The sequence below is a fragment of the Mytilus galloprovincialis genome, chromosome 1 (assembly GCF_965363235.1).
Source record: "Mytilus galloprovincialis chromosome 1, xbMytGall1.hap1.1, whole genome shotgun sequence".
NCBI lineage: Eukaryota > Metazoa > Mollusca > Bivalvia > Mytilida > Mytilidae > Mytilus > Mytilus galloprovincialis.
In genome coordinates, this window is record NC_134838.1 from 53,224,681 (window position 1) to 53,368,859 (window position 144,179).

Consider the following 144,179-nt stretch of genomic DNA (forward strand, 5'->3'; position numbering starts at 1 on the left):
GATGCCAATGCTCTTCAACTTTGTACTTATTGTCAATGCTAATTGACGTCATAATTGTTTCCAATCAGCTTCAACTTCGTTCTTGATTTCAATCCTTTTCAACTTCGTACTTGATTTCAATCCTCTTCAACTTTGTACTTGATTTCAATTCTCTTCAACTTCGTAATTGATTTCAATCCTCTTCAACTTCGTACTTGATTTCAATTATCTTCAACTTCGTAATTGATTTCAATTCTCTTCAACTTCATTACTTGATTTCTATTCTCTTCAACTTCGTAATTGTTTCAAATGCAGCTTCAACTTCGTATCTGTTTCAAATGCAGCTTCAACTTCGTAATTGTTTCAAATGCACCTTCAACTTCGTAATTGTTTGAGATGCACCTTCAACTTCGTACTTGATTTGGTCCTTTTGATATTTGTTATTTGAGTGTCACTAAAGAGTCTTTTGTAGACGAAACGCATAATCCTGGTATTATATGCTGTGTTTATTCAATACTGTGTATTTCCTGGAGTCGGTTTCATAGAAAAAACTTAGGACTAAGATCGGTCGTAAGTATACTGAATTGTTCATGACTTAAGATCAATTTTAGTCGTAAGTTTTTTTTTTAGTTAAACCGACTCCTAGTCCTTCTAGATGTAAAGAAAAAAATACACCTTTAGACTTAATAAAAAAAAACATAATTTTGAAATAACTTATATTTGCCATTTGATTATGGACTTTCCGTTTTGAATTTTCCTCGGAGTTCAGTATTTTTGTGGTTTTACTTTTTATGATAGAAAAAGATTATGTATAATTTTATTCCTGATTTTAAGATTATATTGGTTCTGAATCTTTCATGTCACTGTAAACTTTTTAACACTACATTTTAGGTAGCCCGGTATGTTTGGGATGAACAAGACAGAAATATTGCATCCAATGGTGCTGTAATGAGGACCTCCATCGTTGGTATTCACATGTTCTGGAGTTTAGATGATGTAACAAAAAATGCAAGGGACTTTGCAAAAACAACACATCACGATCCAAGGTTAATTTATTTAGAGAAGTTTAATGTACACTCAACATTAGCAAAAACACATAATCCAGGTTTTAAACTTTTTAGCAAAGTCAACAGAGTCTACCTAAAATAAAATACTTTTTAATATTATAGATATATTTTCAGACGTCATTTAAATGTAATTTCAGTTTTGTGTACTGCATGCCTCTGGACTTCGTTTTGGCTAGGTCAGATTTAATTTTGATGTTTGATGTTGAACACTTCAAAATACAGTAATATGAACGTTACCAATTGTAGTACACTAGTACATATTTCGACATTACAATTATATAGGAAGTGGAATAGAACAAATTTAACACAAAACGCGTCCAAACATCACTGGATATGGATGACACTTAAAACGCCACTCACTATAGAGGAGTAGTGTGTACAACAATGAATTTTTACATATTCGGGTTTTGATTTATTTTGTCTTGTAGATGCCAGGCTTCAACAGTAGCTGTGTCTGTTGCCATAGCGACCATGTTACAAGGAAAGCACATGGACAAACACGGCAAATTCATAGTGAAAGACATAACACAAGACGCCTATGAATATGCATCAACGTGTTTAGAAACGGATACAGAAAAGAAAGACCTTATGTTTTATTTGACATGTGATGATATTGAAGATTTGAAATTAGACGAAGCCAAAAAAATTGGCTACACATACAAATCTATGGGTACAGGATTCTGGGCATTGAAGCAAGATGATTTCCGGAAAACAATCACAAAAATTGTGATGCAGGTACAAATTTGATTATCGTTGGTTTTTTTTTCAAATTTAGTGATCACTTTTGAATTTCTTACTTGTGACGCAAATATTACTCTAATTTTCATTATCACCATTTCAGCATCAAGGATTTAAAGAAAATGTGATATAATGCGGTAAATATAGATAAAAGGGTAAATCTGAACTTTAACATCAAATTTAAAAATGAATCTTGCTTTACATGTAGCTCTACATTTTGTCTATTATCCTGCTCTTGGATTAAAAAGGTTAATTTGATTTTAAGAGGGTAGAGGCAAGTGTCTCGTATTTTTTATTATTTTTTTTCTTTCTATGAGCTCATTCTGTCTTGCCGGTTTCCAAATATCCTATATTTCCAATTGAATGATATGTGTGTATTTTTATTAATTGTTTAACTTATTTTCTACGTAGGGAGGAGATGCCGATACAAATGCCTGTGTTGGAGGTGCTTTACTGGGATGTAAACTTGGAACGTCTACTTTACCGAAATCATGGTTGACTAAACTTTTACACAAGGACTGGTTGGATAATGAAATCAAAAAGTAAGTTTTCTGTATTTTCAAATGAATATTTATCAATTATAGACTTTTGACGAGGTCAATACGTTATAGTATCGAATTCATCACAGTGTGGATATGGACATTGATTGGCGCACTTTAATATCCCATTGACTGGGACAGATTAGGTGAACGTTCGTCTATAACGCCCATTGCTCACGACGTCCTTAATATAAACATTTAAACCGTGGGGTCACCAAAGGTTCTCAACGCCTATATAAAATAATTCGAAATACTAATCAGGAATTTGTGTTTTGATTTATATTGATTAATTAAACGTCCTTTACTTGTGTTTTTGTTATGTTTCGACAATCAATTTTCATAATAAGATATCGCAAAGCCATGTTCTTTCAGAAAAAAGAATGACTTACTGAATGCATGTATTGATTATCTTTTTCGGTTTTAACAATTGCGATTGTCGAGTTATGTAATCTTTTAACTTTTATCTGGTCTAATTTTATTTTAGAACGAATGCATAATCCACTTTCAAAGTTGTGCAAATACGAAACATAAAGACAAAATATACTTCTGCCCTGTCTTTTTCGTACTTAAAAGTTATTGGATAGTAAGAACTATTTGGATTAAACCTTGTGAAATTTGCATGCATTTACGTTATTGTATTGGCAAAATGTATCATTTGATGTATATCGGAAACTTAAACCGTTCTGCTATACTGCTACTATACTTGTGAAAAAAAAACCACTTGGCAACAGAAACGCATTCATCTTATCTATATAAAAAAATCGACCCAATTTACATAGAAATGGACGTCTTCGTGCATTTGTGATCGCAAATAAAATATGTTCCGGACCTTATGAGTATTTGGACCATACGTGTATGGTTGGACCATATTAGTATACCCTTATGGTCATGATATATGCGTATGGTCCAAATAATCATATGGTCCGGAACACATACATGATATTCTGTGCGTTGTCGGTCGTCTATCAAATTTTTTCTTTTGTTGATGGATTTGACGTCTTTCTGTGAGTGATTATTTGTTCATGACTTAAAACTTACTTGCAAATAATTTAAAAACAAGACTTGATTTATAAAAATGTCCAAACAAACCATGATTTTTTTTAAACATACATCACATCCATTGCAAAAGGCTAAAATTCGCCAGGTCTTTAATTTCAACTAAGTGAGTTGACTAAATTAATGTTGCGGACCATTTTCCAATTTCCATGCAGTATCCCTATTTTTTTTCTCGCTCATCTTTTATGTTTGTTTTTTTCATCCCAAGACCTCTTGAGCTTTCATTCTATAAAGTGTGTATTTTGCTAGTAATGGTCGAAGGCCATACGGGGACCTATAGCTTGATAACGCCTGTTGGTCCCTGGACAGAATGTGTCTGATTGTCTATCACACTTCATATTCTTATTTTAACATGCAGTTATATCTATTCTATGATAAGAATGAAAATTGAATTGTCATTGAGACAAAAACCCAACCAAAGAGCAAAAAAAAAAGAAAAAAAAAGCCCAAGGCAACATGTAGATCTTTCGTATCAAGGGAATTGCTATAAATATAGTTATTTCAGGTTAATAGTATTAGGCCATACTCAAGTTATAAAATAGATCTTGTCGTCAACTTTTGCAACCAGCTTCTATGTTTCTATAATGCACTGTTCATCTTTTTTGGGCTTCGACTTTTCCATTGGACAGACAATTTTGTTTTCGACTGTTTTAAAAAGATGCATTTTTTTACAAAATCATACAAGTAAGGAGTTTCTGGCCTTTGGTAGTGTTGTATGTTAATTAATGTTTGTTTATTTATTTGTTTAGGAAATAAGTATGACGTACATTTTCACTGAACTAGGACACTTTTTATAATAGTTTTTCGATATCGCTCGGGCAAAAATAATCACGAATATAATGCCTACCCATGTTAAAACTACAATGAAGTATAGTTTGCATCAATTATTTCTTGAACCTACCATTTTTTTTTTGTCTGTGTTGGATTTGTGTGGCATTGAAAAAAACCGGGTATAAACTATACAGTGCAGCTTCCAACAAGAATACAAGATTTATTGATTTTCAAAATGCGACCAAAATTAAAAATTTGCTCGCAGCGGAAAAAAATCAACAGTTTGATTTTCATTGAAATAAAATAATTGTTCTGATTTACACACCGTTACTTTTTCCAATATAAATATTCGAACTATTTTGTTTGTTGTTTCCTTGATAAATTTACATCATTTTTAAAAAGACCACGCGTCTTCGATATTTAGAAGACTATAAAAGCGATGTTCATTATCTTTCTTCTGCTGTAAGTTTAATTTAGTTATTTTGTGTCATAATTGCCATCTCGTATGTTTTAAATTTGAATAAAGAAGATTCAGGTTGTCTTATACGTCAATGATACACACAAAAAAAACGATAACAAATAAAATAAGGTGCAACATTCATTCTCCATGAAATGAATACATCACATGGATGTAATTTTTGTAAGAAAAATACCAATTTCGTGAGAAGTTGTGTGTTGGACTTGAAGAGCCAAGGCAAACTAACAAATATCTGAATGAACGAATCGATTTATGGTATATATAAAAAAAAAACAAAGCCCACATGGTTAGCATTGAATAAATAGAAGGCCACTCTTAAATGATCACAACGTAGAAGTTTTTGTTCTCTTAATCAATAAGATATTTTCTGAAATAACGCGGGTCCCTATTAACTTAAAAGTTTTTTTTTGTTTTTTTTTTTACCATGAATAAACTTTTTTTTTAATTATTATTATTTATTGATATCAGCTGTGGACATTAATATTCTTAAAAGTGAAACTGTTGTAAGTGATGGTATAACAATTATTTAAAATAAATTCCTTAAATGATTTGTGAAAAGAAAGTTTCATTTTATGTATCAAAATGTGTAACAAATGATTATTTAAATCCCCACTTGAAGGCCTCCGATAGACTGATTGAGCATAAAATCATCGCCCACGACAAACAAGTTAAAGGTAAACTTTTTAGTACAATTACTAATAAACGTTTTACTGTCGACCACACTGTTATGAATTTCGTTCTATATTGACCTGTTCAGGTTATATTGACCGAGGTCGAAGTCAATATTATGCATTTATTTCCCCTGCCTGAGGGAAATATGAAGATTTGTTCACCCAAAAATATTCATATTTCACGAGGGAAATATGATTTTTCGAGGGTGAACAAATCTTCATATCTTCCGAAGCCAAGGGAAATGAATGTTTTTTCCACTGCATAAGCTTTGAATACTATCTGAACTTCAAGTATTAGTTTGCATACCGGCATTTTTTCCGACTTATCCGCTTATTTTTATTACTAAACACGACACACATATTGATAAACAGTATGGATAAACATTAATTATTTAATTAGTCCTTTTGTTTTAACTTCTGTAATTAATTTGTGAACACGATAATGATATTTGCCAAAGCTATTTAGAAAATAAGAGGTTCAACACGTTATGTACATAAACCGCGCGTAATGCGGGGTTCACACATTGCCGATTATTGCTCCCGTTTGAGATCAGACAGCGATACGACACGAAAAGTGAAAAAGTCGGATTAGTATCCTCAATTATCTGGAATGTCCTATTATTGTCTGAACGCAGTAGTTTTAGTTCGTAACAGATTCCTTCTAGTCCGAATAGTTCGGCAAAGCACCCCGACAGTTAGGTGCGTCCCGTTACATTCGTGGAAACTCAACCGATTTTTTCTAGTCGGATTGCAATCGTGCCTATGTCGTGACAGATTCTGCTGTATCGGATCGAATTCCTAACAATGTTCTGTGTATTCGGGACGGTGTCCTGTGGAACGGAAATGATCTGGAGAAGTCCCGACAATAACAGAATACAATACGACTGAGACCAGACAAAGCCGTTTGCAATGCGATAGAGCGGACCGTGATAGGATTACGTCCCGACAGTACCTGATCATCCCGACAGTTTTCGAACGGATAACTTCCGTCAGCGTCGGTTCACTGTCTTGTCACTATCTGATCTCTGTCGAATTACATTCGGTAGAATCGGGACGCAGTCGTGACAGACTCGGTCGAATTGTAACTGGCGAAAGATACAAATCGAATTTCCATCCACGATTCACAGGATCTTGATCAGACTTTACGTCGCACGATTTAGTCCCGACATGTCAGAGGGGAATGTGATACTCAGAGGTGAATATGTATAGATTATAACATGGCCTTTTCCATATTGGCCCTGGTATCATCCAAAGACTCCCATATCGGCCTCGAGGCTTTAGTCAATATGGAAAAGACATGTTATAATCTATTTATCACATATCTAAGTTCTGCAGAATAGAGACACAAAGTTTAATTATTAGAATTTAATAAAACATAACAGGCAAAATTTTAAATTTTGTATCACAAAAGTGTCGTCATTTGGAATCAGGGCACAATATCAATATCGTCCTTTTTGCCCCGGGCAATTTTGAGGTTATTGCATATGCAAAACCCAACGTATTCGTAACAAATATGTGATAAGAAGTTTTGTTCCACGTCACGTGTGAACGTTTCAACCAATCAAATGTTGATTTCGCTATCAAAATCAACATGCAGTGGAATAAAATCTAACAGGTCCATATATAATGTATATATGTAGATCATAGCGTAAGTTTGAAAACGATATTGACTCGATGTTGCTATTTTTTGGAAATGATATTGACGCTATGTTACTATTCTTGGAAATGATATTGACGCTTTATTATACCTCAGTTATCATTTTCTATATAAATTAAGTACAATATTTTGACTATTTTTTTCAAATTGCAAGCATTAAACTATTGGACCGGTCCAACTATTGGACATCGATGAAAGTATTTGACCGCAAGCGTCTTTATATTTCGCGGAATTTCCAATGCAGCTACGGGATTGGAGGATCATAGTTTGAAAATACCGCCAGAGTGACGACGTCGCGTTTTACATACTGTAAGATTGACGTCAGTGGTTTCTGCTTTTCATATTACGATAGATGATTTATCACCGCCAGTTATTGTATGTAGTCTTTTTCGATATAATAAAACACTTACTGACTGGATATTCGTGGAATAGTTAGTTTATTGTCCCCTCGGATACAACTTTTGCCCTTGGCTACGCCTCAGGACAATAGTTACACCTCGGGGGCCAATAAACTTACTATTCCACTCATACCAAGTCAATAAGTATTCAATGTTACTATATTAGTAACATGGCGTCAATATCTTTTCAAAATATAGTGCCGTCGAGTCAATATGGCAAAATAGTGAAAAAATACAAAATGTATATTTGAAAACACGTGACCAAATAAACCAATGAGAAACAAGAAAAATCTAACCATATGTAATATAAGATGTTATGAACAGTTAACTTACAGAAAGTATAACCAAGCTTTAAAATAAAGAACGTCACTCCTGCGCTTCGTCGATCATTCAGTTTCTCTTGATTGCTAAAATGAAGTCATATCGAATGAAATGATGAGCATTGAAAACGAAAACTTCCGAAAATGATTTTAATCATTTATGAACAAATAACTATTATACTTTGATCTGATGTGTTTGTATCTTTCTTAAACTCAGATTAATTCTTTACCTATATTCATCAATGGCACTACCGTTCTCATACCCTATATTGTACAGGTACACACAATATATTCGAGAATCGTATTTTCTTGTAAGAACTGTGTGTACTCATCTTTTAAAAGTCTTATACTCCCGTTATCTACAATGCAGACTAATATTTATTGTACCTTTGATGCATCCTAGTTATTTGTATAAAATTAACTGTAACATTTTCAATTTTTATCAATCCGGTAAATCATGACCGTGCATATTTTAACTTGCCAATTTATGTATATCTTGTACTTCCTATTTTAGCTTGCTACTTTATGTATGTCTAGTAAATCTATACTTAATTACATTTTTATTATGCACTTGACTTCATTTATCATTACTGTAGCTTTGAAATTTAATTATCTATTCATTATTAAGCCTGGTATTTTATGTACTAAGACTGTAGCTTTGTTCTATCTGTACACGTATTTGTACTGTAACTGGCATTCTGTGCACCTATACTAATGCCAGGTACATAATGGCTCTGTTTTAGTCGAATTTACTTTCCCCGTGTATCCTTTTATTATTATTGCTATATAAGTACAAACACTTTACCCGGATACTGTGTGTTCCTGAATTTCTCCTGGTTTTTAATATACATTACATATATTGATGTGGTATTTTATATATCTATACTTAACCAAAATACTTCATTTATTAAATCTTTAATTTGATATTTCACATAGGAGGGGTAGAAAGGGGTCCCTGATTCCCACAACACTACCTCCCATACCTCCCACTTCCCTATCCCTTTACTCAGACGAAAATTTGTCATTTTTTTCTGCATATCCCGAATCTATCGGTGTTCTTGTCCACTGACTCACGCTTCCCATCTCTTTCCCCCTAATTTCCTCACTCATGCGCTCTTTTATTGTTTTTACATCAGTTTCATAAAAATTGATTTATATCTTTCAGATATTTTGAAATGATGAAATGGGAAAGGAGTGATAAATCAAAAGTAAAATGATAAAACTCAACATTATCGAAAAAGATATATGTGTAGATAGGGAAAAGGACAGAGAGGAACGCTTACAAACCATTTATAAGTTGGAAAATATATGATAATTGCGAGATTACTATATATATACTATTTGCTTTGACTTACACAGCTTTCCTCCATTGCTTCTTACACCGTCGCACTATAAATAATAATGACAATGATGACAGTTGGAATGGAAAGAAAATTTAAGATCTCTGGCAATAAACGTGAAGTTGTCGTTCTTTGAATAGATGCAGCTTTACTTTGTAGTTTGAGAAGATTTAAAACGAAATGAATTATTGGAATTAATCTGACAGGAAGAAATGAGATTTACATTTTTTTCTGGCCTTAACCGCATATAGTATATAGATTGTAGATGTTTTTGTTCCAGATAATGCAGAACTTGTTTCAATATTGTAACTCGAGTTACTAATTTGACCATGATATATTATTGTCACCCTTCAGTTTCATTTGAAACTCATTACGCAAGTACATGTATAACTGTTTGATCTTACAAAGGTGTGTTAGAGAGAGACACGTCTATATGTATGCTTGTATGTTTGCATCCATTCTCTTACATGTGGAGCAGGATCTGCTTACCCTTCCGGAGCACCTGAGATCACCCCCATATTTTGGTGGGGTTCGTTTTTCTTAGGCTTTAGTTTTCTATGTTGTGTCTTGTTTACTAATATTTGTCTGCTTGTCTTTCTCTTTTTTAGCCATGGCGTTATCAGTTTATTTTCGATTTATGAGTTTGACTGTCCCTTTATTATGTTTTGCCCCTCTTTTACAGTTATAATGCTGTAAGCTACAAAAAATGTGTATATTATCATGATTCTCCTTTATTTGATTTTTTTCAAAGTTAAGAATTGTTCATTTTTTTTTTTATAAAACTCTGCATATAATAGTACCTTTATTTCTGCGTTTTGTTTCACTATTCACTCTTTATCTTGTAACTACTTTAAAATATCCCAAAAAGTGTTAATTTTAATGCGTTGTTCATCAAAAGATTATACAGATTTTGAATAACATTGGTCAATTATTGAAAGTAAGCATATTTTTACTTAATCTAAGGTGCTAAGGTCCTCGATGAGAAACGGCAGTGTAACCCGAAAAAAGTTTATCAATATGGGTGATATATGTCAGATTTGATTTTTTTTGTACCATTATAAACTGTATTGCAAGGAAGATACATGTGTCAAACAGACATTAATATAAGGAGGTATAAAATTATTATGTTTATGAAACAGCAACTAATCGACACAACCAAACCAAAGATATATGTAAGGTCGAAACAACTTCAATGACTTGATGCTAATATTTACAACTTTAATTGTTAAAAACTTTTTATTCAGCATCAAACTTTCTCCTCATTTATTATTATTGCATTGATATTTATTCTATTATACTAAATTTGAGTTCTGTAAATGTTCAAGTGATGTATTAAACAGTCATAGTATGATATGTATCAGAATTAGTATATAATATTTTTCTTTTTGTTATATGAACTCAAATTTATTTCAATTTTTTGACAAGTATTTGTCAGAAGGATTTCTTGCTTGTTTTGTTATTCAAAAGCAGCTCATATTAAATGTCTGTATTCACCATCCAATCAATACAGAGAAAGATACACAATTCATTATTTAAATCCAAGACGTCTTTTTTTCTGACAGAGTTGAAGGACAGGTGATGAACCACTAGAGCGCATGTTTTTAAGTTTTGAATAGTTGCATAATATTTGTTTTATTGATTCAAATCTTATCGAACATTTAGCTCAAATGTTGAAGTGTTTTTTTTAATATATCAAACCATTGAAGTATTAAATTGACATAATTATTCCATGATCAAACGTATGTTTTCTGCTGTAGTGTTATAGAAGTCTAATAAATATAAACTTATAGTCTATGTTTCAAGTACCTGCATATTTTAGTGATATATTCTATATGATTTTTATTCAATGTTAGATGTTAAACTTTTTTGTTGTTGTTATGATTGATACTGTATTGTTATGAAGGATTCGTTGAAATAAAGTTATTGCCATACTTTAATGCTATTATTTTAGATCTATAAATTAGATTGAAAAATGTAAATGTCAGAGGCGAATTTATGAGGGGGGAGGGGGTTGTCCGGACCCCCTCCCAATCATTTAGTTGACCATTTAGGGATCTCATTGAAGCGTTTCCTCCACCAATAAAAACTAAGTGCCACGAAAGTGGCGTTAAACAACTATTAATCAATCAACACATCTTTGTGTCTGTACATGTACACAAACTATACTTAATAAGATTTGACTTCTCTTGTTGGGATTTTATTTATTTATGGTAAGTCTAATATATATATAGCCTTATACTTTATTTATCTACTACAAAGCCTTGAATGTATTGTACCTTAAATGCATCTAACGTATTTTTGATCAACTTGCTATTTATTTATGTCCTACTAGAACTATGCGTAAGCCTTATTTTAGTATTGGTATTGTCATCTGATAAAGTCATGCCGATTATAAGATGCACAGTTTTCTCTGCTTTCAAACACTTTTTGTTTGAACCCGTCGACCTGGAACTTTTTGGTGATATTAATTATTTGGAAAACAAAAGGGCCTGGAATGGAGTATTTTTTTTTATTAGCAGCATTGTCCCATATTAGTTATAAATAACCGCTGTTTTACGTCATGCCGGCTAACAAATTGAAAACTGTAACTACACGCCTTATTTTAAGTCCAGATTTTTAGTATTCGTATTGACATCTTAGAAAGTCAAACTAAATAAAATACTACAATAGGAAACAATGTGACAATGATTGAATTTAGTAGTGTCAACTCTCTGATTATGACCCGTGTATTATAGCAAAATCCTAAATACACCCGGTTTTGTGGTGCGCCTGTCAGATGCGGAACGTACAGATAAGGTAAAGGTAACAGGTGAATATACTATTGGTATCGGTATCGGACTCGACCCGGAACTTCTTAATTATTGGCAATATTAAAATTACGTGGAAAACAAATGGGCCTGGAGTGGTGTAATTTTTAATCAACACCATTGTACTATATTACTTATATATAAACTTGAATTTTTTGATTCATCCTTTTTACGTGATGACGGCTGACAAATTGGACCTCGTAATTTTAGTATTATAGATCTATATTTTAATTTGCCATTGTATTATGTTATTGTTAATACCACATGTAAATGCATTTATATTTCGGTTTGGTTCTTCAGCTTATATGTGTATGATTACTTTAGCTTGGAAATTCTAATATTTATTCATTACCTGTTAAACCATGTACTCAGACTGTAGCTGTAAGACTTTGTTCTTTATGTACACGTATTCGAACTTTAACTGGCATTTAATTCACACATACTTAAGCCAGGTACTTGATGGTTCTATGTTCATCCTTATGTTTTATTTGACTTTACTTTACCTGTGCATAATTTGTATGAGCATTATTAGCAATAACTTACCCTGTTCCAGTGTGTGCCTTACTTTTCTCTGTTTTAATATACATAACATCTAACACGCGGAATGCGCGTCTGCCATACAAAATGTCAATCCTGGTGTCTATGATGAGTTTATTTACAACAACCGGGTCGATGCGACTGCTGGTGGAGGTTTCCTCCTCGAGGGTATTACGAGGCTCATAGTCAGCATATCTGTGTTGACATAAATTATCATTAGTGTGATCAAAGTTATAAGTTAACTTTGAACTTATCGAAAAACTAAGAAATGTCTATCACATGAATAGATTATCTTACCTGCATTTGGCAGAACTGAATTTTGGGCATTGGCTCTTCAACTTTTCATTTGACCTTTTATGCTGTTTCGATTCGAGCGTCACTGGTGAGTCTTCTTTAGACGAAATGTGCGTCTTGCGTACACAATTTCGATCCTAGTTATCTATGACGAGCTTATTTATTAGCAAAATATTTCATTTATTTAAAAACTCACACGGTACTTCATCTGTTCATATATTGATACATCAGACTGGTTCTTCATGATTTTAAATTTTTGTTATGTATTTTAGATATTTTGAAATGATGAAATGGGAAAGAAATGAAAAATCACAAGAAAAATGAAAAATAATCTACAAGAGAAAAGAAGATAAATTGTGTGGATATGATGCCAATCTAGTATTTTCAAAATAGGACAGAGAGGAGCACTGGCCAACAATTTACAAGTTGGAAAATGTCAGTTAATCTCTAGAAAACTTCACTCATTGCTTTTATCAACTTCTTTTTCAAATGCTAATGTAACTCAGTCTCACCATCTAATAACTATGATGATTATATATTTTAAAATCTATGAACATGAGTATAAAATACAAATATATGATTATACAGTATGAACACGAGTGATATATAAAATAGATTATTGATTCTAATATGAAATAACATCAATGAAATATATGAAACTATATGATTGATTTTATACTGTATGAACACGAGTGAAATAAAAAAAAAATAGATTATGGATTCTGTACTGTAAGAACATCAATGAAATATAAACATATATGTCGTATTGCTTGAATTATACTGTATGAACACGAGTGAAATATAAAAAAAAGATAATTGTTTCTATACTGTAAGAACATCAATTAAATATAAAATATATGATTGATTTTTTACTGTATGAACACGAGTAATGTATAAAAATATATGATTGATTTATACTGTATGAACAGCAATGAAATACAAAAAAATATGATTGATTTTATACTGTATGAACATGAATAAAATACAAAAATATATGATTGATTTTATACTGTATGAACATCAATGAAATACAAAAATATATGATTGATTTTATACTGTATGCACATCAATGAAATACAAAAATATATGATTGATTTTATACTGTATGAACATGAATGAAATACAAAAATATATGATTGATTTTATGCTGTATGAACATGAATGAAATACAAAAATATATGATTGATTTTATACTGTATGAACATGAATGAAATACAAAAATATATGATTGATTTTATACTGTATGCACATCAATGAAATACAAAAATATATGATTAATTTTATACTGTATGCACATCAATGAAATACAAAAATATATGATTGATTTTATACTGTATGCACATCAATGAAATACAAAAATATATGATTGATTTTATACTGTATGAACATGAATGAAATACCAAAATATATGATTGATTTTATACTGTATGAACATGAATGAAATACAAAAATATATGATTGATTTTATACTGTATGAACATGAATGAAATACAAAAATATATGATTGATTTTATACTGTATGCACATCAATGAAATACAACAATATATGATTGATTTTATACTGTATGAACACGAGTAAAATATAAAATATATGATTGATTGTTTACTGTATTAACAATAGTGAAATATGAAAATAGATTATCGATTCTATACCGTGACTGTAAGAAGATATATGAAATATAAACATATAAGATTGATTTTATACTGTATGAACACGAGTAAAATATAGAAATAGATTATTGATTCTATACTGTAAGAACATCAATGAAATATAAAAAAAAATATATGATTGATTTTATACTGTATGAACACGAGTGAAATATAGAAAAAAATTATTGATTTTATACTGTAAGAACATCAATGAAATATAAAAAATATATGATTGATTTTATACTGTATGAAATAAGAGTGAAATATAAAAATAGATTATTGATTCTATACTGTACGAACATCAATGAAATATAAAATATATGATTGATTCTATATTGTATGAACACGAGAGAAATATAAAAATTGATTATTGATTATATACTGTAAGTACATCAATGAAATATAAAAATATATGATTGATTCTATATTGTATGAAAACGAGTGAAAAAGGAAAATAGATTATTGATTTATACTGCATAAACAGGAGTAAACTATACTTATGACGTTTTCGCTTTTTATAGTACTTTCTAGTAAGAGGAGATTATGAATGAATCACGACAACTGAATCTGAATGAAAAAATGTGATTTACAACCTTTGATAATTTAACTAGAGTACAAATTGAACCACAATGTTATTGATGTTACTGGTGCCAATGAAACCCTGCATTCAAGTTCATGTATACATTATGTGTCCTGAGACGATAAGTTTGAGAGAGACAAGTCGTTTAATCTATATGTATGCTAGCATTACTCCTCTTAAAAGTATGCATATAATGTACTTATTTTTTCTGCATTTTGCTTCTCTTTTTGTCTTGAATATACTTATAAAATATCATAAATTGGCTTCTATTCTCGAACTTAAGTTTTCCTCAACCAAATGTTATGAATCTGATAAAAAATGCTTTTTATCATACAACTCAGATCGAGATTGAATTTGAGAGGCGTCTATTTGACCTTTCAAGAGTTATGCCCTATTTCAAATGCTAAAATATTTGAATTTTTGTTTCCGTTCTTTTACATAATTTTGCCTCAATCAAATGCTACAAATCTTCTACACAATTCTTATTACCACAAGACACAGATCAAGTTTGAATATGGACGTCGTCACTTATAATTTTCGAGAGTTATGCCCTTTGCAAATGGATTTTTTTCCCGTTTTCGTTCTCTTACTAAAGTTTTCATCAACCAAATGCAATGATACTTATGCACAATTTACATTACCACAAAACTCAGATGAAGTAATATCAGTAGAGTACCGTTATCCGCTCTTTAGTTATGTCCATATAAATAACTTTATATGCAAGCGGGGGAATCATCTGTGTCACATGTACACATGCTCCATTTATTTATTTATATAACTGTTGTACGGGATATGTCCGGCAAAAGATATTGCTTCACCCCATTCATCTTAGTTATAGGGAAAACAGTACAATTTATTCTGCCATAGGCGACAATACTAACATTTTCTAAAATTTACCACTTTTTATAATAAAAACCTGGATAAAACAGTTAGTACTTTATTATTCTGTTTTAAAAATTGAAGCCAAATAGTATCATGACCAACTTCCAACGGAGCTTATTTATGTTATCCATGCCCATCGTCATTTTACACAAAATTTATGAAATTTGGAAAGTCTTTTCGAATAATTCTCCAGAAAATATTTCCATAGGATTCAAAATGTATATTGTAAATATACACACTGTAGTTATTCATAGATAAATAAAAAAAATTATATTGCACCCTTACATCTAATCACAGCGCTCCTAAGTTGACTTCCTTCACCTGCCTTGTGTACCTTATGCTGGGAAAATGTAATAGTACCGTTTTCCCTATAACAAACAGAGGATTTTACAACAGCTACAAAAAAAAATTCTAATGCTAAACTAGATCCAAAATTAGTATTGAAAAACGATTGGTATGATTACATAAAAATAGTACCAAAGAAAAGGTTTGTGGTATTATCCGATGCCGCAGTATTCTGACCCGATATTGCCATGCAACACATTATTTTGTTGCCGTAGTAAAACGACATTGTATTCGTCATACATCTAAGCAGTCTGAGTGATTGATAAATTTACTAACCGTCCAGTGTATATTGCAAGAAATCCGGATGTGAACAAATTAAAACATCAAACAAGTTAGTTCTGCGAGCGGTGTCGACCGGGATGAAGGGCTAGAGAATTTAATTGCCACTGAAAAATATCATTGTATATAAGGTAGGGGCAGAATGTTGCATAGCAAAGCTTACCCCCGGTCGTAATTCAAAGTTTTATGTGTCCGACATATGGCAAAAAAGGTCATGCGTAACAACCCATCACTGATCATGATAAGCTGCTGACCTATAAGTGAAATCCAAATAATCAGTAGTACCTGAAAATTGTAACGAAAGTACAAGTAAGAGACTTAAAGAAGGACGAACGAGCGAACGGACAGATGAATGCAATATGCCCTCCCCACCCACCAAACACACACATACACACACTTGTAGTGAGAATATAATAAATAAATTGGTGCATCGCCTGTATTTATGAAAAAAAATTAAAATCACAAAAATACTTAACTCTGAGGAAAATTCAAAACGGAAAGTCCCTAATCCAATGGCAAAATCAAAAGTTCAAACACATCAAACGAATGGATAACAACTGTCATATTCTTAACTTGGTACAAGCATTTTCTGATGTAGATAATGGTGGATTGAACCTGGTTTTAAAGCTAGCTAAACCTCTCGCTTGTATGACAGTCGCATCAAATTCCATTATATTGACAACGATGTATGAACAAAACTAAAACAATAGGTAAAAATGTCACAAATAGGGGAACAACAGAAATAGAACCCCACCAAAAACTGGGGGTGATCTCAGGTGCTCCCGAAGGGTAAGCAGATCTTGCTCCACATTTGGCACCCGTCGTGTTGCTCATGTTATTACAAAGCCGGTAAATAATCTAATTCGGTAGGTCACATTCGTGAAAGGGGAACGGGATTGTAGTTACGACATAAGGAATATATATCCGATATCATATGTAAAACGGATATTCCATAACGGTCAACCAACTCGTGATGGCGTCCGTAAAATTTACGAAGTGATGATTTCAACTTCACCATTTGGAACTCTTGGTTTAAAAATCTAAAGGTCGTTACATTCAAAAACAAAGTAACATTAGATTTTTTATAGACATAATCAAAGTTATCATTGCATATTTTTCATAACAGAAAAAACAAAATGAACAAGTTTTTGAATATATGAGTTTAATCTTTGGAGACGATTTCAAGAAATACAGATCCTTTGGTCTGTTATCTATATGGTTGTTGCATTGGGTCGAAAATCAACAGCTGACTGGACTAATAAGAACAGAAAATCCGTTGGTCTAATTGGCATAAGCATAAGGAAGCTAATAAACAATGTCATAATATCTGTCGGAACAAATATCCTATATCTGCCATTTGTTTCGTTAGGAAAAAAGTGAGAAATGTTATTCAATATTTCAACTCCATTTATTTTCCCTGTGTTTGATCGTATACATACACACTTGCAATAGTCCCTGCTTCTTGTCCCTCTACTCTTTCGTGATATTGAGTTGATAGATATAAAATTAAAGTCTTTAAAACAAGGGAAAAAATGTTTGAATTGTTTTTAGACAATTTAACAAAAATCTAAAACACCCAACAACAAGAATGAAAGGAAAAAAGGGGTTCCATGTCAAAGGCGCCTGTGACCAGCAGTTGTATTGACTCGGTGCTAGAAATGAAATATATACATGTATAACACTTTATAATTGTTGTTCGAACCACTTTTCTTGATTTATTTTCATAAATATATGAATGCTAGAAAAAAGGAAGCAATTTAAAGAATTTTTCATGTAATGAAACATCAATAATTGAGCGTATTGAACATTTAAGTTTAAAAAGAATAAGAAAATGAGCAATCACGAAGTATTTTTGGATTATTTGTAAACTATCTTCTAATTTCTGTGTCGTTATGTTTCCATAAATAAATTATTGAACACCAAGAGTTATTGAAATTCAAGGTGTATTTTCTATAAATAAATCAATGAACACCAAGAGTTATTGAAATTCAAGGTGTATTTTTCCATATAAATTATTGAGCACCAAGAGTTATTGAAATTCAAGGTGTATTTTCCATAAATAAATTATTGAACACCAAGAGTTATTGAAATTCAAGGTGTATTTTCCATAAATAACTTATTGAGCACCAAGAGTTATTGAAACTCAAGGTGTATGTTTCCATAAATAAATTATTGAACACCAAGAGTTATTGAAATTCAAGGTGTATTTTCTATAAATAAATCAATGAACACCAAGAGTTATTGAAACTCAAGGTGTAGTTTTCCATTTAAAATAATTGAACACTAGGAGTTATTGAAACTCAAGGTGTATTTTTTCCTTATAATATTTTAATAAAATAAGGGTAACTGAAATTAAGTATTAATTCAGTCTGGTATATTAAGATATGAATTTAAGACACAGACAACTACCACCTCCTATGTTTATAAATAATGGAGGGGGAGGGTCCCCAAGAGCTCCCTTATGTACCGGTAGTGTTAATTCCAATTTTTCGGGTTTAACAAGAGAAAATGAGACACAAATTGTTTCGAATAGTGCACCAGGGGCTAGTGGTATTATTTCTGATACTTACCCTTCAATTACAAGTGTTAATAATTTTAATAGTTCAATGGCTGGTCCCAGCATTTCAAACTTTAATACTATAAGTTCACCTAGTACTAGGTTAAACAGTCAGTCATATCCTGCTTGGGGGTTACATACAAATATTAGTACTAATAGTATCAATGTAAGTTCTTATTCAAATCCAATGAATAGTACTACTAATTTGACCCAACCAATGACAGCAAATCAGACAAATACCATGACAAACCTATCAAGGCCCAGAACATCTTCTTTGAGTGACAGCAATCTGAACAGATCAACATATGTGAATCATCAACCAGATGAGGTGATGGAACTTAGACAAAGGATACAAGAACTTGAAAGAGAGAAAGAATTTAATACAAGGCAAACAATGACTACTGAGTCCCAACCTTCAGCACATAGTATGCAGTCACAATATAGAAATTATGGTAACCATGGTAACGGTGAACAACAACCATATAGATGGAATCAACAAAATTCCACATACTACCCTGACACAAGATTTAGTGAGACGGCCTATCCAATGCGAAATCGAACAGAATCATTTGCAAGTCAAGATTCCTATAAGTCAAGACTTCCATTTTTTAATGGTAAAGGAGACTGGAAAACTTTTATGGTACAGTTCCAGATAATTGCAGAACGTAATAACTGGAGTCCACGACAGCAAACAGAAGAAATCCTTCTAGTCCTTAAAGATGAGGCCCTTACTTTTGCCACAGAGTTAGCTCCAGAAGTTCGCACTTCCTTTATGCTGTTTAACTCAGAAATGGAAAGACGTTTTGGAAACAACAATTTTCCAGAGACCTACAGACGTGAATTACAGACCATCAAGAAACAATATAAAGAAAGCATCCATGAATATGCTGCTAGGATAGAAGGCATGGTTAGAAAAGCTTACCCTGGAATGGACAAACAGCTGTTCAATAATATCAGTATTGAATATATGTTGTCTGGATTACCTGATCAGAGTCTGGCATATGATGTGCTGACCAAGCGACCAAAAACCATGGAAGAAACGATAAACCTGGTGACTTGGCATCTAACATGTAAGAATGGTATGAAAGGCAAAACTCAGATCCGTCAAGTGGAGACAATGGAAGAAGAAGAAGAATATGACTATGAAGACCTCAACTGCAGAAAAGCAGGTCCCCAGAGATTCATAACTGAGGAGAGACTGAATCAGTTTGGTAGGGACATGAGAGAGTCTATGACCAGAGATATAATAAAGGCAGTTGGAGAAATAGTGGAGGAAAAGCTGATGAATCTAACCACAGAGAAGAGAGCAGTTAGTGAAAAACAACAGAAACCCAACTCCAAATGCTATTCATGCAATCAAGCAGGGCATTACAGCAGGGACTGCCCAAATAAGAAAAATGATAAACAACAGTATAAGAATAGCACTGAAGAGAATTCTTTAAACAAGTAGAGGCTGGGACTGTCGGTCAAGTGTCAGCCTTAGAGATGAAAAATGAAGATGCTGAGTCAGCAGTTTCCTTAGAGATGGGAAATGAAGATGCTGAGTCAGCAGATTTTGATATTGATATACTTTTCAAAGAATCCAAGATGCAGAAGGGAAATAAAGAACAAGAAAAGGATTTAAGTCCTTTGTCACCTGTGAGAGAAACAAAGATTGTAGAGGTAATGTCTGAGTTGACGTCAGAACAAAGTACCTCGACAGCTGTAATGACTCCTATGATGAAAACGGAGAAGATGGACAGTAGACGGCAATCTAGTTGTGTTATCCGGATAGACAGAGTGAGGTCAGCAACAATTAAAGTTCCCATAAGTATTAATGGGCAGGTGACCAAAGCTGTTTTGGATACAGGAGCGGAAGTGACGGTTCTTAATAGCAGTCTGTATTTTGGGATTCCGGAGGAAAAGAGACCAATATTAAAGAAAGCAACCAGAAATTTAGTAGTAGCTGAGGTAGGGGAAAGTATGGAGACCCATGGAATAGCTATGATGAATGTTAAACTTGGGAACCATGAATTTTCTTGGGATATGTATATTGCCCCTATTGGTGATAGTATTCTTCTTGGATGTGATATTGTAGATGAACTTGACATTACAATAAACTCTAAGAAGGGAATACATGTGGACGGCAAGTGGATAGAGTGTTACACTGAGAGGAAGGTGGATGACAAGATAGCAAGAGTGGTTTTAACTGAAAATGTAACCGTTCCAGCCAATTCTGAGAAGATATTATTTGGTGGGAGTTATAATACTGATGTTATAGATACCAGATATACCATGCTAAAATCAGTAGTTGAAGATAATCGGAAAATTATGGTTACACAAATCCTTGTTGGCCCTTTTGAGAAAGTCATTCCCTTTAGACGGGTGAATATGGAGGACCACCCTGTACAGTTAAATTTGAAGATGAATATAAACCTTACAGATGAACCAGTACGTATTCCTGATGAATGGAATAGTACCATTCGGAACTGTAAAGCAGAAAATTCCTGGGAGATGAATGATAAATGCAGAAATGAGGCCGAAATTCCTGCATTACCAGATCATCTAAAGGATTTATTGAAACTAGACAGGGTACAACAGAGGTATAGTGTCACAAGACGAGAATTAATTGCAGTTGTCACATTTATACAGCAATTTCGACACTATTTGCTTGGAAGCAAGTTTTTGCTGAGAACAGACCATGAATCATTACGATGGATATTTGCATTTAAAGACCCTCAGGGACAGTTATCACGATGGATTGAAAGTCTTAGTCAATACAATTTTGACATTCAACATCGTCCAGGAACAAAACATTCTAATGCTGATGCAATGTCTAGAAATTCTAATGAAAATGATCTTTGTATACATTTGAAAGAGGGAAATCTTGATTCCAGTTGCGCTGAATGCATTGAATGGAAACAAGAATGGTCAGAATTTAGAAAAAAGGTTGATAATGTAAAGAATTTAACTGATAAACCTATGATAAGGAATGTAACACACTCACAGTCAAGTGATGGTAATTGTTCCAGTTGGTTAACTAAATACACAGAAAAAGAGATGAGTACATTCCAGAAAGAAGACCCAGATTATAGCTTTTTACATAAATGGATGAATGCAGGAGAAACACCAGATAGAGATAAATGTGCCAGTTTCAGCCCAGCAGTAAGACATTATTGGCTGAATTGGAGTAATCTTGTCCGTATTGGTGGAGTAATATACCAAAAATGGAAAGAAGTTAAAAGTGAACTAGATCATTTACAACTTCTGGTATCAGCTGTTATAAAGAAAGTGTTTTGGGTGCGAACGGACCTGATACCAATATATTAATCAGCTGTCGCGATACTGCATATTCTGGTCATTTTGGTATTAAGAAGATCAGAAGTTCCGTTTGTGTTGTGAATTCAAGAAAATAGAAAAGAACTTTGTATTCATATTGAACTTTAATTTTATGAGATTTATATATAATACTTATTGTTTTACTGTTTATATACATTGTATGTATGCTTCTTATGTTGAAATTTGAATATTCATTCATTTTATATCAATTCTAGGGACAGAATTCTTTTTCTTTAAGAGGAGCAGTGTTGTGCCACGATTATTTGCAGTTTATTTTAATAATAACGTTCATTCATTCGTATTTCCCGGCGTATATTTTCCGCGAAACTAGGTCATACATGTTTTCACTTTTTGTACACTTGCTTGTTATGCGGAATGATTTTCTATAGTTACACTTGTGGAGAGTTGTCTCATGGGCAATCATACCACGTCTTCTTTTTTATACCCATCAAGTCTCCATTTTTCATTACGAATATGAATAGAAAATACATTCAGGGCCGTAACTACATTGAGGCAAATGAGGCAAATGCCTCATGTTAGAAATAAAAAAAAAATGAAACAAAAGATTGACTTCATATCAAATTGTTTTCACGGAAAGTGTCTTGCAAGAGGCAAGTTCTCTTCACTCTCTGGTGTCGCCCCTGCATGTTTTGCGTGATTATGTTTCTATTCTACTTTTAGTTTTCAGAGTTGATGGTCTATTGTTTGTACTTTTGTGTCCCGGTTTGTCTTTTGTTCATTTATTATCCAACTTTATGACTATAGTCTGAGTGTTGATTTTCATTTGTAAACGTGTGGTTTTGCAATGTTGCTCGAGAAAATTTTAAGAATATACGATGCTACTGGACACAGAAAAAAAGGAGTTTCTGCATGGAGAATTGAACTTGATATTAAGGAATCCAAAACTGGCTTTTTTGGGTAGATAAAACTAAATAGCTGAAATGATTCACATTAAAGTAAGCTAGGTATCCAATTTCCTGGTATCACGACGTGTTCAGACTCTTAAACAGAAAATAAAGGAATATGGAGTAAACGTGCACTGGACCTAATTGCACACAAAGCCAATACATAGAAAAAATACAAATGATCAATGGTCAAAGTATTTCTTCCTGTTCTTCATCTTGATAGTTGCTCGAGGGTCTTCAACAGTAAAAAAAAATCATAAATACCGTAAAACAAGGTCAAGATGGTCCCTAGTGTCGACTTAAACAGTGCTAGTACTTAAAGTATAATACTGCACTGTCACTATATTTAAATCTAGTAAAAAAAAATCACCAAAAAAAGTCGAGGCACAATACAAGACAAGAACAGTCCGGTATTAATGATTATGAGTGAGAATTACGATTTTTGCCTTATCCTACATATCGGTCTTTTAATGTTTTCTCTAAAACCTAAAAGTCTAAAATTACAATGAATCTATGTGTTTGCTTAAAGACAGAATATTGTCCAAAAAAAATTGCTAAAAATTAATTGCGTTTCAATGTAAATAAACTCATCATGCCATAGATACAAGGACTAAATTTTGTATAGACGCGCGTTTTCGTCTACAAAAAGATTCATCAGTGAAGCTCGAATCCAAAAAAGTAAAAAAGGCCAAATAAAGTACAAATTAGAAGAGAAAGTCCGGGAAACGTCCAGAACGAACGATTTTGTGTTATTTTTCTCAGAGCTTCTTGGGGCTTTGAGCGGCCCCAAGACCCCTCCCCAAAAATTTTTCGCCTCGCTACGCTCGGCGAAAATAGATTTTGCCTCACTTTTAAAAGAGGCTAGTTACGGCCCTGACATTTGAATTATTAATGCGTTAGATTCTGTTTATAGGTATGGCTTATTTCCTATATAAATGAAGCATTTAAACACGACATTTTTCATCGAAATTCATTCTACGACAATCACTGGTGGTAAGCGGATGGTCGTAACTATAAGTTACAACCATCTGAATATGGGAGACAACTCTAGGGATAAGTTTTTCTTTTCCGATTTTCGTGCAGTAAAAGGTTCATTTGAGTCAAACCGCTTGTCTCATATACACATATCGTGAGTGCATTCTTATTGAAACCAAATTTGACACAAAAAATCATTCCAATTTTCGTAAAATAGTCATTCAAAAATTCGAGCATGATGGTCGTAACTTTAACTTGTGATGGTCGTAATGTCAACTATAGTATTTTGGAAGATGGTCGTAATCGACACAAGATGGTCGTAACTTTGAAAGATGACCGTAACTCAAGTTTTTAGACGAATTTTTATCAAGCTATTTTAAAAGTACTGTGCACATGCATAACCATGCATGTTAATAAACTCAGTTGTTATATAAAGTTTACTACAAAAAATATTATTTCATTTGTTACTCTGATAATGGTACGCAGAAATAAAGTTAAAGAATTATCAATCATACATTTTTGATATGTTCCAAACGACCATCATTTAGGAGAAACAGTGAAAACTAATCAACTCGCATTAAGCCAAATAGTATGTTAGGGTTGAGTATTAATATATTTTTACTGTACGTTAAGGCATGAAATTGTTGAATATTTGCTTTCAGATTTTTTTTATTTACGACTTTTTATTTCCTGCAATCATGTCGGCAGATGAAATTATTGAAAGTACAATTTTGAACAATCTTCTTTAATTTTTAATCAGCTATTGCAGTTTTTATAAACCATTGGCTTTCAAATATTCGGCTTTTGGTGAATCATGATTAATGAAAATCCACAAATGCCTGGTGTTTTTATTGTGTTGTCTTTATTTTTTATCGATTGCATGACGATCTTGCGGTATATCATTGATAATTGTTCTAAGTCTTGGTTCAGAATAAAAACTTCATCCATGGTGTCGAAATGAACATTGTGTTAACCTAGAAAGTATGAATAAGGTTGAGATAGTTTACAGTGCTACACGCGTTGAATTTAAGAGTAAGATCAAATATCAATAGTTTGTAGACAGGCTTGTAGCCAGGATAATATTACAAGGTAGAACTTAATGTACTGCGGCAAATATTACATACATATATGCAAACAAATTTGAACTCGAATTGTCTCCCTGTATTACTCCAACTTTAGTTCTAAAGAGATCTCTTATCATACTCTCTAACTATATTTAATAGCTTAAGTTTTATCCCTGGGAGAATGACAGTATCAAAAGCCTTCTGGAAATCAACAAAGCAGGCAAACATTCTACCTTCTTTTGTATTACAATACTTATTTATAATAGTTTTTAGAATGAACATATGGTCAGATGGTCGTGTTTTTTTTTTTTTTTTTTTTTTGTTGTTTTTTTGGTAAACCCAATTTGGCTCTCATCAATGATATGATATTTATCTAAGGATTTACAAAGACGTGTATCAAGTATCTTATTAAAAAGGCTTCCCCAATGAATCAGTAATTGTAATTCCTCGATAGTTATTAAGATCGGATGCATCATTCCCTTTATAAATTGGAATAAAAAACGTGTGGTCCAGGGTTCATGGTATTTTCCATAAGAAAGACAAAGATGTATAACGGATAACATGGTACTAATAGGCGTATTCAGAATTTTGTAAAACCACGGGTAATAATTATACATGAACTTCGAATTTGCACCTTATAATCAGCTTGACTATATACCAAATGACAATACGACTTCTCAAAATCCAGACAAAGAATAAGATGTATGTTGTTTAATTCGATTACGGACCTGCGAATTCGCGGATATGGTCTTGTCTCGATAACGATCCCCATAACATTATTTTGACTCCTTACTTATGCTCTTTCGACTTAAAGTATCAATTTTAAATTGTAGATTTTTCTTTTAAATTCCACCTAGTAGGTACATACTAGTTTTTAAAAAGTTTATCTTTTCAATACATGCAAAATATAAAGAAAATAAATCAGGATACTGTTATTTCATGTGATGTCAAATTTGTTAAAATCGCCTTTTCTTAATTCGTAACTAAGAATGATCATAACCAGAGCTGTGTGTTAAAATGAATTCTCCACTTTTGAGAATTTATATTGTTATTAAACTTAACAGCTTATAACTAGTTTCCTCTTGGTTGATTTTATACATATGTTAAGTAACAGTGACTGGTCATTTCATTTTGTATAGGTTTTTTTTTTTTTCGATTCGTTCCAATTTTCTTTCCTTTCACACTTTACAGGTATCCCTCTCTTCACCTCTTTTAGTTTTTATCATTTAGTGAAATCAACTTCACAAATATATCATATAATATATTCATATAACAAAAGACACGTTTAAAACTATTGACTTGTATTATTAGGTCCTATTTAATAAAGAGTTACGACCATCACAATTTTAAGTTACGACCATCCTGAACAATTTTGTTTTTTTAGTTACGACCATCATGCTCGAATTATTGAATGATCATTTTACGAAAATTGGAATGTTTTTATGTATCAAATTTTGTTTCAATATCAATGCACTGACGATTAGTATGTATGAGACAAGCGGTTTTACTGAAACATTTTTTTACTGCACGAAAATCGGAAAAGAAAAATGTATCCCTAGAGTTGTCTCCCATCTTCGGATGGTCGTAACTTAAGTTACGACCATCCGCTTACCACCAGTGGACAATGGCGAGCAGCGGAGATGGCGAAACGACTTCTGTAAGTACTACTAATAAACATCACGGTAAAATGTGTTTTTAAATACACATATTGATAAATAAATGTCTGAGCACGATAACTCCCTGAAATCAAATGTATTTTATCATTACAATTCAGCTTTCTTGTGAATTCAATTGTAGACGGATACATTAATTCACATGATCACTTCCTTAATCTTGTGAATATATGAGGGTGTGGATGGGAGTTCACAGAATATAGAAAAATATAAAGAATAGAAGGAAAAAACCCTAATAAATAATAGTGAGGATATAATAAGGTTCTTAAATATAGAGAATACAGAGTAAATGGCAAAAAGTATACAGAATAGAGAAAAATTGCCTTAAATTTAAAGAATACAGTCCCTTAATAAATCTACCATCTTTTAAATGGTGGTATATTTAAAGGGTATTCATTGAAATTTAAACAGAATGTGTAGTGATTCGGAAATGTATAGGGTAGATGATTGTCTGAATAAATGGTCCAAATTTTATTTTCGATTTTAACCAGGAAGTTAAAAAAAATGTCTATATTAATACATAATTACTCTCTTAAATGCCGGTCATGACGTTTAATAAATTCTCCAAGAGACCAGGAGGGGGCTACTAGTATGAGGTAGTAATTGAAATTTTGCAGTAAAATATAGAGAATAAAAATTCGGCCCCTTGGTTTTTTATAAAATTGCATAGAAGTAATTGGGGAAAGAATTCGGTCCCCGTTCTGTATACTTAAATAATCTTTTAATCACATGGTCGTAATGTAAGTACATCAGGGAAACAATCAGTATATCACAAAATCATTGAAATAGTTCGAAGTTTTGTTTAAAGACGTATAAATTTTACTCAACGAATACCAGTTATTACCTCGCAACCTAAATAGTCATGTGTTTCAATTTAAGAAGAATTTTGTAAATACAATTTTTATACGACCGCAAAAATTGAAAATTTTTTGGTCGTATAGTGTTATTACGTTGGCGTCGTCGTCGTCGTCGTCGTCGTCTTCGTCCGAAGTCATTTGGTTTTCGCACTAAAACTTTAGTATAAGTGAATAGAAATCTATGAAATTTTAACACAAGGTTTATGACCATAAAAGGAAGGTTGGGATTGATTTTGGGAGTTTTGGTCCCAACAGTTTAGGAATTAGGGGCCAAAAAAGGTCCCAAATAAGCATTTTTCTTGTTTTTTGCACAATAACTTAAGTATAAGTAAATAGAAATCTGTGAAATTTCAAGACAAGGTTTATGACCACAAAAGGAAGGTTGGTATTGATTTTGGGAGTTTTGGTCCCAACAGTTTAGGAATTAGGGGCCAAAAGGGTTTGATTTTATCAAAAAATGAATTATTAGGGTTTTTTGATATGCTGAATCTAACCGTATTTTTAGATTCTTAATTTTTGGTCCTGTTTTCAAATTGGTCTATATTAAGGTCCAAAGGGTCCAAAATTAAACTTAGTTTGATTTTAACAAAAAATTAATTCTTGGGGTTCTTTGATATGCTGAATCTAAACATGTACTTAGATTTTTGATTATGGGCCCAGTTTTCAAGTTGGTCCAAATCGGGGTCCAAAATTAAACTTTGTTTGATTTGAACAAAAATTGAATATATGGGGTTCTTCAATATGCTGAATCCATGTATTGAGATTTTTGATATTTGGGCCCGATTATCAAATTGGTCCACATTGAGGTCTAAAGGGTCTAAAATTTAACATTATTTGATTTCATCAAAAATTTAATTCTTGGGGTTCTATGATATGCTGAATCTAACCATTTATTTAGATTTTGGATATTGGAACATAATAGGTAAATGTCCAATTTAAAAAAAAATTAAGTTTTTAAACCACATTCATTCTGTGTCAGTGTTTTGTCAACTATTTAATCACAATCAAAATTCAGAGCTGTATCAAGCTTAAATGTTGTGTCCATACTTGCCCAAACTGTTCAGGGTTCGACCTCTGCGGTCGTATAAAGCTGCGCCCTGCGGAGCATCTGGTTTTCTTTTTGTCTCCAAGTTTTTACAGTCGTCAGTTAATATAAGTAAAGATATAAATTTTGTTTACCTTCTGATTTCAACAATAAGTATAATGAATAGCCTTTAAATCATCCTTTGCGTTTTAACCTGTGGCTATACTCTGGAGATAAAGCTGCCGTGATGCATTTAGCGTGTCCTGAGATGTTGATTACTTAGCCCGCATTTCTTTCTAACCAAAATTTTGCAAACGTTGTGTCGCGTTTGTTGCTGTTTTCTAAATGCTACATAAGAAGAAACAAATACATCGTTTAATAAGTCTTTGATGACCCTGTTTGAACTTTCAATAAAGCATGCACATGCTGTTGGTAAACAGACTTTTTTACAAACGTAGAAGCAAATACTTCGTTTAATCAGGTTGAAGCTAGAAACAAATGCAGCGTTTGTACTAACAAGCGACAAACGACAAACTGCAGACGCATGTTTTGCGTTTGCATAGTTTGTCAAATTTTATGTAAACTTTACAAACGTATGTTTGAAAGAAATGATCGAAACATGTGCGCGCTTCGCCGTTTCCATCGTTTGTATTAGAAAGAAATGCACCCTTAGTTTCAAAATTATGAAACATATTGTTAAAATATTTCAAAAGGCATTGTGTGCTTGATGCCTGCTTTATGTCCAGGCAAATGTTATATTCATATCCAGGATGTGGACGTGATTATTATGTTTAATATATTCTAATTCGCTACCTCAAACGAGCATACATAAATTATTTATAAATTGAAACACTTGTTTCAAAAGAATATAAAACCAGCATGTGTTATTATGGCGCGGAATCAGGGTCAAAAATACTTATTTACGTATGTACATAATTCGTTTTACGTATATACAAAAATAATTACGTATATTCGTAAATCGAATTACGTATATACAGAATTAATTCCGTATACACAAAAATCGAATAACGTATATACAGAAATAATTCCGTGTACACAGAAATCGAATTACGTATATACAGAAATAATTACGTATATAAAGAAATAATTACGTATATACAGAAATATGGTATAACAATGAATTTCATTGCCAGGTTGTATTAATGTCTAGTATACAAAACTATTAACGTATATACTCAAAGAATTCCATTCTGTTTATACGTAAATATAATTTCGTATATACGTAAATAGAATTTTGTATATACGTAAATCGAATTCCGTATATACATAATTATTTCTGTATATACTTACGTATATACATAATTATTTCTGTAGATACGGAATTCGATTTACGTATATACGTAATTATTTCTGTATATACAGAATTCGATTTACGTATATACAGAAATACAGAATTCGATTTACGTATATACAGAAATACAGAATTCGATTTACGTATATACAGAAATACAGAATTCGATTAACGTATATACGAAATTCGATTTACGTATTTACAGAATTCGATTTACGTATATACGGAATTTGATTTACGTATATACGGAATTCGATTTACGTATATACGTGAATCGAATTCCGTATATACAGAATAATTATGTATATACGTAAATAAGTATTTTTTTACCCTGATTCCGCGCCATAATATGTATATACATGTATATATATATATATATATATATATATACAACTCGTCTAAACATCAACCCAACAATGTTAGATCTGTAAATTTGCTTTCGCAAATTTTTGGTTCTTCCCTCGCCGGGATTCGAACCCATGCTACTGTGATATCGTGACACCAAATCGCCTGCACTACAGCCGTCCCGCTAGACCACACGACCACCTGGGCTCTCAAAAAAAGAGCTTTCGGTGGGCATGTGTTACCTTTCCACGTCAGTTTTAATCTAGCGGCGTACTACAGTACATGATATATAAGGCATGAAGATGTTATTGTTACAGATCAGCTAAATTATCTATAGTAAAGGATCCTACAAATTAATGTAAGATACAGTCACAGAAAATAATTATATTCATAAGTACGTCTGAGTCAGTGACAACCCTACAACAGATGTATCCATCGGATCGCCATCAATGATATATATATATATATATACAACTCGTCTAAACATACGTACTTATATATATATATATATATATATATGAGTCTGAAAGATTGTGTAACAATACCGATAAATAGATGGAAAATAAAACACTAAAAAGTGTTGAATATCATTGCACAAAGATGGAAAAACTGAACAGATGATATAAATTATACAATAATTGCAAATATTTCGGCTCAACAAATGGCCTTCTTCGGTGACAAAAGTTTTAACAATAATGAGATATAATGTATAAGGTGTAAACATAGATCACTAATAATACAGGTAAGTTTTTTGTTGATTGATTTTAATCCAAAATCCTGAATATAATAATATTAACACTAGACTGTAAATTTAATTATTTCTTTCTATTGATTCCATCTGGATGGAGGACACCCAGTGTTTTTATCCAAAACCTCTCCCGATTTTCTCTTTGCCTATTTTGCCATGTACAATCCTGTTCGATCACAAGGATCTTCATGTGATCAAAATCTTTCAGGTTGTGATCTGGTAACCTGAAATGTTGGCTGACAGGAATGTACGGTTTTTTTGTGAGGTCACTCCTGTGGCCATTGAGGCGTTTGTGAAATGGCTGCATAGATTCACCAACATATTGGAGACCACATCTAGGACACTCAAGAACGTAAATCACGTTTGAGCTTTTGCAGTTGACATTGCAAAATATCTTGTATGTCTTTTCTGTGGTCTTACTGTGAAATGTTGATGAATGCTGCAATTGGTTGCAACATTTGCAGCGCTTGTCCCCACAAGGCTGACAATTACCTACAGTATGGTTAGGTTTGGAAAGGTCAGCACGGACAAGTATATTTCTCAGGCTGTTAGGTTGTTTGAAGGCAATCATGGGAGGCTCAGGAAAGATTTTGGATAACTTCGAATGTTTCTCGATTGCTGTCCAATGATCACGAATGGTCTTGAAACTATTTCTCAGGCATGGATGGTAGGTGAGCACACATGGGATTCTTTTACTTTTCTGTTTATTTTTGTAAGTTAGCAGACTGCTTCTGGGGATGGATTCCGCTTTTCGAAAACTATTTTTGATGTTTTTGTGTTTATATCCCCTTCTTTTTAAATGTCCTTTAAGCTGCCCCAGACGTTGTTTTGCAGTGTCTTCAGAGGAGCAGATTCGCCTTATTCTGAGAGCTTGGCTGTATGGAATGCTCTTCGTGCAGTGTGGAGGATGGCAACTTTCAGGCGACAAGTATTGATGAGTATCTGTAGGTTTAGAGTATATATCTGTGTTTATTATACCTACAGAGAGGGTGCTAGATGTATCAAGGAAGTTTATGGTGGAATTAGATGTTTCATGGGTGAATTTGATGGTAGGGTGTTGATTGTTAGCATTTGTTATAAAAGTTTCTAATTTTTGGTCTCCCTTGTCCCATTTCATGTCAACGTCATCAATAAATCGATACCAGGAAAGCGGTTTTTCGATGGAGCACTCCAGCAGTTGCTTTTCAAATTTACCCATGAATATATTGGCATAAGATGGAGCCATTTTTGTACCCATAGCAGTGCCATTTGTCTGTAAATAGTGTTCTCCTTGGAATGTGAAGTTGTTCTTTTTCAAGACCATAGTAAGCATTTCAACTAAGCAATCAGTAGGTGGAATTTTAGGAGATCGAGAGTCCCAAACTTCTCTACATGCTTCAATACCATCCGCATGTGGGGACAAGCGCTGCAAATGTTGCAACCAATTGCAGCATTCATCAACATTTCACAGTAAGACCACAGAAAAGACATACAAGATATTTTGCAATGTCAACTGCAAAAGCTCAAACGTGATTTACGTTCTTGAGTGTCCTAGATGTGGTCTCCAATATGTTGGTGAATCTATGCAGCCATTTCACAAACGCCTCAATGGCCACAGGAGTGACCTCACAAAAAAAACGTACATTCCTGTCAGCCAACATTTCAGGTTACCAGATCACAACCTGAAAGATTTTGATCACATGAAGATCCTTGTGATCGAACAGGATTGTACATGGCAAAATAGGTAAAGAGAAAATCGGGAGAGGTTTTGGATAAAAACACTGGGTGTCCTCCATCCAGATGGAATCAATAGAAAGAAATAATTAAATTTACAGTCTAGTGTTAATATTATTATATTCAGGATTTTGGATTAAAATCAATCGACAAAAAACTTACCTGTATTATTAGTGATCTATGTTTACACCTTATACATTATATCTCATTATTGTTAAAACTTTTGTCACCGAAGAAGGCCATTTGTTGAGCCGAAATATTTGCAATTATTGTATAATTTATATCATCTGTTCAGTTTTTCCATCTTTGTGCAATGATATTCAACACTTTTTAGTGTTTTATTTTCCATCTATTTATCGGTATTGTTACACAATCTTTCAGACTCATATAATTTTTCCTGTTTGTGTAGTATTGTCAATTTTGATGATCCAATACCTATTAAGTTTACTGGTTGGTAGATTCTTATAGACTCTATATATATATATATATATATATATATATATATATATATATATATATATATATATATTGTTGGGTTGATGTTTAGACGAGTTGTATATATATATATATATATATATATATATATATATATATATATATAAAAGCTTATAAAGATACAAACATTCATTGGAAAGGAAGGAGAGTGTGGGAACCCTTCATCATGATTTAGCTGTACAGGATTCAAATAACAATATTCATTAAGTTACTTTAAACAAGAAAATTAAACGCGCATTAAAAATCCTGTGCTATTTATATTTATCAATATATTTACGCTTTTCGACAAATATTGGCAAATCCGAAATATTAATTATTCAAACACAAACCTGTTTATTTAATACAAACACTAATAGATGACCACTATAAAATCACACACTCAAGTGTGTTTGTGTACATAAATAGAAACTTGTGTATATTCAACTTAATCATGTTAATGAAAAACATATGAATATACTCCATGTACTCTGCCGTATACTAAAATGACATATGCTCAGTAGGGTTTTGACGTGGTACATCACAAGATAACAGTCCGCGGAAGACATACCAATCTAGTCAGACAGAGTCGACAAATCTACGCTCATATTTCAAAATTTTTAATCAGTGGAAAGTAGCCACCACCTTTTTATAAAAGTCTTTCTTTTTGCCATATGGAAAGCCAACGGGGTCAAAATTCTTAATTCGTTACTTGTCAATTCGTAACTTGTAACTGTGTTATTTCTAAATTGTCAATTCGTAAATTGTTAATTTGTAACTTGTTACTGTGAAATTCATAAAGCTTAATTCGTAAATTGTCAATTTGTAACTTGCACCTTTGTAGTTTCAACATTCTAAATCGGTAAATTGTCAGTTTGTTACTTGTAACTGTGCAATTTCATAATGCTTCATTCGTAAATTGTCGATTTGTAACTTGTATCTTTGTATCAAAATTCAACATTCTTCATTTGTTAATTGTCAATTTGTAACTTGTAGATTTCAAAATTCTTTATTGGTAAATTGTCTTTTTGTATATTGATGTTTTGTAACTTGTAACATGTGACTTGTCGATTCGTGAATTGTCGATGTGTGAAATGTCGAAGTGTTAAATGTCATCGTTGTATTATGCTAACGATCATTATGACGACAGATGGCGCTCGGGTTCTTCTTCGGTGTATAATCCTCCTGTAAGTCGGAGTACCTCCATGTGGAATATATACCTGAGTAATTCTAATCCATTAATTACAGAAAATGCGTCTAAAAAAAGCAAAACAAAAATTGCATGTTTACAGGATCCCAGTTTTATTTTGTTTACTGACGTGGACGGACTTTCGTTTGAGAACGGAAACTATATATAAAAAAAATATACCGAGTAGTTCAGTCCCTCAACGTAATTGAGGCTCTCCTAATTACGGGGTTAATGAAATAGTCGTTGGTCATCGGAATATTACGACTGGATTATTCAGGAATATACTGCAATGAGGAGATGTGGTAATAAACCGTATGATTGCCAATGAGACAACTATCCACTAACGCGTAGTACAAATAAAATCGATGTAAGCAACTATAGGCAACCCGGCTACGGCCTTTATCAATGACAAAACCTAATACCATATAGTCGGCTTTTAAAAGGCTACATCATTACTGAAAACCTCAGGTACTAGTAATAAACGATTTCTATTAGTCATAAGATGCTATTATCGGACCATTTTATTCTGACAGGAAAGGGCTGACATATATCACGGCCGACACTCGGCTAACCGAGAGATTGGTCGGTTAATCTATATTGAGTATTCGGCTATATGGGCGATTGGTCTGTTAATCGGGTTTTTATACGTCTGTTAAGAGTAAAACGCTTAATTTAATGTTAAACTCTATTAAATATACAGATTTTTGGCATGTTATAAGAACCAAATCAAAAAAAAAAAAAGTGTCTGACAAAATGATAGCTATCATAGAACATTTTGCACTTGTAAAAACATTTCTTAGTCTGCGCAGTTTTCAGTAAAACTAAAAGGCGTCGCGCAAGTATGTAGTATTTATGCTTATACGCATAGCAATTTTTTTAATACAAGGCGAAAAAAACAAATTTAGATATCATTTAAAGGACCAAAAATGGTACTGTGGTTCTAAAAAATAAATTGACATTAGTAAATATTTCATAATTGTAAAATAACGTGAATAATACAACGTTTTATTGAAAAGTATGGGAATAAAGTCTGTTAATGGGTTGTACAATTGAAATTGTGTCAGTTAAGAGTTATTTAGCCACTACAATAATTTTGCTACCTTTATATTTTCCCCTTAAAAAATTGAAGAATGAGATGTTCCTGAGTAAACAAGCATGACAATACGGTGCCACAGTATCCTAGAAAGAGCATTTTTATTTTGACTTTCTTTGTATTTTATTGAAGGGTGTGTCACTTCAACATAGCGTGATATGGATTGGCCTCTGGAATATGCATGAATTTTTTATTGACGATTTCAATCAGCCTTAATTTTTGTGTCTGTTCGAAGTAGCACGTTCTCAATTCCGACTGAAAGTGTCTTTCTAATACAACACAGGGTACATATAACGTGTTCTCGTTGACATATGAACATGATTTTTGTCACTGGGCGTTAAACCCTAATTCGTCAGCATCATCCAATTGGTTCTTTTCTTCTATTACTTAATCATATGTTGTTTACAAATCACTCTAAAAAGGTAAACGGAAAGAAGCGAATGCAGCTACATTTGGTTATTTTAAGTTTCAATTAATTTTATTCAGTTTAGTTCCTTTTTACATAAGTGCAGAGGAGGAGAACTACTTGTCTGCATGTAAACTTCTAGAATTTGTTTTTTAGCAATGTATCACTCTCTACTGTCCTTATATATTATTCTATATTCTGCGTTTCCATCCAGATTCTCGTGTAAACCATGAGGGTCCGGATTGGGGGTATTGTTTATTTCTGTATTCCTTAAATGGTTATGTAATTTTTTCAAGTCTACATTTTATTTATCTTACTCATTATTCTTTCTTTATTTTTCATATTTTGTCATCCCAATATATTTTACTTACTGATGTTTAGTTACATTACGACGTTTATTTCTGATTTCTATACTGGTTACCAATGTAGATGACAAATGTGTGTCATTCGTGACAATTAAACAGAATCAACATGATATATGCGATCATTCTTGGAAGAAATTAATATTACTTTAATATTACACTTTTTGAAACCATTTTTATCAATTTTCAATTTCATGTGTTGTTTCCGTATATGTTATGTTTCATTGCTCATGTGTTGTTTTCGTATATTTTAGCCGCTCGTCTTGAGCCTACTCATTTGATCCGATAACACCCCATATAGCAATAAAATTATACTTTTATTGCCATTCATAACTCTTAACAGACCAATTAACAGACCGGGTTTTATACATCCGACCCATTAACAGACCAGGTTTTAAATAAAGATTGGTTTATGTCACCAAAATACAGATTTTCGTGTAGATTTTTCACACAATGATATCAATATGGTTAACAAACATAATGCCTTTCTTTTTTCGATGTTCAAAATATTGAATGCAAGTAAATTTAACCAATGTGTCATTTTGTGTACATTTTATGTGTGTAAAATGTGTATAAATTTATTAATGAGTAATCCGCCTTTTCATTTTATAGATCGTACATTGAAGCTAGAAAAATAATAATTACACCACTGAATTCAGTACATTGAATTGTTTTGTTAGTCATGAATACTTTTTATGATGAAAATATATTTAGAAAGTTATACAATGAAACATGCTGAACTTTCAATGATTTTCTCGATAACACCTGATTAACAGACTTTAGCCAACCCGATTAACAGACCAACCGCCGATATAGCCGCATACTCAATATAGATTAACCGACCAATCTATCGGTTAGCCGAGTGTCGGCCGTGTATATATTCTATTCTGCTGTTGTCGGTTATATGGTCGGGTTATTGTCTCTTTGACACATTCCCCATTTCCATTCTCAATTTTATGTATTAATATATATGCCTACTGAATTTTTCGGGTCAAGAAGCTTAAAAATTGCCGCTACCAGATTTCCTACAATAAAAATGTACAAACAAAAAGACCAAAATATTCACGAGTCCCTCGATCTCAAAAGCTGCTTAATGCCCCGTACTCCCGATATGAACCCCACCTGGTGCCACACCTCCTTATAGCCCGGCAACCTTACTAAATCTAACATGTTGTCAATCGTTAATTAACTGAAATGATTCACGATGTTAATCAAGATACCTATTTTTTTTTAAAGGAGTAGGTCCGGTAAGGCCTGGTTTCGGCCTCAATTTTCAAGTTCATCTAACGAAAGATTTTAGACACTTTTTAAACACTTAAGTGTCTATTTCAATTGATTCAATTAGTTTATGGGAAAGATTTTAACTGATTACGTCATTAAAAACGCTCCGATTCAGGCTTAAATATGAAAAATCTATCAAATATGCCAAAAATCGTCACTTTTCAGATGGTTTTTGTCAAAAATGAAAGTGGCCGCATCCGTGTTCATCCTCGACCTTTATATATATATCATGTATTATCATCAAATACAACTTACATTTCAATATTATGGATGAACACGAATGCGGCCACTTTCATTTAAGACGGAAACCGTCTAAAATTTAACTAAAATGATCAAATTGTGAAGATTTCAGTAACTTAGCACGACTTAATGATGCTAGTACTCGATATATGTGCATTGTATTGTCAAAAACAACCCATATTTATGTAGCAGAAGCATTCTACTTTGTAATGAATATCTTAACGATTACATATTCACAATTTTCTAAAACTGTTATATTTTGGGGCCAAAAAGGGGTCTTACTGAACCAACTCCTTTGCATGTCAAACATAAAATAAAAAATCATTTGCAATGAATTCGTAACAATATAATCCTAATATCCTATTGACAAACCAGGTTGTATTCCGCCTGCATCTTCTATCGAGCAGTCAGCCAGGATCCCAGGCTATCATTTTACTCTAAAAATGACCAAATACATACTCCTTTGGCCAAACCCCAAATAATGTGCAAATATTTTCGTGGAGAAATAAAATTAAAGAACCTTAGTGAGCGCGCTCACATGACCCACGTCCCCACATTGTCACTGGAGAAATAAAATAACTAAGAAAAAAAAGTTGGATAAGAAAAAAAAAATGAATCATAATTTCCTGTCGATATGTACATTTACATAGTATGTCCTTATTATCTACAAGGTTTCATGAAATTCTGTGGTGTGGTTTCAGAGGAGTTGCGACGATAAACTGTTGCAGAGGTTTATCGAAGCACATAAGTTCAAAGTGGCGTAACTTCTAGAAAAAAAAATTGAATTGTAATTTCTTGTCGATATGCAAATCTACTTAGTATGTCCTTATTATCATGAAATTCTGTTGTGTGGTTTGCGAGGAGTTGCGATGACAAGAAACAGGACCGATGGACTGACGTACGGACGGATACGCAGACAGACAGACGGACGGGTCAAAACATTACACCCCCCGCAACTTCGTTGCGTGGGGTATAATTAGTGTAAGCATATAAGAGATAATTGCCTCTTTCATGCAAATGGCGATATGGCAAGATCTTTTCTCTGACAAGTCAGAGGGAGAGGGCGTCAATTTGTTTAAAAGTGGGAGTATTAGGAAGGGGGGTTGGAGATTTCGAAAAAACACTGGCCTTTGTTAGTCTTGTATGATTTTTAATTTTTGTTTCTTGTGTATAATTCGGAGTTCAGTATGACGTCCGGTATCACTGAACTTGTATACATATTTGTTTAGGGGCCAGCTGAAGGACTCCTCCGGGTGCGGGAGTTTCTCGTTGCATTGAAGACCAATTGGTGGCCTTCGGTTGTTGTCTGCTCTATGGTCGGGTTGTTGTCTCTTTGATACATTCCCCATCTCCATTCTCAAATTTATGTAGGTGACGCGTGTAGTAAAAAATAAACAGTTTCATAGTTTAACGATTATGGTCATTAAAAAATATATAGAGGGGACACCTCCTAGTATATTTCGATCTTGTACCATGATCATTTTAGATCTGTATCTGGAGGAGAACGTTGTGGATACAAATACCGGCTTTAATACAACGGTAGAGAGCGCGCCGTCGATGTATTGACGATGCACGAGAGTAGTTTCTGAACGGCTGTCAACGCTCGGTGTACGCACTACGCTTCTTCTATGTGGTTCTATTCGAATACTGTTTTTACGAAAAATAAGTTAGAATATTGTTGTACTTTACTCGTTGAGATCTCAAAACACCTCGTGTAGTTTTTTATCTACATGTTTGTTCACAACATTTCTTGACTGATCATTGTTAAATTGTTCTTTTTGGACGAGTTTTTTTTTTAATTGTCTGGTTCTATAGCACTGCGACCACCTCGTACAGAAATATGAGCATCTGACTTGAGCGTCTTGTCTGTGCGTCTTGTTGTTTCAGTTTGGTGAGCGTGTTTGAGACGCAACCAACTTCTCTTGATTTGTACTCTCCTGTTATAAATCTCACAGGTAATCGCTGTATTCTTTCAAGGTTATTGATGATTGTAGATGTGAACTGGTCCCATACTATTGACGATATGATATCCCATTATTGACCTGACCATTAGAATACATGCGGTTTTCTCGCATTCTGGTTGACAATATCTCAAATTTTAGGACCTCGATTAGTTTTCTGGTTCCTTTAGATTTTATTACAAAATAGTGCATATTCAACACAGTTTTGATATATACGTAGTATACATTAACTAAGTGACTCATTTAAAATAATTTTTCATTCAGTTTGTTTTGCAAAGTACTTATATATGATATCATTAAACATTTTTTATAGATATAGGAAGATGTGGTATGAGCGCCAATGAGACAACTCTCCATCCAAATAACAATTTATAAAAGGAACCTATTATAGGTCAAGATACGGCCTTCAACACGGAGCCTTAAATTCCGGATTTATATTCATTACTCAGGAGCCAAATAAATAAAGACTGTTCGTCCATTTGTTTCTTGTATTAAAACATATCATTAGATAATTACATTCTTTTCTGAAATTTTAATATTGAGATTATAATATTAATGAATGATGGTTGTCAAACCATTTCTGCCATTATACATTGAGTCCAAAATTTGCGGGCCCAGGACAATATTAGTATTTTTCCAGCACCGTCTTATATTTCACGTTTTTAGTCTTGTATTGACCCGGTTAAATATCAAGTAGAAATTTCTTGCCGGTGACAGTTATATATTTGCGAAGTTGATAAGGGAGCCCGTTCCAGCGAGACATCTATATACCTTAATAAAGGAAGTGACACACCTCATTGCAGGTTTGGTGACCAGTACAGTAAACAAACATATTTATACGAGGTTACCTCAATATAAAACGTAGTATGCGCTGTACATATTTGGTATATATTCCATATGGCGGTGCACCTACTTACAGGAGGCTTATACACAGAAGAAGAAGCCGAGCGCCATCTGTCGTCATAATGATCGTTAGCATAATACAACGATGACATTTAACACTTCGACATTTCACGCATCGACAATTCACAAATCGACAAGTCACATGTTACAAGTTACAAAACATCAATATACAAAAAGACAATTTACCAATAAAGAATTTGAAATCTACAAGTTACAAATTGACAATAATTTTTTAACAAATGAAAAATGTTGAATTTTGATACAAAGATACACAGTTACAAATTGACAATTTACGAATGAAGCATTATGAAATTGCACAGTTACAAGTAACAAACTAACAATTTACCGATTAAGAATGTTGAAACTACAAAGGTACAAGTAACAAATTGACAATTTACGAATTAAGCATTATGAATTTCACAGTAACAAGTTACAAATTAACAATTTACGAATTAACAATTTAGAAATTACACAGTTACAAGTTACGAATTGACAAGTTACGAATTTAGAATTTTGACCCCGTTGGCTTTCCATATTGCCAAGCTAAGAATCGATACCAATACCTCCTCTACTCTAGGTTTGACTAAGAAAGAAGGTTCATATCTGGTACACAAAAATAAAAGTCGTTTTAAAAAGATGAAACTAAACACAAATGTGTCAAATACATAAACCAAACTGAACGTTACACGTAACGAAATTTTTTCAATTGCCATATACCTGATTTGATAATAAATGCACTGAACCGATCGCAAATACACGTTTTTATCCAATATCTTTTTCTTCAAAAACTCTTCGAGAGAACCGGCCAAATATAAAAGTGTTAGAGAGAATTCAGAGTTGGGCAATGCCAAAGATACACTTAAACTGGACAGTCAAAAATTACTAACAACGCAATGAATAAAACCAAAGACCAAGGAATATTAAACAAATTCACAAACACTACATAGACAATAAAACAGCAGAAAGTATCTCACAGAAAAAAGTGGATTTTATAAGGCTTTCAAGTCGTGAAGGAAATGTCCCCCAGTATTGAAATCGATCCAGTTGTTGTAAAAAGTAATCAGAGATAAAAAGAAAACCTATATCTCTATTTTTTTGTAAATTTGAAGGTTAATTCAAGTGAGGAATAATAGTCAGAAAACTGTACTAAAACAGTGAATTTTATGAGGCTTCCAAGTCCTGCATATAAAGAACCATCAATCACACATGCATACATATACTCAAAAATATATGATTATGTACTAAAATGTTGTTGGTGGTTTTTTTTTAGCATAACCAACCATCCCCCGAAACCATGGATAGAATCCAAGCTACTATATATGGACAATGTATTGGGGATGCAATCGGACTACTCACTGAATTCTTATCAAAGGATGAAGCAAAGATGGTGAATATTGTTTTAGCCTTCTAATTATTTTAAAGATACTAAAATCCATAGACGTTTAAAAGTTAATCAAAAGTTATCAATAGCCTGATTAACTAGAAGTCAGCAATACATATGCGATGTTTTATTTGACATATTATTTGAGAAGTCTGAAAAGATGAAAATCTGAATGAAAGGAGATGATAGAGGAAAACGTTAATTACACCACAACAATTCAGCACAAAGAAAACTCTTCAACAAAATTGATCTGGCAAGGATGCATAATTATTTCTGTACCTTTTTAGAATATAGCTCTTCGTCTTATTAATAAGCTTTGAGTTTTAAAATATTTTGGCCTCGAGCCTGACTGAACAGTCGAAACGTGCATCTGGTGCCTAAAATTGATACTGTTAAAGTTATTGCAAAGAATATAAATCATTGGAAGTGGTACATTAGTTGTGTACTTACTTCCCATTTAATTTATTCATTTTAAATTTCTCTTCAGCATTATGGAAAAAAAGCCAAAAAAATAGAATATCGACATAAAAAGATCGTTGATGATTTTCACAGATCAAGATGGCAAGAAGGCGATTGGACAGATGACAGTGACCAAATGATTCTAATTATGAGATCGTTAGTCGACTGTGGTGGTAAGGTATGTCTCAGAATGTCCAGTCGACATCAAGCGCTCTCGACAACTTTAAAACATTCACTTCATAAAAATGCGGGTAGAAGAACTGATTGTCTATCCAGTAAATTTAGAAATGACTAAAACAAAGTAAATCGAAACGAAAGGAATATTTCTTCAAATATCATTATGGTAGTTTCTTCCCCGAGGGTTTCACCAGCCCAGTAGTCAGCACTTCGGTGTTGACATGAATATCAATTATGTGATAATTTTTATAAATTTCCTGATACAAAACTTTTAATTTTTCGAAAAACTAAGGATTTCCTTGTCCTTGGAATAGACTACCTTAGCCGTATTTGGTACAACTTTTTGGAATTTTGGATCCTCTATGCTCTTCAACTTTGTATTGTTTGGCTTTATAACTATTTTGATATGAGCGTCACTGATGAGTCTTAAACGCGCGTCTGGCGTACTAAATTATAATCCTAGCACTTTTGGTAACTATTAAGTTATTCTTTAATGTTATTTTCATTTGATAGTCCGATTTATGTGCTGGATAGAAAATAAAAACGTATATGTGGGATTTCCATTATTACTTTATTGTTAGATATCAAAATATTTTATGTACATTTTGTTAATCTGTTTTCAAAAACCGTATAGCGGATTATTTTTGCGGGTGTAAAATTTCGCGATTTTCATTGAATAAGGTATACAACATATTTTGGCGGTTATAATTTTGGCCGATTCAAAACTTTTATCAATACTTTTGCATGTACGCTTTCAAATTAGCGGCATTTATCCTGGCGATTGTGTTTTATCCGCGAAAATAAGCGAAAATTTACGACCCGCGAAAATAGCACACTGTACGGTATTAGTTCTTGGTCATCAATAACGAGATCGAAGAGACGTTCATTAATTGTCCAAAATCGCATGTAGTGCAGTAAAATTGGTATCGATCATATAACCGTATTTGGCAGTGTTTAACTGCAGATTTTTCCTATGCACATCAAAATGAAATTTTACCATTCAAAAAAGGGTCTAGAGGCATACACAAAACACATTAAAATGACGTCTGAAAATATTACTATAATATTAAAAAAATATTTTATTTTAGGTAGACCCAGTAGACTTTGCTAAAAAGTTTAAAACCTGGATTAAGAGTGGTTTTAGTGAGTTGGGTGATTTGGGTGGATTGGGTATAGGTCTTACAACAATGAATGTAACGTCACGCCCGGACTTCATGGTAGACCCACATGAGGTAAGACTCGCTCCACGTGATACTTACCCTAAACTGGGTACACTGAACAAACAAAAGTACGAGCAAATATAAAGTCTTGTATTTCCAAAACTTTTCATTATAAAAGAGACAACTCATATTATATTTTAGCATCTTAAATATAATTAGCAAATACTATATTACCAATAAGACCAAGTATAATCTGCCAATTTTAGGAGTTATCAGTTTAATGGTAAGTGGTCAAGAAACTCCAACTTTGTACTTATTTTCAATGCTAGTTAACGTCGTAATTGTTTCTAATTCTCTTCAACTTCGCACATGATTTCAATTCTCTTTCAATTCGTTCTTGATTTTTATCTTTTTCAACTTCGCACTTGATTTCAAATCTTTTCCAATTCGTTATTGATTTCAATTCTATTCAACTTCGTACTTTATTTCAATGCTCCTCAACTTCGTTCTTCATTTCAATCCTCTTCAAATTCGTACTTGATTTCAATTCTCTTCAACTTCGTACTTTATTTCAATCCTCTTCAAACTCGTACTTGATTCAATTCTCTTCAAATTCGTACCCGATTCATATTCTCTTCAAATCAGTGCTTGATTTCAATCCTCTTAAATTCGTACTCGATTTCAATTCTTTTCAACTTAGTACTTGATTTCAATCCTCTTCAAATTCGTACTTGATTTCAATTCTCTTCAACTTCGTACTTGATTTCAATCCTCTTCAAATTCGTACTTGATTTCAAATCTCTTCAACTTCTTCTTGATTTCAATTCTCTTCAACTTCGTACTTCATTTCAATTCTCTACAACTTCGTACTTCACTTCAACTTCGTACTTCATTTTAATTCTCTTCAACTTCGTTATTGATTTCAATTCTCTTAAACTTCGTACTTCATTTCAATTCTCTTCATCTTCGTAATTGTTTCAATTCTCTTCAACTTCGTACTTGATTTTAATTCTCTTCATCTTCGTAATTGTTTCAATTCTCTTCAACTTCGTACTTGATTTCAACTCTCTTTATCTTCGTAATTGTTTCAAATGCAGCTTCAACTTAATTTTTGATTAGGCCCTTTTGATATTTGTTATTTGAGTGTCACTAATTTAGAGTCTTTTGTAGACAAAACGTACGTCTAACATGCAAACTTTTAATCATGGTATATATGCTGTGTAAATTTAGTACTGTGTATTTCCTGGAGCCGACTTCAATGAAGAACTTAAGACTAAGATCGGTCGTAAGTATACAGAATTGTTCATTACTTAGATCAATCTTAGTCGTTAGTGTTTTTGTGAAACCGACTCATGGCCCTTCTAGATGTAAAGAAAAAAATACACCTTTAGACTAAATAAAAACAAATATAATTTTAGAATAACTTATTTTAGCCATTTGACTAGGGACTTTCCGTTTTGAATATTCCTCGGAGTCTATTTTTTTGTGGTTTTACTTTTTATGATAGAAAAAGATTATGCATAGTTTTATTTTTGGTTTTAAGATCAAAATGGTGCTGAATCTTTCATATCACAACCATTACACTTAAAACGTTTTAACACAACATTTTAGGTAGCTCGATTTGTTTGGGAGGAACATGATAGAACTATTGCTCCCAATGGTGCTGTAATGAGGACCTCTATTGTTGGTATTCACATGTACTGGAGTTTAGATGATGTGACAAAAAATGCAAGGGATTTTGCAAAAACAACACATCACGATCCAAGGTTAATTTATTTAGTATAGTTAAATGCACACTCAACATCAATAAAAACACATACGATATTTTTTAAATTATAAGTAATCTCCCCCTAAAAAAAAACAAAAAACAAAACATCTTATAGATCCAGATAAATCTCGATCTTTTAAATTGTAGAACTTTATATTTTGTGCAAAGGTGAGGCCGACAGGCTCGGGCTTTGAAGAATGTGTTCAAGGCTCCATCTTATCAAAACTATTGGCCTCCACTTGCTGGTAAACAAATCATCTGATGTTTATTGTCTAAGAAATTGATTGATTGCATGTGTTTAACACCATTTTCCCTAGTCGCAAAATCTTTTTAAACCGAAGTGACCAATCGACGTGCAGCAGAAAAAGTTACAATTGTAGTCAATTCAATTAAGATATGCCGAACACATGTACCATGTGTGGTGTTAAATATCACAACCGTTAGTGTTGACAGGCTTGTGTTGTAGTTGTTTTACTACTTTGTCTACGGCCACCGAGACCTTTTTTAATGATTGGAAGATATCAGAAATGGGATACCTTGCCCTTGAATCAGATACAACAGAATTGTTCGCTTCTCTTCATTGACAATCGTTTCCTTATAATTCTCTTATTTTCCGCTAATGTCTTTTATATCGTGTGTATCAGCGAGTAAGTTAATTATATACTATTTTTTTTTTACCTTTAAACCGATTGTGGAATCATATCAATCAAAACATCCGTTATTCAAAACCATCATCATGGCATGTAAAATAGAGGTAACAGAAATATGTAAACGAAAGTCTGGGTGAAATAATCGAAACGAGATTGTTCCTTTAATGAAACTGAGAAATCTCAAATGATTTCAGAAATGTTACATAAAGATGTTTTGAAATATCCAATCCAAAGCAATTGAATACTTAACAAAATTTCAAACAGAAATGAAAAGGAAGTGGAATAGAAAACATTTAACATGAAATGCGATTCCTCCGTGACTGGATAAGGATGACACTTAAAATGCAATTGACTATTGCGAACAAAACTGACCTTGAAACTGACTTTTACTCATTCTGTGTGTTTATCTACTAGGTGCCAGGCTTCAACAGTAGCTGTGTCTGTTGCCATAGCGACCATGTTACAAGGAAAGCACATGGACAAAAAAGGCAATTTCATAGTCAAAGATATAATACAAGACGCCTACAAATATGCATCAACGTGTTTAGAAACAGACACAGAAAAGAAAGACCTTATGTTTTATTTGACATGTGAAAATATCGAAGATTTGAAATTAGATGAAGCCAAAAAAATTGGCTACACATATAAATCTATGGGTACCGGATTTTGGGCATTAAAGCAAGATGATTTCCGGAAGACAATCACAAATATTGTGATGCAGGTACAAATTTAATTACAGTTGTTTTTGCAAATCCAGTGATCACTTTTGAAATTCTTACTTGTGACGCAAATATTACCCTCATTTTCAATATCAACATTTCAGCATCAAGGGTTTAAAGAAAATGTGATGAATTGCGGTGAATATAGACAAAAGGGCAAATAAGAACTTTAACATCAAATTTAAAAAAAAATGAATTAATACTCTTATTTATGAAAGCATTTTTTTTAAAAGATACCAAAGGAATAATCAAACTTATTAGTCGAAAACAAACTGACAATTACAAGGGAAAAAAAAGAAATGTAAAACGAGCAAATACAAATACTAGTGCACAAAGCACAGCAAAGAAAACTCAAGACTGCACAAGACGAACCCCACTTACTATCACACTTTGGATTGCATAGTGTGGTTCAGCACTTAAAAACCCGGGGTTGTTCTTTATGCGTGCTTTACATGAAGCGCTACATTTGGTTTACCTCCTCTTAGATTTTAAGAGGTTTATTGGATTTTAAGAGGGTAACGGCAAGTGTCTCGTGTTTTTTTTTATATGTTTTTTAAATTTTGTATTAGCTCATTCTGTTTTGTAGGTTTCCTATGTATCCTATGTGTATATTTTTATTAATTATCTAACTTATTTTCTACTAGGGAGGAGATGCCGATACAAATGCATGTGTCGGAGGTGCTTTACTGGGATGTAAACTAGGTATGTCTGCTTTACCAAAGTCGTGGGTGACGAAACTTTTACATAAGGATTGGTTGGATAATGAAATCAAAAAGTAAGTTAACTGTATATCGAATGGATATAACATGTTATGAACAGTTGACGTACAGAAAATTACCAAGCCTTGAAATTAAGAACGTCATTCGTGCGTTTTGTCGACTATTCAGTTCTGCTTTATTGCTATAATGAAGTCAAAATGAACGAAATGATGAGCATTTAAAACGAAAACTTCCAAAAAGTTGTATCATATCTGTTTACGGCCAAGTACGTCTTGGGAAAGAAAGACGTTAGTATTTTTGAATGCTTTTGTTTTCAAACCTACTCGAAAATACCATGATCTGTAAAAACTGAAAGCTTTACATCCGTTTTTTGACGAGTTTTCGAGCTTCGGTGCTCGCTTGCAAGTTTTTGTTTTCATATTTGTCGTCTATACTTTCAAATTTTACTTTTTTTAATAAATATCATTATAAACCTGGCTAATTGTGAAGCTAATATAAAGCTTGGTACTTCACTTGCAGTCAAACACGTATACTTTTATCTGATGTTCTTTTATCTTTTTTTTTTTTAAGTCGGATTCATTCTGTACCTATATCCATTAACTGTCCTCATACTTTATAGCGTATAGGTTCACAAAATACACTGAATAATCGTATTCACTTGTAGGAAAGTTATGTAGTTATAGGAAGATATGATGTGAGTGCCAATGACACAACTCTTCACCCAAATAACAATTTATAAAAGTAAACCATTAAAAGTCAATGAACGGCCTTCAACACCGGAGCCTTGGAGCACAACGAACAAGAAGCTAAAAAGGGTCCCAAAATTACTAGTGTAAAACCATTTATAGTCTTGTACTTTTTTCATTTACAAATACAACCTTGAAATGTCGTATCTTTGATGCATCCTAGTTATTCATGTTCACATTATCTATTATATTTCAACTTTTTATTTATATATATCATACATGTATATCCAACCCGGTACTTCATGTCCATGCATCATATTTTAACTTGCCACTTTATCATGTATATCTTGTACTTCTTATTTTAGTCTGCTCGTTTATGTATGGGTAGTATACCTATACTTAATCATATTTTGGTTTGATACTTTGTAACTGGTATTTTATGCACCCACGCAAAAACTAGGTATATCATGGTTCTATGTTTTATATGAATTTACTTTATCCGTGTACTTTTTTTTATTATCTATTGTTATATAAGTACGAACACTTTACCCGGATACTGTGTGTCTAAATTTCCCCCAGTTTTTAATATACACTACATATATTGATGTGGTATTTCATGTATCTATACTTTTTCCATTCTAAATTTTATTAAGCAAAATACTTCATTTATTAAATCTTTCACTTCGTATTTTATATAGAAGGTGTAAAAGGAGGCCCTGATTCCCACTACCCCCCAACCACCCGGCCATTCCCATAACTCATACTTCCGTATCTCTTTACTCAGATGAAAATTTGACATTTTTTTTCACCATATCCTTCTATTTACTCCCCCTCTTCCCTCTGTTCCTGTCCACTGACTCACGTTTCCCGATCCCATACCTATGTGCACCTCTAATATATGGTTATACATCAGTCTCATTAAAATTGATTTGATGTATTGCAGATATTTTGAAATGATGAAATGGGAAAGGATGGATAAATCAAAAGTAAAAAGAAAAACCTAAACATGATCGAAGAGGATAAATGTGTAGATATTGAAAAGGACAGAGAGGAACGCTAATTAATTAGTTGGAGAATATCAGATAATCGCGAAATTACTTTACTATTTGCTTTGACTTAACCAGCTTCCCCCATTGCTTCTAACACTGTCTCCGTATCTAATGACAGTGATGATAGTTGGCATGGAAAGAACATTTGAGATCTCTGACATTAAACGTGAAGTTGTCGTTCTTTTGATAGAGGCAGCTTTACTTGGTAGTTCGAGAAGAATTAAAATGAAAAGAGTTATAGCAAGTTAATCTGAGAAGAAAAAATATATTTAAGAACTTTTTTCTGGCATTAACCTTGTCAATTTAGATGGGTTTTTTTTCAGATTATGCAAAGTTTGTTTCAATATTGTAACTCGAGTAACTTATTGGACCATGATACATTATTGTCACCCTTTATTTTGATTTTAAACTCATTAAACAAATGCATGTATAAACTGTTTGATCTTGCGAAGGTGTGTTTGATGGAGACGCGTCTATATGTATGCTCAGTTGTATGTTTGCATCCTTCCTCTTACAGTTAAAATGCTGCAAGTTATTATCAGGGTTGAGTTCAATATCGTAGCTGCTACGTAGCTGCTATCAATATCTATGTAGCAACTAGTCTATAGCTACACGTTCAATAGTCAAAATCTACGTAGCACTACGTAGTTGCTACAATATTGAACTCAACCCAGGATTCTCCTCTACTGGAATTTTCCCAAGTTTACGTTTGTTAAATTTCTATAGACGTGAACTTGTCGTGTTTTTTGTTATCGATGCTGCTATACTTTTTAGTTCGAGAAGATTCAAAATGAAAAGAGTTATGGCAAGTAAATCTGACAGGGAAAAAATGTGATTTACCAAATTTTTCTGTCATTAACCTTTAGTGTATAAATTGTAAATAATAATTCTGCATATCATAGACAGTACATTTATTTCTGTGTTTCATGCCTCGCTCTTTATCTCTTTAAAATATTCCAAATGTGTTAATCAACGTTAATAACTATCCATATTTACATTGCTCTATTCTTGAAAATAATAAGCGTATCTGGCACATCAATGTCCTGTTTTAGATTTGAAGGAAAGTAAATTCGTGTTCTTGTTTTTTGTTGGTTTGTGATACGAATGCGTTTTATGCAAACAAGCTTCAAGATCATTCAAATATTTTTTTTTTACTTTATCAAATATTGCCGAGCGCAGTCATTTCTATTGTATATCAATATGACGAACTCCGAAGCAATGGTGACAAAATGCTACGGTTCTCGAAGAGATATGGAAGTATATGATCCTAAGAAAGTTTGTCAATATGGATGATATATGATTTGAAAATAATTTGTTTTGTACCATTATGAACTGAATTACAAGGAAAATACATTTGTCAAACGAATATTAATACAAGGAGGTGTTAGGTATATATGATGTTCATGATACAGCAACTAAACGATACATACATGAACAAACCATTTGACATTTGAGGTAGACACAACTTCAATGATTTGATGCTAATAACACAGTTTAAAGGTTGTAAACGCTCTATATGAGAATAAACTACTTTGTTTTAGCTTTTTTTTTTATTGTAGAACATGGAATATATGTATTGGTAAAGATATATTTGTGCAATATCTGAAAACATATAATGGTGGTGAATTAGAATAATTATATACATGCAATATTTTAATATGCATACTTTAATTGTTTAAAACTTTCATTAAGCATCTAACTTTCTTTCCATCTATTCGTATTGTATTGATATTTGCTGTATTATACACAAATTTAGTGCCATAAATGTCCATAGGGGTAAATTGAACGTTAACATTATGGTATGTATGGTATGTTAATATTTCTCTTATTGTTTTATGAATTCGATGTTTTGTCATTTTTTTTTTTTGACAATTTTTTTCAGAAGGGTTTCTTGGTTGTTTTGTTTTTCAAAATCAGCCCATAATGTCTCCATAATAAACATTTATTTCACCATCCAATCTATACGGAGAGGTTACACAATTCATATTCAAATCCAATACGTCTTTTTTCTGACAGAGGTGGACATGTGATGTTCCACTAGAGCGTATGTCTTGAACTTTTTTAATAGTTGCATAATATTTGTTTCATTGATTCATATATTAACGAACATTTAGCTTAAACGTTAAAGTTTTTTTGATATATCAAACCATAAAAGTAATATATTGACGAAATACTTCAATGATCAAACGTTTGTTTTATGCTGTATTGTTATAGAAGTCTAATAAATATAAACTTATAGTCTATGTTTCCAGTACCTGCATAATTTTATTAATATATAATATATGATGTTTATTCAATGTTAGATGTTAAAGTTTTAAAAGTTTTGTTATGATTGATACTGTATTGTTATGAAGATTTCATTTAAATAAAGTTATTGCAATATTTTAATGCTAATATTTTAGATCTAAAAATTAGATTGAAAAATGTAAATGTCAGAGGCGAATTTATGAGGGGGAGGGGAAGGGTGTCTGGACCCCCGGACCCCCATTTTGGGGGGAAAAATGGTTTATTATTTAGGGAATTATCGAAGCATGATTAGAGGGGGTATTCTCTTACATATGCTGTGACTACTTCAAGTTCTAGTATTGAACTACAGTCGAAATCGTCGAAAACGAGTCGTATAGAATAAAAAAAAGCAAAAAATACTGCCTAACATAATTAATTTTTAGACAAACACATGTGGCACCAGTTTATTGCATGCAGAAAAGTAAAAAAAACGTTGTTTTTTGCAAACTTTAACATATTGGATATATTTGATCCAAACGCCCACTGACCATATAATCCATAATGTTTATAACTGCTAAAATTGCTGTTGCTCAAAGTCCTCAAAGTCAGAGAATGGCCTTCAGACCTGGTACCGGATTGAGCTGAATCCTTTGCTTTGTATTGAGTTTCTCTACATCAGTGCATTGAAGAAAACCGGGCTGTGTGGTAATATCATCAAATTATAAATTATTTCTGGAAAAGATTCTTACAACTTCTGTCATAAAATGCAGAAGCGATGCAAACATTAAAAAAAAACCACGGATATCACAAGATTGTGTTTTTTTTTTTCGTAGTATATTTAGGTATGAATGTAATATCACTAATATGTGAACTATAGTCTCTTCGGGGGCTCCAGTTTATGCTATGTTCTATTGTATGTATATCCGTCAATAACACATTTTGGACACCCGTGCATGGAAAAATTACATCAGCCATCATTATCAATTTTGATATTGCGATGGTTCAAAGGTTAAAGTCGTCAAGATTGGAATAAATTAGTATAAGTACCGTACAACAGAACTGTCAGGCCAGCAGAACATCGGATCTCCAGACCAATGGACCTTCGGACAAGCGGACGTATGTAAATTCGGACAATCGCACGATCTTATCAAATAAGATCACGCTGTAAAACATTTTTGTTAATAAATGTTTAAAGAGTGTAATTTTTGTTTACATTGAAAAAGTATTTCATACTCTACAAGTTTGATTTCCGCTTGTATTTACCATTGACAAACCATGAATGACTTAAGACCTTTATTTTATATTGTTATCAATATTGCATCCGATATTATACCATGCATATTATATTCTTATCTAAGTTTAATAATACCTTTTGACATTTGATCAAATCTAAATGTTTAAATCTTTAAATGCCTTCAATACACATTCCTCTGTTCAATTTCATTTAAATGGCAACAGTTACCATACAAATATTTATTCGTCGGCTGAGTATGTCTTCCGATTGAAACTCTATAATTACCTTTTATCAAATCTATAGTCACGTTGATCTAAATTATGACTTGTAATAATATTATTAATTAAGTTAATTCACTACTTTATCATAGTTTATTGTAAAAATATAGACTTTTCAGTCAATTTATATGTATGGTAGATTTAATATTCGGACACCATTTAACCACTGAAGTTCCAATGAAAATAAAAAGATCTATTAAAACTGTTTTTTTTGTTTTGGTTTTTTTGAACGATTTCAACCAGTCGTGAAATTGGATATCGGTACTAATTAGGAAGGACATTGGATATGAAATAACTCAAAATAACAAACTTTAAAACTTCATTTTTTATCATTAAAATTCTAGTCATTTAAACAATAAACATATCTTTTACTTTATTGATCTGTTTTAATAATTAATGTGTTTAAATCTAAAAATAAACCGATCATCCAATTTAAATCACGGCGATACCATCGAAAACCCCTCTCGGCACCTCGTTAATGAGGCTTTAAAACTTTACCAGCGTAAGAAAATTGTAAACTTTAATATATACATATGTACACATACGAACCCTACATATTAAAACACCTCACTATTTTATTAATATCTTCGGCTAAAGTGGGAAATACTCATAGATTAAAGAATTTTAAAAATGGAAAGTGAATTTTATAGATGGACGTTTTATTGACAGTTGGATTTAGAAAACTATGCCTGCTTATATGGGAGATGATGGCATCTCACCTGAACAGGTAAGGAAAGAAATTACCTTTTTAATACATGTTATATTTTAACGTTAAAATATTGATTTGAATTCTAGGTGAAGGAATTACACAACTCATTTAATTTGTTGAATACTCTTAAAGTATGGTCCGGTTTTAACATGCGAGTCTATTGAACATAAGTGGTTGATTTATTGTAATGTATAACTGTAAAAACTATGTGGATACTGGTATATATATATATATATATGTAAAAACACATACTGGTTACCACAGAGTAGTCCAGTACAAACTTTAGGATTTACATTTTGGGATTAGGGGGTTGGTTGGATGAGGTGGAAGTTCGTCCCCTTGCTTCCTCCTATGTTCAATCCTGTTGACGGAATATCATCATCCAAAATTGTATCCACCATGTAACGGGAAAAGGAGTACCATAAGGCCCGACATAAGGCTTTGATTTTTTCCTTAAAGGAGTGATCTTCTATAGTGTGTATCCTCTAAATATTGTTAATTTACCAGATATTGTTCAAGTGCTTCAGCCAGAATTGAATATCAAATCCCAATTTTAAATAGCAACTAAGTAACCAAACTACGAGTAAATAAGAGACGAGCAAAGTAATCAAGTGATACAGGGGAAAGTAACATTTTTTCCATTGTTTTTGTATTGCTTAGTAGCTGTCAATTTGAAGTATACTCCACATCCTTTATTTATTTAAAAACACATGTATAGGGGTATACGTTTCCTTGGGCGACGTTTAGAACGAACTTTGCTTTTGTTTTTGGCACATTTTGTTCAAAATGAAAACAAATATTAAAAACAATCTCGTGCTGTATAGTGACCACAAAATAGATATAAAATTAAATATAATTATTTGACACTTAAACACGTTGATGATTGTAACACATTATCAAATTGAACGCGACACAAACATGAATCTTTGTATAAATATAGAGAAATGTAAACAAAAACATGAAAAATTAAGCTACCCAGTCTATTTTTTAGTTTTGACCATTGCTTCAAATTTGAAATGTTTGATTGATATATGAATGACTTTTAATACATTGGGCTTAGGAAGCTGTGAAATAGCTATAAGTAAAAGTTAATGAATTATGTTATGGTCAACGTGAATAGGACATAATACAAAAGGTGTATAAAGTGTAATGGAGAAAAGGTAGTTAACTTATTTATGAACCCTTTGATAAAGCAGAATCATTCAGGAATATTGAATGATGACATTTCAAATTATTATGAGGTCATGTTTCAGAGAAGTTGCATTATCTAGATGTACCTAATCATAAGTATAAAAATCACTACGAAAGTGTTTGCCCAGACAATTGCTACTTAAGTCAAGGTTCTGTATAACAACGATCAATATCCACTTTATCTCTAAGGAACGTCCCTTTTGTTATGTACTTTAAGTAATTAAAACACAGCCTTAATTGCATGAAGTGTAATGTGATAATGAAAATATCAATATTTAAATTGTTATATAGTAAGAATTAGTTCGTGTTGATTTTCCATTGCATGCAAAATCTATGTAGAATGTACATTTGTAAGATATCGGTGAGAGAGAAGGTCAAAGTTTAATATTATCTGTTACCCCTTTACCCCCCTGTCATGATGGCGTACCAAACGAGTTCAATATTTTTCTTCATTTATCATTGCCGAATTTGGGTATATTAAAAAGTTAGAGCAAAGACGTAGGATGTGTTTGGACAAAGCGATACGCTTTCCGTCAGAAGTCGTCACTTGTAAGCTAGTGTGGTGAATCTCTTACCCTTGTGTTGGTCTAGTACCCAGCAGGGTAGAAAACGTCACTTGTAAGCTAGTGTGGTGAATCTCTTACCCTTGTGTTGGTCTAGTTCCCAGCAGGGTATATAAAAGTAACTAAGTAGAATGTAATTATTACGAAAATGTGGTATGATTGCAAATGAGACAACTCTTTCATGGGCGGTCCAGCCATTTAAAAAAGGACAAAGGGGGGTTCCAACTATATGTCCCCATTCAAATGAATTGATCGGCCAAAAAAAGGGGGGTTCCAACCCCCCGTAACCCCCCCCCCCCCCTGGATCCGCCACTGTCTTTACCCGGCAGAGACCACACGACGTAGAAGATATCAACATTAGGTCACCGTAGGACTTCAACAATGAGCAAAACCATGACGTAAAACATTACTAATGCCTCGAAATGACAAATGTAAATCAATTCAAATGAGAAAAACGGCTATATTCATAGGTAGTTCACATGTTGAAAAAACCGTCTCGTCATGAAGATGGATCTAATACTTGGCGCTGGCCGTTTATCATTCATCCATCAATTGATTTCAGACAATATGACGCCTAAATGGCTTATAAATGTATCAATTAATTTTACACGATTCATTAAATCAAGGATATTCTGTAATAAAAAGTCAACAGAAGATTATAGCAAAAACCAAAACAAAAAACACATTTTATTTGATAAGAGAACAAACTTAATGATGGTGAAAGAATGATTCAATCTAAACACAGAACATCCCTATACTTCATGAGTATGTATAAGGACCTAGACATATAACTTACACAAAATCAAACTTTAGTCAACATGATGCTTACATTGATGCTGATCTTATAATTATACACTTGTGCACTGACGTCCGTTCCTCGTGGTGTTTGTGAGTTGCGCTGAAGTCGGTTTCTCATGCTGAATGTGAGTTTTAAAACACGTATGTCCAAAGTTGGGAACGTCGTCAGTTGTTGTAATCCAATGTTTTTTCGTTATGTGTTGATGGCAGGTTATTAATTGAATGTTTCTGATAAATTTGTTTTAACTTTAATATACTTTGGACGATTTTCAAAAAGTCTGATATATTGTTTTGACACCGGTCTATTTTTGACGACTGCTGTGTCTTGATCAATTTTTGCGCATTGATCTTCTGTCCCATTGCCATATACCCTTAAGTTTCCTTAAAGTCAGTCATTAGAGCAGTGAAGAATACCGTGGCATTTCGGTTTTTTAGAATCTTTGCGAAATATGACGAATTCCATTGTTTGTAATTAAAATAGCGAAAACATTATACCTTTGGCTAAATATTCATTGTAGAGAACGTGTTGAATCGACAACTAAGCTTATGTTTTATGATTTTAAAAATATAACCAAACAACTTAAGTCATTAAAACAGCAAATTATGGTATACAAATTATCTTAATTACTGTGAAAAAGAGTTGTTATAAAAAAATAAGAAGATGTGATATGATTGCCAATCAGACAACTCTTTAAGTTTGAATCTAAGAGAAAATATGTAGATAGTATATAGATAGTATAATTTTTTTCCCAAAAGAAAAAAAGCAGCAGAAAGATGATGCTTCCCATGTTTACGATATTGACAGTTTCCTATTTTTTATAAACAAAATGCAATATATTCTTATTGCTTGATTTTCAATTCTGATCATTACATTACAGAGAAAAATCAATGATGCTTGTCTGGAAGGAAGTTTGAAAGATATTAAAGAATGTCTTGGACAGGACGGAGTTTCCCAATATGTAAAGGTATGTCACCGGTTTGTTAAAACAATAAAACTTTTAATGAGGTGTTAGTAGTAGTATACATGATGAGTGTAACGATAAACATGAAATTAAGATTCCTGATTTGCAATCGTTGCAATCATTGATTCACATACAACTGTAAGAAAGATTTACAGCACTTTAAATAGGATAATATGGTGCTCATATCTTTGAAATTTAAAAATAATATTTTCAGTCAAACTGGTGTTGCTGATCTTTTTTTCATATAATTATAGTATATAGTGTACACATTGTTTTTGTCTCGACTGAGACGAACATTGTTGAATGCTAAATGTGGGAGTTTTAATCAGGCAACGGCGGCAATTCTTTTTCCAGAGAACTTTTTATTTTTTTTTAAATTGAGATAAAAGATAAAGTACATTGTATTTGTGTTAACGAAATTTTGGATGTTTGTCTGTGCATCTTAACGGGCTCAGCAGTTGTGGATTGAAGAGAGTCCTCTTCTCCCCTTCATCAAGAATGAGTGCAAAGACATTTTATCAAAAATTATTTTTAATTTGAACCTAGTTAAAAAAAATCACACTTTTAGAATCTCTCCAGTTGTCGTTGTTTTTCAGGGGCATCAGCAATATGATATTTGTTAAATGTTGCATTTATGTACTTGGCCTTCCTTAAAAAAAACTGTTACGAAATCGTTAGCTTTATTCGTGAATGAAGTTAATTACAGTTTTCTTTTCAATTCATATTAATCTGTTTTGAATCTGATTTTGTTTCAGGACGGCATGATGCCGATGCATATTGTAGCATGCAGCGGACGGGAGGATGTTGAAGAAATTATAAGCTTCTTGTTACAAAGCGGAAGTGACGTTGATGGACAAACTAAATCAGACGAAGACACAATTCTCCACCTGATTCCAAGACATAATATTATTCGGATAGCTTTCCCGACAATTCTTAAAATACTGGAATATAAACCAGATGTGTTCATTAGAAATAGGGTAAGGAAAAATTATATTATCCTTTTAAGTTTTAAAAATTATATCATATATGATGTAATTTTTATATCATTTAGCTTTTTCTTATACCTTATTATTTCTGTCTTTCCGATATATATACCAGTAATTTTATAACTAGATTCGCAATTACGTACATTTAAAGACGGATTTTTCACAGGCACTTGTCTAAAAAAATAATACCTTAAGGTATATAGGATTTTTTTCTGAGACAAGTGCCTGTGGAACTATTTCATGAAATAAAAATGATATCACCATAAAGCTTTGTTATGTCTCCATTGATTCGCGCGTTTTCATAAGATTATACTTCATGCTTTAATGTACCATTTCCTCAGACCAATTACACTTATAGTTAAATTTTCATGCTTCAATGTACCATTTCCTCAGACCAATTACACTTATAGTTAAATTTTATATTTCAGCATTTACGTTCACCCTATGACGAGGCAATAGCTCTAGGATACTTTGAGCTGGCCAATGTTTTAGATGGTAGTAGAAGTGCGCAAGATGCAAGAAAATATTACGAGCAAGGCATTGGCGCTATGTATGGTGTAAGTGAACTTACTATATCTATAGGTTAAATTCATCATTTAGTCATTTTATTTTAACAATCAAACAATACGATAGGATAACAACTATGAGTAACAATCACAAAGCCTGGTATATTTAAAGAGTTTTTATTTCGTCATGGAACAGGTTTATATGCACAGGAACGTATATGTTGACATACTGTCCCCATGTATGCATAAAGTTTGTTGTAGATATACCACTATATAAATAACACATAGCTGAGAGGGTGATATAGCAGATTGGTACCCCGACAAAACATTGTCAACCGCGGCGAAGCCAAGGTTGACAATGCTTTTTCGAGGGGTATCAATCTGCTCTATCACCCTCTCTGCTATATATATGTGTTATATAATTTATTATACTGAATGTCCTAGTATTGTCTTTTACAGATTACTTTTATTGTAAAAATACTTCTAAAAGTATTTTCTATGACGTCGCGTACTACATACATAACAACGTTACGGGTATTAGAAAAAAAAAGTTAGGCAAGGTTTTTATTATTTTTATTTTGACAGTCAAATGATAAAATCTGAGCCAAAGCGTAGAACTCAAGCATTTTATTTAATTACTTGATGTGATTTCAATTCATTGTACTTTTAATTATCTATTTTTGATTGGTCTGCACGAGAGGGTAACATTAAAAAAAATTGTCACCCGCTCAGCCATGTGATAGAGTAAATTAACATATCAAAATCTGGCATTTTAACGTGAAGTATAATAAATGGCAAATGGCAAACTATAATTTAATTATTGTATATCCAATAATTCAATCAGAAATTATTTTTTTCTTTTCAAAACCGAACTCCATGGTAATGAGGGGCGAGTCCATAGAACGTAAGACTTTTGTCACAAAAAGTCTAATGTATAGAAAATAACTGTCACATTCCTGACTTAGTACAGGCATTTTTCGTAGAAAATGATTGGTTAATATAAATAAAAGATGTGGTATGAGTGCCAGGGAGACAACTAAACATCTAAATCACACTGCATAAAAAGTTAACAATTATAGGTCAAAGTACGGCCTCTATAACACGGAGCCTTTGCTTCCACCGAACAAACCTTGCTTTGTAGATAGCAAAGCAATGATATTAGATAACTTGTAGATGTTGTATACGTTTGCTTTGTTTAATATTAGGCAAAACTAGTGGAGGCTGTTATGAATAGCAAAGAAGATGTTGCAAAAGACTGCATAAAGAATGGTGCTAATGTTAATTATGTAAATGAGGTTAGTAGTTATGGTACAAAATAAGTCAAGTTATTCATAAAATTTCTTGTGAAGTCCATAATTAAGGCTTTATCAAAAACTTTATACATTGGGAAATGTTGAACACTTGAAAGGTTAAAGGCAGTATCGTTTTATTTGTAAGATGCAGCGAAAATATATTTTACAATGTTGATTTATCCTTCATTTCAACTGTTTGATTTTATCCTTCATTTCAACACTACATATCTTTATCTGAGCATAAACAAGAATTATTATACACAGATTTTAATGATTTACTTGACATTTTTTCTGCAACAAAAATTGTTGAAAAGTTTGATATTACGTGCATATATATTTATAGTTTCTTGTTTTTTCAGCATGGGGCTGGTGCAATACACTACCTGTTTACGCATTATAATCTTCCGCCAGAAAATATTCTTCCATTATTGTTAACCTCAAAAGCTGATCCGAATCTCAGAGATTATGTAAGTTTAGATAATGTATGAATTTGAATAGTTCCAAACGCCTCATAGGCTCATACCCTTCTTAACTAATCAATATATGGTATGAATGTAATCTGCCTCGAAAAGTAACAAATAAGATATTAACAGCTTTTAGATGTAATGGGCATTTCATCTTTATTTGCAAAAAGGAAAATAACAATAATACCAAATTCCGAGGAAAATTCCAAACGGAAAGCCCCTAAACAAAATCAGAAGCTCAGACACACTAAACGAATGAATAACAACTGTAATTTTTCTGACTTGGTACAGGCATTTTCTTATGTAGAAATGTATGCAACTGATTTGGTATTCCGTTTATATATGCAAGGGTCAATAACAAGTTTCTTTAAATATGTGTGACTTTAAATGCGATTTCAAATACTTGCCCTTTGGTTTCACCTTAAATTTTAAGTGACCATTTGGTCACCAAGGCCTTGTACTTTTTGTTCATGTTTCTACGATAAAGGGTGTACTTGTATATGACTTGAAGTATTTTGAAATAGAAGTATCTTCATTATATTAGTTCCAAGTTGAAGAAATATTAAAATTCTAGACTACTGGAACAAATGTTGCAGTATAGGTTCCTAGTGGAATAAAATAATGGGTATATAATGTATAGCATATCCAACAAGAAAAGATATTATAGGATTATAAAAAATAAAGTTTTTGGGGAACTTCTGTTTTGCAAAACAAACACACATCCTTGTTGATAGAAGCACATTGAAATCATATCGTCCATATCGTTTGTTCAAAGAGACACCTATCATTCGGAAAAGAAATAACTCCATAAAGGTATATGGCTTGTAATGGACGTCTTTAGTTTTCTATGTTTTGTTTTGTGTACTATTGTTTGTCTGTTTGTTTTTATCTTTTTTTAGACATTGCGTTGTCAACTTTTTATCGGATTATGAGTTTGAATGTCTCGCTGGTATCTTTCGCCTCGCTTTTAGTTGATATAATTGCAAACACGGAAATGTCATTAGAAATTATTTCATGATAGAATTTATATAAAGATACAAAATACTCAACAGCAGTGAAGATAAAATATTTTTTGTAATTTACAGGAAGGTGATAACTGCTTAAACTTAGCAATCAAAAGTCAACGTCTTAGAGAAAGTGGAAACATGTACAAAATTGTAAACCAATTATTAGAGAAAGGTGCACTTTCCACCGTCAAGGATTTGGTACGTACACTCTTGAAAGGAGTTTAATAATAAAAAAAAAACAACTAGAAATAAAGATCTTAAATTTGAAGAAAAAATCCGACATAATACCAATTTCTTAAAATGTTTAATAATTACATAATGAATAACGAAAATAATAGATGAATTCCATTTTAAACTGAAAGTTTAAAAGGCAACTTAGTAACCAACAGAGTATATTTGCTAAAATCCCTATTTGAAATCTAGTGACAAATGTATAATTTGTCGGCCAAACTCTTGTATTAAAACGGATATTTTAAAAGGAGATGAATGTTAAAGAGAAAAAAAAAACAGATACCAAAAGTAACATTTTATAATTTTATTTGTCCGAAGCTCTATTTTGTAGTATAAATCTTCACAAGAACACTCACACCGAAAAAGTTGATACATGCATGTATAAATACTTCAATACGTCAGAAGCCTTATGACCAAAACGAAACTAAAGAGATTTTCACAATCCACCACACGTCATACCTACCTGCATTAGGCAGGAGTAACCCTAGTTTCTTAATGGTATCTAATTATGAACGGAGAATTTAAGAAAATTATGAAAAAATATACACATAATCTACTTTAGTCTATTGCAAACATTGCACATTTACAAAACATTGGTGTCAATAAATTTCCGTTTCGTACAGCCATTTGCAAGAATATGTCTTATATACGTCTTTGAGAATACGTTCCAAAATACTATGAAACCAAAAAGACATCCATTTTCACATCTTGTTATTTTTTCTTTTTTTAATAGGATGGACATGATGCTTTTGCTATAGCTACATTAAGAGATTACAAAGACATAGTTAAACTGATTCGAAAGTTCAGAGCTGGCCATTTATCGGTAAGTTCAAAGAAGATTCGAATCAAACATTTTTTTTTTGAAAGAACAGTTTGAGTTTAAGACAGTTATTCTTATTTTGATCTACAGCTAGTGTTTGAAGCCAGTTTCTAGTTCAAATTTGTATCATAAAGTAAACCATTACACCATATGTTATATATTTGACTAACCTCTTGTTCTGTAAGCTCTTCGTTCCTCATTTTAGCTCAGCTGTCCCAAAGGAAGGTCCAAGTGAGCTTTTCTCATTACTTGGCGTCCGTCGTCCGTCCTCGTCCGTCGTCTGTCGTCGTTAACGTTTACAAAAATCTGTTCCTCTGACACTATTGAGACAAATTTAACCAAACGTATCCAAAATCATCATTGGGCATCAAGTTTTAAAATTGTGTCCTTTGACCCCACCATTGAACCAAGATGGCCGACATGGCTAAAAGTAGAACACAGGAGTCAAATGTAGATTTTGGCTAATATCTCTGAAATGAAAGCATTTAGAGCAAGTCTGTCAGTATAAAATTGTTCATTAGGTCAATGTCTATCTGCCCTGTAATTTTCCGACCATTAAGGCAACCCGATGTTCCGTTGCTGCCCCTAAAGAGGTATTTTTAAGAAAATTTTGCAGCTTTTGGTTATCATCTTGAATATTATGATATATAGAGATAAACTGTAAACAGAAATAAGTACAGCAAAGTCAGACCTAAAAATAAGTCAACATGAACAAAATGGTCAATTGACCCCATAAGGAGGTATTGCCCTTTTTAGTCAATTTTAAACAATTTTCACAAATTTTGTAATTTTTTACAAAAAAGTTTCAACTGTAACTACAGGCCAAGTTCATTATAAATAGAGATAATTGTGAGCAGCAAAAAATTCATTTAAGGAAGATCTACAAACACATCACCATCAACATAACACAATTTTGTCATGAATCCATCTGTGTCCTTTGTTAATATACATAGACCAAGGTGAGCAACATAGGCTCTTTAGAGCCTCTAGTTTTTTTCGTTACCTATCGGTTTATTTGTTGATGCAGTATGAGCTATTTTTTCTGCCTTGTACAACATGTTTTCTTCCTTAAAATCTTAATTTTGGGGGAAAATCCACCCTTAAAAGAGTATCCTATATCTATCCTTTAACTTTATTTTGCAAACGAATCTAATGTATGTAGAATTAGATGAAACTGTTATATTCGAAAGAAAAACATCGAAAGCCCGAATTACTATAAAGATGAACTGACACCCAATTGTCTTTTTTTTCGTTATGAAAAATACTGGTAGCTAGGAATATAATATATTTTATGGTGTAAGTATTCCAATTTGTGTATTTTTAATTTTTAAATAGGACGAAACGGTAAGATTATTTGCTCTATTTCAAAGCCTTTATCTGTAGACTTTGATGTAAAAAGTCATCTTGTGTGTTATTGATCTTACTATATTTTCAGACGTATATTTTCAGTCTGCTATTTTTGTTTTCTTTGCCAGTTTCTTATTTTCTTACTAAGTAAATAGTTAAGTCCTTATTTCCACAAACTTGACTGTATGAATTTTCAATAAAATTCTGACCTGAATTTCAGCTCATAATCCCAGCTAATATGGAGATAAGAATTGATATTGTATCATAAACAAGTTTCATAATGCAAAATATGACGTTCGAAAAGAAAAAAAAGAATCACATATGATATGCAAGTTACTTTATTAAACATGTACAACTTTCCATTTATACATTTGCAAGTATGTTTAGTGAAAAAATCCTGATAAATTAGAATATTTATAGGACGACGAAGAACCCTTTAATATTTCACCAAAGGTAAGACGTCGCACATGCATGATATAGAAACCCACGTACAATTTTCCTTTACGAAATATATTTTATATATTTTTGATTCAGCATGTACTGGTTTATTTGGGTTATGTTATGAAAGACGTTGCATGGATGTATAACATTGTTTTCAATCTTCTGGAACCATCTAAGCTTCATTTTCACACTTTCCCGCATGTAATTATATATATATTGCCTCCTGCAAGCACTGTCTTCTTTTGCTGATTATATACTCAGATCATGCAAAATCTATGCACAAATTTTCTATATACAGTGCTTATTTTACTTTTAAAACGACAATAATTTTTTTAATTTCTTGTCAAATATTTGGTTGATACCTTTATTTACAGCATAAATTGTTGCATGTTTTAATGGTTGATTTTTTACTCATATCTTTTTAATGCCTTTATTTCAGCAATGTCATGAAATTCGACTTCATCGGTTTAGTTTTGTTCTGTTTTTGTCCCTTTGTTTGTAATGTTTAAGACGTTATACATACTTGTATTTGGCTTCCTATTCATAGTCTTCTAGTACTGAACAGACTTTAATATAGATATTTATAGTGCGGACCGAAATTGTTGACATATTGTTGTAAAATTGAACGATCATTGATTGATATTTGGTATTCTGCGTATATCTCCTTTTGTCATATGGCTCCCCATGCTCTCAAATTCTAACACATCCTCGGTTTTCAAATTGATTTGGTTGAGTGTTCCTGACCAACATTTATACATAAAAGCGCTACCAAGGAATCAAAGTCATTAAGCAGTATTTTTATATGATGACATATTTTTCAAGACTTAGTCAATAGTTATCAACGGTACCAGGGTTATAATTTAATTAATAAAGCCAAATAATTAAAAGTTGAAAAGCATTGAGGACCCAAAATTCCAAAATGTTGTACCAAATACGGCTAAGATAATCTATGCCTGGGATAACAAAATCCTTAGCCTTTCTAAAAATTCAAAGTTTTGTAAAGAGGAAATTTATCAATAAGTGCTGACTACTAGCCTGGTGAAACCCTGGGCAACGAAACTTCCACCAGCAGTGGCGTCGACTCGGTGCTGTTAAATAAAATAGTTATCAAAGGTACAAGGGCTATAATTTGATACGCCAGACGCACGTTTCGTGTATATAAGACTCGTCAGTGACGCTCAGATCGACCCAGTGGTAAAACCCTTGATGGTAGACTGTTATACTCCGGGGAATTATCATCCGGGCAAATTTATAAGTTATTGTTTTAGTTTAAATAATATGGCACCAATTCAGACATTCATAATTATCTACAAATGCATTGAAAAAATATATATTTGTAGGTTAACTAACGCCTGAACATTTTGATGTTGTTTATTCTTTTTTTGATATTATCAAAACTTTCAGTTAAGATTTGACTCAGAACCCATGTCCTCATATCGTAAGGTAGCATTGCTAAAATTTACCATCTCTTCAATTTGCTGAAGTACGTATTCACGGTACCAGAATACTAGAAAATGACATCAGGACAAAGTATAATGCATTATTATTATAAATTTAAAATAGTTGTTACAGCTGATTAGCCTGTATATACTTCCTTCAACCGGTGTAACAAATAGCAGAACATGATTTCAAAGTATACGTGTTATCGTCATATGATTATGTAATTGTAATCAACAGTTGAATCGTTGACAGCTGTTTTAACCAGAAACAGCCCGATTAAATAGATCAAGATATTGTTTCACTTTGTTTATATATAACTTACAATATTGTAGACGAATAAGAAATCGCACACTACACCGGTAAGAATGGATGTTCACTAAAATTCACTATGTTTATTTGTTTGTTTTACAAGTTCACTTTAACATTAGAGATGAAAGAAGGGGCTCTTCATATTTTCATTAGATTATTTTTTTACTGTATCAGACAACAGAATTGCATGATATATATGTTCAAAACTTCCAAAAAGACAATATGACTGACATATATGTATTGACCTAATGCCATTAGCATGTTTAGTACATTTCAACTCTTGTTAACAAGCATAGAAGTAGACAATTACTCTGCCGACTTCTCAGTCTGGCTCCTTTTGGATTTCATGTGATTCCTTCAGTTTATGTTTATCGCCGTGATTTTTGTCCTAAACATGTATGACCAATCCCGCACTCTATGCTCACAGGTTATATAATATGAGATTTTTTCCACAGTTCGATCCTGATTTAAATCCAAATTGAGGTCATATACTCGGTAGTTACTGCGAAAATTATATATGTTGAAAATCTACTATATATATAAGGTAAAAGTATTATATAATTTTGTAGGAGAAAAAGGAACATATCGTGCCAACGGTAAGGCAAATGTAGTTTTTTTTGTCCACTAACATGCATGAAAATTATTTACTAAAAAGAAAGAAGTATTTGTACATATGATATTATGTTTATCTTAATCTATCAATACCAAGCAATTACATTAAAACTGAAGCCTTATGTAAGTAAACGTAATGCATTGAATATACTGCTTTAACGTCTTAGGTTTGTGATATTATAGATTGCTTTTTAACTTATTGGCTTTTTTACTTAAGTATCATATACCGCTTAACTATAATATAATGCAAAGATGATTTTTAAGCTTTGTTAACTAAAATTTATTTTATATACAAATTAACGTATTTTCTAAAATTTACTGAACATATTTGTGTTGTTGGAAATGAAATAAAATGATGTTGTAGAAAGTAAAGAATCACGATACACCACGGAAAGCTTCAGTGGTAAGACATATACCTACTTGCACCTATCACATTACGAATTCAATCACAGTGTTTAGTTAAAATTCAAATGTTTGTTTTATACTCCAATTGTTCCTTTAAAAATGTTAAAGGCAATTAATTTTATGAATTCAATCACAGTGTTTAATTTGAGCTAAGACGTTTGTTTTAGTTGTTCCTTTAAATGTTAAATGCACTTTATGTTTAATTGTTAGTGCCAATCAAAACCAATATTAGAGAATGATGTTTTTATAAAAAAATTACCCACGAGGCGAGTTTCAATTAGTTTATAAGACCTATTTATTTTGAATAAGATACGAATACACACGGAAAACAAGCAAACAAAATGTATCAAAAACCAACACTTTTAGTTCAACAACACTGATTGGGAAATACCCTAGCACAATGAAATACAACTTTTTGGGGTTTGTAACAGCAGTGCTTTGAATTATGATTCATGACTGCTGTATCGTTGGCCATACACTAAATCACTGAAGATCACTAAAGATAACATCTGTTAGTATTGTTTGAGATTGAACATTTCATTGCTATATATCGATATGATCTAGAGTGTAACTTAAGATCACCTAAAATCTGTTAATATAGTGTTTCATTGAAGTTTGCAATACATAATCTTTGATTTCAGGATTTTTACATTTTTTTTATCTACAGGTGTCATGACTTGCATCGTTTGAAATTGTATTATTTCATGTAATTATATTTTTGCACTTAAATATCCAGAACATGTTTACAGTATTTTGTAAAATTTAATTGAGGTGCTCTTTTGCAAACATATTAAACTATATGTTCAGTAGAAAATCAAACATTTAGCCCAGTTTTTGAAGAAAATGTGATAAACACGCATTAATGATTGTCATACAAGTAAGAGGTTTACCTAGCTATATACCAGGTGTAATCCACCATTTTCTGTCAGGAATATGACAATTGGTATCCATTCGTTTAATGTGTATGAGCTTTTTATTTTGCCATTAATTTTGATATAGGACTTTCAGTTATGAATTTTTCTAGGTGTTCGATATTTTTGTTATTTTATTTTAAACCCCAGTTTCGTTATTTTATCTTAAACCCCAGTTACACAAAATTATAAAACATGCATCTGCTAAATAAAAATACATTTATATAAACTTTTAGAACAAACCAGAGGTTAATATCTCACCCAGGACATTGGTAAGAAATGTGACAGTTAACATTCACTCCTCGGTTTCAGAAATCACTATAATCCATGTTTGATAGCATTTTTATCACATTTGAACCTTTTGTAAATCTTGAGATATACCTTTCATATATTTTCGTATTCCATCGTTGTAAATATTGGTTAAAACATCTCTTTAATCTACGAGGACATTGTTTTCTGAAATCAGTGTAAATTGATCCACAAGCATGCAACTAAACACTAGTATTAAAAAGTTAATGATATCGATATGAATTCTAGTGTCATGATGTTGCCTTTTTTGCGGACTATACGGTATTGGGTTTTCTCATTGACGAAGGCCGTACGGATGCATGTAATTTATGACATTAACTTCCTTTGAACTTTGATGAATAGTCGTCCCATTTACAATCATTTCAAATCGCATTATTGTCATAACTTAGAATAAATAATTCCTCTTAATCTCATGATTTCTTGTATTTAATCGTATATGTTTTATGAGTTTTACTGTCCCTCTGGTATCTTTCGTCCCTCTTTTACTCATTTGCAACGTTTATTTTGTTCTTGTTTGTTTATTTTCCAGTCGAAAATGTGTTATTCCCTTCATCAAAACTTGAATTCAGATTTCGTCCCAAGGAAATCAGTTACCAACTTTAAATTTCAAATCTGCAGTCAAATTCAAATAATTTTTTATCATTATGGTCCGGATCTGCCATCATTATATTACCTTTTCATTAATCGCACCAATATTTGACATCCTGATATTATTTTTGTAGTATAATTTAATATAATTACAAGTCTGATTTTGATAATTAATACTGCTTAATTCATAGAATCATTTATGTCTCAGTTTTATTTATTCCAATATGAGTTTTTGCCAACAAATGATACTGTCAAGATAATAATTAGGCGTTAAGCTCTTGTGTTAAGAATTGGAATATCAAATAAATAATATATATGATAATAGTTTGAAATTACTGAAAATATTTAACCTTGTTTTGAAAAGAATATGTTCAATTCAATTTTGTATATTTTTTATTGAACGGATTATAAGCTATTTTAATTTGCATCAATTGTCTTCTTCATACGTTTGAGTGGTAAAATAAGTCAGTGTTGATATTTCCAGTTGTTTTGATCATTTAAGTATATTTAGTTTTTAATACTATATTTTTAGGAGGCACTTAAGCGTGCTGTCCGTGTAAGTTGGGTTTGGTTTGCATGTCTCGTATTGGTTGTTGATTTTTGCTGTATTTATGTATTAATGGTAACTGCATCAGCATTCTCTAACCTTAATATTTTGTAAAAATGTTTGCAAAAACAATTTAAAGAATCTTTGGTTCGGTTTTTTTTTAAAGGACAACAAGAAGAGCATTACTGTAAGAAATGTTTCAACAAGAGAGAAAAAAAAAAATATGAAATCAAATAAAAAAAAAATCAATAAAAAAAATCAAATGAATCTGAAATCTACCAATCTAGTAAATCATATGAGCCGTTACCGGAATAAATCAAAATGATAGCTAAGAAGAAATATATGATCTTTTTTATACTCATTCATTTATATGAAGAATGTATTCTTGTGATCATTACTTGTATTTGATTCCTCATTCCTGATTTATCTATGTTTTTAAATCTATTAAATTTTGCCTTTAATTTATTCTATTATCATCGTAAAAGTAAGGATTGAAGTTTATTTGGTTTTTTTTTAACGATTTGTTGCTTTTTTTTTTATCAAAAATATCAATATTGTCATTGTGTACTAATGTGTGTATATATTACTTATAAGAATGGTCTAATGCTTTACTTGTATGTATCAACACTATTTAAAGTGAGTTATGATAAATTCACAACAACAAAATATCCGAACAATCTACAACATTTCATTTTTATTCAGGACGAACCTCCTGCTCCAGTTGTAGAACCTGTTAAAGAGGTAAAATGAAACACAGCCTTCTTGTAACGGTCTTCTATTATCTAACATGTCTTGCTTTTAGCACATTTATATCCAATTTTTTTCTTCTCAATATTATATAAACAACAATTTTGTCTCAGTTCTGCACATGGGGTTTCTAGGTAGCAATTATGTTAACTCACAGCGGTGTTTGGAAAGTTTTCTATGCACAATATTCTCTAATTTGACCAAACTTAAAATTAGCACATTCGCAATAAATATGAAATATAACGACATCAAAACATTACGATTGCAAACAAAATTTAATTTCAGGAATTCGTGTCTTGCGCATACACATCGTCTACGTTTTTACTACTATTGAGTTGGTAGTAATGTTGGTGGACTGTTTGTTATACGACTTCTATCTTTTTAATACTTCGATATTGAAATTATTCAAAGGATCTATTATTTCTATATATTTCAAGCTCATTAATTGTTTAAACTGTTCTTGATTTAATATTGCAATTTTCTGAAGTCAATTTTAAGTCAATTTAAGTCATGTTTTGCTCTTAAATGTTTGATATTTTGTTCTTTCCAGTGTTTCGAACTAAAGCATACCTGTTGAAAGTTATTTCAGAAACACATATTTTTCTTACTGAAATAATGACATTCTTGTTTAAAAGGACTGTAAATTTATAAAACAGCTTTTATCTATAGGTCTCTAAAGTATCTTTAAAAATTCATTAATGCCCGTGTCACACTGTCCCGATTTTTATATACGATGGACACCCGAATGCGAAAATTGTAAGTTCGTACGAAGTTGGTCCCGATCTCGTTAAAATACCCAAAAGTGACCGAAGCAAGTACGATGAATAACGAAGTCTATACGAGGGTGCCGAAAGTATATACGATAGCAAAAGATGGACATACGAAGGTTAACCGAAGACGGTATCTAAGCTTCATATCTCAGCCGATGCCTACAAGATGGATCACGAAGGCTACACGATGGTTTACGATGATGGCGCGATGTCCATACGATGTCTAAAAGACGTCGTGTACAGCTTACGATGCATTTAAATTATATGCCGAAGGCATCACGCGTTTTAAATTGTTTGATCAATATTGAATATACATTATATTGTACATTTAATTTTTGGTTTAATCATAAGACGGAAGACCGTGGGTATTTCCAGTTACTGACTAAGGAGTAGGTCCGGTAAGGACGGATTTTGGCCTCAAATTTCAGGTTCATCTGACGAAAGATTTTGACCACTTTTTAAACACTTAAGTGTCTATTTTATTTGAATTAATTAGTTTATGTGAAAGATTTTAACAGATTTAGTCATTAAAAACGATCCGATTCAAGCTTAAATATGAAAAATCTACCTAATATGCCGAAAAATGTCACTTTTCATATGGTTTTTGGTAAAAATGAAAGTGGCCGCATCCGTGTTCATTCTCAACCTTTATATATGTTATGTTATATCATAAAATACAACTTACATTTCAATATTAAGGATGAACACGAATGCTGCCACTTTAGTTTTACACGAAAACCGTCTGAAATTTAACTAAAATGCTAGAATTATGAGGATTTCAGTAATTTAGTATGACTTAATGGTGCTAGTACCGGATATATGTGCATTGTATTGTCAAAAACAGCCCATATTTGTGTAGCAGAAGCATTCTACTGTCCAATGAATAACTAAAGGTTTACATTTTAACAATTTTGTAAAACTGCTATATTTTGGGGCCAAAAAGGGGTCTTACTGAACCTACTCCTTTGGTTGATTTCTAAAAAAATAGTTTATGTATCAAATATGCGTATTCACCATTTTCTGCATGTGTCATATACAAATACAGTGTCCATATTTGTCCACGAGGGGATGCCACGTTCGGCATTGCCTTGTTTGAACTGTTAAATGTTTGCACTAGTCTGAATAATCACCCATAATTATGCCCATGTTTACTGATCTATCTTAAAGGTACGGTAATGGGTTCGTTGATCCCTTTTATTCAAAAAGAGCTCTTTCCAGGAGAATATCATAATAATATAGACTAAAGGAAGGATGTGGGGAAAGCAACAAATACGGCAAAATATGACATATAGAAAACAAAATGTTTATGGAGTAAACATTCGTGTGACAACAACTCAGACGATACATAAAAATCAGAATAATGAAGAAAAAGTTGGTTTCCCTATATACGTGTACCTGCAGTGTTGATGATTTTCATTATGTTATTTGATATGAAAAATTGACAAAAAATAATATTTTATTTGTAAAAGTAAATCCTGAGCCTGTAATACCTGCTCTTCTTGTTCCATTTGAATTAATAGAAACAACGCTGTCGCCTTTCTTGTTCTCATAGAATCATATGATATGAGCTCCATGTTTTGTGAACGTCTTTCTTAACTGTCGTATTAGACTGACCAGTGCATATCGCGCATAGCACTTTAAATGTATTTAAGCGCGAAAATTAACTTGCATTAAGCTGGATTAATTGCTGTCGTAGTTCCATCTTGTCACCTTCGTACTTTTATTCGATGGCATCACGACGGGATTACGAGGTCTTCACGAAGTCGTGTTGCCATCGTAAGACCTTCGGGTAGCTTCGTGATTCATTCGTGTAGACATCGTAATGTCAAAACTGCCCGATGGAAACGATGGAAACACGAATGCAATACGATGTTCAAAGATGCATTCCCGGTGACATTACGATGGTGAGGATGGTGATACGAACTCAATACGAACCCTCAACATCGGACGCACCTTCGGGGATTTTTTAACATGTTAAAAAATTTAGAACCCTTCCCGAAGTTGTCCCCGAAGGCTAGAAAAAGTGGCCGATGGTTCTACGATGGTTAAAGATGGCACTACGAATAGTCCGATCTAAATACGATCAGTCCCGATTTTGAAAATTTCCATAATCGTGTTGCCATCGGTGTAAAAATCGGGACAGTGTGACGCGGGCATAATGGTTTGATATTACGATTTGTCTGAATTTTTTTTTTATTTTAATACTGAAAATGTAGGTCATATCATTGAAGCATTGTTGACCATAGATTACCCAATCGGTTAATCGTATATTTGCATGATACTGTTTAGCGCTTTTGTCTATACTCTTTTACATATTATGCATATTTGCAAATTTACAATATTATATACTAAAACTTATTTTTTCCTCTTGTTTATCACAGAAAACTCAACTGATGCACCAGGTGAGGCCTTGTCGGTGTATTTTTGTGTGGCTCAATGTTGTTCACAATTTACTAATTGTTATATCAAATTGATATAACCATTATACAGATACGTGGTCCTAATTTGTATTTGTTTATTTTTTCGAGTTGACTAACTCAATGTTTTTCACAATTTACTTATTCTTACATCAAATTGATATATAACCATTATACAGATATGTGGTCCTAATTTGTATTTGTTCATTTTTTTAGTTAACTTTGTCAAAAAGATGAAACCTTTGCAATAAGAAAGTGTTGACATATTTTCTTTGCCTCATAAAAAGCAACCTTGTCAAACTGTATATTTGACATAACTCTTATACTTGGGTTTGCAGTAGTAGTTACAAAGACTAATCTAAACTAACATATGCTCTTTCATGTCGTCATATACCACCTTACTGTCAAGATAAAAAAAATAAAAAAAATAATTAATTATTCGCCACTTTGCTTGTGAGGTAAAATAGAGTTGTAGGAAATGAAATAGTCATAAGTTTCGTAACATTTGACCGTTTTTAGTCAAACTAATTTTCAGAGATTAGTTTGTTCATTGAAATTAAGGAAAAATGTTATGACGTAAATTACAGTTATTGTTGTTTATTAATATTGAATATTATCAACAACACTATAGATTTCCATTTCAATAAACAACTTTCTAGTACTAGTACATGTAATATTTATTTCAGCTTAACCAAGATTTACGGAGAATTAAAACAGTGATAGTGATGCGTATTGAATATGAAATGGAAACACCTTTACACAAGCATTATCATACAAATTTTATTCTAATGCCTTATATTACATGTATTATATATTGGTATTGTATTAATTCACTATCGGTCATACCTTTTTTGTGTGGGTTCAACTGTTTATTTGCTAAAATTTGTATAAAGTTTTATATATGAAAAAAGATGGCTAATTGTTGTTATCTTATGAATAGAAGGTATGATGATCGAAATCTGCGCATAGCATTTTGGTTAGCTAGGACTTGGATCAATTTTAATCCACATCAACATGTATTATGAGGCACTGTTTATTCTACGTAACTAATCACAGTCTCAACCATGTTGGTTTTGCACAATCTTAGTATTCACTGATCTGTTTTGTTGTGCATTGGGTTTTTACTGCTTGTGGTTGACTGTTGTCATGTAAAATCATTTATTATATTATAATACTTTTTGTGGTGTTCCCGGTTTTTAGGTAAGGTTTATTTTTTGGTTTTTTTTTTTTTTTTTTTTTTTTGTTCATTGTTGTTTGTCCTTAAACCTTTTATCTTAATCTTTTTTAGTGTTTTGCTATTGCGTTACATTTGTTTGTTTATTTTTGACATGATTTTGAATGTCCCTTTAGTAACTTTCCCCTTTATTTTAAATATTTGGCAGAAAAATATATATAAGAAACCAAATAGATTTGTTCTCTTGACAGAAAGGACTGTGTATAAAAGAACAATGTAAAATTATTTACTAAGTATTTGACCAGGAAAAATGGATTTTCCAATGGAACGATTTAATGAGTTAAATGTGGCCACGGTATGACTGGTTGACATGAACCTTGTTTTAAAAATCATGTCTCGTTTAATCAGCGTAAAAAAAGAGTTTCAAAAAGTTTGATTTTATTGGAGATCATTTCGTTTTAAATTCGTTGTTTAGACTAAATATGAAAACAAATGTTTTAAACATTGCACGAATAATAAAAACTATCAGAAATGGCATGATTGCAAATGAAACAGCAGACAAGAGAATAAGACAGAGCGGGTAAACATCTGCTTTATCGATTGATCGAAAAGTTGACTTTACTTTTGTTTTTCTTTCTAAAATTATAGCCAATTAAAAAACAGCCTACGGTTACTACTTTGAAAGAAGATGAAGACGACGAAGATGATGAAGAGGATGATATATTGGATGATCCTGATTTGGATGTAAATAAGCCAAACGAGGTAAATATATATTTTGTTCAAAACCATTCTATTGCAATTAAGGTTAAGCAGCTACATAGTTTCTCGAATAGAAGACATATTTGTTATATTGTCATTGTGTTATATATAATTAGAAACGCTGGGTCGATGCTGGTGCTATTGAACTGTTAGCATCAAGGAGTATCATTACTCAAGTAGTCAATGGATGCCCGCTGGTATGGATAAAAATCTAACTGCACAAGTGTTCAGTTGATAAGAAAACTACCATTCCAATTCTCGTAGGGAAAGTTGACCCAAGATTGTTTGGGCTATTTGTTGGATCTCTTGGCTCTCATTTTTTTTTATTAAGTCCGTCCCTGACGAAGATCGATCTTAAAAAAGATATCGGTGCAAGAAAAGTATAAAAATTATTCACCAATGCATGTTTGAGCCCTACATGTATGTTAAATGCATGCATTCTGTATTTTTCTTCATAAAGTGTTTTTGTTATAACAGTGATATATATGTGTTTTTTTTCTTTCCTTTCTGGTTTAGCTTGGACTTTACCCATTACACCAGGCCATACTACGCACAGATCCAACAACAAGAAATAGACTCGTTTCTAACATTTTGAACCGCGGAGCTGATGTCAGCGCAAGAGCTTTGGAAGTAAGCATGCAACTCATTATCTTTAGGAAATTAAGTGTAGAAAGAGAGTATGCCTTTTTCGAAGAACAAATATTTGCGTTCTTTCAGTGATTTTTTGGAATCATAATTTTTCAACTTGCGAGCATATAGAGCTTGACATAGTATATATACATTTTTTTTAAGTTAAGTATATAAACCTCCAGTCGGGTTTGTTTTTTGGTTTATGTGACATATCTTCATGTTCCTTCATCCATACAGATTAATCAGCAGTTATACTAGAAATGTAGTACATTATGTCTTAACATTATCATATCAATTTTAAGTAGGCAGATTTAAATACTATACACGAAAAACGAAAAAGATATCTAAAGGAGATGTGTTTTGGATTTATATCACTTGTTGAAAAATTCAAATGTTTAGATTTGACCCATTAGGTTCGTATTCGGATATAAAAAAGTGTTAATTAATATCCATTTCATATTACCATCTCCGTATTGAATAGTTGAATGTATTTTAAAGATATTAAGGCCGAAGTTATTCCTTATTTTGTAAGAATCCATCAGATTGTAAATTTTGTTGTATTGTATATTTGACTTAATAATTGTTGAAACAGCTTAAATTCTAACAGATACTTATATTTTCCTTACTTGTATTTATAATTACATTCATTATATAGAGTGAGGAACATGATGAGGTGAGAATACATATATGACGTTGGTTTTGGTCTTATATTTATTGCATTTAATGTCTAGCTTAGATTGTGTAAATCAAACTGCTGTTTCTATGCTCATGCTTGTGGTATATTCTATAAATATCTATCTTAAAGAATTTTCTTTACAATTTGGACGAAGTTGCTTTTCCGGTTCAATGCTGGGTTTTCAGTTTTAAATTGTACTATTGATGACCATTGATCGAGCAGTAAATATATATAAATACACAGTCTTATGTCATTTCAGTATTTTACGGACTGTGGGTACTTTTCTTGTTCGTATCTAAAATGAAAATAACGTCACATCATTGGTTGAATATCTGTTGTAAAGGACATTCTTATCAAATCTCAATGTTTTGTTAACCACTTTAAAAAAATAATAAACAACAAAGCTTTATATTATTAAAAGGACGTTAACTTAAAGATGCATGCGTAATTAATGGCAGCGAAGTAAAAGTAAATGACTGTTGTTAAGCACCCTGTATTTGTTGGTACCTGAGATCACTCCAAGTGGGATTCGTGTCGCTCAGTCTTTAGTTTTCTATTTAGTGTTTTTCTGTACTATTGTTTGTCTAATAATAAAATTGAGAACGGACATAGAGAAAATGCCAAAAGAGACAATACCTGGACCAAAGAGTAGATACAGTCGAAGGCAATCAATGGGTCTTCAACGCAGAGGAAAAGAAAATCCGGTTTTTTTTTTAATTTTAGCCTTTTAGTTTTCTTTTTATTTTTGACAAATTTAACGCATCTGCAAAATGATGACGTGATTTTGGCTTAGTAGTATAGTCACATATAAAATATTTACTCTTTTTATTTTAATGCCTTTTGATTTGTTCATTGTTTTGTATTTTATCACTTAGATTTTAGGGGTGAATGTTGATAGATGTAGTTAGTTTAAAGAGGACAACTTAAACATGAAATATAACATGTCAAAAACATAATTGCTGAATTTCAATTTCATTTATTGATTATAAACAGACTGAACATATTGTGATGTATTTTACAATATGTTATTCATTTAAAGTCATATTACATCTATTAGCTGTTGTTGTTTCGCTAAGTTAAAAGTTAAAAAAAAAAAAACATTTGTTTATAAAAGGAGAACTCCTTTTTGTTTTGTTTGATTTTGATTTGAAATAAATTGAAACTTCTTTTGTTCACTGTGCTGTCGTAAATTATGGTCTTTAAAGATCACATAATATGTAAACATTTTTTTCCCGTTTTACAAGAAATAAAAATATTAAAGAAAAATAATAATTTGTACCTTTGATTGTATTTCAGGGTGGCAATACAGCACTTCACATGGCAGTAGCTAGAGACCAGATAGGAACCGTAAAAATAATTTTAGGCTACAAACCATTATATGCAGTTCCTAATAATGTGAGTATAGTGACAGACGGTTTAATTGAACTGCTTGGAGGTACCCAATTAATTACTTTCTTTTAAATAGTAGATAAACTCATCATAGATACCAGGACTAAGTTTAGTATACGCCAGACGCCCGTTTCGTCTACAAAAGACTCATTAGTGACGCTCGAATCCAAAAAAGTTAAAAAGGCCAAATAAAGTACGAAGTTGAAGAGCATTGAGGACCAAAATTCCTAAAAGTATTGCCAAATACAGCTAAGGTAAACTATGCCTGAGGTAGAAAAGCCTTAGTTTTTAAAAAAATTCAAAAATTTGTAAACAGTAAATTTATAAATATAACAATATCAATGACAATTCATGTCAGCACAAAAAGTGCTGACTACTTGGCTTGTGATACCCTCGGGGAAATAAATCTCCACCAGCAGTGGCATCGACCCAGTGGTTGTAAATAAACTCATCATAGAAACCAGGACTAAATTTAGTATACGCCAGACGCGCGTTTCGTCTACAATAGACTCATCAGTAACGCTCGAATCCAAAAAAGTTAAAAAGGCCAAATAAAGTACGAAGTTGAAGAGCATTGAGGACCAAAATTCCTAAAAGTATTGCCAAATACAGCTAAGGTAAACTATGCCTGAGGTAGAAAAGCCTTAGTATTAAAAAAAAAATCAAAAATTTGTAAACAGTTAATTTATAAATATAACCATATCAATGACAATTTTTTTGTGCTGACTCCTGGGCTTGTGATACCTTGTGTTTAACTTTTAACAATAGATACTACAAGGTTCAGAAGTATCATAGCGAATGTTCTATATCTTCTGTCTTCAATTTATTGATAATTGCAACATGTGTTTTTAAATACGTTTGAATATTCAGGGAGATAAGATAAACCAAAACTCGATTGAACACCAAACAATTTACCCTCTCTGCTAATTTCAATGGGTCTCTGTGTCAGTAATTAATTGACTAGTATTCTAAATGCCAAGTTAAATGGTGCTCAATATAACATAGCAGGGAGATTATTCCTTACCATGTTCAATGGGTAACCATGTTCAATGGGTAGTTCATAATCGAAATCCAGACAACAATACACAAAGTCACAAGACAGAAGTACTGTCCAATAGTCCAATAAAAACAGACTCATACGAACATCGAACAATATATTTTGGCAATGCTAGATTCTAAAAATACCGGTATTTTCCTGTCAATAAGTCAGAGACAAAAGAAACTCTGATCATGGGAAATAAAAGTTAAAAATGCACCAACACGCTGTAAATACTCATTAATAAACTCTACTTCACATTTCAAACAGTGCTGTAGAGATTCAGGTGATTTGGGCTATAAACAAACAACATTCAACAATATTGAATCCAACATGTATAGGTCTAAATAAATTAGTTATATTCTAGATCTAAAATTTGTTTTTACCAACTGTGCAACTTAACGATATATTGGAATTCATTCTATGGACAGGAAGATCAAACCATTTTACAAATCGCAGAAACTAACGAAAACGAAGAAATGATTGAAGTCTTAAAGGATTACGAAAAGACAATTCCACCGCCGGAGAAAACAAAAACTGATTTAAAAGGAAAAGGAAAGGGAAAAGACAAAAATTGTCTCATCTCATAGTAAATTTTTTCAATGTCTTTTTTTTTTTTTACATCAAGCATGTTTTTAATTGAATGATAGATCTAATGATAAATCATTTAAAAAATACATTTTTAACTTAGTTAGCATTTGCATGTTAAAATGATACGCTGCATGACCTTTAACGTGTATCTTTAGTTTACACCGTAACTGTCCATGATACTCCAATTTTGTTACCTGGCATTCCTTAGTTTAATTTTAACGTTACTTTTGTAGAAAAAAGTATATATGTGAATGACTAACTATCGATACGGGTATTGTTAAATATCAAGAGTGTTTTAGTGCGATTCTTTCACTACAACCAAACTTTGAGGAACCCGGTCATCCAGTCACTTACCAAGATCGACTTGATCGTTAAAAATCACCTTCCTTTCTATAAGTTATTCCATATTAATGAATAACAGTCGAATGGCTGTTTAATTTGGGAACATTTCAACTTTAGGTTAACAAATATACACATAGAACATAAGTGACAATATATTCCTGGGTTAATTTTTTTCCCTAAAAATTGATTTTGACAACATGTCTATTTAATGCCTTCTAAAAATCTTGTCCTCGTTTCAGAGGTTTTTGTTTTGTATGTAAAGGAAATCGTGGTTTTTGAATTGATCAAAAATTAACGTTGACTCCTAGTTTGTTTGTTTGTAAAAAAAAATCTAAACGACCAACCTTTTGTTATGATACTTAAGGTGGTACCCAACACTTGCACTAAAATTAGTTTGGCTCGTTTAATTTTCATAAAATGTTGTCAAAGTACTTACTTTGACCCTTTAACAAAAATATGAAAATTTCAAAAATTTTGAACCAACCGTTTTGTCAGAAAAAATACACTGGTTATATAGCAGTTTGACAAACACCAATTTTGATCATTGAGAAGCTTAATATTCCTTTTACAACACAATGTAATTAAAACGTTTAGCTGACTTTACTGAGTTATCTCCCTGTAGTGTTAGGTACCACCTGAAGAAGTGAAACTTTAGTAGATAAATGTATAACAAGTATATTTACTTTCATTTCCCTGTTATATTATATATATTAGTTCATATATTCTATTGTATGATACTGTTTTTATGCTGTCAATATGAAAATATCTTTATGAATAGGAAGGTCAAACTGAATTGCAAATTGCAGAAAAGCGTGAAAACAGTGAAATGATTGAAGTTCTTAGAGACTACTCGAAGACGTTGCCGCCAGACAAAACTAAAACTTCTCTCAAACCTAAAGAAAAAACAGAAGATAAATCTTGTGCCATACAATAGTAAATCGCTTGAAACGAATGATTTAAACTAATAAATTGCAGTTGAAATTTTTATTTTCTTAAATATTGTTTTTGGAATGCTTTATGTGTTAAGTGTTTTTTCAAATGTAAATTTATTTTCATGCGAAATGTTGTTTTAACTGTAAATGTGAAATGTTGATATTCTGTGAACTGGCATATGGTAGTGTGTACTGCAAATATTAATCCTTACCCAAATAAAAGTAATATTTATGTTCTTTTTGTAAACTCTCGAAAACGTTGCAGGGCACAAGATAAATTGAGTACATAAACAAACATACATTTAGAATAAATATTATGATGCCATTCACACGAGTTAGGTTTTTTTTTCAACACATCTATTCATAAGATTTTCTTTTGCTCTTAAAAGTAAAGCCTGAATTATAATAACATCTAAAGTAGATACAAAAAACAGTTGACCCCTTTATACGACACGTAATATAAGAAAGGTAACAATATGCTTTTGTTTCAACTCTTATTATGAAAGATACAAGTATTTTCTATAAATACCCATAAATTAATGATTTTCTTAAACCTAATATATTGGTCATAGGTGTAAAAGCTGTGACTAAGCTGTAGACGAAAAACTTTCTGCTCTTTGATCGGAAGTTGTCTCTTTAACATATTCCCAATTTTCATTCTCAAGTGTTTTCACTTCAATTGTCAAATATTACAAATATCTCGAGGAAACGATAAAATTTTTATCCTTCGACAAATTTGTTTAACTACTTGTAACTACTCTTTTGAAAACTGGTATTATATAAATAGCACATAGCTAGAATGTGATAGAGCAGATTGTTATTCCGTTAAACATTATGAACTGTGGCGTCACAATTGGGTTCAATCTAAAATGAATGTTCTGTTACTACTGTCTAATAATTTTCAAATTCAAAGAAATTAACTATGACTATTACTATATACAACAAGCCGTATATGCTAAGGTACAGAATCTATTCAAACAACCAAGCGTCTCCACGAAGTTTAATAAAGTATTTGACATGTGATAGAGTAAATCATCCCCCTCGTTTTAACCAATTAAAAGCTTGCATTTTGACATGAAGTATGTTACTTCTGATTAGATGTTTCCTTTGAGACATGTTGCGTTCATGTGATATATTTACGTGAAAGTAGTTTGTCGCAGGGTTTAAGATGACCATTCGATACGCACAAAGAGTCTAATTTCAGAGAAAAAACTGAATAAACTCAAAAATTAATATTTCAATACAGTTTTGATTAAGCTTTTGGAACAATTTAAAAAAAATTTGAATTGGTAAACATTGGCCGCATGATTTGCATTTTAGAATTTTTGTAATAATATTCATCTTACATTAAAAATACTAGCCCAGTCATACATAAGAGTAATGAATCTTTAATCCAAAAGGTCATTGGTCATTCGAAATATCTTATTTTTTATTTTGGCCATTGTAATGTAAACTTTCTCAGATTGATTATATTTTGTCCCTTATTATATTAATCCTTTATTATGTATGTCGTGCAGTGTCATATTTTACAGTCACTAACCATATATTTTAACAGTTTTGTTTGTATTTAATTTGTCTTTATTTTAAAATACATATGTGTAGGTGTTGCTTTCTGTGGAAAAAAATGCATGTTTATGACTTTTTTGAAATATTTGAATATGTTCTGCATACAGTGTTCTTTTTATCTAAGTTTAAAACAATTTCATTGCTGCCTATTATGATTGGATATCTTTTTACTTGTCAGTTGGACATAACTTATAATGTTTTTCACTCCAACTACATGTTTCTGATCTCAACATCTACAGTGAAGACAAAAACTTTGAGAATATTTATTTCATTTGTTTTGTTTTTTTTAATTTTCTTTTTTCCTTTTAGTTGTTTTCCCTTCAAACATTCTTTATCTGTTTAAACGATTTAATTTAGTAGCTTGGTGTGTTCAAAATATTTTTTTGTTTTTTTGTAGGAAGGAAAAATGCCAAATGATATTGCTGAAGATAATGATAATTTGGATATGATGAAACTTTTAGAAGACTATAGAAGAAGTCAACTAAATCATGACAAGAAAAAATCTGGATCTTGTAGTATTTTATGAGACATTGTATGACATCTTCTAGTCTAATATTCTGTCACATGCTGTAATATGAGCTATTTATATGGTATTTTAACAAGAACTCGTAATCATGGAAAAAATCACAAACCTGCTAAAATATTTACCCTTATTTAAATTCTCATCGTTTCAAACAAGCATTTTTATCTGACTGCATGTAGCTCATAATCATAAAAGTAATTATTTCATTTAATTATTACTCAAACGAATTTTCTGATTTGGAATATGATTCTGATATATGATAAAGAAAATATTTTGATTACCAAAAACCTGTATTGAAATACAAAATGTTTTTTTTATATATATTTATACATTTGTTGATAACGTACAAAAATAGGTACACTGAACTGTTTATCATGTGATTTGCATTTGTAAACATGCACTGCAAACATAAAATATCACAATTACTTACTTTTAGACAAAACAACATGCTGTTTCTGTAAGACAACAAAGATATATTTGATGTAATAAATCTATTTTTTTTGGTCCTTATTTCATGGTTATTACGTTTAATTAGTATTTTTGTCAGTGCTAAGATGCAACTGTCTTACAATTGAGCGGTTTAGCAAGCTAAAAAACCAGGTTTAATCTACAATTTTCTACATGACCAAGTCAGGATTATGACAGTTGTTATCCATTTGTTTGATGTGTTTGAGTCTTTGGTTTTGCCATTTGTTGACAGATTTTTCGTTTTGAATTTTCCGTGGAGTTCAATATTCTATGTGTTCTACTTTTTCATTACGCTTAAAAATGTAAATCGAATTCAAGCATAACTTTATACAACCTGTACTGAAAATTTAAAAGTCGACATGTGTTAACCCAAAGATGGATGGTTCATAGGTTTTGATTTTGATTTTTGGTGTTTAAACGCCATTTTTTGAGCACTGCATTTAGACTATTTCGTGGCGGCCAGTTTTTATTGGTGGAGGAAACCGGAGTGCCGGAAGAAAACCACCGACCTCCGATAGGAAAACTGACAATCCTAGTCAATTAACATTGGAGTCTATTGCACCCACAAGAGCATGGTTCGAACTCACAACCTCAATGTTGACTGGCTAGTGATTACAGTAGTAACTACTAAGACCACTCGGCCATCGAGGCACCTTGGATCATAGGAAGCAGTATTGTAAATAAAAGTATACTTAATAGAGGCATTTAACATATGTTGTCTTTATAATATGACCAAAAGCAACAGTTTCATGTTTTATTTTGTTGATTAACATACAATTACAGGCATGGTATTATCATGAATTATACTATGAATATAGCATTGAAAAAATCAAAGACATTGCATAATGCAATCAAACCACAAATAGGTGTTTGTTAAACTGAAAAATTAATGAAGCTGCATGTATCTTATATAGAAATTTTATTAAAACCTTTAAATATTAATTATAAAAATAAGCTCCAGGAGAAACATGAAACTCAATAGCATTTGGTTTAACTCTCTATATATATTTGAACCTGAAGACCCATAGGTTGCCTTGGAATGTATTTTTTATTAGGAATGGTAATAATTGCTTTAACATTTTCCAGTTTACAGAAAATGTACCTGATGTGACCCCCGAATGATTTTTGCTACTTTGTTGGTTTATGTAATGTACATGATGTATGTTTGTTGCACTTCACCATATACCTTCTTATTACTGAATTTGATAATTACATGTACATGTAGGTACATGTAACTCTGTAATAAGGGAGGTAAATCATGTATAATGAAAGACTGAATAAACAAAAGGAGATATTCCAGCATGACTTTTTAGATGTCTTTACTGCAATGTCTGACTGTTATTTCAAGTTTTGTTATAATATTACAGCTTTACATTAATGCTAGCAAGACAAATCTTTCTTTGACTTGCTTGCTTTGTTTGTATCAGTGTTTGCTCAAGCATGGCAATTAAGACAGGCGGGGCTTCAGCTTGTATACATCATACTTACATTTTATTGGACGTTATGTTTCAGGTTAAGGACACTAAATTTTAAAACATCACATGACACATATTCTCACATGTTTATTTACCTGTAAATATACAATACAGACAGGATTCTACTTCGTCGAAATTATCTCTCCATTACGCCAGTTCATTTTCACAATGATCGCAGAAATGGAAGACATTTTTTTTTCAAAGATCCTACTTAAAGACTGTCGTCAAGCACTTTCAGTAAAATAGCTATTCGAACACACCTACTCTGATTTTGTGATCCATTGGATAGGTATTTTACTTGACCCCTATATTTCATCTTTTAGTTATTTGATTTTTTTATGTTATAAAGTCAACCTGTAGCTTTGCTTTATAAAATGATAGAATGGTGTATTAAATACTCTTGCTTTGTACGTTTTCAAGACAAAATATTCATCTCAAACACACCCTAACATAAAAAAGGTTCGATACAATTGTTTCCTTTTTTTGGAATATTTTCTTGAGTTACATAATGAAAGGGCAGACATGGAAATAACTAACTGAACAAATTGATTGATATGTTATAAAAACAATATTAGGTCAATGTTGAAGCCAAGGCCAGTTTCTCAGCCTCATACAAGAAAAAAGTTTATATTTTTCTTTCATTGACAAATTATTGTATTTTTACAGGTGAGGAAACATGTGAGAATACTTGTCATGTGATAATTTAAGTATACAAGCTGAAGCCCCGCCTATCTTAATTGCCATGCTTGAGCAAACATTGATACAAACAAAGCAAGCAAGCCAAACAAAGATTTGTCTTGCTAGCATTAATGTAAAAGCTGTAATGAAAATTATTTCAAAGTAATCGTTTGAAAAAAAAACTTGTGTCCTATGGATATTATCTGTGAAAAAGTGATGTCCCAACAAAAGCGATTCCGGAAAAAAAGTATCAGTCCTACTGCACTTTGCACTGGTCCTATGTGTAGATAAATTTTGACCGGTCCCTAAAACAAAATATTGTAAAAACCATCAAAGATCACCTTTAAATATTTTTTACAGAGTATCCAATCGAGGTGTGAATATAAATCGTTATCAAAAAGTAAAATCACAAAAATACTGAACTTAAAGGAAAATCAATTCGGAAAGTCTATAATCACATGGCAAAATCATATAACAAAACACATCAAAAACGAATCGACAAGAAAAGTCATATTCCTGACTTGGTACAGGCATTTTCGAATGTAGAAAATGGTGGATTAAACCTGGTTTTATAGCGCTAACCCTCTAACTTTGATGACAGTCTCATCAAATTCTGTTATATTTACAATGATGCGTGACCTAAACAGACACAATTAATAAAATAGTCAAAATATGGGCACAGCAGTCATCATCGTGTAACAATTTTAAAAGGAACAATTAAACAGAACACAAAAACATCTATCTACAAACACATTCAATGATTTGCGTGTCTAACGTCAGAAAATTTTATACGTCACATATATTTGTCGTTCAATGTACATACAAATAATTTAAAAATTTTACATGGGCAATGTTAGCATACAGGGTTAAAAAATCATGCAAAGTATGCAAGAATGAATTTCAGAAATAGACCGAGATTTAAAATAATCCATAAGTTATATAGAATTTATAAGAATCCACAAATACAAATATAGTTAATTCCACTACGCGATTGAATGATTTTGACGTTTGTGGTTCAACGTATTTTGTAATTCATAATAGAAATATACCATAATGACATAAATAAAGGCAACAGTAGTATACCGCTGTTCAAAACTCGTAAATATATGGACAAAAACAAAATCGGGGTAACAAACTAAAACTGAGGGAAATGCATTAAATATTAGAGGAGAACAACGACACAACATTAAAATGTAACACACACAGCAACGGACTAAGCATTAGACAAAATCCGATGAGAATAACCAATATAACATCAAAACCAAATACATGAATTCGGGATAGAAAAGTACCGTGACATGTCTTATAGTAATGTGAATTCACACTCAAATATAGGAGAAAACAAACGACACAACGGAAACACAACGTAAAAATATTACACACACAGAAACGAACTATGATATAACAATGGCTATTTTCCTGACTTGGTACAGGACATTTTTAAAGAAAAAAATGGTGGGTTGAATCTGGTTTTGTAGCATGCCAAACCTTGCACTTTGATGGCATTGTTAAATATAACATTAAAATGATAACATAATAATACAGGACTACAATACAAATAAATAGGAGAACGTATTAGGCAAAGAAACACATGAATAATAGATAACAAAAGGCATCAGGTTTAAAATTCATTACGTCAAAAACGCGCCTCGTCCAAACAAGACTTAACAGTGACGCCCAGATATAAAAGTTCGAAAGTCAAAAAAAGGGGTACACAGTTGTACAGCTCTGAGGATCAAAAGTTGAAAAAGGTTGTGCCAAATACGGCTATGGTTTTCTGCTTGTGATAAGAACATCCTTATAATATAGAACAATTTATGCTATTGCAAACAGTAAATTTTATCAAATGAATATAAAAGATTTACATGATAAAACTGACGTCTTAACTAATTACAGAAAACAAAACCCGAATACATAATACATTGAAGGCCAACACAGAAAATAGACACACCTGACTCAGTCCAGGCCTGAACGCAAAAAGTCATAACAATGACGTCACATACGAAGTGGTGAAAAGGCACAATAATATAGAACAATATCATACTGACGGGATCTTTTAACGTGCAGAGTCACGTTATAAGAACCAAAGTTTATACTCATATGCGGTAAAGCTTAGCGAAAGGTATTGCGACGTAATCAGTCAAACAAACTTTATTAGATTAACTCTTTACGGAACGATCGTTTTCATTGGTCAATTCAAACCTTCGACCTCAAACCTGCGAAAATAGAACACACGTGTTATAACGTTGAATGGACTGGTCAATATTCACGTAGCTGGTCAAGGTCGTTTAAAGCTTCCATCGTCGTATTTGCGTACATGATTGTGTTCTTGATTAAGCAATGACAATTCTAGCTTTTATAAATGTGCATGTGAAATTCATTGGTTTTATAATTTTCTGCAATTGATAGTAAAATTTTAAACTTTAAAATTTTAACAGTTTTCACATCGAAATATTTAATTCAAATCTGTCCTCTGGATCAAGGGACGACATCAAAAATTCAATGAAAAACTAAAAAAAACTCAATCCACATATTTTTTTCATTGACTCCCCCATCCCCCTACCCCCCACCCCCCCCCCCCCCCACAAGTTGCTCATCCTGCCTTTTCTTTCACTCAATGGACACGATGAATTAGCGTTGTACTTGAAAAATGAAACCGTACTTTTCTACAAACACTTTTCATATTCTTTGACAAGTTTTAGGTATTCGACACAGGATAGTGATTTTTTTTTTCTGATTCCGTTTACTTGAGAAAAAAAATTCCAAAATTCTAAGTAAATTCATAATATGTAACCAACCATGCTTTGTTAAAAAAAAACGCAGATGGCAAACTATGGCACAGGGGAATTAAATGTAGTTTATAAACTCCAACGATATACTTCATGCATGAGGTTTTGCTATTCTCGGTTGAAAAACGAACGTAAATTGTATATAATAATTGTAAATATTTACATGTAAATAGAAACAATCAGTTTTTTAAAAAAAGTGTTTATTCATAAAATGTTTTGATAAAAAGGTGAGTTTCTTCTTGTACATGCATTTAGTCATCCTTAATTTCTTGATATTTTGTTTATCAGTTTATCATACATGTTTCGTTTTGTATTTCATTTTAAATACGAATACATACTACATGTACTTTAGCGAATAGTTCAACAATGTTATGCAGCTCTATTCTGACAGCATAAAATTAAAAAATAAATGTTCATCCATTTAAAATCGAAAACAGTACATTTATATTTAAAAAAGAAGATGTGGTATGATTGCCCTTCTGACCCCTTCTGTCCGGTGGGCGTCCGTTTTTTACAGATGTGTTCTTAAAAAGTGGACAAATCTTAACTGCGGGATAATACCTTGTATACTATAAATACATATATAAAAGAAGATGTGGTATGATTGCCAATGAGACAACTCTCCACAAGAGAACAAAATAACACAGAAATTAACAACTATAATAGATCACCGTACGGCTTTCAATAATGAGCAAAGTCCATACCGCAAAGTCAGCCATAAAAGGCCCCGAAATGACAATGTAAAATAATTCAAACGAGAATTGTTCCTTGTAAACTACGACATTTCTCACAAGTATTAATTTATTATTTTGTTCAACACATGCAAAAGAACTGAATAATCTTCGCCGATGTAACTTTTCAATTTATTACAACAACATGCCTTCACTGAATTCATTCAGGTGCACAAATGATACGCTTAAAGTTATTTTGTTTCTATTTTGGGGGACAAGTTCCTCCGTTTATGGTACGCTTAGCTACTGTGTGTATGTTTTATAGCATGAAAATAATAAAAGAGGAATGTCAGTGAACCCATCATTAATTATTGTAATGGATCAGTATTATGAGATACTTATTATAAGTGACTACGACATTGTTAGGATTATAACCTATCGTCAGTATGAAAGAAATTAAAAGTGGTTCATATATTCATTTGTATAAAAGCGGCACATGCATTTTATTTTATCAATATATTTCTCATTATGCGGTACACGATAATTGAGTTGCTGCATGCATAAAGAACTTAGAATATTACTGAATACAAATTATCAGTATAATATTTCGACCCCACTATTTGAAGTTAACAAAAGATTTATTTAATTCTTTTGACCAAAGGTTTGTAAATTAAACAAATCCTTGTTTTTACGTTCGTAGTAACATAGTACATTCCATTGTCGGTCACCTGTGTCAATTCACGTGCACACTGACTACATTGTTTTTGTATTTGAATCTTTCGGCCAATGAAATGAGACGTTATAAGTTGTTTGTTTATGATACGCCAGAATGTTATCAATGAACTATCAAATGCTAAACTTCACTGCATTTCACTGTAAATTAAGTTGATATGTGTATCTGGGTCAATTATAACGTTGCCTCGATAACATGTAAACTAATTATGTTTGAAGATTTAACCACAGGATACTGACTGTGTATTTCATTATAGACTTACATGGAGAACATTCTGGTTAAACTATTAATATCAGATCGGAAAACAGAAAGATAGTATTCTTATCAAACGTATTTAATTCAATCGGAATGAAAGAAATATATACCAAATATATACTGTATTTATGTTTCTGAAGAAACTAACAATGATTGAAATCAGAATATTTTCAGAGCTGCAATTAAGGAATAAGTATTTTATATATATGACAATTAGATACTCTGCTTTGGTATTTTTTAATATTCATTTGTAAAGGAAACATAAAAATTAAAATAAAAATGAAATCTAAATAAATTCTTGCATCCTACAAAAAAAAAGGTTTACAAACAATAATTATTATATTTCTACGTTTTAGTATTTAGGTTTGATTAGTAATAATTTTTATTTTTTTGTATTGTAATATATTCATAAAACGGAAAGTAAGATGAAGTTATCAAATATATAGATTTTAAACTTGTGTGTTCTCAATTCATAAAGCATTAGAATGAAATTCAAAACAGTGTGGCTGTGGCCATTGATTGACACATTTAATCCATCCATTGACTGGGACGATTTAGGTGAACGTTTGTATGTAACGACCACTGCTCACTATGTACTTTTTAAAGACACTTGAACTATGGGGTCACCAAAGGTTCTCAACACCTTAATAAAGTAATTCGAAAAATTAATCAGAAATAACACGCTGTTTTGATTTATATCAATAATATAAATCAAAACATAAAGGTTATTCCTGATTAATTTTTCGAATTATTTTATAATTAAAAGCGTTAAGAAACCTTTGGTGACCCCACAGTTTAAATGTCTATCGTAGGTACGTCGTGAACAGTGGTCGTTACAGACAAACCTTCACGTAAATTGTCCCAGTCAATGAATGAATTTAATGTGTCAATCAATGGCCACAGCCACACTGTTTTGAATTTCATTCTATTTCAAATCCTTGCAGCTCACAACAACCGTAAAAATAATTTACAATATTCACAACAAAATTTAATTACAACCATAATGTTGATTATTTTATACTGTTTTAGTATGGATTTAGAAGTCTTTGCTTATAGTTTGTATAATATATTCACATAGTGGAATGTAATAATTTAGAAATAGATTCATTCGATAAATACAATGTCCATCCGTAAATACTTGACGTTCGTGTTTATTGATATTATATATATATTCAAAAGAATTTGAAAAAGAAATACTAACAGGAACATTAGTTTATTATAAAATTTTGATTCAATTTTTGTTTGTTTGTTTAAATAGTTTAACCTTATAGCATCTACATATTTTTTACTATGGTACGGTTTTGAAAATTGTATTCAATGTGTTGACCAACTATCCTACACGTCTTGTTTCATTCACATTATCATGAGATCACATTTCAAAAGCACACTATCGTTTTGCGTTCTCAAAAATTCCGGATAAATTTTTAATGTCAATTCGAATTTAACTATTATATTAAGATATGTAATGATGCAAATGCGTATTCTTTACCTGAGTATCAGCGAGATGCTTTCTATTTACTATTTTGTGCGCTAAAATACTACTTGCATGCAAAACTATTAAATTCACTGGTGAAAGCTTATTTTCGTTTTTGTTATCTAAATTCAGGATACGGCAGAAAGAGATTTACATGTGACTTTCAAGCATGGTCATCATTACTAACGGTATTCTGACCTCGAGTTGTTTCTCTTTTGTTACTTTTTTGAGTCACTGTCCTATTATAAACTTTGACATTTTCGAAAAGCTATAAGGATTGTCTACCCAAGGAATTATAGATACCTTAACTTTGTTATGTATTTAGCCTTTTAACTTTTTTCATTCGAGCGTCATAGATACTTTTTTTGTAGACTTATTAACTCGTGTCTTGCGTACATCATTTTAATTCTGGTATCTTTTTATATCTACATACCTTTTTTATATAAATTGGTTATTTTGAAAGTGTATACAGGTATTCATAAACTTCTGAATTAAAAAATTCTTCGGCAAAACTAAGTTTCCCTGTATAATGTTTGAATTGATTTAAGTAAAATCAGGAAATCCTTAAAATTTGAGATGTTTTATGAAACCAAAATAAGTCTCTTCATAAGAGATCCGAATCAATTGCATGCCACAGGTTTCACCCGATAAAACATCTACCATGAGTAAAGACAGCTTCAAATACGAGTTGGGTATGTAGGAAACAAAATATAAAGATATGATAGATAAAATAAATGCATCCAGAATTCCAGATTATAAAGCAAACTGAGTGCATAAATTTATATTGCGATAGGTTTGTGTAATTTGCATAAGACATCCGGTTAGAAGAAATGAGAATTTGCCAAACGGTTATAATTGGAAAAATTATGTACATTCCCAAGTAAGGCAGCAACCATTTGATTTTCTGGGGGGGGCTATGGTTTTTTTTTCTGTGCAAACTTTTTTTTTCGCCTGCGGCGAAAAACAATCTATTTTTTTTGCGACAAGTCGAAAACAATTTTTTTCTTTCAATTTTATCATTACATATAGTGGCAGCTGAGGGTGAAACAAACAATTTTTTTTTCTCAGGATCAAAAACAAATTATTTTTTTCTCAAAAAACTGGAAACAAACTTTTTTTTCCAAAAAAAACCATAGCCCCCCCCAGAAAATCAAATGGTTGCTGCCTAATAAATAGAATAGTCGAGCTTTAAAATGACTATATATTTAAATCGGCCCATTCAAATAGAAGCTGTAAATATATACTTTCATCTGGCTTCTTCTATTCACAGTCAATTATTTCAATACAAAAGCAAACACAAATTCAACAACAATCTTTTGGTGTCCCGGAAGTCAGCGGTTTTAGGTTCATGTATTGTTTTTCTTTTTTTAAAGAAAGCAACTTGTTCAAATTTCGTTTTAATGTGTTGTATGTACTCTTCTCATTTCACGAATAAAATGCTAGTTTTTTTCGTCATTCTCTGTCTAACCATTATTAGTCAAATGTAACATAACTCATTGGTGTACGAGTTGTAATAAACCGTAAGAGAATTGGCCTATACTTACCACGAACAAACATCAAGTACTGTCTTAATAAAGTCATCAGTAGTAAAAGAGGGACGAAAGATACCAGAGGGACAGTCAAACTCATAAATCAAAAACAAACTGACAACGCCATGGCTAAAAATGAAAAAGACAAACAGACAAACAATAGTATGTTATGATATTGTAATTATTGAATTTATTTATGTTGGCCTGATTTGTGTTGTGTGGCCTGTTGTTTACAGAATAATTTTAGAACTGTGCAGTTTAGAAATCAGTGGAACAATCACAGAATGATTGGAACTTTCCATTTGACTTACATAATGATTCCAGAATGATACTAATACAAGATGCGTTATATAAACTTCTACATTTTACTAGAAACTTCCGTTGTAACTTTCTAGGACGTTCCATATGCAACTATTCCAGTCATAATTAGGTTCGATAACTCTGTATGTGACTGGTTTAATTAGAATTATGTAAAATGTACTGGTTACCCGTGTAATGATTTAAAAAATATATATATATATAGATATTTCATCTTTGTTACCATCCATCCGTGGTTTCCTTTTGTTAATATAAAATATTATCATTGAAATGATTTCATAAACAATCGTATAATACTAATATATATATTAGGTCTTGTCAAAACTTACATCGTGATTAGGCCACGTTGCCATGTTTGTTTTCTTTGATCACGTTGATGACTTAATTAATATCTCCACAATCTAAATTATCATACGAGTTACAATAAACGTGTCATATTTAATTGCAATACAAACAGTTAAATCTAATTGAAATATTTGCATGTGCAAAATAAGTGTCGAACATCGTCTACGTTTGAAAATTATTTGGTCGCCATTTTGTTTTATGTAACTTTGAAATTAATTTTTATCAAAACAAATAGCATGTATCCACTTTAACAGAGGGAAACAATGTTTAATTCTATGCTGCATTAAGGTAAGACAATAATTGAAAAGACATGCATCTAACAATTTTTCGATTTTCATCGTTTAAATCTTCAAAAATATATATTCCCATGTCGCCCCACGCTATCAATGTACATGTAAACTGCATGGTTGGTGCATGCACATCTTTTTTTAGTGTGAGATACTGTTTCTAATAAATATATTGAAGAACATGTGAAAAAAGAAATTTCTTAAGTACAAAAAGACACACTTTGATAAATATTTGAAATATTACTTTTTGATTTATAACTAAATGAATACCGGCATGTCGTGTCGTTGTGAACCTCCAACAGTGGCCGCCATTTTGAAAATATTGCTGAAGACTGCAAAAATAAGAACTTTTCAACCAAATTTCGAAGCAAAAATTTTAATACCTGAACTGATATGGTTTGCGATTTCATTTAAATGAATATGTTTTCGATCTTTTTAGGGGTTGGGAGGATATAAGTAACATAAATAAGTTGAGAAAATTGATTTTACAAAAAGGTCCCATTACAATTTTATCGAGAATTAACGAAGATGTCAACGGAGGCTGTGTGGCTATGTCACCTCAATTTTCAAACTTACTTCGAAGCACGAAATCATATTTCTGAACTGAAACTTAAAACATATTTAATTGTAAAAAATTATTAACTGTAAAAGGCGGGGTTGGGAGGGAAAATATACATTATAACAAAAAAGTTATGACCGTTTTATCTATGTACCCCGTTCACGTTCATTGACAATCAATAGGCCATTAATGATATACAACTTAAGTGTAAAAGTCACGTGATGACCGATATAGTTGGATATGCATTCTAGAGTGTTCTAGAATTTTCCGTGACAACTATATATATACAGACATTAAAGTTAAACTCTCACACTTAGACTTAGACATCGATAGACATTAATATTCATAGCATTTGGATTGACACTTATATTCTACAAACAACATCATACTGGAATTTGACCGTAGTAGTGAACGTAATATTCAGATTGGATTCCGAAAGATATCCGGATACAGATAAAGATAAAAGATTGGACTCATATTTTGACAGTTAAATTGACAGTAATATTTGTGTAATACTTCTTGTAAACTTTTGTATAATAAATATTGTTAAATTTTTTTGTTGATTTGTGTCTTTTGTTGGCTATAATTTAAAGGTAATTTCTGGCCGTAACAAGTACACATGACACAACATAGAAAACTAAAGAATAAACAACACGAACCCGACCAAAAACTAGGGGTGATCTCAGGTACTCCGGAAAGGTAAGCAGATCGTGCTCCACATGTGGCACCCGTCGTGTTGCTTATCTGATTATAAATCCGGTAAATAGTCTTATTCGGTAGGTCACATTCATGAAAGGGAAGGGGATTGTAGTTACGACGTACGGAACATATCCGATAGCATTTGTGAAACGGTTATTCCATAACGGTCAACAAACTCGTGATGGCGTCCGTAAAATTTACGAAGAGATGATTTCAACTTCACCATTTGGAACTCTTGGTTTAATGTTGAAAAGCCATAACTCTATTGATAACACTTATAATAGGGATACACAAAAAACAAATAATAAAATAGTCGACATAACATGCAAACTGCAGAACAACAATCAAATATTCCATCAAAAACAAACACCTGCAGAGGATACTAAAGTCAGTGATTCTCTTATGTAACTAACATGCATTCTTGATCTGTATACAATTATTTTACAATATTCGTCCAAGCAATTGGCATGACAATAATTGTATGGAAAGGCAATAATATAATTTTTGAAGTACAAACGATAAGACGTAAACGATTATCCAACCGAAACCATATCAGAAACATAAAAAATAAATCCATGAATGTCGGATGAATGAAACACTGACACACGCTGCACATCAAAGCAAGTTAACATTCAGTATAACAGTTATATTCAGGAATATTTAATAATTATATGTGCATCAAACGATACGACATAACACATTATTCAAGCGAAACAATAACGAAAACATTAACAGTTAATACATGAATATTCGATGGAAACAATAACGAGATACATCGTACAGCAATGTAAATTCAATCTCGGTATAACCGTCAAATTCGGGAATAGGTCACGCTCGGCAATTATAAGACAGACGTCATAGATGTTAAACCACAATCTAAGACGTGGTAAAATGTCATTAGCTAGTTTAGACACAGACACATCGAATAGATCAACCAATTCGTGATGATGTCCATAAACTATACCAATATTATCTGTATCAGCCTATTTGTAAATTGTTAAAATGCTTCAAAGGCAATATCATTATCATTGTTAGTTTTAACCCACCATTGCAAAAATCACAACCTTAGCGAGATTAAGAATACAAATACAAATGTACAGAGAAATATAACGGTACATATGAATTAAAAAAAAAAATGTGTGTATCTCTCTTTTGCTAATTGTTGCACAATTTTTGTATTAAATCCCGATGCGATTGACGAAATATATTCCTCTAGGACTTCCATAAACTGGTCTAGTATATCAAATTTAGCGAGCTTTTCAATTTTTTACTTGAATGTACAAAGTATATATCCGAAAATTGACCTTATACAAGCCGAATACTATGAAATTGATATTTTAGTTTTTACTTAAACATTGTTAAACGTCAATCACGAAGACGAGGCAATCAAGCTTCTTAATTAACATGACCCAAATCTTCGCGACAGAGGTCCAAATAAGACAGGGGAAGTAATAGTCTATGTTAGAAATAATATACATGTCAAAAGCCGAACTGACCTCGAAATTGACAGTTTGGAAGTAGTCTGACTAATACTTTTAGACATTTGGATGATATATTGACTCTCGGATAACGTAAAAGAAATCATAAACGAAATAACCAAAATCATCATAGAAGCTGCTGAAAAATGCAATCAAAATAAGACTATAACAATTAGAAAAAAATGAACCACAATTGCCTGTTTATAATAACGTTATTTCCATCGTTATCCTTTAAAATATATACATTTAAGCAGCTAACATAAACTTTTATTATATTTTGTTATGAAACAACATATATTTACCCTGCTCGTAGCTTTTAAACTCATCAAATATGAAATGCAATGCACAGACTCCTCCAGGAGGAAACGGGAACAGCCAAACATTTTTACGGTAATTTCGTACGCTTCGACCTATAAAAGTACTGTATTTGTCCTATTAGAATCGAAATAATTCCTTCATGTCATGCTCTATGCTCATTTTAAGATGGGTAGGCATTATATTTGACCACATTTTACACCTCGCTAACGCTCAGTGTAAAATATCAACAAATATAATGCCTACCCATGTTAAAATGAGCGTAGAGCATGACATGAAGGAATTATTTCTTAAATGATTACAAGTGATTCAATATGATTAAGACACAATGTTACAAAAAAAGATATATTTATTAAGACAAGTAGAAGAATACATAATAATAATAATAGTAAATTTGTTTATTAAAGTGTCACATATTGATTGTCATAAAACATATACAACAATTATAATATTGACACATAAAACAATCAATATCCAGCCATAAATACTGACTTATGAGATACTTACAGTATAAAACTTTATACAATTAATGATCAATAGTTAAAACAACTAAACATTATTCATTAAAATTGTTTCTTATACTTATAAAATTTTCCTGTGTCGTAGTTCTTATACTTGTAAAATTTTCTTATATCAAAGTTTTTAAAAACAAATTTAAAATCTGAATATATAATAATTTCTTGACTATGATTAAAATTGACGTATACAATGTAATATAAAGCTTAAAAATTATACAACAAGCACAGTGTTTAATAATATAATTAGGTTAAGAAAAGGGGGTCACTGGGCATTACTACAATTATATATTATTTAAGGAAACTTTCCTATATGAGGATAAATTTTCCAATAATTCTCCGAGTTTCTGGAGTATGAAAATATCTTCAGAAGACATTAGCCAAATAAATTCTGATTTAATATCTAAACCACTAAAATTTTTAAACCGTTGTTTTATTTCATTTAAAAAGTTGAAACGAATAATTGAAAGTTTGTGGCACTGAAGAAGAAAATGAATTTTATCCTCAACCTCAGTACCACACAATTTACAGATACGTTCTAACACAGATATAGTATATATAATCTTTGCTTATCTGTGAAAAAAAAGAAGAAAAAATAACAGACAATTTCCTATAATTTCTTCCTATGTGATGTATACATTTCCTGACGTCAGACACGCGAAGCAATGCATGTGTTTTTAATTTGATAGATGCTTTTGTGCTTTTTTGTAATTTTTTTTAGATTGTAACACAGTAATGACTGCAGTGCCCATATTTTGACTATTTTATTTACTATGCATGTTTCGTTCACGCATCGTTGTTAATATAACGGAATTTGATGAGACTGTCGTACAAATGAGAGGTTTAGTGCTATAAAACCAGGTTCAATCCACCATTTTCTACATTTGAAAATGTCTGTACCAAGTCAGGAATATGACAGTTGTTGTCCATTCGTTTGATGTGTTTTGCCATTTGATTTTGCCATATGATAAGGGACTTTCCGATTGAATTTTCCTCGGAGTTCAGTATTTTTGTTCTTAGTAAATGTACAGCGGCAAATACATAACACATATAAAGAGGTTGAGATAGAGTAAAATGAGATGGTGAATGAAATCATTATAGATATCAGGATTGAAAGTTTGTATTTGCGCCAGGCATCAACCTTTCAATATAGCATGGGAAATAGTATTGTAAAGAATAAAAAAATCAAAGGTCTTAATTTTGCTGCAAATTGCAGAGATTGTGATCTGCGATTTAGCAGTAGATCTTTATATTTTTTTTAGAATCAACATCTGATTGACACCACTGATTATATCTCATCACAGTTTTTTTGAAGCCATCTTTTAATGTAGAAAGAATAGTAGTCAACACTTAAGAAAACTGTTTAGTCGAATATCTAGATGATCCAATGATTTATCGTTTAATATACGGAGTTTTGTGAAGTTTTGGTATCCTGTTTAATAATGGAAGATTTGCTTCGTTTTATTTGATGTTAATACCAAAATAAAATAAGAACAGATTTGTGATTTTGTGAAAATTCATCCTTTGTGCATGGTGTTAAAGAATATGTAGAATACCAGTTGTGCTGGTTTTTTTTTAAGCATCTTTAAAGCTCTTTTGTGAGCTAAAATCGTTTTTACATACAAAAATATTATTGGAGGCTTTATCTACTGGAACAACGACAGACTTGTAATGCAAAGATGATAAAGCATCCACATTTTTCGGGTTCTTGAATGGGTTAGAAAACCTCTTGTTCATAGGACATTGTAGTTTATGAATGCATGATAGGATAACGCTTATCCATTCAAACTAGGTGTCCAGATCTGGTTCATCTTTGATGTTAAAATCCTCTATCCTGTAAACACCAACGTTGTGAGTTCGAACTCCCTCGGTGCAAGCTGTATTAGGTTCCGATCTTAATTTACCATATTTACCATGGTTGACGGGTATATTTGTTAAAAATCTATGCAGTTCTCTAGGCACTTCGAGTTCCTTTCCTCTTGCAACTTGTCGCCATGAAATAACCAAGACTGTTGGAGTTGGTTTTCACAATCAAAAACATATCTACTATTGAAATATTAGTGGGTCAGGAATATTCTATTCAAGACATAAATCTTTTCATGTTCCAATTACAAAAAACAAACTAGTCAAGAAACTTTAATAATATCATTTCACTTCTCTGTGTTGGATAATCGAGAACATTAATATAAAGTTGGATTCTTAGTATATGTTCTCATATTCATATAACGCAGGCGCATTCTTGTTTGATCAGTATATTAGATTATTGTCGCCACCTTCAGGTATAGTGCATGTCGAATTTTACGCGACTGTCATTCAAGTGAGAGGTTTAGCTGGCTAGGTTTAATCCACCAACTTCTATATACGAAAATGTCGATACAGTTATTATCCTTTCGTTTGTTGTGTTCGATCTTTCTATTTTGACATTTGATTAGCGACATTTTTTTTTATTTTCTTTTGAGTTCGTTTTGTTTGTGTGTGATTTTACTTTTTGAGACTGTGTATGTTTTATGGCATTCTTATTTAGTATACCTAAAGCCTTTATCGGTCTCGTATGTTCGTCTTTTTTTTTTCAAAATAAATGGATGAACTAAAAAACGTTAAGAAAGAAAAATATACTTGCGTTCAAAACTGTTAATATCAAAAAGGTAAAAAAAAAATGGTCGTCCAGTATCTATTCTTACTTCTTACTAATCCTATTTTTTTTACAGCACATTTTTAACAGTATAAGATTTTATTTTCCCTTAATATGAAAAGCAGAAAAATAATTGTTCATTTGATTACAATATTAGTAACTGATATTTGAATTTTATTGAATGAACATGTCTATTAAGTCTGTTGTCATGTGCCCTTAGTATACATTGTTTTTATGGAGACCGAGTTAATCTTAAAATCTTTTTTTATTAACTTTTACGGAATTTTATATTAACCTTATTGTATGCCAGACATTTATTATTAAGCATGGATTTTCAAACAAATTTTTAAACATATTAAAGCATGGAGTTTAATCCATTCATTTGACCTATAAATTTAAAACCTAAACAGATGATCTATATTTAGTAAGTATATATGATATTCTGTACAAGGTCAATATTTTCCTTGGATTGTTTCCCTTAGGCATATATTCGCAATAATATGTGTAATATAGTGTATATTGATTTGTGAGAAAAACAGTAAATTTGTAATTAACAGTTTATTCTATAGATTAGAATGAGATGGTTATGAATGGCTTCCTGTGACGACAAGCCTGTAACTGCACATGTAAGTACTGTGTATTTTCAAGGGAATGGCGCCATGTTTAAAATATTTAATACTACATATAAAAACATGCCACAATAAGAAACTGCAGCAAAGTAAGATAACAAATGGTACTTGCATTTCGATAAAAAAAAAAAAAAAATAAAAAACTCAATGTGTGTGTTTGCGCACCGAGGGTGATCCATGCATAGAAGGATACGATCACCCTGTCAATTCTTTTAAGTTTCGCTCCCTCTGCAGGTTACGTCATTTCCTCAGGTGATGAGGTGGTAGTTTGTTTTGTTTATTCTTAATGTATTTGAGCATCGATGATCTACTTTTTAATATATTTGCATCTGATATGAATAGCTATTTTCAAATTTCAAAACGTCGAGAATGACTAAAACCAATTAAATCAACTACAACAGAATTTTGTTTTGTATTATTGATGTATTAATGTATTACATAACATTTTGTATAATACATTATTTTATAACTCTTGTTCTAGAAAAATAAAAATATTTCAAGTTTAAATTTGTGAACTGGCAAAATTGTTAAGTACACAAACGTACATTGCTTCAGAGAATTTTTTAAAAAGCTTTTTGTCTCAAAGTCTTAAATCTTTGCTTTCCCAAACACAATTTGTTATGATACCTAAATAGAAATCATAAAAGCTCTTCTTTGATATTCACTCATGTTTCAGACAATGAACTAATCTTGTTTTGCAAAACAACGATATTTAACCCTGGATCAAATTCATTTCAAGATCGCAATCCACTAAATGCCTGTACCAAGTCAGTAAAACTTGTTATTTATTTGTTTGATGTTTGAGTTTTTTATTTTGCCATTTGATTACGGACATTCCTTTCTTTTCTTTTTTTTTTTTGCATTTTGAATTTGACCCCGAGTTTGGTATCTATGTTATTTTACTTTTTATGAAAATTAGTTTTAAAATTTATGTATTTCATCTGGTTTTATATTTAGCATGAACATCCATCTACAGACACAATAAACAGAATATTGGCAACTATATATGGACAGTGTATTGGAGATGCAATAGGACTTCTCTCAGAATTCTTATCAAAGCAAGAGACAAAAGAGGTATTGGTTAAAATATAATTCGAACGGTTACCTTACTCACTGGTATTAAAGAGATAATAGTAACTGCAATTACGATTATCCCAATATGGCGACGGTAGATATAGGTAAAATCTTTACACTCGTTTTTCTTAAGTGTAGCATGTTTTTGTCAATAGTTACTCAGCTGCAAGGTTTATCTATACCATTACATCATATTTGAATCGTAACGGTGCACTGGAATTGTCTAAGAGCTGTGAAAATAGCCGTTGAAAAATTCGGGATGATAATCGTAACTCTATGGTATTTTTCTTCTTTGATAATCGTAAATTTCTTTATATGATAATAGTAACTGAAACATAATAAATGTGTCTTTCAGCATTTCAATGGTATTTTGTGTGTTAAAAATGTAAATGCCCAGTTAAACGATGACATTAACGTATATAAAAATAAATGAAGAAACTTACAGGTTAATATCTAGGATAAATTTACCTATATATCTCTAATTGATGAGAAAAGGGATGGATTAGCTATATCCCATATTCCAAAAGTGCAATCCTTTCAATTCATTGCTCAAAATGAAAGTCACGTATACCACATTTTCATATGTCAAAAAAGATATATGCCTGTTTCATTGATTTCAGGAAGGCATTTGATACTATTAATAGAGATGCCCTCTTTTACAAATTGTCTTATTACAACATAGATGGTCCCTTTTTTTAGTATAATGAAAGATATGTATAAAGAGGTTTTGTACTTGGTAAAGATCTCGGAAGGTATCACTGATTTTTTTAATTCCTCAGTTGGGGTAAAACAAGGGTGTATTTTAAGCCCTACATTATTTTCTTTATATATTAATGATTTACCATCTATTTTTGACTCAACATGTGAACCACCCAAGTTAAATGATAATGATATATCATATCTGTTATACGCTGATGATTTAGTTCTTATCAATAAATTCAGCCGTCCATATTTTTCCTTTGGATTCACTTTTTTCTATTTTATACTGATATATGATTTTAAAAATTAAATTCCAATGTTTTGATCAAATTCCCATGTATTTTAGGACGTTTCTTTAAACAGTGTGGATGGTAAAGGTCCTAGAATAGTTACCAGTTTATTGTTACTATTGTTTATTGTCACTTTTGTTTTTTGTTACTTTTGTTTATTGTTACTTTTGTTTATTGTTACTTTTATTTTTTGTTTTTATTAGCCTTACCTATAGTCTTACGAAGCATTTGACAGACGAAAAAAAACACAAATATGTATATTGATAAATTACATCAAAGGGCCAAACATGTAGATTATAACAAACGGAACTGGTTTAATTACAAAGATTTTTATAGATTTTAAAACAAATATTTTGTGCTACAGAAAAATGCATGAAAATTAGGAAAGGCTAATTTATGTTTTCATTTAATAGAAAAGTACTAATTATATGGCAAGTATGCAAATACAAAAATGTTCCTTGTTTAGTACCTTCAATATTTTTCTCTACAATATCTCCCATGCATATGTATGCAGCATACTTTTCATAAACCGAGTATTTATGAATTTTTAATAAGTTTGTTTCTAATTTTGCGGAATATGCGTTATTTTATTCTCATCTTTGCAGTCATTCTTTGAATAAGTATTTCTTGTAAGAAAATTTAAAGCTACATCAATTTTATTTTTTGATTTTCGGGCTTTTGGCCAAACTATAAAAGAACACAAATCCATGTTTGTCAATGAACTCCACGTTACTTAATTTCATAATACACAAAGAATCCCATTTAGGGCCAAACATTCTCTAGTCTTATATAGCATTAAATGTTTTAAGGATGTCATATTATCATAATTCAAAATTGAATTTGTGTTGTTTATAGTTTATATCTGAGATACTGAAATTTCAGTGACAGTCATGAAGTAGCTAATATGAATAAGAAGATGTGGTATGTTTGCCAATGAGACAACTTTCCACAAGAGACCAACATGACTCAGAAATTAACAAATATAGGTCACCGTACGGTCTTCAACAATGAACAAAGCCCATACCGCATAGTCAGCTATAAAAGAAATGATACTGTAAAACACTTTTCAAAGTTATCTCTTGTTCATCATAACTTTTAAGTTGTGATATCATCCATGAAAAATGATCGAAGTGACATGAAAACTGTAGCCACTAATTTCTCGTCAAACGGTTTTTGACGAATACTAAATGTCTTTCCTACTTCGTTATGGCATAATAGGGTATGTTCTAGAATTAAATCAGCAGTGGCTTCCCGGGGGGCAGAAATAGCACATATAACCACCTACAATAAAATAATTTAAACAATATTAACTATATTTACTATTTACTTCAGGATAAATTATTTTTTGTTTACTGTCTTAATCAGAAATCTGATGTAAGGTGACACATGCGTGTCGCCTGACAATTATTGTCATGTATCATAATTTCCATCGCTCATTCACATATTTTGTGGCATACCTAGTTCAATAAATTTCTGTATATTAACAAAGTTCGTGTTTTCCCATTTCCAAATTTCTTGAAGCTTGTTCACCCTTCCAATTTTATAATATACTAGTATGTAGCTGTTTTCATAAGAACAATTAATTATATATGCATAAAAAGAAATGTCATAAGATGTTGGGACGTTTCGTAAATAATTCATCGCCATAATTTCATAATATGCTATCAGATATACGTTTTTAGTGTCAATATCAATAAAACAGTTTCCAGTTACGATTATCTTTTTTATTTTTAAATACCATAATTACGATTATCTTTTTTCCGAGTTACGATTATCATCCCGAATTTTCCAACGGCTATTTTCAAAGCGCTTAGACAATTCCAGTGCACCGTTACGATTCAAATATGATGAAATGGTATAGATAAACCTTGCAGCTGAGTAACTATTGACAAAAACATGCTACATTTAAGAAAAATGAGTGTAAAGATTTTACCTATATCTACCGTCGCCATATTGGGATAATCGTAATTGCAGTTACGATTATCTCTTTAATACCAGTGCTTACTGATAATACTTGAATAGATTACGGAATATGTAAACATATAAACAATATCATTAAACGAAAATAGCAATTTGTACATTTCGATTGATTAGTCTTATGTAGACGAAACGTGCGTCTGGTGTATTAAATTATATAGCTTTGACAACTATTTACATTACTGGGTACATGCCTCTGCTGGTTGACGTTTCGTTCACGAGGGTATCACCTATGGCACGCCGTTTTTATATTTATTCAAATTTGAAGATATCTTATTTATTTAACAAGATATCTTATTAAGTATTAAGATATCTTTAATTTTTATAACATTATATAATTTGAAAGTAAATAAGATATCTCTATTAATTAATATATAAGATATCTTACTTCTTTATAAAGATATCTTTTAAATACATACTTTATAAGATATCTTATTAATTAATAGAGATATCTTATAAACTAATAGAGATATCTTATTAACTTATGGAGATATCTTATATATTGAATAAGATATCTTTATAACCAATTAAATAAGATATCTCTATAAGTTAATAAGATATCTCTAAAAGTTTATAAGATATCTCTATTAGTTTATAAGATATACACACACCAAAATGTTTAAAAGTCAGAGATTAATAAAAATCGATCAGAAAGGACCTAAATTAACAGGCAATTTTTTATAAGACACATAAATTTGCGCAACGGATTTGGAACCCTTGTGACTAGTTATTTCTTGATTTATCAACGGAGACGTATCTAACATAATTGTTTCAAATCAATTTGACGATAAAAGATAAGGTCTACTAAACAACTATTATCTACTGAAAAAAATAAAAACATCACACAGTTTTACGGTAGTCACTACGCCACTTTGACACTTCGACACACATATACGCACACACAAAAAATAGAATTATACAAATATTTGTACTAAAAAATGGTTGCATCGAACGTAACTGTAAGCCTTGTGTATAGAAATGCATTCTGTTCGGGTTTGGACATTTATTGTATTAAAAAGAATGAAAAGAGAGACATACAATACCAAAGGGTACTCAAACTCATCAGTTGAAAATAAACTGACAACGCCATGTCTAAAAAAGAAAGACAAACAAAATTAAAAAAAAAACACACACCACATTGAAAACTAATAACTTTACGCAACACAAACCCCAAATAAAAAAATATTGGTGATATCAGGTGCTCTGAAAGAGTACGTCGATCTTTCCTCATATGTGACATCCGTCTTGTTGCTAAAGAGAAAGAGGATACTAAGAGGGCAATACAAGAAAGATAGAATAAACTCATCATAGATACCAGGATCAAAAATTTATAGTGACGGCAGACGCGCGTTTCGTCTAAAAGAAGACTCATCAGTGACGCTTGAATAAAAAAATGTTTAAAAGGCCAAATAGAGTATAAAGTTGAAGAGCATTGAGGACCAAAAATTTCTAATATTTTGCCAAATACAGCTAAGGTAATCTATTCATGAGGTAGAAAAGCCTTAGTTTTTTTAAAATTTCAAAGTTTTGAAAACGCCCTGTCAAGAACAAACAAACATCAGTCACAAAACTCTTTGCAAAAATAAAAATGGAGCCAACCAACCAATTGGATGAACCCGGATACTCCATACGAATTTGCAGTGCATGTTCCACTATAGTGACAGCAGTTTTCGTTTATTTGTCAAAATGTATGATAATGTGGCTAAAAAAAAGATTTTACAATTATTATTTATTACAATCATTTCCAGCAATATGGACCTGTTGCTAAAGTTCTTGAATACAAACATAAAGACCTCTGCAAAGATGCACATAGATTGAGTTGGAAAGAAGGCGACTGGACGGACGACAGTGACCAGATGATACTAATCATGAGATCTTTAGTTGACTGTGAAGGGAAGGTAAGATTATACATAAATGACAAGGGTTTGATAGACATTGGCAAAAAGTTATTAAAATATTTTTTGCCATGTTTGGTTTACTTCTTAATTTGATTTTGATGATATTTTAAATATGACATAAAACAATCTTTCGGTTAAAAAAGAAGATAACATATATTGATTTCCTAATCTCAATGAATCCTTTACCTACATGTATCAATTTTACTTGGTTCGTAATATTTTATTTGGCTTTACAACAGTTTTTGAAATCGAACACCACTAAAGAGTGCTATGTTGATGTCTGGCCTACCAAAAGTGCAAGTCTGGTATCTATGCCACTGCTGGTGGACGTTTCGTCCCCGATGGTATCACCAGCCCAGTAGTCAGCACTTCGGTGTTGACATAAATATCAATTATGTGGTCATTTTTATAAATTTCCTGTTAACAAAACTTTTTCGAAAAACTAAGGATTTGCTTATCCCAGGAATAGATTACCTTAGCCGTATTTGGCACTTTTTTTTGGAATTTTTGGTCCTCAATACGGGGCGCCGAATGGGACTCTTGTGGTTTTGTACAAAATTCAATTCTGTCACAACAAAATCATTTTTGTCTTACAAACTATGTGATACAGACTTGTTTTATGAGAACTTCAATTCTGTGATGACAAAATTCATTTTTGTAATGACAAAAGTCAATTTTGTCAAAAAGGTATGCAAATATAAACTTATTTGCATACAAAATTGACTTTTGTTACCTGATATGGAAATTAAAACACATAAGTCAATTGTGTAAGACCAGATTCAATTTTGTGAGACATAATTGACTTTAGTGAGACAAAATTGACTTTTGTGAGACCAAATTCAATTTTGTCAATTTGTCTCACAAAAGTCAATTTTGTGACGACAAAATTCAATTTTGTGAACACAACTTTGGTGAACACAAAATTGACTTTTATGAGACAAAATTGACTTTTATTAGTGGGACAAAATTGACTTTTGTGAGACAAAATTCAATTTTGTGACGACAAAATTAAATTTTGTCAATTTTGTGACGACAAAATTCAATTTTGTAAACAAAAAATTGGTAAAAATTTACTCTTGTGACACAAAATTGACTTTTGTGAGACAAAATTCAATTTTGTCAATTTTGTCTCACAAAAGTCAATTTTTGTGAAACAAAATTCATTTTGTCAATTTTGTCTCACAAAAGTCGATTTTGTATGCAAATTAGTGCACAGAATCCAAACTTAACTAATTTGCATACAAAACTGACTTTTGTCGCCCAATTTTCAAATTAGGTAACAAAAGTAAAGTCTGTGTTACAAAAATGAATTTTGTCAAGACAAAAGTAACTTTTGTCCACTGGAAGATAATTTTGTATGACAAAATTTTAAAGGACAAGGTTCACTAATGGCACAAAATGGCCTAAAATATCAACTTTATCATAAAACACCAAAAAGGTCTCAATTTGGTTCGTAAATGGGTCTATTTCAAAAGTATAAATGCTAAATATATCAGTTCTTTTCATAAGACTACAAGATATTCGCCAAAGTAAGGTCATTTTGGACATTTTGTCAAAATATGATGATTTTGTGCATTTTTCAGACCTAAAAGCTTTTGAAACACATTGGCCGCCACCTACGATACAGAATGTGTTGTAACCAAAAGATTCCAATCTTGATATAGATTTCATCAATATAAACACTTTTTGGATCGTAGATGGAGGCCAAGGTTAATTATGCCAAAAACAATTAAAATTATGGACGAAAAGTACCAAAATTGACCTTTTAATACAAATTGTACTCATTGAAGGGGCCATTGCTCCATAAATAGTAAAGAAAAGTGCCAGAAAAAAATATTTTTGTCTTAGTAGTATTATCACCAGTATGTCTATGTGACATTTGTAATTTTTTGCCCCAATTTAAAAAACATAAAAAAATCAGGGCCAATTTTAACCCTTCGTGAACCTTCTCCTTTGTAGTATGCTACAAATTTTGTTAAACTGAACTCATTTTTGTTGAACAAAACTCACTTTTGTCCGTACAAAATTGAATTTCGAGTACAAAATCATTAGAGTCCCATTCGGCGCCCCGTATTCAATGCTCTTCAATTTTGTACTTGTTTGGCTTTATTACGTTTTTGATAAGACACTGATGAGTCTTATGTAGACGAAACGCGCGTTTGGCGTACTAAATTATAATCCTGGTACATTTGATAACTATCTATGAGAACAATGCTAACTGAAATGCCTGAAAACTGATTCGATTTAGTCATGTGACCGTGACGTCATCAACGTTTTTTCAAGGTTTTCTACGGTTTAAAATGGAATTTAGAATTACATTATAAGGAATGACTGTAATATTTTTTCTGTCTATGAAGAAATAACATAAAAAATGTGGTGCACACTGAATAACGCGCGTAGCGAGTTATTTAACAGTGTGCACCACATTTTTTATGTTATTTCGAATAGACAGAAAAAATATTACAGTCATTTCTTATAATGTAATTCTAAATTCCATTTTAAACCGTAGAAAACCTTGAAAAAACGTTGATGACGTCACGGTCACATGACTAAATTATGTCTATGGTCTGATAACAAAATAACGTCATCCAATCAGAAGACGCGTTACATCCAAAATTAAATTATAATAATATATAAAATAGAGTTATCTTGTTATACAGTGGAAATATATCGATTTCAGGTGACTCCTATCGACTTTGCTACAAAACTTTCTGAATGGATAAAGCATGGGTACAAGGAATTAGGAGACCATGCTGGATTAGGCTTAGGTACTACTACAGCAAAAGTGACGTCAAATTATGAATACCTTAAAGATCCACATGAGGTAACATACAACTTATTCTGAAGGGTACAATTAGTTGAAAGGTTCCTGGTTCGATTCCCGTTCCGGGATGAAAATTTCAGGGACGGAATTTTCGGTTCTCCCTTGACACCATTTGCGAGTATGATCTTGAGGAAACGATGATAGTCCGTTGGAAGGGAACGATAAATGGCTGACACGTGTTAAGAGAGAGCCATATCTCTTGCACGTAAAAGACATCCTTGTAGATTTCGAAAAAGAACAGACAAATGCCGCTACAAGGCAGCACTCGCACCCGCAAAGTTTTTTTTAGAATTGACAAAGACAAAAAATAAAATCACAAAAATACTGAACTCCGAGGAAAATTTAAAACGGAAAATCCCTAATCAAATGGCAACATCAAATGATAAAACACATCAAAAGAATGGACAACAACTGTCATATTCCTGACTTGGTACAGGTATTTTCAAATGTAGAAAATGGTGGATTGAACCTGGTTTAAAAGCACTAAACCTCTCATTTATACTGACGAGGCCATTCACTTCTCAGTAAAATGAATTGACTTTTAATTGTTGTCATTCAATATGATAAGTTTATTCGGGCTGTAAAATGTTCATTTTACAAGTTTTTGTACACGTACTTCTTAATATATTTGTAATTGTATTTCTAACAACGTCTTAATGGTTTGCATACACTTTTAAAGGCATTTGGCTGTAAGTAACAATCGTCTGCAAGTCGGATTTTAATGTCATTTTAAAAAACAAATTTCTGAAGCAATGCAATGGCCATAACAAGTAACACATTTAAGAAGGAAACACTATATACTTTAACGGTTGGAGCCAACCTGCAAAACATGTTTATACAAATATTTCAAGATTTAATGAATATGCAATGCAAATTATGCACATTTTACAATTTAGTTTGGGAGCACAATGTGAACAGGTAGTGAAAAAAACGATTATGTACATTTTAGAGGGCTCGTTTAGTTTGGGAGCGCAATGGGAAAAAAGTTGCTCCTAATGGTGCTGTAATGAGAACTTCAATAATTGGTGTTCACATGTACTGGAGTTTAGATGACGTTGCCAAGAACGCAAGAGAGATTGCCAAAACAACACATTATGATCCAAGGTAAAATATACGTATTTTAGCTTGAAACAAAAAAACAGACATTGATATAGGCAACAGTAGTATTCTGGTGTTTATAAGTCATAAATCGATTAAGAGAATACAAATCTGGGTTACAAACCAAAACCGAGGGAAACACATCAATTTTGAGAGGGAAAAGGTACAACAGGAACACCGAAGTGCAACAAAAACAAACGCCAATACGCATACAAACGAACTATTTGATAACAACTGCTATATTCCTGACTTGCATACATACGAACAAGCAAAAGCATTCATTCAAATAACACATACTATATAAAAAAAAGAAGATCACTGATACTGAATGATACTATAGTGTATAACACAATCATAAATAAATTAGGTAATTTTCAGGTGTCAGGCATCGACAGTTGCTGTATCTGTTGCCATAGCATCAATGATGCAAGGGAAGCATAAAGACCGGAGTGGCCATTTTAAAGTGAACGACATAATACGTGAAGCTTATGATTATGCATCAGCATGTTTAGAAACAGATGAAGAAAAGAAAGAACTCGTGTTTTATTTGAAATGTAAAAAGATTAAAACTTTAAAATTAGATGAACCTTTGAAAATTGGCTACACATACAAATCCATGGGCACTGGATTTTGGGCTTTGAAACAAGACAATTTCAGGAAAGCTATTACTAAAGTCATGCTGCAGGTAAACATGTTTTGTTTATTAAATTCATAGTTTTTATTTGAGGTACAGACCTTGTAAGACATTGCCTTGAACTAAAAAATTAAAAGGTACCTAATAACAGATTCAAGATTTATATTTGGATTCCATACGCTTATATACCGTTCAATATATGAAATAGGTGGTGGAAAACAGCACAAATAACAGGGCAGGATTTCAATAAACAAAATGGTAAACGATTCAGAAAGATAACTCAAATTTACTTCTGGAAAAACTCACCCAATCTATAGATCAATATTTGTAAACTCAAACAAGACAAATGAATGAATGACAGAACACTTATACTGTATAAAATCAAGGTTAAATTTCATTTTAGGAGTAATTGTACAATCTGTAACTTCGTATTGTGTAAAAAAAAACGATTTAGTTATAAACTCACTGATAATACAGTTCTATGGTAGCTACGTGTTATAACGTTTTTACTTATTATATCATTACACTATAGGGTTGGGATGCAGATACAGATGCGTTCATTGTGTACAACAACATGTTACAACGTTTTTACTTGCTATATCATTACACTATAGGGTGGTGATGCAGATGCTAGTATTAATGCCTGTGTCGGAGGTGCTTTAATTAGTTATAAACTCAATGATACAGTTCTATGTCATTGTGTAAAACTACATGTTACCACGTTTTTATTAATTATATATCATTTCACTATAGGGAGGAGATGCCGATTCGAATGCCTGTGTTGGAGGTGCTTTACTGGGATGTAAACTAGGTATGTCTGCTTTACCAGACTCGTGGCTGACGAAACTTTTACATAAAGACTGGTTGGATAATGAAATAAAAAAGTATGTTTAAATTTTCCATGTCTTGCACTGCCTCAACAAATATGACTGCACATTCCAGAGTTATTGGGCTTGTTTTGGGATTTTTGTGTGGTACATTTGTTATTATGCTTTTACCTGCAGTTCTAATATAGAGTTTAGTCTTGTTTTAGAATTAATTTAATTTAAACATTGTAATATCCAAAATTGTATTTCTTGACTTAAAAAAGATTATAAGTATAAGTTACAAATAAATCATAGTTTTGATAAGCGATGTTAAAAACTTGTAAACGGTGTATGATGTCACAACGCTTTGCAAATGCATTGCATGTAAACTGTAGTATTCATTATGTACATACAAAAATCTTTCTCAAATAATTATGTTTTTATTTCAGCTATTATTTTTTAATTTTTTTTTATTCTCTTTCAATTTTAGATATTTTGAAATGATGAAATGGGAATGGAATTTCCAACCTAAAGACAAATGAATATAAAACTCGTGACAAGAATTGACAGAACAAGAAAAAAAAATGAACTTTAAAATAGTATCATTAGATCATAGTCATAATTTGACTATAATAAGCCAGTAATGCGCCACAAATAGTCAGCATATAGAGGGAAGTGTCATGTGTAAAATGACAAATAGTACCCATGAATTATATGGAGATAGACAAAGGGAGACCGTGTTAACTATGTGTTTGTCAACATATTATCTAAATCTGATTGAAGATGAATTGCAATTCATTATTTAGGAAATAATATACATGAAAAACAAAGATTTGTTGTTATTTTCTTACCCTATCGTGCACACTACTTGGATGTACGATGATGTGGTATGAGTGCCAATGAGACAAATCTCCATCCAAGTCATAATCACTATTAAAGAGTAATCCAGTATAGGTAAAAGTATGGACTTCAACACGGAACCTTTACTCACACAGAACAGCAAGATATAAAGGGCCCAAAAAGTTACTAGTGTAAAACCATTCAAACAGGAAAACCAACAGTTTAATCTATAAAAAAACGAGAAACGAGAAACACTTATTCACCACACCTACAAACGACAACCAATGAACATCAGGTTCCTGATAAAGGACAGGTGCAAACAAATGCAGGGGGTTCAAAAGTTTTAGCAGGCACAAACCATAACCCCAACCTGAAATACTGGTGTTTCATTACAATATAGAAATACAAACTATATATTACTGTGCAAGCCAGTCATGTTTCTATTTAAGATCTATTATTTGGAGTAATAATTGGATGATATAAAAACAAACAACATGAACAAATTAATAACAAGAAAATAATCAGAAAATATACACAACAACTTCCATAATTGGAACAAATGCAAAAACAGCTGCAGATATGTCTGCATTAGGTATCAAAACACCATCAGAAATGCAACTGTTCTCAACTGATAAATGACAAAAATGCAGTTTAAAAACGATAATCCGGATGTTCAAAATAGTTATACACCATATTATTGCCATACCATACCGTCGCATAAATACTTTCTGAAGGCCAATTCTAAACAAGACCAACCAATCCTAAAACATACAGACAACGTCAATGCAATAAAGACAGTTTCAATTTTTCATTATTTGACAAACAATCAAAGATTAGAATAAACTACCTTGAAGTTATCAAATATTTACTGACAGCATGAAGGATGCTTCCTCTCGCAATGATTTAAAAAAGAAATACTAGTAGATGTTCTTCACCGTCCCTTACAACATTTCCCGTTGGCTCGTCCTGATGTCATTCCTGCAGCCTGACTTTCACGTGCTGGGCAGGAATATCTATATTAAAAAAATGTGTCCATTTGTAAGAAAGGAACAAGGCTGCATTTCATCAAGCACCAGAAAAGCAATCTTGCAAATGAAAACTGATTTTTAACGTAAGAACAAATTTTATGTGGAATTAAATTGATAATTTCTCAACTAGTTTTTCGCCGATCGTTGTTAATAATTTTACATTAACATATTTTCAGTTTTATCTGTTTAGATAATAAAAAATCCAATAATATATATTTGTTTGACATATTGTGCCGCTTTTGCTTGTCGGGCATCCTTAAGGGCATACGATACAGTTACAGGGAAGGTAATGACGTTGCTAACGTAAAATGTTATTTTTGCGACGTCAAACTATGACATATCGGGAAAAGATGCATTTTTCGACTGATTTTTATCATTCAAACTGATTTAATTTGAAAACGAGTGCATGGACCCCTATTTTTTAAAATAGCAATTTGTTTCATTTTGCAAGGAGATTATGTGACCCAAATTTTATAAAACTGTAAATAGCGCAATTTTTTTAATTTTAATAAACATTCAGCAAAAAATGACGTTTTTTCCTCTATTCATGAACATTTGATAAATATAGAGTTATTTCGGAATAAAAATTGCATAATTTTTAATGATAGTTATAAAATACAGAAATTACCGATTATTTAACAAAAAACAATTTGTGTTTATCTTTTAAAGCAAAAAAGTTACGTCGTTCTTTCGAAAAAGAAAATATGGACACAAATCTGAATTTTGAGCAAATATACAAAATTTCGACCTCATTTTACTCAAAAAGTAGCACATGAAGGTATATTTTTTATGACATATTTGATTTAATCAGGTAAAAAATAGCCTATATGCAAATTTTCATCAACTTGTAAATACAGGTTCAAAACTGTATCGTATGCCCTTAAAGCATCATCTTAATCAAATGTGTCAAATATTTTTATCTAATAAAACATGTTGAAATCTCAAATGTTGACTTAAACTGAAATGTTTGTTAATAATTAAATACAATATTTGTAATCGTTGAATCGTTCACTTCAAAGCAAACTCACAAAAGCATTCAAAGTAATCGTCAAAAGCATGATTTCTGTATCTTAAAAAGGATAAAAAAAAAAGGGGGCTTTATTCCCAATGAAGGTCTCATATCAATTTTCTATATCTTAAATTAAAAATGATAAGAAAGGATGGTTTTATTATACCAAAGGTGCGGTGTAACAGACACAATCGCGGGAACAATATTAAAAATAACACTTTATAAAAGGGCAGGAAATACCTTCATGAGAAACGCTCAAACCCAAACATTTTAAACCGAAGAGGTATAATTACAAGGAACAGCTATATAGACAATAATAGTGCATTGACAGGACATATCAACGATATAAGGATGAGGCTTAGAAACGTGGAAATGCGAGGCTCTGCCGAAATAGAAATAGAAAATCAAACTCCGAGTCATTATAGATAAAAAGGCTTATAATTGTGTTTGCCGTACGCGCCTTATGTCTACGATTGGATAAAAAGGAACCTTAAATGAATGTCTAAATTTATGACCGGGTAATAATTACTAACTAATAAGTGCGTCCTTAATCAGAATAACAAAATCATTTATCTTTACTAATTGTCAGTGGTTTTTTTTTTTTATAGTTAAAAGGTATTACTGGGATATGTAAAATTAAGATGTGGTATCATTGCATGTTTATTATATTGTAGTTTAATATTTCAAATTAACTATTTGACAAATTGTTGCTTTCATCTTCATGCAATCTTCCTTCAATAAGTTTTTGTGTTTTACGTAATTGCGTACACTTATATATAAAAAAAATGTTTTAGATATCTTCTCAGAAGATCGTCTTAGATAACTCCCAAACGAGCATGTTTCATTTATTTAATGCTTCTTTTTCTTCATTTGAAAAGTATAATCCCAGTAGACAGCAATCTTTTAATATTTATTTGTCTCTTTTATAATCATAAATGTTTAGGACAAAACCAATGGTACCATTTTTTTCCCTGATTCAGTTGCGTATTTCTTCTGTGAAGCTTCAGGTCAAAGTATTTGAAAATCCAAAAATTAATAAAAAAAAAAAAATAACAGCTTATAAACCAAATAGCACAAAAGTATATCAAATGCCGGCTAAGAATCAGTGTTTTGCATGAGGGATATAAATTGAAGTATATTACCATAAGAGAAATCATGGACAAAACTAAGTCCCTACTGGATATGTATGAGTTTCATGAATGACGTTACATGCAATAAAATTAATCATATGATAAAAAGTTGATGACGATAATGAAGAAATGTTAATCAACTGCAATCTGTATAAATCTATAATATATGCTCACAAGTGTAAATCAGATTCAAATTGATGCCGTCAAACGTATTGATCTGTTAGTCAGCACACTTAAAGCCAATAGTGTATTTATAGATATTGTTCATCGTTCTTCATATATTCCGCACATTAATTCAGAATGGCTACCGACGATAATAAACATGTAAGTTTACGTTATAAACAATGGTGTATCTCTCGAAGTCAGTGTATGAGTACAATGCCAATTTGTACAATATATACAGACCTATACACTATTATCTGATTTCTCGAACTCGGGTTCACAATCTACATATGTTTCTCGTTTCATCCCATAAGCGGACTTTCATCGAGTACAGTGTTTATGCTTCACTCTTGAAAAAGTGAGGTTTCACTCAATTATCGTTGATATCTGAATTCCAAATTAAAAATAAGTTACAACCCCAACATCGATCTTTCCCAGTTAATACATTAATGTTAATATCATAGTACAAGTAAGAAAGTATAGTTCATTTTCCGCAGATATCTTTCCTGATAAACTCGCTTCAATAACAATCACTAGATGAATTCAATTCTGCAGTGGCGGATCCAGCCATTTAAAAAAAGGGGGGGTTCCCAACCCAGGATAAAAGGGGGGGGGGGGGGGTTCCAGCTATATGTCCCCATTCAAATGCATTGATCGGCCACAAAAAGGGGTGTTCCAACACCCGGACCCCCCCCCTTTGGATCCGCCAATGTTCTGTTAAATCTTGCAAGAGAAATCCTACACACAATAGAAAAAAATAAACGTAGTATTTTGTTATCATAGTTTATTTATGATTCAATTAATTCAATTTTTTTGAACCCTTGTTTCTAGCATGAACAGCCTTCACCCGAAGTTATGGATAGAATATTGGGTACTTTATATGGCGGGTGTATTGGAGATGCTATAGGTATACTATCCGAATTTTTAACAAAGGAGGAAGCAAAAGAGGTATGTAACAGTTAGGTGCGAAGTTGACTAATTGCAATATTCATGAAGGTATATAATTATTATTGACATGTACTACCTGTCCATGCATGAACCGTGGAATCTTCGCTAGCAAAGGGTAACGATCCACTCCCGCTCTCTGGAGTGGATCGTAACCCTTGTCTTCTTTGAAGAGAGCGGGAGTGGATCGTAACCCTTGGCTAGCGAAGATGGAACCGTGGCTGTACTGGTGATGGTAAAAACGTCACTTCCACTTTACCAATAGAGGAATAACACAGTTGTTTTCCATTCGTTTAATAGATGTGTTGGATTTTGCCCTTTGATAAAGGACTTTTCGTTCTGAATTTTCCTTGGAGTTCGGTATTTTTGGTATCATGTTTTAAGCCATTGGCCCACATGGGCGTAAAGTGCTTTCAATAAAGTTTAAGTTATTTAAATTTTTTTTAGCGTTGTACGGATGCCATCAGGATTTGTTTGAACGTTATGGAATATCTGTGTTCCACGGCTATTTCCCACTTGTAGTATCCATTATCTCCAATCTAATTAAAAACCGATCTCTCATCGCTCCTGTTTCTGATATGTCGCGTGGGAGATCTAACGAAACCCGCTTTGAGGTCACATGTGAGTGACCTCGTAGGTGTGTCTTTTTCGACCAATGAAATTGAGTCTTCCACGATCTTGGAAGTTTAACGTAAGGCAAAGGGATGTAACTCATTTTATTTACGACGAAATCGTCAGTCAAAATAATTCATAAACTTTTTTGATTGGCTTATTAATAGGTCGTCAACTCATTTGCATATCTTTATAAATTCATAACTTTTAGTTCACTCACATGTGACCTCAAAGCCGGTTTCGTTAGATCTCCCACGCGACATATCAGAAACAGGAGCGATGAGAGATCGGTTTTTAATTAGATTGCATTATCTCGCAATAAATGCGGCTTTACGTCCAATTTAAAACCTTTAATGAGAAAAAAAAACCGGTTGCAACTAATTGAGCAGAAACTGTACAATTATGCTTTACATGCTGCTGGGTGCTGGCAAGTTTTCTATAAATGCAGACACGAGAAAAAGAAAACAGATCCATAGAATAGTTGTAGCAGTTGCATTACAGCAGAATGCATTGAGTATGTAGATAAAGATAGTATCTTTAGTTAGCTTGCTTTCTGGCTGAACCGTGAATTCATTATTAGTTAAGATAATCTACCCTCCTTTATAAGTAGACTAGTCGAACAGATAACCAATCAATCTGTCTGTAGGACTAGACTACTAGTATTCCGAAAGGAGGGAAGTATACCTAACCTTAATAACTTAAAGGTTAAGCTAACAAGCAAGCTAACTAAAGATTCCACCTTTACCTACACACTATAATTAATTCTGCTGTAACGTAAAGAAAGCATTCTTGCTACCTCATATAGACATCTTCCACTGGTGTTAAAATCTCTGCTGTGCTTTGAAAATATTTCCATTTATAGAAATGTTTCGATTCCGTAAAAGTTCCATACATGGTTTGACATGCGTATCTTTGCGTATTTCTGGTTCATTTTCCGGCAGTTGCTTCTCTCTTTGGTCCTTTTAGTAACATCTGCGCTAACACTAATTATTTGTATTTTTTTTTTCAAAACTGTTGGCATCGCACATCACTGATCTGGTTCTGTATACTGGGGATCGCTTAAGGGAGCTGGCTTCTCAGTTTCAAAGTAATTAACTTTTCAAAACACTAGCATATATTAATAGGGGATTAATAAAGGAATTAAAAGAGCAAAAAAAATATATAGGTCACCGTGCTTGTTTTCGAGATATTAGCCATTGAATTTTTGGCGGGAAAATGTTCTCTCTTGACTTTTCATAGCTTTATCATTGACTAGTTTAAGTCCTCAAAAACTATTAAAAAGTAATTAAAATTTTATAAGACTTTAACAGACAGCTTATCATAATACATTTAAAAGAATTATAAAAAGAAAAATGGGGGTCACCGGGCAAATTTTGTTAAAAATCTGACCAAAATTCCAAAACATGACAAGCGAGCTTCCTTAATGTTATTGTCTCTGCACGTCTGTCCGCGCCTACGCATAACATTTTCAAATTTTAATTCTTTATATAGAAAATATTAAACTATTTTCTATTCTTTAAATCAAGCATTATGGACCAGTAGCTAAAAAACTTGAATACAGTCATAAGAGCCTGGTTGACGATGACCACAGGATTAGATGGGAAGAAGGAGATTGGACAGATGACAGTGACCAAATGGTACTGATCATGAGATCATTGGTGGACTGTGATGGAAAGGTAAGTAAGCTATGTTGTGATGATACATTATAGTTTCAGATAAGGGAGAAGGTTTGGTACCATTAAAACGTTTAATCCCTTTGCAATTGTTTGCACCTGTCCTAAGTCAGGAATCTGATGTTCAGTAGTTGTCGTTTGTTGATGTGGTTCACAAGTGTTATCCGTTTCTCATTTTTATATAGATTAGACCGTTAGTATATCCGTTTGAATGGTTTTACACTAGTAATTGTTTGGGGGCCTTTATTACTTGTTGTTCTATGTGAGCCAAGGCCCCGTATTGAAGACCGTATCTTGACCTATAACGGTTTACTTATATAAATGGCACTGGCTACGGTTACATGGAAATGTAACAATAATAAAAATATTATTGTTACATTGGAGACTAAATGGCGGAACGCAAAGTCGGGTAAGGAACCGATTAATTACGAATGTAACAATAATTACTGAGGCTACGGTTACATTGCGTTATTGTTACATGAAAAACAGCAATATACGATGGGTCTATTAAAATGTACAAGATAATAAAAAAGACATTTATTTTATATTTACAATACATACAATTATTAAATATAAATTCTTTAATTATTTATTTGCAATGACATTTTCTACATATCCAGTAAGTGGTTTTTGGAGCATTTCTAAGTCCGACACATTTTTGGTGAAACCACTCCAAGCAGCCATCACACACCAGTGATGCCGCACTGTGAACGTCCGTATCACACACTGTACAGTTCCATTCTGCGATATCCCGTTTTGATGATAAGGCAACCTTTAATGTTTGCCTTGCTTCCGGTGAGAAATACTTTTTCACTCTAGCAATGTTTATATTCTCATCTAATATTTTGGTTGGAAGCATGTGATGTAGTTTTATGTCATCTTTCAGTATGGTCACATTGCCGTCCATTACGGATGTAAGGTTTACCTCGGATTTCAGTATCCAACTTAGCATAGCTGAAAAAAACAATAAATTATAAAAATGCAAGTCAAAAGTCAAAAGTTCATCAAATACTAATAAATAGTGAATTATTTTCCATTATTCAAACTGACATCGCCATGGCTAAAAAGTAAAAAGGCAAACATACAAATAAAAGTACAAAAAACACAACATGGAAAACTACAGACTAAGAAACACGAACCCTATCAAAAACTGGGGGTACATCAACTGTCCATTTTTTTTTTAAAGTTATTTACCTTCTTCTTTTTCCTTTGGTCGTCTTTTAAGAAACGGCATGACTCTCTTCGTACTTTTTGGGCAATCCAACGACGCAATCTCGCATGAATATAATGACCCATTGATATTCGTTTATAGGTTAAACTTAACTTACCTTTGGTTTGGACGAGCTCCATCTGATTTTGAAACGACATTACGTCCTCCGTGGATACATGTATACAGAAGTTCACAGTATTTTACTTCACAGTTAGCAAACTTTGCTATAGATGAATCATTTTTTTTAGAACTGCGTTTGTATAGCTGAATGAAATTTGTGTCTTGATATTGTTTCAGTTTTGTTTCAAACGAATCCCAAGTTTTAAATTGTTCACCCAAAACAAAATTGGTCACAGGAATCTCTTCATCCATTGTGTAAAGTAAAATGACAGTTATACGAGTAGGTGTGCAGTTAAATACTTAAACTAAAGTGAACACTTTTCTCAGCCCGAGTTCTCAACAACAAACCATTGGACTATATTTTCGCCTTTGGCACTACTTATCTAAAGTAGTATCTTTAAAACACCAAACGTGACCATTTATACGTTAAAAAAACCAATTTAAACACCATTTGTTAATCGATAATATTTATTACTTATCATTATTACAAGTATTATTTCGTACATATGCAAGATTAAGGCAACCGTTAAACTATAGAAGATTTAAGTTTAATAAATCGAGCGTACATTGCTGTTTTTCATGTAACAATAACGCAATGTAACCGTAGCCTCAATAATTATTGTTACATTCGTAATTAATCGGTTCCTTATCCGACTTTGCATTCCGGCATTTAGTCTCCAATGTAACAATAATATTTTTATTATTGTTACATTTCCATGTAACCGTAGCCAGTGCCTTTATAAATTGCGAATAGGATGGAGAGTTGTCTCATTGGCACTCGTACCACATCTTCCTAGAACCTTCCTATATATATATATATATATATATATATATATATATATATATATATATATATATATAAGATGAATACTGTACCTCGGTACTGTATTGAAATAAAGGCAATGTTCAGTAGTAAACCGGCTTTCAAAAGTCATATATCGATTGTGAAAAAAAACAAATCCGAGTTACAAACCAAAACAGGGAAACACATCAACTTTTAGAGGAAAACAAAGGAGCAACACTGCAAAATACTGTAACAGGAAAAATTTAAATAACAAAAATTACCGAGCTCCAAGAAAAATTCAAAACGAAAAGTCCCTTATCAAATGGCAAAAATAAAAGCTCAATATATATATACTAAGAAGATTAGGTATGAGTGCCAAGGAGACAACCCTCCGCCCAAGTCGCAGTTAGCTCTCCACGTTAAGAATTGTAAAATTGAGAATGGAAATGGGGAATGTTTTAAAGACACAACTACCCGACCATAAAGCAAATAACAGCCGAATACCATGCACCAATGTAGCTTATGAAGCCTGGCGGCCATGTATAAATAAATTAATAAGAAAGCATAATAAAAATAATATACTGATTAAATATTCATGAATGAAAAGTATATACATACGCCAATATTTGTTTCTAGGTGGACCTAAGTGACTTTACAGTCAAATTAACAAATTGGGTAAAGCATGGATATAAAGAACTGAAGGATTGGTGTGGATTGGGTATAGGTACTTTAACAGCAAAAGTAACAGCATATCCTGATTATCTAAAAGATCCAGAAGAGGTAACGTGCACAAATTAAGTCAGTTCTCTTGAATGTATAGGAAAATGTCACGTTTTAGGTATTTGAAAATAAATAAATAAATCCCATTTTGAGAAGCGAATGTCCATTTAACTTGTTAACTTCATTTCTATCGGTATTTCGCACTTATTTCCTTTCCCTTTTATTCCACTCATTTTCTTCCAGTGTACAAGTTCTTTCTTTCAATGTCTCATTGTATCTCTTTCCAAGCTCTTATTCCCATGTACTGATTATGCAGTTTGGTTAATAAAACAAGACTTATCAACTTTCAAATCTTTTTTTAAACTTCATGAGAGCGGACAATAAAATCAAAAACAAAATGAACAACTATGATCATGCTTAAAAGTCTAGGAAATAGAAACTATGAAGAGGTCACCGAAGTAGTATATGTCGATGAAATAACTTTATTTCGTCATATGATTTCTGATGGACAATTGTCTCATTGGCAATCATACCACACCTTCTTCCTTTTATACATTTTAGGCTGCTCGTGCAATTTGGGAACACCAAGGTAAACAGGTTGCATCTAATGGTGCTGTGATGAGGACCTCAATTGTTGGTGTACATAACTACTGGAATACGGATGAGGTTGTCAAGAATGCAATAGAAATTACAAAAACTACGCATTATGATCCAAGGTGAAGTTGCTTTTATTAAGATAGAAACGAAAACAATAAGACTTTTGCTTTTATTTGCATATAGTGTTTATAAAAGGATAGAAGAACATTACCGGTATGAATTACACAGATATTGAAAAATTAAAGACCACGAATTGAAGAACAACGCTAAACATTACGTGTGCAGAAAGTGAGGAAATTTTGTTGTTAGTATGAATTCTGTACGTACATACAGTCAATGATTTAGTAACTCAAGTCATTGTTAGATTAGGAAAATATCTAATAAAGTTTTCAAAGTTTTGCGAATCAGTACTGATATGAGTGTGGTGTGGCATTATCTTTTAGCTGGAACAATTATTTCTGTAAGTTATTTAATTTGCATTTAAGTTTTCTTTGTACTGATCCATACATTGCTTAAGATTATTCATAGTAAAGAAAAAATATCTGATGTAAAGAACATCATTCCCTTTATTATGTTTTCTTTCTAGATGTCAAGCATCATCAGTGGCAGTATCTGTTGCCATAGCTACAATGTTGCAAGGAAATCACAAAGACAAAAAAGGTCATTTCAAAGTCAAAGACGTAATAAACGAAGCTTATGAGCATGCATCCAAATGCTTAGAAACTGACGAAGAAAAGAAAGACTTATTGTTTTATTTGGAATGTGAAAAGATTAAGGAATTAAATCTAGATGAATCCAAGAAAATTGGTTACACGTACAAAACTATGGGAGCAGGATTTTGGGCATTAAAGCAGAGCGATTTTCGGAAGGCAATCACAAAAGTCATGCTTCAGGTAAAACGTGAATTTCCATCAATTAAAGAGGATATATTTACAATATATGTCGAAAGTGGGGTAAACTATTCAATTATACAGTATAAAATTGAGAATGGAAATAATGAATGTGTCAAAGAGACAACAACCCGACCGAAGAGCATAAAAAATAGCCGAAGGCCACCAATGCATGGTTTTTCAATATTTGGCTTACATTATAAAACTGCATTGCTAGATTTTTAATCGAACATGAAACACGTGTAAATTATAGATTTGATAACAACTTTATATTTGTAGTAAACAGTAAAGAACATGAATATATTCACTTTTTGTGTATCTTTTATACTAATACCTTAAATTGTTTCTAGGGTGGCGATGCAGATACCAATGCCTGTGTTGGAGGCGGGCTACTGGGATGTAAACTTGGAATGTCAGCCTTACCAGAATCATGGGTAACAAAACTTTTACATAAGGAGTGGTTAGACAATGAATTTAAAAGGTATGTTTGGAAAGTCATGATACCTCAATTAATTTCAAAGTATTACTTTTGAGTTGCTTTGAATGTCTACTGAACAGTGCGTAATTATGTATATACTTAAATCACTGACCATTTAGAAAAGGTTTGATCCTAAGATTTCTTCATGTGTGAGAAGCAATAGTATTGGCATAATAATGATGATAATAGTTTGTTCTATCTGATTGTGTATTCGTTAGAACAAATAATACATTAACATTCATTTGAGATTCTCTTAATTTAACTTCCTCGTAATTAGTTAGTGTTACTACTAAGTAGAAAAAAAAAAAGTTGATATTGCAAGTATTTTCATCCGACAGAACTTGAAAAATTTGGAGCAAAATGTAAACCGACAAATAAAATATAAAGACACAACAAAAATCAGACATTGGTTAAATTGTACAATAATAAAAAAAAAAAATGCAATTTAAGACAACTTCCCTTGGTTATATGTAAAAAAAAGTAATTGGATCATGTCTTGTTCTTTTCAGATATTTTGATTTAATGAAATGGGAATGGAATGATAAACCAAAAGGAAAATGAAGGATTATCCAAGGAACAGCATTTATTGATCTCAATATCAAAAGAAGAATGACTCAGTGACGTTGAGATGATGGACAGCAATACAAGCGCTGTTCCTTAACTTTCGTTGATTTTTTTTTATAATACCAATATTCTTTAAATTTCTATTAGACATAGAAATGACATGTGCTATTTTTATACGACCGCAAAAAAAATTTGGGATCGTTTACGTTATTATGGTATGATGTCGTCGTCGTCGTTTGAGGATGATGGTCCCAACCGTTTACGAATAATGGGCCCAAAAAGGGGCCCAAGACAAGCATTTTTCTAGTTTCAGGATATAAACTTGTGTATAAGTATTTCGATGGCTCTGAAATTGTACTACAAAATTTAGGGTCACAAGTAGAAGGTTGGGCCTTATTTTAGGGGTTGCAAACAGTTTAGGAATTAAGGGCCAAAAACAAGGGTTTTTTTTATAGTTTCCAGACACTAACTTGTGTGTAAGTGTATGGATCTCTCTGACATTGTACCACAATGTTCTATTTTACAAAGGAAAGGGTTAAATGTCCCAATAATGTTGGAATTAGGGGCTAAAAAAAGGTACAAAAACAAATATTTTTCTAGTTTCCAGATAATAACAGTGTAAGTGTATGATTGTACTACAAGGTTCCACACTACGAAGGAAAGGCTGGGATTGAATTTTGGGGTTATTGCTCCAAGGGGGTTTCAAAAAGTTTTTTTATAGGGGGTCCAATTTTTAAGGGATTCATATTTATTTCAAAATTTTTCAAATTTCGAATTTTTGAAAAATTTCAAGAAGAAATCTTCAATTGCATAATAGTATTGGGGAATAGATTTTTAAGATCTTTGACCACATTTATTGTGTGTCAGAAACTTATAATATGTCAAAAGTTTTATCACAATCCAAATTCAGACAGTATCAAGCATGACTATTGTGTCCAAATTTGCCCCAACTGTTAAAGGTTTGACCTCTGTGGTCGTATTAGACTGTGCTCAGCGAAGCATTTTATTTAAATATAAATCCCTAAAAGTTGTTATAACTTTTTATGTTATTCTGGTCCTGTCTTGAATACACTGACTTCAATGTAATTTATAGGTGATATACAAAAATATGTAAAATATGAATGAGAAATGCTGGTGATCTATTAAATTATATTTCCTTTTATTGATGTTGTTAATATATACTGTAGGTTTTTTTCTGTGTTTAGTGAATATAAGTATATCTGTCTCTCGTAGAAAATGTTGTGCTAAACTTTGGTATCTTATTATGATATGCACTATAAATGACTTTTTTTTAACATTTTCATAACATTTTCATTTATTGTCTCTTGATTTTTAATCAAAGGTGCTTTAATTATTATGTACCTCAGTACGTGCATATGTATATACATGCATCTGTTAATACAAAACAGTATCTAGATTTGCATACGAATGTTATGTTTTGAATGTGTTTATGTTTTAAACTGTTTGAATGTCCCTTTGGTATATGTGTCGCCTTTCTTTAAAACTTACGGTAACTTACGGGTTTAGTCTAACAGTTTTATTGGATATATACATGTGTACTATCCTATTCGATCTAGAGTACTATTTCAAAGTATAGATACTCGTGTATGGGTGTATGGAACGTTATGAAATCAAATTAAGATGCTATAGCTATATTTCATGAGTGCTTTATAATGTATAGAACAGCTTGCTGTTCGGTGTGAGTCAAGACTCCGTGTAGTAGACCGTACTTTGACCTTTAATGGTATACTTTTATAAATTGTGACTTGGATGGAAAGTTGTCTCATTGGCCCTTTTATTACATCTTCTTATATCTATATATTGTTTACTTGTTGTATGTGTTGTCGTATAGGTCATTGTTCAATATGAGCATAAAGTGAGGTTAAATAAAAGAAATTATATTTTTTGCGTATTTACATGTGATTAAATAAATTTAAATCGAACACCGTTGTTATTTTGTTCCTATTAGAGCATATAATTCAGAATATTTTCAGATTTTACGTTATGTACACCCTAAACGACAATTGATTTCACTTTTGCTATAAAGAGTAAACAATAAACTTTCATATTACAATAAAACCAATGATATATATTAAAAAAAAATGATTAATACTATTTAAGTTCTTAAAGAATATGTAGATAAAGAATCTATAATATGTGTTTTTTTTTAAATACTAATGCACTTTAATGCAAGTGTGGTTGATATAGATAACAAACAAGCAGCCCAAAAAGAAAAATAGATATCCATATATGTATAGTACACAATATGTTGGATCAATTAAACATATAACATAAAAAACGTGTTGCACACTAAATGACCCGCGTATCAGGTTATTTTAAAGTGTGCACCACATTTTTTATGTTATAACAAATAGAACGAAAAAAAAAAATCACAGTCATTCCCTATAATTTAATTCTAATATTCGTTTTAAGCCGGAGTAAATCATGAAAAAAACGTTGATGACATTTCGTTCACATGACAAAATTGTATCTTTGAGCTGATAGACAAAACACTGTCAGCCAATCATAAGACGCGTTGCAACCATGCAAAATTTAATTATTAGATTATAAATTCAATTGAATAAATCTGTCAAGACAAAATTCCCCAATGAAAACTAAACGCTTGGATTTGAAATACAGTATTGATATATATGAACTTCATAATGTTCCTGAATTGATACCATGTACATTTACACGATTCAAGCCATGTATATATATAAAGCCATGTATATATATATATACATGGCTTATATATATATATAACTTTTCAAATACTGAACCCTTTTTATTTCAATCAATTATAAATTCATGAAGTCAAAAATAAAAATAACTACAAATAAGATGTACATATAACGCAACAGTATGCCATATAAAAAATACGAAGAGTGACAGCAAGGTATAAGACTACAGACATATAAGGAGGTATGTATATTTATAATTCAGCTATTGGCTTTAATGCTATGAATAAAAACAGATGCGGGTATATCGACCAAAGACCCCGACAAAACCAAACTAGAGGCTCTAAAGAGCCTGTGTCGCTCACCTTGGTCTATGTGCTTATCTAACAAAGGACACAGATGGATTCATGACAAAATTGTGTTTTGGTGATAGTAATGTGTTTGTAGATCTTACTTTATTGAACATTCTCACTGCTGACAATTATCTCTATCTTTAATGAACTTGACATAGTAGTTACAGTGGAAAATATTTTGTAAAAAATTACAAAATTTATGAAAATTGTTAAAAAATGACTATAAAGGGCAATAACTTCTTAAGAGGTCAATTGACCATTTTGGTCATGCTGACTTATTTCTAGGTCTTACTTTTCTGTACATTATGCTGTTTATAGTTTATCTCTATCTATAATAATATTCCAGATAATAACCCAAAGCTGAAAAAAATTCTTAAAATTACCAATTCAAGGGCAGCAACCCAAAACGTGGTTGCCTGAATGGTCTGAAAATTTCAGGGCATTTAGATCTTGACCTAATGAACAAATTTATTCTGTCAGATTTGTTCTTAATGCTTAGATTTCAGCGATATGAGCCAAAAACGGTATTTTACCCTATGTACTATTTTTAGCCATGTGGGCCATCTTGGTTTGCGCGACTGGGGTCATCAGACACAATTTTTAAACTAGATACCATAATGATGATTGTGGACAGGTCTGGTTAAATTTGTCTTAGTAGTTTCACAGAAGATTTTTGTAAAAGATTACAAAAATTTACTATCAAGAGCAATAACTCCTTAAGGAATCAACTGACCATTTTGGTCATGTTGACTTATTCGTAGATTTTTTTTTGCTGAACATTATTGAAGTTTACAAGTTATCTCTATCTATAATAATATTCAAGATACTAACCAAAAACTGCAAAATTTCCTTAAAATTACAAATTTAGGGGCAGCAACCTAACAACGGGTTTGTCTGATTCATCTGAAAATTTCAGGGCAGATAGATCATGACCTGATGAAACAATTTACCCGATGTCAGATTTTCTCTAAATGCTTTGGTTTCAGAGATATAAGCCAAAAGCTACATTTTAACCCTATGTTCTATTTTAAGCCATGGCGGCCATCTTGGTTGGATGGCCGGGTCACCGGACACATTTTTTAAAACTAAATAAACCAATGATGATTGTGGCCAAGTTTGGTTAAGTTTAGCGCAATAGTTTCAGAGGAGAAGAATTTTGTAAAAGTTAACGACGACGGACGCCAAGTGATGAGAAAAGCTCACTTGGCCCTTTGGGCCAGGTGAGCTAAAAAAGACATCGTATCGTATACAATGTATAATAGGCAAGTGTCCATGCAACAATGCCGAGTTCTGAATCGAGTTACCATAGGTTTGACATTTTCACAAACTCTTAAAGAACAAAACAAGCATACAAACAAACAAAAAACCAAGCGATATAAACACGAAATATTAATCAGCATAAAACTATCTTCAATCGTATGACTTTTTATATCCCTTCTATCTCTGTATTTTTAGCTTACGACACAATCCTGATATATAATTTGTCTCTTGATCATTACAAACATATATAAATGTATTTTTTTATGCATTATTAATATTATAACAACAATGACACATAAATACTATAAAAATCATCAATACTACCATAAATCGTTTTGAATTATTTCAAAAATGTTCGTGAAAAAGTTTGCAGTACTTTTTCTTTATTCTTATAATCATATTCGCTTTATCATAACACACCCTGAACTAATTTAATTCTATATATATACCTTAGAAACATATGTTGCTTTTGTTGTGGCTGCTGTATAGTCCATTAACCGAATTTTATACAATCCATTCTGTTTCCTCATATATGCTTCTATGTAGTACACGTATTGTTGCAAAGATGTAACATAGATCTGCACCTATGTTTCAGTTAAAAAAATACAATTCCCTCAACTTACTCATACTTTTGATGAATGGCTTTTCTTTGTTGTAATCGATATAAATGTTTTCTTGTCTTGTCAACATACGATCAATGCTGCTTAGTAAGTAGTAATTAAGACTCAGAAGTACTTTTTGGTAGAAAAGTAAACGTTTGGAGGAAATAAAATGAAAAAAAAAACAGAGCCAGTGTAGCTATAAAAAACAAAGATTTTTTAGCATCAATAGAACAGCACATTTACTCAACAATAGATGTTTTGAGAGATGTTTATACGAATTGAGACCAAGGGTAATAAGGATACGACAATTTATCTATACTCCCACCGTCGAACCCATGCTGAGGGTTTTAGGGGAACACATCTGCAGTGCCATGGCGTTTTGGTACGATAAGACCCCTTAAAAAATCAAAACTGTGTGTGAGACGTCTCAAAGCAATCTGTTGTACGGCCATAGCAATCCCCTTTTCCAACGTTATCCACTTGAACCATGTAATTGCAGTCCAAAATTCCTGTCCTTCTTCCCGGCTTGCATCTGCCAATCCCCAAAGTGGAACTAGTGAATAGTATATATATGGTCTGCTTCCCCCTTGCAAAAGCGGGAGGTACAAGTATACGTATCATCACGTTCGGTCGGAATGGGAACGTTAATCTGATGCCCCCGGCGTCAAGAGAGGGTGCCACGCTCTCTGTGCATTAAAAAACCTTGCAACAACTCTGAGGGTCCGTATATACCTTTATACCTTTATACCTTTATCTTCGGGTCGATACATAAGCCAAAGGCTTCTACTGACCCCTCATCTTGGATTGTCGTATATGATTTCTCATCTCATAATATAATATATTTATATATAATATATTAAACTTATCAAAAAATACTTATTTAGGTGTGCGCAGCTGAAACACTTAACACGAACATATGAATTTATATAGGTTCCAATTTTCGCCATTTCATGCAGACTTAAAATTATTCAGAGTCTTTGCCGTCACCGTTAAATCTGACAGGTTATTCCACTGATCCACTACTCTAATTGAAAAAGTATCTAGTCTATGTGTGATCTTACACTGTTTTTTTTTTTTTTTTTTTTAAATGAGTGACCTCTAGTATTATTAGATGGTGCTAAAGTAAATAGTCTCATCCAGTCGATGTCATCTATACCATGCAACGCTTTGTAGATTTATAGTATGTAACAATGTTTTAGATTTTAACTAGAGAAATTTATGTATTACTGAAAAATATGATTGCTATTTCTAATTACTTCAATAATATTTCGAGTTTTAAATTCTTTAGCAATTTAAGATGTAGTAAATATACAACAAAGAACTTGAATTTGTTATTTATTATCAATTTAAAATTTAATATCCAAAGCGTTTACTGATATATCATATTGTTTTATTATAATTTGTTTCGAACAGAGATCCAGAATCCCAGGTCTAAGTCACCCCTTTTCCCCTGTAATTTGAACGTAATAGCCACTACCTTTTGTTCGTAGCTTTGTGACGTCTTTGGACTTTTCTCAATATGAGACGAACATTTAAAAAAGGTTCCGAAAGTCGCAAACCGGAAGTTGTTATTTGATCAAGGAATACCTCCTCTGTCCTCGTTAGTATTTGACTTTTACTTGATTTTGATTTATTTTGTTTCTTTATTCACCATCGTTCAATGTACATATGTAAAAGAAGTTGATTATTATTAAAACTAAGTTAAAAACACTCCAACCGGAAGTATTCGTTGTGAATCATCATTGCAAGCGTGTTCTTTGTCTGATTGGTTGGTAGTTTGACTGAAATAGAAACCGTGCCATTAAAAAAGTATGTCAGTTTGTAAATCACATAAATCAAATGATTGAATAGGTTAAACTTTCAGAAAAGTATTTTCAAATCACAAACTGTTTGTTATTTGTGTATATTTGTCATAAAATAATGTAGATGTTGACAATATTTTTAATTTCAGGAAAAATTAAACTTACGTGCTCTCCTTTCCTCACTTCCGGTTTGATAAGGATTGTATTTTGTTTTTTTTTGTTTTGACCATTGTGATTTATATTTGTCAATATTTTAGGTGAGAGAGAAGTGAAACCCCCTATAACAGTGTCCTTTGAACTATACAATAACTCTCACTAGCTGTCACACAAACAGAAAAGATGTACAACAGTGATTTCGGAACGACTTGAAACTGAAAGCAGTGTGAAGCAATGAGAGAAGTATGTTTTCATTTTGATAGTATTATTGATCACCATAAAAGATAACACATATATAATAGAGATATTCAAAATCAGTAAACATGATTAATGTTAGGTGATAGGTCATTCTGGGTCTCTGTATAGATATACTGTATGATTTTATGTTCAAATGGTAAAATTACAATGAAGGAATGTTGTTTAAAAAGGAGTGGTAGAAAAAGTTTGCATTACACATTAAAGGCTACACACCTCTAATTATTTAAAATCAATGCCTTTTCTTGAAATCTTGTCATGCTTATATATAATCAATATAAAAAACAAGAAACACTTATAAATGTATGAACCACATTAACAATGACAACTACTGAACATCAGATTCCTAACAGGAAAACGCAGCAGGTTAAAATGTTTTAATAGGTACCAACCTTTGCCCTTATGACACAATGGAAAATCATTAAAATAAGGGGTTACATGTTAACAATTTCAGGAAAACAAAATTGAACAAAATGCAGCCAAATAGAATAATGTACACAGATAAATAAAATAATTTTGTTGTACATGTAAGTTATACAAAATAAATGGAAAATAGAAATATTTTTTACAAACTAAAAATATGTTTTTTGTTCATACATTGTAGTAAATAGAACAGAAGTGAAAATTTATGGTCAAACCAAACACTTATAAATCAAAGCTTGTATATATTAAAAATAGAGAGACAAGATATTAAGTAAACATTGAATATCAAAAAAGCATTACAAATTGTATCAACATTCAAATTAACAAGAAAGTGTGATTTAAGAGTACTCATGTTTACTGAAAGCTAATTATTAAAAGCCAAAAACAATTGATAATAAAAAATCATGCATCAGGCATGTACAAAATGTACAGTGTATACAATATTGGTGTATCTGCAGTGTTCTCCCCAGAAATGTTTGAAGATGCAGAAAGGAGTATGTTCGATAAGGTCCTAAAATGGCCCACTTTTTTAGCGTAAATTTCAAATTCGGATTTATTGACCAATATCACGATAAATTATAGCTAATACATTGACTAGATAGGATATAAGCCATTTTGTTTAAAATTTTACTTTTCTGCGTTTCTTTATGACGTCACAAGTTGTACTCATATTGATTTTTCACGAAAAAATCAATGAAAATGGGTAAATTTCCAAAGATTATTTGACAGGAAACATAGAGCGCATACGTCGACAACAAAGATCATTTAAAATAATGTTTGTGAAGACATTTAACATGTCTTATTTGAATATTAAGCTTGTCGACGCCTGCGCTCTATGTTTCCTGGTCCTTTATTTGGTTGAAATCCCGCTGATTTTGTCAAATTTCACCAAAATCCCTTATCTTGACCGTTTTGGAATGTAAAAATCGTTGTGTTAGAATTAAACTTTGACAAAAACAGCTCTGTTTAACTTTTTCACATGTCTTTAAGGCAACTTGAAACAATTATTGTCTTGTAACCATGAACTTTATAATTGGGGCCAAATATGGCACTTACCGAACTTACTCCTTTGTATTGTATAACACATCTTTCAGAGACACTTTAACTGGTACAGAAAATCTTTCAAATTCAGAAATACGTGCTTAATGACAGGCTCCATGTAGGTGTTTTATTATTTACACTACTTGTAAATTATCATTAAAAAATATATATATAATGTCAAGTACATGTATAATCAATTTACACACATATAAAACACATTCGTATCACAGTCTATTTATACATGTAGAGTAAAAATTCAATTCAAGAGTAAAAATTTAGTAATTTCAAGAGAATATTCTATTCCATACTGCCTATCAGTGCTAAAAATAGTTTTAGACATGTCCGTGTGTGGTACATCTGCTTTTAAAGATTTTGTAGTATTCATCAGTTTGTAAATTATTCATGCAGTCAATTCCACTTCCAGTTTTTGCTCAAATTGAACAATATAAAAAAAGATGCAGAAAGCCCTTTGTTTATCATGATTATAGTAGAAGTAAAAACCAAACATAACGCAGCGAGCAAACAAGAACTTCGCCCTCTCAGACTCTCAGTTTCAAATAGATAAGTCACTTCTCCCTATGATTCTGAAGTAGTGTGAGTCCTGTTTGCATATACATATTTAGTCACTTCTCCCTATGATTCTGAAGTAGTGTGAGTCCTGTTTGCATATACATATTTAGTCACTTCTCCCTATGATTCTGAAGTAGTGTGAGTCCTGTTTGCATATACATATTTAGTCACTTCTCCCTATGATTCTGAAGTAGTGTGAGTCCTGTTTGCATATACATATTTAGTCACTTCTCCCTATGATTCTGAAGTAGTGTGAGCCCTGTTTGCATATACATATTTAGGTGTACATTGTACAGTCTTTAGCACACTTCCTCATTTATAATGGTTCCCAGAAAGAATGAAATTTAGGAGCAAGTTAAAAAGTTAAAATGTACTTTTTATAAAAAGAATAGCTCTCTGGATGATGATAACCAGAGTATCTCTTACATGATAGGTATGAAACGTATGAAGGTACATTAAGAAGATATAGGGAAGTGAGAGAAGCTTTCGATTTTTGGGTCAAAAGTCTAATCATGTGACATACTTGTACAATAAATAAATAGAAAATTGAGGAAAATGGTTTCATGGTGGTAACTTGATTTTTTCTTGATTGGAATTATAGCTATATATATAGTTATATAGAACTTTGAAGGGAAGAAGCTTATGGGTGTTTTGTCAATTTTTTAATTAGACTGTAACAGTTGTTTTTATTCTAAGTGTAAAATAGAATATTGAATATTTATATGCACCCAGCCACTTTATAGTTTTACCCTTTTCTGTCATTCTGCAACTTTTATCTAAAGAGCTGATCCAATCTAATTAAAAACCGATCTCTCATCGCTCCTGTTTCTGATATGTCGCGTGGGAGATCTAACGAAACCCGCTTTGAGGTCACATGTGAGTGACCTCGTAGGTGTGTCTTTTTGGACCAATGAAATTGAGTCTTCCACGATCTTGAAAGTTTAACGTAAGGTAAAGGGATGTAACTCATTTTATTTACGACAAAATCGTCAGTCAAAATAATTCATAAACTTTTTTGATTGGCTTATTAATAGGTCGTCAACTCATTTACATATCATTATAAATTCATAACTTTTAGTTCACTCACATGTGACCTCAAAGCCGGTTTCGTTAGATCTCCCACGCGACATATCAGAAACAGGAGCGATGAGAGATCGGTTTTTAATTAGATTGGAGCTGATCTTAAGTATATATACATGTGAGTCTACTTTGATGAGTTCAGATCAAGTTTACGGTTGGTTCTGCTTCACTGATTTATTTTATAAAATTTAAAGCTTTCTTTGCAAGAGGGACCATTTGTGTCATTTTAGAAACATCTAGTTTCAGTTTGTCTCAGTTTTACATACCACTTAGTATCAATTGTAACATACAGGTGAAAAATTTGCAATTAAAGTACATGTTTATCCCCGAAGCATAATGATATTTTAAACCCTTGAAATGAAATGTTTTCTCTCAATAAATGTTCAGTTCCTGGAGCATCATTTAGTGTGTCAGCTTCTTTTTACTGGTCTAAAACAAGTACTTGTACTTATATTTTGATGATCCTGATTGTTGCCTAAATGGTTGTATTGTTTTTGTTTTTATGGTGACACATTTAAAGACAATTTATGGCATATTTGTTTAATTATTCCTTTGCCAAAGTTAATAAATTGAAAATATTACCACATACATGTATATGACATAGGTGTGGTTTCTTAATGCACTGATCTTATATGAAGGTTCAAATGAACTTGTGATACTTATGTGTTAGGAAGCAAACTATATGTAAAACTCAGCTTGCACTTAAGGATGTCTGCTTGTCATGTTTTGGAATTTTTGTCAGATTTTCGGAGTCCTCTAGTTTTATTCATTTGAATGCCTTAAAAAAATTTCCCCATGAACCCCCATTTTTCTTTTTATAAATCTTTTATATGTATACAGTCAGGTTTCTACTTCGTCAGAATTATCTCCCCATTACGCCAGTTCATTTTCACAATCGTAGAAATGGAAGCCATTGTAGGGATGACACGCTACCAATTTTGCTCATGAAAACCAATAAATTTATCCACCTTGCACCATTACGATCCTTATATGTCAGTTGTATTTTAAAAGACAAATGTATCATCTAGCTAATGGGCATCAGTAGATGATCTTGTCTACATTGATTCAACTTAAAACTATTGTCTGATCGGTTGTCAGGTGGAATTTTCGAAAATTCATAAACATTTAAAAAAATTCTAATTAAAAATTCGTGAAGGGCAGACTAGATTTTTTTTAGTGTATAAAGACTATAAACCCTCGTTTTCACACACAAAAAATTATATTTTTTCAAAGATATGCATTTTCATTATCCAACTTGAAAGACTGTCGTCAAGTACTTTCAGTGAAAAAAAAAGCTATTCGAACACACCTTCTCTGTTTTTGTGACTCATTAGATAGGTATTTCACTTGACCCATATGTTTCATCTTTTAGTACTGTTATTTTTTTGTGTTATAAAGTCAATCTGTAGCTTTGATATATAAAAATAAAAGAATCTGAAGCGAGACGATGTATGAAATAATCTTACTTTGTACGAAATCAAGACAAAATATTCAACTCAAAAACACGCCCCAACATAAAAAGGTGCACTCGATTTTCTCTTTTCGATACAATTGTTACCCATTTTTTTGGAATTTTTCTTGAGTCACATAATGGAAGGGCAGACACGAAAATTTTTGAACTGATAGATTAATATGTTTTCCATCCGTGGTAATTTTTTCCAAAAAATCGGAGGTTATGCATTTTCTTCATCCAACTTGAAAGATACTCATGTTGTCGACTTGAAATCTAATTGTTCTGCTTAACTATTTACTAGATAAATAGAAAACTTATGCAAATGGTGTTTTTAAAATAAAACACCTCGTAATTGAGAAGAAAATTGTAATTTTGTTTGTTTCTATTAACTTTCAAAAATTTTGTCACTATAGTAAACAATAGAGTACACATTTATCGCCTTTTCTAACAAAGAGCTTCGATTCTTTTGTTCTATTTCAACCGGGTTTCCGACTGTATAATTATAAGTCATTTGTAAAAGTCTTATAAAATTTTATTTATTTTTTAATAGTATTTGAGAACTTTAACTGGTCAATGATAAAGCTATGAAAAATCAAGAGAGAACATTTTCCCGCCAAAATTCCAATGGCTTATATCTCGAAAACAAGCACACGGACCCCTATATTTTTTTTGCTTTTTTAATTCCTCAATTTATTCCCTATTAGTACATACTAGTTTTATGAAAAGTTATTTATTTAGAAACTGAGCAGCGAACATCCTTAAACAGACATGAATCTTCTTTCTTGTCTTCAATGGGGGCCTCGGTGGCCGAGTGGTCTATAAGTATTAAGGTAGTTACTACTGTAATCACTAGCTAGTGACAACACTGTGGTTGTGAGTTTGAATTGAACCCCACTCATGTGAATGCACTCGACTCCAATCTTAATTGACTCAGATTGTCAGTTTTCCATTCAAAGGTTTGTGGTTTTCTCTAGGCACTCTGGCTTCTTCCGCTAATAAAATCTGGCCGCAATGAAAAACCCTAAATGCAGTGCTTAAAAGTGGCTTTAAAACACAAAAAATACAAAATACAAATCTTGTCTTAAATAGTGAATGAACTTAATAATTACATGTACTATATAATTATATGTATGGTCATTTGATATTAAAAAATGAATATATATAAAAACATGAACATTATAGACCAGAGCTGAATTTTATTGACCATTATCATTCGTTCACTAGTCTACTAAAATACCCACAAATCACAAAAGTGACCAAAAATTATAAGTAAGCTATTTAACATGTTTAATAGAGGATACAATGTATATTTTATTCAAAGTCACATTTGCAAACCTTGAAGTGAATATGTTTAGTCAGTGATATTTGTTAAAACTTTTTAAAGTACAAGCTTAAGGTGTCTTTTTTCATTTTCATTTTTCAGATGGATTATTTTTAAAATCATTGTAATCAGATGTAATCGTGACTTGCCAATGTAATCATTTATTTAATCAGATACTTTGAGAAAATTGTAATCATTAATTTAATTTAATTGTACAACTGACAAAGTAATTGTAATTTAATCAATTACATTGCAAGTGATCAGACCCATCTTTGGTACAATTGCATACTATCTGAATATATAATACCTGTAGTTGTATGATATACTTTTTAAGTTACCTTCTTAGCTGACTAATTTAGAAGAATTGTACTTTTTTAACTGTTTGCTTCTAGTAAACAATTCGCTGCTATGTTTTCCATATGCAGTGAACTAAGCCTGACCTTTCTCGAAAAAATACAGTAATCGCAATATGCATGTACCTGTCATTGAAATAAACTATTATCATATTGTAAATGTTTTACACATGCTCAATATCAATGCTCCTTTGTTGATTGTTTACTATAATAATCTACGGCTTCAAAACACGACAATTAAGTTAGCTGCCATATTTTCATATTATAACAGACATATTTTTTTTTTGACGATTATACGATATGAATGTTTAAAAAAATGATAAAATCTGGCACAGAAGACGTAGTTTATGATATATACATGCATTGCCATTGGTTCAAAAATTGGATAATCATTATTTCTCACCAGTCACTCGTTTCATATTATTTTTAGCCTTGGCGTTGTCAGTTTATTTTCAATCTATGACTATCCTCTGGTATCTTTCGTCCCTCTTTTTTAAGCTTGTATATGAAAATTTCTTTCAATTACAAAATTTTTCAAATATTTAAAATGCACATCCTCCTTAAAACTATTTGCGAGTGCCATGAGACTTGTGTTTTACCTTGTATATCATTTCATGCAGAAATCCTCTGTTAGTCAAATTTACAATTTTACTGAATTTACTGTCTGTACATGTTTGTTTAATCCAGAATGAATCGCAAATATTTGAAATTAAAACCGCAATTTATAAATCTAGTACATTTTACATGTTCATTATCATGATTATGATTCAATACATTAGATATTATGCAAATTTTTGAAAATTTGAAATAGTTTATGTTGAAGTCATTTTCGGGTACCTTCTTCATAGTTTATAAATGGAACTTCGTTGTCTTTTTGAATAATATTCTCTTAATGATGGCTGTCTTGGTTGGTTCATGATAAATCCTGAATAATCAGTTTTTTTTTCCTGATTATAAATTGTCTTCAGATTAGTGTTAATTTTATTTTTGCAAGTACTTAACATCAAATGGAGTAACAATTAAAGATGATTTTAAAACTTTGACAATATATATATATATATATATATATATGTATAGTGTATTATTTACAAATTATACACGCTTCTTAGTACATGTTTGTAAAAATGTAAGTTTGTTTTGAATGTTATTACAATTGTTTAATGTTAATTTACTTATCCTTTGCAGGACACTAGTCGGTCATGGCTAGTTCAGTAAAGACACATGGCAACGGATCCCCTTGAGCGTTTCTGTTTTCGTATAATCATGGAGGAAGCAACCACCAACAGGGTTCTCCAAAATGGTGATGGATATGACGAGGAGGAGAACCCGGTTGATATGTTTGGTGTTTTCAAACAGGGCTTTGCCCGACTGTCAGAAAGCCTGTTCGGTTGGGGCTCAAAGTCTCCCATGAGAAAAAGTAAAAGTGCTGATCATGCTTTGGAAGACGATGGCCAGATGGGTGAAGGTTTTGAGATGGCCCACTTCCACAGACAGCATTCAGAGCTCAAGACTAAAGGACACGATTTCGTTCTGCAACATTTATCCAATCCCACATGGTGTGACGAATGTGGAGATTTCATATGGGGGTTGTACAAACAGTGTCTGAGGTGCAGAAGTAAGTACATATTTTTTCATTTGCTTTGAAATCTACTGCAGTCGAAATGTTCATACATGTACATGTATGTTAAACAAGATACATGTGTGATTCGCTATAAGTCATTCAAATATTATAGAGGAGACCAGTCAGAAAGGAGATACCCATTAACCATACACCAATAGAAATTTGTTATTGGGGTAGGGTTTTAAGAGGAATTATACAGCAACTTTGGGTTCTATCTAAAAAGAGCCCATACCATGAATGGTCAACTCTTGTAAATCAGGCTGAATGGACTCTTTAATTTCTGACATTGGTGAGTACATGTACATGGGATGCATTAATAGTGTGTTGGCTGAATTTAGTCCTTATCATTTTGTTTTGATGACTGAACATTGACTGACTAGCACTGAATTAGTGAAACATATATTAATTTTCCTACAGAAATTTGGTCATACTTTGGCCAAAAAGGGTCTTCCCCTTGACTTGTTCATGTTGTTTGGATAAATTCTTTGTATGAATCCTAAGTATTATTTGCACAATGTGCTGTTAATCACAACTAAGTGCACACAACTTTATTTTGGTATTGACTTTATATGCAATATATGGTACATTTATCGTGTTTATATAGTGTGAATTAATTTGATTTTCCATCAGTGGAAGTGAATAATTGAAGGCTTATTGATTTCATATTAAGATTTAGGTTTCATAAGAACCAAGATGAAATTACTGTGAAATACATGTACAAATTTAATTAATTAGCTCTATACATAGCCTAAATGAATATATAATTCATTATATAGAAAAACAGGAAGTCTCTTTGAAGTTGCAGACAAATTAATTTTAATCAGCATTATAACCTGTACATACAAATGTACATGGCCATGTAAATATAAATAAACCAACAGGACATCTTATTAGAATGCTGTAAAGTAGTTACAAGGAAACAAATATACAATTTATACCAATCCTAATTATTTATCTAATATGTACCGGTACATGTTTTATTACAATAATATGGGGTTTTACACACATATATATATATATATATACATTGTTATCCATTTTGACATCCATATCTGACAGGATCTGTTAATCTGTCTAGACTTTGAATTAACTTATGAGTATATTTTGTATATAACTTCTTGATGTAGATTAAATTGAGGAAATGATAAACTCTTATCATTGCTTATTATCAATTAAACTTTTATCCTCTTTGTAAATTTATACATGTACAAATGTTTCTAATCCTGCTACATTCTGTATCTGCCTGTCCCGAGTGATCAGGAGTCTGTGATTCAGTGGTTGTTGTACATGTTTGTTGCTGTATGTCATATTTGTATTTCATTTATTGGTTTGAACATAAATGAGGCCATTAGTTTTCTCATTTGAATTGTTTTACATTTGTCATTTTTGAGAAACTTGTTTGAATTGTCATTTTGGAGCTTTTTTGTGGCTGACTTTGCTGTATGAGTTTTGCTAATTGTTGAAGGTCATAAGATGATGTATATGTATTGTTGTAAACTCCTTCTATATCATGTGGTCTCTTGTGGAGAGTGGTCTCATTGACATTCATACCACAGCTTCTAATTTATATACTGTTGTATGACATGTACAAATATATCTTGATGTGTTTTCAGTATTGTTGATCAAATCTTTTGAGTTGCACAAATTATCGATTTGTAAAAAGTTACTCTGTTTGTGTAGAAATGTCTTTTTAGACCATTCAATACATACATGTACATGTAAACCTATATATTAGTGTCACTATTGTTACTGGTTGTTATCTTTCAAGACACTTATAATATGTATATTTAAAGGATATAGTATGATACCTCATGACATTCAGTATTATCTTTTCATGTCATGATGACCTTTGCCCCTTAGTAATCTTATTAATTAAATGTTTTAACAGAAACATGTGATGAATTGATTAACTATATTTACACATCTGTCAAAACTACAACCACAACCCATCTGTCACATGGTCTTAAAAATGTTTTACAATTTCATGTGTATGTTTGAATGGCTAAGCTTGTTATGGTGCAAGATGTTTAATAATTATTGATGAAAATGAAATATTAGTTATTTTCTCTGATGAAGAGTGATTTAATCTTATTCCAGACTTATTGCAGACTAGATTTATTGATGTTTAGCTATAGGGGCATGCTGAAGCCCACCTCAGAGTGGGGAGTGTGGGATTTTCTAGTTGTGTGGAAAACCCATTGGCATTGGTGGCATTAAGCTGTTTTCTGCTCTTTTTTGGGGTTGCTGTCTCTCTGATAGATTCCCCATTTCTATTCTCAATTTTACTCTGCTCAATTTTTGATGTGGACACATTTTTTTTGTAGAAAATTTCACCCTGAATCTTCGTCACAATTTTATATATGTCTGTTTTTGTGCCGTTGGGATGTTGTTTTACTGACCTATATCCCTCATCTCATTATGTCCTTATTTGATCATAGTTTGAAATTAAATGTAAATGTTTCGAAAATTCCCTCCAAGCTCAATTTATATCCTACTTAAGATTTGATGAAGAATTTTGATGTCATTCAACCATAAATCTCAGCCTCTTCATCCTGTATTAAACTTTACATAAATGCGATGAAAATTCTTTTGAAATTTAAATTATTATGATAGAGTTAGCAATAACCTTTTATTCAAAATGTTAAGCAAAGTTTGATTTATTTGAGTTTTGTATGTTAAATCCTGACCTCAAAGGCTTTCATTTTATATAAAGGAAAAGACTTGTCAATTCATATCGCTGAATTGACTAAATAAGTCATCTACTTCTAAAGTGTAGTAGATCTCAGCAATAATATACATGTAGTCGAAAGATTGCAGCAATATAATTATATACATCAAATTACTATATAGATTGTTGACATAAATATTTATGTCCCTCCCGGCCCCCCTTTTGTGTAAAATGGCATATATGGCAATAGCTGTCTTTCTATCTACATGTATCACAGTCTTAGTTACTGATAATATAGTGGATTTTAAAAAGATTGGATCCTTTTTTGAGGCTGCTGATATTTTTTTGTGTTTGGTGATATGTATTTGTGGTTTAATGTTCCTAAGTTAGATGTAGGTACATGAAGGAGTCAATTTTGGGTCTTACAATACATTTTCACCTCAACTAACGTCAGTCAAACTACTCAGCTTGTGTGCTATGCAGTCTAGTTGTATATTCTGATTTTTTTTATGAATTAACCAACTATCTGATCTCATAATAGAGTGTCTGCTTCTACCTGTGAACCTTATGAACTAAGTTCATCAGCATCATCATCAATATAAAAACAAGAAGATGTACATATATAATAATTGTCAATGAAATAACTCAAGTTGATATATATCCACCAAAGTTCAAATAAAGTGAATGTAAGAAATTATAGGAAATAGCCTCATTGTTTCAGAATTCAAATAAATGGTTCTTTGAACTGGAGAATCAGAACTTTGTATGGACTTTAATTTTTCGTGCATTTTCTGGGAATACATAAAGGTGAACCACACATTCTAATGCAACATTGTTTGTAACCTTAATTTTGGTTGGATAACGTCAATAAAAAACTGTATTTGCGACCTTCAAATCAACAATTGATGCTGTCTGAGTATTTAATAATACAGTTACGGTATCTCCTAAATTAAGTTTTCATCCGATGAAATTACATGTTAGTTTGTATTTTGGCAAAATGAGATATCCAAACAATGGAAAGTTTTCTACAACTTGCAAAAATTGGTTTATCAGGGGTGTGGAAATATTTGTTGTGAGCACTTGTCCCTGGGCAAGTGAAACTTAAAATTTTACTTGTCCGGAAAAAAATTTACTTGCCCTGATAATCCCAATAAATATTGAAGTATTTCTTGTTAGCTAATATATGGTTATTGCTTAGCACTGTTGTGCATCACAAACAAATGAAATCTATTTGTTCGATTCATACGTGTAAAAAATTAGGAAAGTATGAAATGGGTTGAAATCAATAGGACAGAAACCTAACAGCAAACCAACCAATGAAATGGTATGTAAAGGACAATTTTGCAGCAGT

General features: G+C 31.9%; 6 protein-coding genes across 48 annotated transcripts in view; 5 read left to right on the top strand and 1 right to left on the bottom strand.

Moving 5' to 3' along the window:
* LOC143078530 (ADP-ribosyl-[dinitrogen reductase] glycohydrolase-like) overlaps positions 1-10,707 on the top strand; it is a 15,837-nt gene extending 5,130 nt beyond the window's left edge. The window contains exons 5-8 of the mRNA XM_076253396.1: positions 871-1,025; positions 1,475-1,781; positions 2,196-2,326; positions 8,840-10,707. Coding sequence (XP_076109511.1) covers positions 871-1,025; positions 1,475-1,781; positions 2,196-2,326; positions 8,840-8,891 — 645 coding nt within the window. The 3' untranslated portion in view covers positions 8,892-10,707. The remainder of the gene's footprint in view (positions 1-870; positions 1,026-1,474; positions 1,782-2,195; positions 2,327-8,839) is intronic.
* Positions 10,708-26,802: 16,095 nt separating this feature from the next.
* Positions 26,803-51,941, top strand: LOC143078502 (ADP-ribosyl-[dinitrogen reductase] glycohydrolase-like). The gene is made up of 8 exons (XM_076253368.1): positions 26,803-26,864; positions 42,056-42,172; positions 42,654-42,803; positions 43,891-44,034; positions 45,574-45,728; positions 46,795-47,101; positions 47,744-47,874; positions 49,448-51,941. The coding sequence occupies exons 1-8, from the start codon at positions 26,832-26,834 to the stop codon at positions 49,506-49,508; spliced, it is 1,098 nt and encodes a 365-aa protein (XP_076109483.1). The 5' UTR covers positions 26,803-26,831; the 3' UTR covers positions 49,509-51,941.
* Positions 51,942-53,760: 1,819 nt separating this feature from the next.
* Positions 53,761-83,598, top strand: LOC143078216 (uncharacterized). Of its 41 annotated transcripts, XM_076253149.1 has the most exons (21): positions 53,762-54,018; positions 57,431-57,517; positions 58,270-58,491; positions 58,929-59,057; positions 60,212-60,301; positions 60,658-60,765; positions 61,848-61,967; positions 62,734-62,823; positions 64,588-64,620; positions 66,381-66,407; positions 66,927-66,953; positions 67,334-67,372; positions 68,522-68,557; positions 70,432-70,470; positions 73,628-73,648; positions 75,486-75,599; positions 76,113-76,226; positions 76,882-76,899; positions 78,199-78,297; positions 79,759-79,916; positions 83,156-83,294. In XM_076253149.1, coding segments are annotated over exons 1-21 (1,614 nt in total). In that variant the 5' UTR covers positions 53,762-53,976; the 3' UTR covers positions 83,157-83,294. The 41 variants fall into 41 exon arrangements, with proteins under 41 accessions (XP_076109271.1, XP_076109264.1, XP_076109273.1 ...); XM_076253156.1 differs by lacking the exon at positions 76,882-76,899 and having other exon boundaries at positions 53,761-54,018; XM_076253158.1 differs by lacking the exon at positions 73,628-73,648.
* A 17,369-nt stretch (positions 83,599-100,967) lies between these two features.
* On the top strand, positions 100,968-113,260 carry LOC143078513 (ADP-ribosylarginine hydrolase Tri1-like). Of its 2 annotated transcripts, none has more exons than XM_076253378.1 (8): positions 100,968-101,127; positions 102,088-102,204; positions 106,919-107,068; positions 109,749-109,892; positions 110,842-110,996; positions 111,369-111,675; positions 112,378-112,508; positions 112,921-113,260. In XM_076253378.1, the coding sequence occupies exons 1-8, from the start codon at positions 101,092-101,094 to the stop codon at positions 112,970-112,972; spliced, it is 1,092 nt and encodes a 363-aa protein (XP_076109493.1). In that variant the 5' UTR covers positions 100,968-101,091; the 3' UTR covers positions 112,973-113,260. The 2 variants fall into 2 exon arrangements, with proteins under 2 accessions (XP_076109493.1, XP_076109501.1); XM_076253386.1 differs by having other exon boundaries at positions 112,378-112,435.
* A 3,011-nt stretch (positions 113,261-116,271) lies between these two features.
* On the top strand, positions 116,272-127,135 carry LOC143078541 (ADP-ribosylarginine hydrolase Tri1-like). Of its 2 annotated transcripts, none has more exons than XM_076253410.1 (8): positions 116,272-116,761; positions 117,431-117,547; positions 119,683-119,832; positions 122,580-122,723; positions 123,225-123,379; positions 123,847-124,153; positions 124,501-124,584; positions 125,138-125,236. In XM_076253410.1, exons 1-8 carry the CDS (start codon positions 116,738-116,740, stop codon positions 125,144-125,146), a joined length of 990 nt encoding a protein of 329 aa, XP_076109525.1. In that variant the 5' UTR covers positions 116,272-116,737; the 3' UTR covers positions 125,147-125,236. The 2 variants fall into 2 exon arrangements, with proteins under 2 accessions (XP_076109525.1, XP_076109519.1); XM_076253404.1 differs by having other exon boundaries at positions 116,307-116,761; positions 124,501-124,631; positions 125,138-127,135.
* Positions 120,431-121,552, bottom strand: LOC143078556 (uncharacterized). The gene is made up of 2 exons (XM_076253419.1): positions 121,158-121,552; positions 120,431-120,783 (listed from the first exon to the last, which is right to left on the bottom strand). Exons 1-2 carry the CDS (start codon positions 121,409-121,411, stop codon positions 120,705-120,707), a joined length of 333 nt encoding a protein of 110 aa, XP_076109534.1. The 5' UTR covers positions 121,412-121,552; the 3' UTR covers positions 120,431-120,704.
* Positions 127,136-144,179: the final 17,044 nt, after the last annotated feature.

Coding starts and splice junctions, on each gene's coding strand:
- LOC143078502 (XM_076253368.1), top strand. CDS start 26,832: ATGGCGAGCAGCGGAGATGGCGAAACGACTTCT. Junction 26,865..42,055: donor GAGATGGCGAAACGACTTCT/GTAAGTACTACT, acceptor GTTTTTTTTTAG/CATAACCAACCATCCCCCGA. Junction 47,102..47,743: donor TCACAAATATTGTGATGCAG/GTACAAATTTAA, acceptor ATTTTCTACTAG/GGAGGAGATGCCGATACAAA.
- LOC143078216 (XM_076253149.1), top strand. CDS start 53,977: ATGCCTGCTTATATGGGAGATGATGGCATCTCACCTGAACAG. Junction 59,058..60,211: donor GCATTGGCGCTATGTATGGT/GTAAGTGAACTT, acceptor GTTTAATATTAG/GCAAAACTAGTGGAGGCTGT. Junction 62,824..64,587: donor TCAGAGCTGGCCATTTATCG/GTAAGTTCAAAG, acceptor GAATATTTATAG/GACGACGAAGAACCCTTTAA.
- LOC143078513 (XM_076253378.1), top strand. CDS start 101,092: ATGGCTTCCTGTGACGACAAGCCTGTAACTGCACAT. Junction 101,128..102,087: donor ACAAGCCTGTAACTGCACAT/GTAAGTACTGTG, acceptor TTTTATATTTAG/CATGAACATCCATCTACAGA. Junction 111,676..112,377: donor TTACTAAAGTCATGCTGCAG/GTAAACATGTTT, acceptor ATTTCACTATAG/GGAGGAGATGCCGATTCGAA.
- LOC143078541 (XM_076253404.1), top strand. CDS start 116,738: ATGGCTACCGACGATAATAAACAT. Junction 122,724..123,224: donor ATCTAAAAGATCCAGAAGAG/GTAACGTGCACA, acceptor TATACATTTTAG/GCTGCTCGTGCAATTTGGGA. Junction 124,632..125,137: donor TTAGACAATGAATTTAAAAG/GTATGTTTGGAA, acceptor TGTTCTTTTCAG/ATATTTTGATTTAATGAAAT.
- LOC143078556 (XM_076253419.1), bottom strand. CDS start 121,411: ATGGATGAAGAGATTCCTGTGACCAATTTTGTTTTGGGTGAACAATTT. Junction 120,784..121,157: donor GGAGCTCGTCCAAACCAAAG/GTAAGTTAAGTT, acceptor TGTTTTTTTCAG/CTATGCTAAGTTGGATACTG.